At 53.8% G+C, this 142,570-nt stretch overlaps 2 protein-coding genes and 2 pseudogenes across 4 annotated transcripts; 1 reads left to right on the forward strand and 3 right to left on the reverse strand.

Annotated features, from left to right (window-relative positions):
• Positions 1-35,740: 35,740 nt before the first annotated feature.
• LOC103346098 (adenomatous polyposis coli protein 2-like) lies at positions 35,741-62,855 on the reverse strand (annotated as a pseudogene). Its single transcript, XR_016236987.1, has 4 exons — positions 62,569-62,855; positions 47,967-48,077; positions 38,384-39,558; positions 35,741-38,351 (listed from the first exon to the last, which is right to left on the reverse strand). The product of XR_016236987.1 is annotated as an adenomatous polyposis coli protein 2-like (transcript).
• Positions 62,856-66,052: 3,197 nt separating this feature from the next.
• On the reverse strand, positions 66,053-100,847 carry LOC149125317 (CLPTM1-like membrane protein cnrB). 2 transcript variants are annotated; one of them, XM_089336883.1, is made up of 4 exons: positions 100,495-100,847; positions 98,961-99,150; positions 66,638-66,809; positions 66,053-66,564 (listed from the first exon to the last, which is right to left on the reverse strand). In XM_089336883.1, exons 1-4 carry the CDS (start codon positions 100,810-100,812, stop codon positions 66,474-66,476), a joined length of 771 nt encoding a protein of 256 aa, XP_089193009.1. In that variant the 5' UTR covers positions 100,813-100,847; the 3' UTR covers positions 66,053-66,473. The 2 variants fall into 2 exon arrangements, with proteins under 2 accessions (XP_089193009.1, XP_089193010.1); XM_089336884.1 differs by having other exon boundaries at positions 98,961-99,146; positions 100,495-100,613.
• Positions 100,848-123,610: 22,763 nt separating this feature from the next.
• LOC149125318 (transcription factor RelB-like) lies at positions 123,611-125,831 on the reverse strand. The gene is made up of 2 exons (XM_089299366.1): positions 125,159-125,831; positions 123,611-123,746 (listed from the first exon to the last, which is right to left on the reverse strand). The coding sequence occupies exons 1-2, from the start codon at positions 125,527-125,529 to the stop codon at positions 123,611-123,613; spliced, it is 507 nt and encodes a 168-aa protein (XP_089155492.1). The 5' UTR covers positions 125,530-125,831.
• Positions 125,832-137,672: 11,841 nt separating this feature from the next.
• The window catches only part of LOC138850339 (zinc finger RNA-binding protein pseudogene), a 14,743-nt pseudogene continuing 9,845 nt past the window's right edge, over positions 137,673-142,570 (forward strand).

The following is a 142,570-nucleotide window of genomic DNA, read 5'->3' on the forward strand; positions in this document are numbered from 1 at the left end:
GCAGCAGCTGGGACATGAACCGGCTCCCACACGGGATCCTGGCCTGACTGACAGAGGCTTCCCCTACAAAGCCACAGCCGGGCCCCATCTCCTTCTACTTTAAATCAGATGTGGAAAAATCCTGCCTGAACCCCATGCTCACATTAATGAGATTGCAGGGATGTGTGGGAAGGATCCCTCCTCCAATAGGGTGAAAACAACACCTGTGTCTTTTGTGCTTTTTCCACATAAATTCTTAGGTGCTTCTTCTGGTCATATGAATAATGTGCTTCATATTTTGGTGTGGGTTGCCTTGAATTTGTAAATTGCATTGGATAGAGTAGACATTTTCATCATGTTAATTCTTGTAATCCGTGGACATGGATGTCTTTCTAGTGTTTGTGTCTGCTTCAGGTTCTTTCACTGGTGTTTCATAATAGTCATGGTAGAGAAGACACTAAGAAATGGACAAGTAGGAGTACTTTCTACATGGCTTGGCAAACATTTTAATGAGATGTGGGGGCAAAGCATTGAGGCCTGTCTGTGTCTAGCACACAGTAACTGCTCAGTCACATTAGTTCTTACGAGTTCATCACCCTCTGCTCTTTCAGACTCTTCTTCCTTGTCTTAGACACAGGGATAACTGTTCATGGTGTGATGGACCATTCTACTCACATAAGTTAATGTTCCTCAAATGATTTAAATGTTTAGTATTATTAATAATGTCTCAAGGAGCATCATCTACATATATTTGGTATGTCCCTTATTAATTGTGAAGATGCTTCTCCAGGTTGTATCCTGTAAAGGGAATTGTAAGATCAAAGTTCTGGTACATTCCTGATGGTGCTGTTCTGGCCCCATTGCCTGGCAAGAAGATTTTCCCATTCACATTCGCAGCCACTGATGAGAATGTTCTTTTCTATACCCCCTTGCAGAAACTAGACAGCCCCTGTTACCTTCTGTTAACTTTTACCAGCACTTAACTCTTTATTGTGAGATTTTATCAACTCAGATTACACTCAATAGGCCTGGAAAGGCTGCGATCAATGGGATGGTCTGTGTTCTCTTGTATTGGATGACTGCTCTGTTCTGAGATAATCAGACAACAGCAGTGTGAGCACACGAGTCTTGCACGGTGGACGACACTGCGTGTTGGGTTCCTGCAGTGTTCTGGATTTTGTGTGTGAGGCCCTCATTTCTTTGTCGCTCTTTCCTTTCTTTCTGCCTGCTTCCTTATTCTTTCTTTCCACTGACTTGGGATTGGTCTGCTCCTGTTTTACTAGGATTTTTGAGATACTTTGTTAGGTTATTGGAAGTCTTTCTAATTATTTGATGTAGGAACTTAATCCCATAACCTTTCCTCTGCATACTACTTTTAGAATTTCCTGTAGATTCAGTGTGTTGTGCTTCCATTTTAATTAGTTTCATGGAATTTTAAAATTTCCCTCTTGGTTTCTTATCCAGCCTTTATGTATTTGCATACCTTTGGGGGTTCTTGTGTTGTTGATTTCTAGTATTATAGCATCCATGTTCCATGTGCAGATGAAAAGAATGTGTATTCTGCAGCTGTGGAGTGAAATATCTGTAGTCATCTGTTATGGCCATTTGGTCTGTAGTAGTTTCTCTCTGATGCTTGTTAATTTTTTTCCAGGTGATCTCTTCCTGTCGAAGAAAGGTGAGTGTTGAAGTCCCCCACTATTACTACATTAGAATTCATGTGTCCTTTAGATGTAATAATTTTGTTTTATAAATTAGTGTGCTGCAGCAATGGATTCGTATGCACTTACCATTGTCACATCTTCTTGTTGGATCAAACCCTTGATAATCATATAGCAACCGTCATCTCTGTTTCAGTTTTTATCATCAAACCTATTTTATCTGATCCAACCATAGGTACTCTTGTTCACATCTGATATCCATTAGCATGAAGCATCTTTTCCCATCCTTTCCCTTTCAGTCTCTGTCTTTACTAGTGTGTTTCTTGTAGGCAACTTGTGGTTGGGTCTTGGTTTTCATCCAGTCATCCTGTCTGTATCTCGTAACTGGGTAATGTTGTCTGTGGACATTCACAGTTATTATGGATAAGGGATGGGTAAGAACTTGATTTTTAGAAATTTCATCATTTTGTTGTGAGTACCCTATGTTCTTTTTCCAGTGGGTTTTCTGTCATGTGTCTTGATAGTGGCAGTGACTCCTTATTCCAAGTCACTTGCAGAGGCTCTGGGGATAGGAACTGCACAAGGCAGACAGTGCTCCTGTCTCAGGAAGACCCTTTTCTGGCATAGGTGCCTGATGGTCTAGAGGTGGTCACAGAAACTCATTCTGTGTCTGACTGCAATCACTACTTGATCCTTTCAGTGTTCTTTGGTCCTGCTGTGTCACCCAGGAATCAAACTGAATATCAATGACAGATCTTAGCACCAGAGTGACTCACAGGGGAAGCACATTCTCCAAATGGCCAAATGATGTCCCTGTATAACAAAGGAGGAAAATTCCTCAGTTCTTTGGATGTCACAACATCAGGTGCACTTACCCAACTGGTAAAATATTTCTACCTGTGCAGAAATTTGTTGGATTGATAACATCAGATTTTTCCAATTGGTTTTTATTGTCCATGTTCTTGTGGTCTTAGCCCAAAAACTGTGTTGACTCTGCCCATTTCTTAGAGCATTTGCTCCTTGTTTTCTTCTGTTAGTTTCATAGTTTCAGATCTTACATTTAGATCATGATCCATTTTGAGTTGATTTTTGTAAATTAAAATCTATTTTCCCAGTCCCATTAAAATAGATGTGCATATCTCCAGGGAATGTTTTCCACATCTTTGTCAAAAGTAAGTGTAGGGATGTAGGTGTGTGAATTTCTAGGGGTTCTCTTTTTTTCCATTGTCCTATGTGTCTATTGCTATGTTGCTACCATACTGTTTTGGTCTCAATAGCCTTGTGGCATATCTTTAATTTTGAACTGTGGTGCCTCCATCTTTGGCTTCATTGTGTTAAGAATATTTTGAGTATTCAGAGCCTTTTGTGTTTTCATAAGAATTTTAAGATTTTTTTCTTATTCTGTGAGGATGTCATCAGTATTTTGATGGAGACTACATTGAATCTCTAAATTGTTTTGGGTAGTTTTGATATTTTAATAATATTAATTCTTCCAAATCAAGAATATATGAGGGAATTCCATTATTTTGTGTCTGCTTCATTTTCTTTCATTAGATTCAATGTGTTTGAATTTCATTGAAGAGGACTTTCACATGCTGGTTGAACTTATCACAAGGTATTTAATTTTTTGTATCTGTATAGAATTAGATAGCACTTACCAATTCTCATCATGATGGTTGAGTATATAATAAGGCCATTGATTTTGGAATTCCACACTGTGTAGCTAATAAAGAATTACTAATCCAGAACACATAAGGAATGGAAACACTTCCCCCGTCAGGTGGAGGCCTCACAGCAGGAATGTGGGATTTCCCTGGGTCATGAAGGGGGATGTGAATGAGTTGGAGGTGTTTGTTATGTGTGGATGCTGTGTGTGATCCATTCCATCTGTGCTATTCTGACATTAAACACACTGCTTATCTGCCCCATGTGCAGGGGACATAGGGTGACAATGACAGTGACTCTAATTCAGCAAGGGCAAAAATGGAGCCTACAAGGAAGTCATGAATCCAAAAGTTTTCAAGTTGAGATGGGCAAATCCAACAGGACTTCCTGGGATAGGTTTCAAGGCTGAGGACTAATCCTCTGTGATGTGGGGCCTTGCCTCTGGGTCTCAGCCTGTGATACTTCCTTCTTCATTTGAACCAGTACTTGTCTTTTCTTCTCACACTCCTCTGATGTGTGTCTTCTTCCTGGTGTTAGCAGCCTTCTCTTGGTTGTTTTGCACATACACCTTACCTGAGTCAGTCTGCCAATGCCCCGTGCTTGGCTCTGACCACATTCTACCAGGGGCTGTTCTCACGATCTCAGGCACATCAGGAAAATCTTTATTGACCTGATTTCTGTTGGTCATTGTTGTTTTTAATTTTTTATCTTTGAAACTAGCAGCATTGCCTCGCAGAAAAGCTGGGTCCACAGAGGTCCAGAATGAATCTCTACTCTCCCTGACTCCAGGAGACAAAAAGAAGAACATGGATCTCCATACAGAAATGACCTCCATGAGGTCTGACAGTCTCCACCATTGCAGCAGAGGAGAAAACCTGAGGGAGAATTCCAGAGGTAAGGGACCACACAGGACAGGCAGGGCTGTGTTAAATACTCATTCACCTTATGTATTCTCTGCTCCCATTCTATCACCCATTGATTGAAAACAGACAGAGAATACATAATGGGACAATAGAAATGTGGGAAAAGCTGTGTCCAAGGAATGACCCTCATACTTTGTTTGTTTGTTTTTAGGAGCAGTAATAGCAGTGCTTTATCTGAAGTCTACAAAACCCAACAATGCATTCTTGGAAGACAAGAGCCATGCTCGGCACAGGGAAGCTGGAGGTCAAAGCTCATGGGGTGGCCCTCCTTCCATCAGCTGTGGTGCTGAGAAAACCTCTTAGTCTCTATGGACCCCAGGTTCCTCATCAGTGAGGTAAAGTGTGTATTGTTCCTCTCTGAGGTCCTGCTGCTTAGGTTCCTCTGAGTCCCTGGGGAACCACACGTGCCCTGGGAACTGAGGCTGAGAGCTGACCTAGTCCCTCCTGTGTCTCCTCCCAGATCCAGAACTGAGTCCACATCCTGAGAACCCAGAACTGAAGGTGCAGATGAAGGAAGATGAGCAGCTCTCTGGGACATGAGAATGACCCAGAGAATGACAAGGTAATGTTAGGGTGAAACCAAGTGTGGGTGAGATGAAGGACACATTGTGTCAGAAACCTCAGGGGATACTCAGAAAGGCCTACTCCACTGTCCAGCCCCTGAAGGAGCCACCTTCCATGAGTACTGAGGTCAGGAGAGAAACTGACTCCACAGTGAACCTGTGCACCTGGCCAGGGAGATCCCTGGATGGAATCAGAGCAGGTTTATGCTGAACACAAGCTTTCCATGCAAGCTAGAGATCCTGGTAACTTCAGTGTCACCACCAAAAAAAAAAAAAAAAAAAAAAAAAAAAAGAGGGAGAGAGAGAGAAAGCACAGCCTTCCTGCCCTCTTCAGCTAGGTACATTTTTCCACCCATGCTCAGTTCCGCCATGCAACACACTGCACAATCCAATAAAATGGCAGTGGTGCAGTTCCACAGCCCCAAAGTAAGGATCCCCATGATCCCCACATGGGGCCAAGACCTATGTACATTGTTCACAAGGCTTTTGCTTTCTCTGTGCTATAGTGTGAAAGCACTCACAGAACTCAGTAGCCAAAATAATTAATCATTCATCTGAGAAATTGGCAAAGGACCTGAGTAGACATTACTCCATGAAAGGAATATGCATTGCTACCAGGTTTATGACAAGTTGCCCATTATCAGTACTCATCAGGGAAACACCATTCCAAACCACAGAGGGATATCCCCTCAGAACCATAGGGTCAGCTGCTTTCACAAAGACAAGAGAGAATAAATGTGGGCAAGGGTGTACCAAAAAGGAAACACTTTTACATTTGTGTGAGAATGTTGAGTGGTATGGCCATTATAGAAAACATTATTGAAGTATTTTTGAAATGTTAAACTAGAACTGTCAAATGACCCATTCATCCTCCTTATTGGTATATGTGCAAAAAAAGAAGAAACAAAAAACCATATCAGATATATACCTGCAATCCCTAGTCGATGCCTTATTCACAGAGGCCAAGATGCAAACTGCCTAAATGTCCATCAACAGAAGGTTGGTTAAGCAATCTTGCTGTCCATATATATGGCTTGAAAAGTATATTTTAATAAAAGGATACTACAGAATTTCCATGACACTTTGGAATCACTTGAAGATTTTGAATCATTCTTAACATGTCTGTGTATAGATATTTATATACATATAATGTGTAACAATACATTATACATGATAGATGTATGATGATGCTTAAATATATATTTATATGATGGAATGCTGTTCAACTCAAAGATAAAGGAACTCCTGTCATTTGTGAGAAACTGGATGAAATTGGAGGACATTATGGTGAGTGAAATAAATGAGATATAGAAATAATAACACTGCATGAAGTCTGTTATGTGTGGAGTCTGAAAGAAAAAATGGAAAATTGTTGAATATGTCAAAACAGAGAATATAAGAGAAGTCTTCAAGGTGGTGCAGTCTGGTGGGAAGAATAGAGAAATGTTGACCCAAGAGTACAAAGTGGTAGTTATAGAGAAGAACTAAATCTAGGGTTCTGAAGTTAAGCATGAGAATCTGAGTTATTAGTGGAGCATGCTATTCTCCATTAGAATGAGAAAGTCTGAGAATTTTCTAACAGTAGATTTTGTGGGTTCTTACCATGTGCAGGCACATAAAGGTTAACTGTGAGATGATGAATATTTTATTTACTAGTCTAGAGGAATCATTACACTATGGATATGTACATTACAATATCATTTTTGAATATTTTAATAATTATTTTAAAAGATGTATTATTCTATTTGAAAAGCAGAGTTACAGACAGAGAGGAACACACACACACTGAGAGGGAGAGACCTTGCATCTTCTGTTTCACTCCCCAAGTGCCTACAACAACCAGGGCTGAGCCAGGCCAAAGCCAGGAGCCCAAAATGCCATCTGGGTATCTCACAAGAGCTCAAGGGCCAAGGACATAAGCCATGTTCCACTGCTTTCCCTGGCACCTCAACAGGGAGCTGGATCAGCTGAAAGTGGAGCCGCTGGGACTCCACCAGCACTCATAGAGGAGACCAGTGTCTCAAGTGGTGGCTTACCCCACTATGCCACAGTGGAGACTCCTACATCTATTTAGACATCAGAATTTAAAATTTCAAAAAAAAAAAAAAAACAGTTTTGATCATCCACTCAAATGGAAACCTTAAAATGTGCAGCTTTTGGGACTGGCATTTCATTCAGCAGTTAAGTGGCTTTTGCAATGCTCACATATAGGCCCTACATATAGGATGCCTGTGGGTGAAACTGAAAGTGGAAAGAAGTGGTTACTAAAGGAGGATGCACATTCCCTGAAGGGAGGAGAGAACTTCCTCTTTGCTTATGGCCTTGTCGAGCTAGGTGGATCCAGAAGGCTTCTGTAGCTGAGGCAGCTCATGTCAAGCGCCCTGGGTGAGCACTGAGGTCAGACATAAGAGTGTGATTTGTTAAAGACACAGTGAGAGCCACTGTGCACTGCCCTCTGTCCTCAAAGCTATATCAAGGGACTTCATAGTAGAACTGTTCTCCAGAATCACTTCCTTTTAGTGCATTAAATGGAGGATATTCTTATGTCTCATAGGTTATAGTTCTGTCTAAGAGCTCACAGCAGATGTATCATCCGTGGGTTCTTCTTTGAAGACAATTAAGTTTCTAAAAGGAAAGAAGGGAGAAGAGGAAGGGAATAGCAGAAGGGGGCAAAAAGTGAAATCCCCTTTGAGAAGCAGTAACCTTGGACAGCCCTTTGCTAGGCTGCTGAGTAACAGTTCTCTTAGTTTTCTTGTTCCATTCTGTCTTTTTTTCTTTCTCAGACTAAACAGGAGAGTTGGAGGAGGAAGAGGGGGAGAATAGGTGGGAGGGCAGGTAGGTGGGAAGAAGGACTATGTTCTTAACATTGCATTTATGCCATAGATACAACATTAAATAAGAAGTTAATTTAAAAAACCACTTCAAATATGTAACACCCATATTCCTCAAAATAAGTTTGCCATCATTATAAAATTAGTTGCAGTAATTATATATAAATATATTATTAAAAGCATTAGGTTCTTCCCATACATTTGCAGAACAAATTGGAGTTCTGCACACCAAGTGTCACCCTGGCCAAGCCTGACTGTTGCATGCTTTTGGGGAGTGAAATAGTAATGTAACACATAGTTTTGGTTGTGTTTCTCTGTGTGTATGTCTCTACATCTTCATCTTTACATCTCAAATAAGTATAATTAAACAAAGAACATTTTCATTTCCATATGTTCAAATATGTTCAAATTAATATGTTCAAATTTTCTGTTCAAAGTCATTGATAAGAAGATGAATATACAGGCCAACATAGGGAGAAACTTTTTGAAATTGCATACCTAATATAACAGTTCTATCCAGAAAACTAAAAGAACTCTCAAAATTCCTTTCTAAGATAATAAAATGACCCATTTATCAGGGAAGCTTAAAATTCAGCATTTCAAACAGGTAGAAAAGCCTTGAGATCTCTTTAAACAGCAGGTGGGGTGACTTCCTAACAGCCCTGAGAAAGGAAGGCTTGTTGGGACACATTTTCTGCCTTGGTATTTTCATACACATACATGACTATATGAGCGATACATGCTTAGGTGATTTGGGGACACGGTCTGTAGTATCAGTGCAGGATCTATAACTATGAGACTGGCAGATGGGTAGGTTGTCCCCACCAGTGGGGGTCTTGTGCCTCAACCTAGCTTAGGCCCCTGGAAGGCAGAGTTCCAAAGATTCCATGACACGCTCCACCTTCTAATTCTGTGATGGCAACGGCAGACCGTTAGCTGCCACACAACAGCCAGTCCTAGCAGAGACTGAGCTACAGGCAGTGCCTTGAATCTAGGCTTTGGCAGTTTTATCCTTGTTTGTCCAGTGAAGAACTTCCCAGTGTTGTCGGGCAGTGGATCAGGTGTTTCACATCAGTAAGTGAAGCTTGACTGTTATTGTCACCCCTCAAGCCTACCTGAAACTCTTGGATGTCATTTGTTTGACCCTCACCTGTGTTTGGGTTTCCTCTCCCCAGTCCCTGTTGTCCTGCTGTGACACACCATCAGCATGGCAGGATCCCACAGCCCTGCCTCAGATCCCGAGGCAGAACTGAATGACCTCGAATGCCAGCAATTGAGATCCCAGCTGGCAAAGAGCCAACAGGACTGCTGGGAGCTCCAGGAGAAGTTTCTCATAGCTGAGGCTACAAACTTTGCCCTGGCCATGGAGCTGAAAAAATACAGTAAGTTCTCTCGGGTCATTTCACCACAGTGAAGATTGTCCTGTATCTTCTCCTGAGGAACTAAATGGCCTCACTACTTCATTGTTGTCTTCTTTTTGCTGAACTTAATTTCCTCCTGACCACACTCCCAAGCTGACACACAGGGTTTCGCAAGTTTTCCAAGGTAGCAGTGAGGTGTAGGGTGACAGGAGTGCTGAATCTTTCATGGATTCCTGTTGAGGCATCGAGCTGCCTGTTGTCCTCAGGGTCAGGCTCCACCATATTGAGTGCATGTTTATGATCATCCTGTCTGTGTCAGCTCCTGCAGCCTTATACCATCACTGTGGGCCTCATTTCTGGGGCTAACGCATTTCACTCAATTCAAGCTTCCGTTGAGTTCCCATTGGCAAAGCACTATCCTAGGTCAGGAGTGGACATGTGTTCAGAGTGAGCAGGATGTGCTTCCAGAGAGACAGAGAGTCTCCTGTGCACTGGAACTCTGGTATCCATGGGAACACCCTCACAACACAGCCTCCCCACTGGGAGAAAGTCCTGCTCCTGGAGCACAAGTTCTTCTTCCAGAAGAGGAAGACGCTGCCTGAGACCTGGGAGTGGGAGCACAGGGTGTAGGGGGGGAATCAGGCCCACTCACCTGGGTGCCCCCCACTGCCCACCTTCTCTGTAGCTTCGATTTCTCTCCCATTCATAGGTGCTATCATAATTCCTGCCTCTGTAGATTGTCACAACAATATGTGCTCCTTCTTTCCTATACAACTCCAAGGATGGTTCCTTGCTCAAGATCAACAGAATCCATGAGGCCCTTATTGCACTGTTTCTAATTTAGCAGGAACTATACTTTTTCTTGGGCCATATTGCCTCAGGGCCTTACTTTGTTATACATTGTATTCTACACAGTTCCATGAAAGATGGTCCCTTAAGTCTGAAATAACAAACACTTGAAATCTTTCCCAATGCAAGGAAACAGTCCTACACCCTTATCAAGCTCCCAAATATACAGAAGGTGACGACTTCATGCCCCAAGTTCCTGTTTGACCTGAGAGGCTGCAAGGCTTGCTGAGTCCAGTGGCTCATGATTCAGTCTGAGCTCAGGGGCTGGGAACTCTGATTCTGTAAACACCAGTGGAATCACCTTGTCAAGTCACCTTCTGTATCTTTGAAGTCCTTTTTTCTCATTTTACTGGGAAATAGCAGGGTCAGTGCTGTGGTTCAGCAGGTAAAGCCGCTGCCTGCAGTGCTGGCATCCCATATGGGTACTAGTTCAATTCTGGCTGGTCCACTACCAATCCAGCTCTCTGCTATGGCCTAAAAAGCAGTAGAAGATAACCAACGTGCTTAGGCCCCTGCATCCACATGGGAGACCTAGAAACAGCTCTTGGCGTCTGGCTTCAGATTGGCACAGCTCCAACCTTACAGCCATTTGGGGAGTGAATCAGCTGATGGAGTCTCTCTCTCTCTCTCTCTCTCTCTCTCTCTCTCTCTCTCTCTGCCTATGTCTCTCTGTAACTCTGCCTTTCAAATAAATAAATCTTTTAAAAATAGGAAATTTCAGATGCTATGTAGTGAGGTGATGAAATACAGATGTGAAACTCCCAATCTGGAGCCTGGCCCTGGAGTTCTTTTGGTCTTCAGCAGGCACTGACTACAAAAGCACCTCCCTGAGTTCTGCGTGTCTGTCTTTCCCCAGATTGTGAGAAGTTTAAAAACATCATTGAGTCCATACTGACCAAGAAGCTCCACTTGGAGGAGCCGCTGGCAGAGAAGCCCACGGTCCCAGAGCTGCTCAGGTAAGGGTCTCTGTGTGGGACAGGCAGGTGGGGAGGTGTGTGGGTGTCTCCGGTGGGGCAGCTCAGAAGGGAGAACTGAGGCATCTCAGGCATGGAAAGCCAAGGCACTGTGGCAAACAATGTTCTCCATGTAGGATCACTGTGGGACCCCAGACAAAGAAGTGGCCATCAAAGGAGGATGCACTTTTCTCTAAGGGAGGAGAGAACTTCCACTTTGCTGATGGCCTTGTCTAAATACAGACAGAGTTTTCAAAATGCTTCCATAGCCTAGTCAGCTCATGTCATGAGCCTTGTGTGGTCCCTGACAACATACAGAGGAGTGCTAATTGTTCAATTAACAGCAGGAGTCACTGTGCACTGACTCCCCATGCAGGACCTCTGTCCTCAATGAGTTGTATTAAGAGAGAGTTACAGTGAAACATTTCTCAAACAGTTTTTATTCTTGGGTGGGTGTGTGTGCACATTGTTGAAATCGTTACTTAATATAGAGTTGGTCTTCTGTGTACAAAGTTCATTGAAAATGCATCTTAAAGGAGAATGAGATTGAGAAGTAGAGAGGGAAGAGGAGCTGGGCTGGGAGTGTGGGTGGTACCCTGGGTATGGGGAGAAGAATAACTATATTCCTAAAGTTGTCTTATGAAATGTATATTACTTACAATAAATGAATGAATAAATTTTTAGAAAGAAATGGTAAAAATTAATTTTACAATGAAAGTAAAAGTGAATAGGTACTTTGAAAAAATTCTCCCTACAGGAGAATTTAAAATGAAAATACTATTCCCTCCGCAATTACTGTTTATTTCTGTAATAAAATGGTATGAATAGATAATAAAAAAAAAGACATCATGGAGTCCATGTTGACCAAGAAGCTACATGGGGAGGCCCCTGCCAAAGCAGTCCAGGTCTGCTGAGCTGCTCAGGTAAGGCTCTCTGTGTAGGGCAGGCAGGTGGGGATGTGTGACACTAGTGGGCAGCCCAAATCAAAAACTGAGCCAGCCTGTGCCAGACAAGGGCAGAGAGTTTCAGCAAAGCCCCATGTCTCAGACGTTATGAAACAAGGAGGGAGCAGAGGAATCTGAATTCAGAGCTGCAAGTGCGGAGAGTCTGTAAGTAAGGTGTCCAGGTGGATGGGCTCCCATGGGGCCCTCCTGTTTACTCTCTCTTCTGCAACAGGAAATCCCCATGGCTGTGTTTCTGGGAATCCAGTCACCAGTTAGCTTTGGTCCTCTGTAGGTGGTGCTATGCCTGTTCTCTCTTCCTCCCATGTTCTCATGGTTCCCTTAGTGTGGAGGTGCTTTTCTGTGGTCACTCACCTCAAGATGGAGCTGCATTGGGTCTTCTCAGGGGAGGTAGAGGGGATGCTGGGCTCCTCTGATTGGTCATCTTGCAATCAATCCTCATTTCCCCTTAGTCACCATCACCTCCTGATATAGAAGACTGATGCTCAGCTTGGCCCTGCCAGACCTTCATTCTTGTTTCTTGCCATGTAACCCCTGTGTGCACCATGAATCCCAGTCACTACACTGTACACTGTGTGTCTTCCTACGTGGAAATGCCTGTGGCTGGAAGGAGGAACTGAATTAGCACCTTTATGAAGGCGAGAAAGGAAGAATCCTTGCACTGTTGATAGAACATGACCTGAATGGAATCTCAGGAATTGTGACAAGATCTTTCTCTAAAAGTGGGAGCAAGGCCTTGTGTTGCCCTTTGCTGTTCTTGGCACAGGTATTTCTCCAAACCTGAGTGGTGATGCTGGTGGAGGGCTCTATAAGGCATTGTTATGAAAATCTGTGGAAATACAGAGAGCCTAACACTCATCCCTTCCCATCTAGAACTTTCTCCATGCTTGCACCTTAGGCATTGCCGTGGCATCCTTAAAGATCAGGACCAAGAACTTTCCCAGTTACGCCCAAAGGTCCAAAGGGGGAGAAATCTAGCCCACATCCTGCAGCAGTACCTGAAGGACGTGCTCACCGTGCATGACCCTGAGACCTGTACGGGGCAGGGCTTCCGACGACTGCTCACTGAGGCTGTCCGGCTGTCAGCGTGCCTTGAGGACCTGCTAGGAGCAGGTAAGCTGGGCACAGGCTGTCATGTGAGAAGCCTCAGGGGTTCAGATGCATTCATCTCTGCCATGGGCATTTGCCTCAGCTCTTCTTGGTACTGAACATGTGTACCAGGACAAGGTCAGCACTGCTTGGGAAAAACAGATAGGGGCAGAGAAGTCTTTCAAGTTTGCAGTATCCCAAAGGTCTCCTCCCTTCCTGATTGTGGTTGGCCATTGGGGGAAGAGGCAGGGTCCATCCTCATATCAAGACCAGAAAGACCTTGTGAAGTGAGGCCACTGTTAGGCTGAACAAAGTCACTGAGCTAACTTGAATGGAAGCCTCCAGCTCTGTGCTCAGTGTGGTTTTCAAATGGTAGACAGCTGATTGCTTTCTCCATCCAGGATTTCTCTTGCCTCATTCACTAGATGGACCAAAAACTCTGGGGCAGAGCAGATGTAACCATCAAAGGTGGAAGCTGTTGCTTGTAGGTTTCCCAATAGGACAAAGGCCCTCCTCTCCCTGGGAGTGTCAGACCAGGCACTAGAGTTAGTAGAACTTCAGTGAGGAAAGCTGTTGAGAAGGGACTCATAACACAGAGAGAATTTCCTCTAATGATACAGCAGAGAAAACGTGGAGGGCCTGTGAAGGAGGGATGGAAGTCGGGTTCTTTGCTTCTTCATGACAGCTGGAGTTTCTCTGTGAGACCCATGGGAACATAGAACCCATGCCTTGGACTCCCACTAGTGGCAGGATGAGGGATAACAGGCAGAAGTCCCAGGGAAGCTTGAGAAGCTTCCAGTGATATGGGAGCAAAGGATGTTGGCCTAGTTTCAGGCAGATTCTGCCATGATTCTGATCTCCAAGTGCAGAGACACAAAGCCTAATGGACCACAAGAGAATGGTAAGGCATTTCTTTAAACACAGAACATTTGAAGTTTTTGTCCACTATTGGCCCATATGTAGATATTCATATGCACACAGAGGCCACCTTGATTGTAATGGGGGCAGTGATATTATCTGATTGGACATTTCTGAATCTGTTTACAGAAAATATTGAAGAGGAGGAAACACCAGCACAAGGACCTGTTGCTGACAGGTAATAGTGAATGATTAGGAGCTGGCAACAAATGGGTGAAGGATGCACAGGGTCTCGTAAAGAACAGAAAAGGGGCCGAGGCAGTCATGGAGTTGAGGCACACACAGAAACACAACTGCAGATTGTGTTGAGTCCTTCCTTGCCAACTAGGAAATCCCCCTGTTAAAGTAGGTGTCTGTTGTCCTGGTCCGAGTTGCTGATAGGATCCATCATGAACTCACAGCCTTAGGTGTTGCCTGCACACAAAGGGAACCTCTGTTCTCTGCTTTCTGGAAAAGGGAGGAAGATGTGCATCTGCTTTCTACAGAGTTAGCTGAAGTTCTCACCAGAGAAAACTAACAAAGAGGCAATGGGCAAAGGGGGCAGTTAGGAAGAATCCAGCCAGGTTCAACTGCAGAAAAGCACCTCTACAAAACCATGTTTGCTGTCCTGTGACTTGGTTAAGAGAAGGCCCAGAAGGTAGCACATCTCTAGAATCTGCCAAGCCCCTAGAACCTTGATCACATGGCTGCAGGACACTGAAACAACCCAACCTGAGCACAGGGTGTCAGCCCGCGTGGCTGTCAATGTGTGCTTGTGCTGTGACTGTGCCATGCAGCGACAGTGGAGGCTGCTTCCTCATTAGCTGCTGTGTATTGAGTGTGATGAGCAGAGGCTGATCTCTTCCCAGGCCCTCTCCCCCTAGGCAGCCACACGGTGTCCAGAGTGGAGGGAACAACCTCTATGCTGTCTATGACTGATCCCTTATGCACCCCATCCAAACCAGCCACCTCCTTGGTGTCTCTTCCTTCTTGGTTTAATCTCTGTCATCCTTATCCCACCTGGCTTCTCAGGGAGCTCTTGGAAGTGGATGAAATGGAAACCCCACAAAATTCACAGCAGGAAACATCTATCACTGGTGCTGTTGACCACCTGCTGAGTGACTCCTGCCTGCCTGAGGGCACTGTGCAAATGTCTCCTGATGCTGAGGACACCCACAGTGTGCTAGGTGTAGATGGGGAACATGCTTGTTCACAAAAGAAAGAAGAACCTGTCACCGTTCTCCCAGGTAGCCTCTCCATTCTTTGTACACAATGGCTCTCAGGTTGAGGGTCACTTTTGAGCACAGGCCCTGCAGACACAAGTTGGTTTCAGTCAGGGTCCAGGTTGTGGCACTGAACATAGACATCAGGAGAGTCAAGGAGCTTCCCTCCCCTCAGATGCAGTTTGTCTCACTGCACCCTAGCCTAAGGGAACATACAGAGGCCCTGTGTAGGAAGTGCCTTTCAGACACTCTAACTTAGAAATAATGCCTGCTGTCACCCACAGTGATATCATTCTGTTCTACTACTGCATCCCTGGAGTTCTAGCCCCATGCAGGCTTTTAGTAACACTTCCCATGTGTGGGCCAAGTTGTGATCCTAGTTTCCCTACTTCCATCCCTAGTCTCTATCTCCTTTAAGACAGCTTATCTTAGCTATGCAATCATCCCAAAACCAGGATATAAAGTCTTTTATACTGTACTTCCTGTACAGTTCAAAAAACATAGCTGAATCCAGGAACGTCCCTACAAAATCAATGTTCAATGTTTCTCTATAACTGCATAGATTTATTTGTGCGAGGTATTATGGAGTTCATTCAGCCTTCTTTAGAAACTCCTCTACCCTTATTCACCATGATCAGTCTGATAGGATGAGTCAGTAACATAGCAACACTCCTAGATTTTAGATACATAAATCCTAAAGGGCCTGGGGAGAGAGCTCTTGAATTGCTTGTATTGTTCCCATAGACAAGAGGGAGATTACTCATGAGGAACGCTTAGAAGAGCCAAGATTCTGTGTGGCATCAAACAGGTTTCAATTCCAGGGCATGCAGACTCCATGCATAGCTCTCTCCCAGTGTTCTACCTCCTCTCCACAGTCAGCAACCTGGGTCCTTTAATGAGAGCAGCCTGACAACTGCAGTTTGCCTCCTAGGAAGTTCTTGGGCTGTGAGCTTAGAATCCCTGAGGACCATTGCAGGCTGTTTCTAAGGGTTCTGGACAGAGGTTATTGAGATGCTGATCCAACTGTGAACAGGGAGATTTGACCCCTTGCCCAGGATGGCTCACCAAGCCCATCTCCTGATGTCAACTTAGTCCTCCTGGAGGATTTCTGTCACAGTCTCCTGTTGTCACACAAGAACAATCTGTCCCCTTGGTAGTAGTGGCCATCGGACACGCATATCTGACCAAAACCTGCTTAACCTGTTCAATCTCTCTGAATTTGTTTGCAGAAAATCAATATCACGAAGTGGAGGTACAAGAGCAAGTTGTCACATACACTTCCAGGTAACTCGGAGGCAGAGCAGACACTGTAGCATGGACTACTAGGGAATCAAAATGCTGGAGAAACTGGTCACTAGAGCCAGTTGGAACATTCAGCCAATGATGAAATGGCTCTTTTCATAACGTTCCCTTTTGCATTGTTTCCCTCTATATTCCCCCTTTGAACATCCCTCACATATTTTAACCTGTAGTCTGATGACAAAGTCACTTCTGTACCTGTGATGCATGTCTTCAGTGTCTCTGCCCTCCCATCCCAGCAGGGAGCTCCCAGAGGAGCAAGAGCGGGAAGACCCAGAGGACTCACTGGACGAGTGCTACCTCACTCCCTCGATTTTTCCGGTCGTTTCTGAGCTTGACCATTCCACGTGGAGCAGCTGGTGCTCCCTGGAGCAGCAGGACATGCTCTCTGCTCCAGATGCAAATGGTGAGTCCTCCACTGTGAGGTGATACAACCCCCTCTGCTTGCCAAGGAGCCCGCACTATCCTTGCACTCATCACTCCCACCTGACTGAGAGGGCTCCTGGACATGGGATGGTCTGAGACGTTCTCAGCATCTGTTCTTTTTCAACCAGTCTGTTGCACAGGTGTGGTTGGCCCATCCAGCCTTGCTGTCCTCCCATTCCTTGTGTGGCTTTGTCACTCAGATTCCAGTGCTCAGTCATTGCCAGAAGAATGTCACAGATGCACACCCACCTAAGCAGCACATCTCATGCTTGTCTCTGCCATCCATTCCTAATGAAGCAGACCCCTCTGCCCCCTGCAGTGTTGATCACACGAGTCATTCCCCATCCCTGTCATGTGACATTGCTTCCTGTCAGAGCCAGCAGCATGCTCGTCTCCATTGCAGTCAAGATACTCCCCCTGTTTCATTGAACCCAACCACGTTGTCTGTCCCTTCAACGTTGGCATCATTTCACCTACCACACATACAAAATGTTCTGTCATTCCTTTAGTAGTGTGTCCCCAGGCTGCAGGTCTGAGACCTGTGCTTAGAGATTCCATGAGTAGCCAAGTTTTCTCTTGTGCTGCACACATTCACTCTGATACCCAGAACTGAAAATTCACCTGTTCCACCTTTTATCTTATCCTCAATGTACAAAATATGGTAAACCACAAACTACCAAGAGAGCTTGTTTGAGAACCATGGGCACTGCACTTCCTCTCATGGAAAGGAATCACACTAGGAACCAAGCATCTCCAGAGAATATTATTTTAGATTTGATTTTACCTTATGAAAGGCAGAATTAGAGAAACTGGGAGAGAGAGAGAGAAACAGGGAGAGAGAGAGAGAGGCAACTCTTGCATACTCTGGTCTGCTCCCCACATGGCCACAATGGCATCGACTGGACCAGGCCCAGGGAGGAACTAGGAGTTTCCTCCAGGTCTCCTATGTGGGTGCAGGGCCCAAGTACTGGACCATCTTCTACTGCATTCCCAGGTGCATTAGAGGGATTTGGATCAGAAGTAGAACAGCCAGGACTTGATCCGGCATTGACATGGGATCCTGGGGTTAAAGGCAGCAGCTTTACCTGCTTGCCACAGCAACCACACTTGGGAAAATTTGTTTCATTTCTGTAGGTAATCAGGTCAGTGATTATTGGTGTGATGACTGGAGGAATAGGGAGGTTTACCTCATGTGTCAAGAAAAATGAACAAGCTAGTTCCCTCAGAAATGACCTCCACCCTCTAGACAATTCCTATCTGAGGAGTCGGCAGTGACACTGAGGATACTGGTGTGCTGTGCTAGTGCTGGACAGCGCATTGCACAGGCTTTGAGGGGATCATCCTGGATGACTGTGCCTGTTTGAATTCATTTGCAGAAAAGGAACATGACAATGATGAAATGCAAGAGGAAGCACAAGCCCTGTCACACACAAGGTGAGTCTTAGGAACCCTGGGCAGCGAGCTTAGTGCTGACCCGGGCAGACTCCAGGTCCAGAGAAGAAGAGCAGTGCCACTGTGCATCTCCCATCCATTGAGCCAACCCTGCGGCACCCCGTCAGCACTGCTGTCTGCCATCATTAGGGTACTAGTCTGGGTTTCCACTTCTCCCTACCTTTTCCACGTAGTGACCTGCAGCAGGCTGACTCCATGAAGGAGCCTCTCCAGGGATTCCTTGCCATCATTGCCTCTCTCGTGTGCAGTGAAGGGCAGGGTGCTGCTCACAGGTCTCCTCTTCTCATGAGCTTCTCTGCCCCCCATTAATCATGTAAAACAACCTGACAGAAACTAGTGCCTCAGCACTGAGAATAAGACTGACGGCTAAATCCGTGGTAGTCTCCAGTATCCCACAAGGGGAATTCATTGACTCTGCATGTAGTTTACATAAATCTGTTGAAGCCAGTTTTCATTTCCCAAATACTCATGGGTACTAGTGGACCAACTGAGAGTCATTTCTCCAGGCTGAGTCCCTAATGACCTCAAAACAGAGGAAATCCTCTGTTTCTCTCTGCTTCTGTCTCCATGCCCTGTCAATATCTCCGCTACTCACTTATCACCTCAAACCTAATACTCTTTCTCCAAGAAGATGAGAGTTCTGTTTGCCTGTTTACTTTAAAATGACTTCAAGCAGTACAAATAAGCATAAAGAAGTCTACAAGCACACATAGATTTAATATTTGGCTGTAGTTGATTCATGTGTAAATATTATATATCTACACATACTTACCATTCTAAGTGAAGGCAGTTGTGTTTCTGTTTTACCTGGCTTTCTGTTTGCCACGTGCTTCCTATGAGCACTTCATTTTTCCTCACATGAAAGCTGCCCTGTGATAACGTTCAGTTCATCTACTCCAGGTGGTCAGCAAGGAGCCTCCTCAAATGGAAGACATTGCATCCTGTCTGCACCGTTAGTAGCCAGTCTTCCCCAGATAGGGACAAAGTTGTGGGTGGCCCCTTGCTCAGCCCAGCCACTTCTGGAAGCCTCCTCTTGGAACAGCTTGGAAAGGGGCTTTCTGTTCCTTCTATGTTTCTCACCCACCTTTCCCTCCCTCCAATCTCATCAGGGAGATTCCAGAGATTGAAGATCAAGATGTCTCACAAGACTCTCACGGTACGTGTTTAACTCCTACACTTCTTCTGGAAGCTTCTGACTGGCCCCATTCTAGGAGCACCTGGTCCTCACTGGAGAAACAGCCTGTCTGCTCTGCTCTTGTTGTAGACAGTGAGTGCTCCATTGTGAACGGGAACACTCCACTGGTCTCCCAGGTGGCCTCTGTAGTCTTGGGTTGCTGCACCTGTGTTGGGTGAGACAGACCACTGTGCACTCAGGCCCTGGGCACTTATCTCAGTCTGGATGTGGTTCTTGGGTGGAGTTTGCTCATAGTCATCCAACAGGGGAATCCCTTGGCTGTCACCAGGCCCACTTTCAAGGCGCAGCTTTTGACGTCAAGACAGGGAAGGAGGGGATGGGAATGCAGGATGGCAAACACTGAGCCACCACCATTTCTCTTGGAGAGGTTTCTTGAAGAAGTCACTGTGATGTTCTTAATTTTAACAACAGTTGCAATTGTAAACAGCATCCTCCAAACTTCTCAGGCTTAAAGTTTTGGCAGTCTGTACAATGTTTCCTTAGTTATCTGACACTAGGTATCCTTGGTTGGCAGACTCTGTTTTCTCTGAAGCAGCTTGGTGCTAACCACAGCAGTCCAGTCCCGCACCTGTGTCCATGGTGTGGTTTTCATCTTCTGCTTTACAGCACTGATTTGTGCTCATATGAGGTCTGTAGTTTTAATCCAGTGTCTAAACTCGGCATTTTTTTCTCCTGTAAAGCCTCCATAATCTTGCACCAGGACAGGAATCTATTCAGTATCTGAGTGAGGCTGAGGGGTCCCTCACGTCATCACAGGCAGAGTGCCTCTTGTTGAGTAGGAGCCTTGAAGTATTGCTTCATGGGGGGGGAGGCAGAGAAAAAGTCCAATTTCCTTGAATCTGATCTTCAATGAGGTTTTACACTTTCTCTCAGCAAGAATCACTCATCAAATCATTCAGTAGGAAAATCACGAAATCCTGATGCCCTTCCGTGTTTCTCAATGTTCTGCAGTAGAATTGGCAATGACAGTTGTCCCCCCAGTGCTATAGATCAGCAGGCACCTTTTCTTGGTGAGACCATGCGCTTTTCCTCTGTACAGATGTACAGAGATGTGCAGAGTCATCCCAGGACACAGCGATTCACACCCAGCTATGAAGGCCACTCTCATGGGCATCTGTGCTGTGCTAGACCCTGTGCCATCCTGATCCATGCAACCCTTACTGGACCTCTCCTGGTGGAGATTCTGTCCCCACCTTGGGGAGAGGATCCTGAGGCTCAACAAGGTCACTCTCCCAGGTCACCCCACCTTGTGTGCATTGCAATCAGAGACCACTCCTTGGCCTACCCCTTGTCTGTAGGCTCAGTCCACTTGTTTTCAGCAGACATGCCAGCGAGGTGGCTGCTATGGGTACTCACACTTAAAACTTTTCTTCTGTAACAAATTGTGTTGAGAGAATTTCAAATATCAGTAGAAAAGTTCTGGTCTGCAAACAAGAACTTCTAAAGGCCCTGCACAACATCTCCCACTAGGAAGGCATCGGTGTGCTTCGTCCCTGAGCAGGGTCAGCACCTCATTGAGGTTCTCAGATAGAACTCCAGCTCAGGAGTGCCCCATGGCCTGAGAGTTCCTGGTCTCTCCCCTCGGACTTTTTGCACTCAGTGTCCCAGTGAGGCATGCCCATCTCCATTTCTGTCCAAAATGGTTGCTGTTTCACAGAACAGAGTTCCCTGGATGAACGTTTCTAGGCTCCAGTTGTGCCTGGGATGTCTGACTGCAAGCATACAGGAGCTGCTTATGCTCAGAAAGCCAGAGCAGATTGGTGGGCAGTTTATGTACAGAATGATCCCTTTTGAGAGTTGGTAAACCTTTATCTCTGTCCCTGGTGACTGCTCTGTCCTTGTACTCCTATCCCCACTAGGATGAGTGAAGTCATTGCTACGTGCCAGACCTACAGACTTGTGGCTATAGACTCAAAATCCTGAATTGAGCTGTAAGCAGGAGTTAGAATTCATGATTGTTTATTTGTTATGGAACAGAGCTGTGACCATTTCACAGCAAGCTCAGCAGCATGTGCCCCGGTGGTGTTTGCTCCCTCCTGGTGGGAACCTTGGAGGATCACTGTCGCCACTTGCTTACTTTTTCTTCAATGCCAATCCTCAGCTCTGCCCTTTGACATCCATGCTTATCCAGGCCACAGCATCCATATAGGCATCTCTGTCGTTCATGTTCTCAATGGCGTTTCCATTGGAAGATGAATTGACTAGGGAAGAGTTCATCCAGAAATACATGCTCTTGAATTGCTTGTATTGTTCCCATAGACAAGAGGGAGATTATTCATGAGCAACTCTTAGAAGAGCCAAGATTCTGTGTGGCATCAAACAGGTTTCAATTCCAGGGCATCAGACTCCATGCATAGCTCTCTCCCAGTGTTCTACCTCCTCTCCACAGTCAGCAACCTGGGTCCTTTAATGAGAGCAGCCAGATGACTGCAGTTTGCCTCCTAGGAAGTTCTTGGGCTGTGAGCTTAGAATCCCTGAGGACCATTGCAGGCTGTTTCTAAGGGTTCTGGACAGAGGTTATTGAGATGCTGATCCAACTGTGAGCAGGGAGATTTGACCCCTTGCCCAGGATGGCTCACCAAGCCCATCTCCTGAGTCGACTTAGTCCTCCTGGAGGACTTCTGTCACAGTCTCCTGTTCTCACATGAGAACAATCTGTCCCCTTGATAGTAGTGGCCATCGGTAACCCATATCTGACCTAAAACCTGCTTAACCTGTTCAATCTCTCTGAATTTGTTTGCAGAAAATCAATATCACGAAGTGGAGGTACCAGAGAAAACTGTCACATACACTTCCAGGTAACTTGGAGGCAGAGCAAACAGTGTAGCATGGACTACTACGGAATTGGTAGCCAGTCTTCCCCAGATAGGGACAAAGTTGTGGGTGGCCCCTTGCTCAGCCCAGCCACTTCTGGAAGCCTCCTCTTTGGAACAGCTTGTAAAGGGGCTTTCTGTTCCCTTTCTGTTTCTCACCCACCTTTCCCTCCCTCCAGTCTCATCAGGGAGATTCCAGAGATTGAAGATCAAGATGTCTCACAAGACTCTCACGGTATGCGTTTGACTCCTACACTTCTTCCGGAAGCTTCTGACTGGTCCCATTCTAGGAGCACCTGGTCCTCACTGGAGAAACAGCCTGTCTGCTCTGCTCTTGTTGTAGACAGTGAGTGCTCCATTGTGAACGGGAACACTCCACTGGTCTCCCAGGTGGCCTCTGTAGTCTTGGGTTGCTACACCTGTGTTGAGTGAGACAGACCACTGTGCACTCAGGCCCTGGGGACTTATCTCAGTCTGGATGTGGCTTTTGGGTGGAGTTTGCTCATAGTCATCCAACAGGGGAATCCCTTGGCTGTCACCAGGCCCACTTTCAAGGTGCAGCTTTTGACGTCAAGATAGGGAAGGAGGGAATGGGAAGGCATGATGGCAAACACTGAGCCACCACCATCTCTCTTGGAGAGGCTTCTTTAACAAGTCACTGTGATGTTCTTAATTTTAACAACAGTTGCAATTGTAAACAGCATCCTCCAAACTTCTCAGGCTTAAAGCTTTGGCAGTCTGTATGATGTTTCCTTAGTTATCTGATACTAGGTATCCTTGGTTGGCAGATTCTCTGTTTTCTCTGAAGCAGCTTGGTGCTAACCACAGCAGTCCAGTCCCGCACCTGTGTCCATGGTGTGGTTTTCATCTTCTGCTTTACAGCACTGATTTGTGCTCATATGAGGTCTGTAGTTTTAATCCAGTGTCTAAACTCAGCATTTTATTCTCATGCAAAGCTTCCATAACCTTGCACCACGACAGGAATCTATTCAGTATCTGAGTGAGGCTGAGGGGTCCCTCACGTCATCACAGGCAGAGTGCCTCTTGTTGAGTAGGAGCCTTGGAGTATGCCTTCATGGGGGGAGGCAGAGAAAAAGTCCAATTTCCTTGAATCTGAGCTTCAATGAACTTTTACACTTTCTCTCAGGAGGAATCTTTAGGGTTTGAGGCACCTTCACTCATCAAATCATTCTGTAGGAAAATCACGAAATCCTGATGCCCTTCCCTGTTTCTCAGTGTTCTGGAGTAGAATTGGCAATGACAGTTGTCCCCCCAGTGCTATAGATCAGCAGGCACCTTTTCTTGGTGAGACCATGCGCTTTTCCTCTGTACAGATGTACAGAGATGTGCAGAGTCATCCCAGGACACAGCGATTCACACCCAGCTATGAAGGCCACTCTCATGGGCATCTGTGCTGTGCTAGACCCTGTGCCATCCTGATCCATGCAACCCTCACTGGACCTCTCCTGGTGGAGATTCTGTCCCCACCTTGGGGAGAGGATCCTGAGGCTCAACAAGGTCACTCTCCCAGGTCACCCCACCTTGTGTGCATTGCAATCAGAGACCACTCCTTGGCCTACCCCTTGTCTGTAGGCTCAGTCCACTTGTTTTCAGCAGACATGCCAGCGATGTGGCTGCTATGGGTACTCACACTTAAAACTTTTCTTCTGTAACAAATTGTGTTGAGAGAATTTCAAATATCAGTAGAAAAGTTCTGGTCTGCAAACAAGAACTTCTAAAGGCCCTGCACAACATCTCCCACTAGGAAGGCATCGGTGTGCTTCGTCCCTGAGCAGGGTCCACACCTCATTGAGGTGCTCCAGATAGAACTCCAGCTCAGCATTGCCCCATGGCCTGAGAGTTCCTGGTCTCTCCCCTCGGGCTTTTTTCACTCAGTGTCCCAGTGAGGCCTTGAACTTGTCTTTGCCACAGACTAGTGCTTGTGTGGCTTTGTCTCAGAAACACCCAGTGCCAGGGCTGGGAAGTCATGAGGAAGCAGGCAAGTGCACAACACTGCCTCAGGAGGGAGATGTGTGTGCTAGGCCAAAGCAATGCCTTACCTCCCACCTGGGATTTCTTCCTGACTTTTGTGTTTCACCTTAGCTTGTCTCTCCATTCTTCAGGTGCCTGTAACTAGGTTCCCACTTCAACTGACCAGAAAATGATGGCCACATCATGTATATTATTATCTATATGACAGACACTGAAGGCATATATCCTATGAATCGATGTGCTTGGTGTTTGTTCAGCAAAGCATGTGCATGTATGAAATGCATGTGTTCTTGTGCTAGATGTGTCCATTCCAGCTGTTAGTGGTCCCCTGTCCTTGTCTCTCATTACAATGCCCTCCAGGTTAGATGATCCTGCTCCATCCCCCCAAACCTTCAACAGATATCCAGTGTGGTTTCTGTGCCTTAAAAGCTTAAGAGCTGTGTGTTTTATTAGTTCAACTTTGTTGAATATTGTGATCATCTGAGCCATGTTTATTACTTTTGCCTAGTGATAAATTATCAGTGAGTATGTATAAAATCAACCCAAATGAAAACATTTTAGTGTCTGTGCAGATTTCATCTCCCACTTCAGACAAGACTGTCCAGGGCCCCTTTCCTTACTTGTTGTCCCTCTGCTGCAGGCCTGACTGCCAGAGAGAGAGCATGAATACCAATCCTGATGGCTGTGGTTCTATTTCAGAACTGAGTTTTGTTGATGCCCCTGAGAGGAAGACCCGTTCCCAGCTGGAGGGAGGTCCTCACAAAGATCCCATCACCAGCAAGAGTGAGAGTCATAGCATCAGCCCCAGTGATGTCCCAAGTACCCCAAAAGAAAATGTTATCAAAGGAAAACAGAAGCCCAGGAAATGCAAACTGGCCTGCAGGTTCCCTGGCCTGGAGATGAAGGGAAAACCACAGCCCACAGAGAGGAAGATTGCGTGCCGATTCCCTGGCCAGGAGATGAAGGGAAAACCACAGCCCATGGAGTGCCACCTCGCATGGAGATTCCCTGACCAGGAGATGAAGGAAAAACCACAGACCAACATGTGGGCACTGACCTTCAGATTCCTGGGCCTTCACGCCTAGACAGAGGTAATCCTGTGTGTGTGTCTTAGATGTACTTGTTCCTTCTTACACTGGGAACAGATTATAGCTCATTTCTGTTTGTTCAGATAGGGTAGAACTGTAACCTCTCTGTTTGGATCAATAATTGGAAATAGAAGATACAGTAAGAAATCCTTGTCATGTAGAAACCTGACCCACAAAATAGAATACCTCCCCTCATAATCAAGTTAAAATGTTTACAGTTGAACTTCTCTCCCTAAAACATGCTGTTCACCATCCATTCACTTGATTGCAAGCCCTCTATTGGGTTGAGAAATATACATTGAACAATCACATTTTATCTAATCTTGTTCCTAGGCCAATTTCCAATGCGGATTCTTAGGTCTCATTCTCCAATGTTTGTCCTTCCCTCTGACCGGTATACAAACAGGATATTCTCAAAAAGAAAATTTCTTAGGGGAACTGAAAAAAATGGGGAAACTCTAGGATGACTAAAGAGTGCCTGTTTTAAAGTTAATGTTCCCTTCAGAGTCGAGTGAGTGAGCTATTAGGCACACAGCAGAATGGTCCTAGGTGTAACTAGATGTGGAATCATCTTCAGAGAAACTTGGTGTCTGTTCTATTGACATGAGTTGTGCTGTGGTTACACTCCCGGCTCTCTTTGCTTACTGCAGAAAACTAATCCATTTCTAATGCACCAGAGAGCAGGAGGAATTGGGGTGACATCACCCACTCCTGGTTAGGAGAGGCCAAGGGCCCTGGTTCCCCAGCACTGCAGAGCTTGGCTGGAGTTCAGGGCAGGACTCTGCTCATTTGGCTGCCACTTCCCTCTCAGCAGCCCAGGGCTCCCCTTCAGCCAGTCTCCCCACTGGAGCTGAGTTTGCCTGGCCTCTGCCCCACTGCGGCCCAGATACAGGCTCAGCTCTCACCTGGACCTGACCCAGCTCTCCTTTGATTTTTCTTCTCTCCCTCTTTCAGATCCCAAGTACAGTTGGAAGTACAGAACAGTATTGCTGATTGTAACATCCCCACCTCTTCCAAACATCTACCACAGGAGCTCCACTTCAACAGCAACCAGAACACCAAGAACGCAATTTCAACACCATGAACTGTCCTCGGCTATTTTTATCCACTAGCCTGCTTCCCTGAGAGCTGGCACAGTCTTCAACTCCAATCCGAGTAAACACCTAAGGAGACCCAGGCCTGACTGCACAGCTGCTCTGGAGAGAACACAACCTGGCTCCTCTCCAACTGCCTCCTGTAGAGATCTGAGGTCAGGAGGAGCTGGAAGCAAACAGCATAGGACTCTGGGCACACACTGCCTTTGGATGGGGCGAGCTCAGTGTGGGCAGTGTCAGAGACACAGCACCCTGCACACAAGGCTGCATGTGAGCAGAGGAGAGGATAGGACTCTGCAGGACATGGACCCTGACCCAGACAGCTGGCCCTCTCCTTCACACAGCCAGCATCCGCATAGAGGACAGCAGGAGGAGGAGACTTTGGGGCTCAAAAGGACAGGAAGGGTCTCTTTCCTCCTTTTGAACCCCAACCATCTCCCCCTTCTGCTGTCTTCCATGATGGGAACGCTGACTGTGTGAAGGCGCAGGCCAGGTGTCTGGCTCGGGGTCTGCATCCTGAGGATCTCTGATGCTTTCCTCAATTTTACACTCAGCCTCACTCTTTGGCCAAGCACCTGATGCAGGGAGTGCCGTGTGCTCCCTCCCACACCCCCGCAGGAGGCAGAGAACATCTTGTGTGCCCATCAGGTCCCCTGACCCTGGCATCGGTCAGTTGGTGAAAGCTGTCTGTTGATCTGTACATCCTAAAGATGCGCTCCTTCCTCTGTATCCTAACAACTGTGGAGAAGGTGACCCCTCAGAGCCTGAGCAAAAAGGGAGTGAGCAGCAGCCCTGGCGGAGGTCCAGTCATCAACCCAGGAGGTGGCTGTCGATGGGCGTGATAACAGCAAGTTCATGGTGATGAATGCAGCAGTGTGGCCAGAAGGGGCCAGGTGGGTGAGGTGGACTGAGCCTGCATCAAGGAACCAGACACCTCTCTGAACACTCCTCTCTCCACGTCCAGAGTCAGGCAGCACAGATGCGGGCAGGACCTTGTCATGGGGACGCTCATCTCCTACAGCTGCTGGTCCTGCCAACTCCACTCAGTGTTGCAGGAGAACTGGGGGCTCCTGATGCAGGATGTGGGCCAAGGCATCCAGAGCCCCAGCAAACAGCAAGGCCGTGTTCCTGCCGGCCTGAGGCAGCTGCAGGACAAGGAGCGGCCATATGCCTGTCCCCACCCCGACATGGAAAACCAAGTCCTCGCAGATTCTGGATGCCCACTGCTTAGTAGTTGTTCCTGGTCAATGAACAAACCGAGCCAATGGCACCGCTGCCCTGTGGTGGACCTGTTTCTCACAGCTACCATTCTTACTTCCACTGTCTGTCATACCTGTGATGACACAATTGTTTTCCTTTCATGAAAATTGGGATCCTAGGGAGGGAATTATGTTTCCACCTGAGTGTGCCTCCTCTCAGTGTAACAGCTGCCTTAGACATCCTGTCAGCACATCTTGGGCTCCTAAAATCTACAACTTCTCATTAAGATATCGCTGTCCAGGCCCAGAAGTGTCTCCAGTGTCCAGGAGTGTAACTGGAATCTCAAAAATTTTGATTCAGAACCCAATATGTATTCCCTGTTTTAGTTAAGTGTTTTTAAAAAGAAAAATTCCAAAAAAAATAAAAAAATTAAAAAGTAAAAAAAAAAATTAAATGAAAATAGAAAAGAAAAATGGTACTGCATTGTTTTTTAAAAAGGAAAAAGATTTAAAAAAATAAAAATTTAAAAACTGTTAAAAATTTAAAAAGAAAAAATTAGAAAAATGTCATTTAAGTGTTTTTGAAAGTAAAATACTGAAAAATTAAAATTAAAAATGTTAAAAACTTTAAAAACAGTAAAAAACAAAAAATAGGAAAATACTAATAGGAAAATTAAAATGCCACTTCATTTTAGTAACTTTTTAAATAGGAAAAAGTAAGATATATATAAAAATTAATTTTTTTTTAAAATTTAAACTCAGCAAAAAAAGTAAAATTCCATTTCAGTTCAGTGTTTTTGTAAATACAAAAATGCTAAAAAATTTTAAATTTAAAACTGATTATACTTTACAAATGACAAAAGAGAAAAACAATTATTCAGAATAAGTGTAAAATGTCATTCCTATTCACTGTTTCATTTAACGGAGAAAATGCCAAATAATTACAATTTAACAACTTTGCAAAAGTTTAAAACTTCAAACAAAAAAAGCAATACTAAGGAAACAACGTACAATGCCATTTCAGTTAGTTATTTTTCTAAATAAGAAAATGCTAAAAAGAAATGAAAAAATTTCAAAACAAGAAGAAATTACTAAGAAGAAAAAAAATAAATGCCGCTTCAGTAAAATGCCACAATGCAACAACAACAAAAAAATAAACATTGTTTTTTTGCTTTGTTTGACAACTCAAATTGGTTTAAAACAACTGACCACTGATGATGACAAGTTATTCAGTACCTCCAGAACAAACTGCCAGGTAATTTATGCCAAGAGACAAATCAGCAGTCATCTAGGTTTTACCTTGGATACCACTTCCACCATCCCTAACTTCGGTGAAAATCTCTGCAGAAATTCTACAAACTCTTTGCTGATTTTGAGACCTGCTTTTACTTTTGTTCTGTATAAAAATCATACACTTTGGATAATAAAATTTCAGAGTTGAAATAAAAAACTTTGGAGAGTGCTGCTTGGAAGATGTATAAATATCCTGTTTGAAAATGGCCTTCCTTTAACAGTTTTACCATGCGTTAACCATTCATGCCTGTGTCAGTTATTATACTCAAGTTTAATACTAGATTTCTAATAGAATTCTTCCTGAAGACTGGATCTTGGCATTCTGTAGTTCAAAAGCATTTTCACCCCAACATGGAATGTTATTGCAAATATCCTGTTAGCCCATACCATTGAATTTTTTTCTCTATCACTTGGATTTTTTAATTGCAGTGTTATAATATATTACATCTCATATTGGGTGTGCTGATGTTTTACCCTTGTATCTCTCTCTCTCTCTCTCTCTCTCTCTCTCTCTCTCTCTCTTTATTTATATATGAAGTAGACTGCTTTTCACAAGCTATAGTAGAGAGCCGGATCAGAAGAGGAACAGCCAGGTCTTGAACCAGAGTCCACATGGGAAGCAGGCACTGTAGGTGGAGGCGTTGCCCACTGTACCACAGTGCCAGAACCAAGTTTACCAATTTTTAAAGCGATTGGTTTATTTATCTGCAAGGCAAACATAAGAGAGAGGGAGAGCTACATAGAATGAAACACAAACACACAGAGATGTTCCGTCTGATTCATGTCTCAAATGCCTGTGGTAGCCATGGCTAAACCAGGCTGAAGTAAGGAATCCAACAGCTTAAGCCATCTGTGCCTCCCATTACTACAGGAAATATGGCTTAGAAGCAGCTGGGTCTTGAACCAGGCACTCTGACATGGATGCCGCTGTCATACTGATGGCTTTACCCAGGGTCCCACGATGTCAGCACCTGCCTTCTTTAGAAAAAAAAAAAAAACAAGTTTATTGAAAAGCAGCATTACAGTGAAGAGGCAGAGGATGAACAGTGGGAGCAAAGGGAGAGGGAGGTGGTGGTGCTGGGGTGGAGAGAGAGAGAGAAATACCTTCCACCTACTGGTTCACTCCCCTAATGCCTGCAAATTCAGGAAAAACCTCCTGGCTGCCTTGAATGTTTCCATTCCTGCACTTGGGACTCCAGGCCAGAATCAAAGTGTCTCTCCTGGAAGGCCAGCCATCTGCCAGCAGGTCTTGGGACTTCCTACCTACATGACCACATGACAGAGTGCCTTATCCCATGATGCCCTTGGGATCCAGGGGACCACAAGTGCAGATTCCATTCGCAGTGATTTTGAAAATTGAAAAAGAATGCATCTGTACTGTCCATATACCATCTTTTTCCCCTTGAATTCTTCTACACACAGTATACCATTTATGTCGTAGTGTCTTTAGGTATTATAAGATATCTAGGGACAACTGAAAACATATGGGAGAATATTTGGTCCAATGCAAATGCTACCCATTTATGTACAGGACTTTAGCAATGGTGACTTTAGTGCCTGCAAGTGATCCCAGACCCCATCTGACACAGAGCTTCATGGACAACTGTCCATATTCCATAAGTCCTCGCAGGGTCTCACCAGACACAGAGTATTGTCCTGAGACTTGAGGTCCAGGTCTAATGAATCCTGCAAGGACGGAAGCAGCTTTGCCCCTGGGGAACAGGTCCCCACTGGAGGCGTTTTCAGATGCACACTGAGCTATGGATGGGAATGGGGATTCTGGTGAGGTCAGCAGTGGAAATGAGGAATAGATGTGATTGAAGACCAGGAACAAGGTGAACCTTTTTTGTAAGAGGCAGGGAACTTGGTTTCTGTCATTTTTCTAGAAGGTATAACTTGCCAGGAATGAAACTGGACAATAAATGGAGGTGAATTCTCAGCAAAGTGCTGATTCAGGGGCTTGCCTTCTGGCAGTGTTTCAAAAGAATTTATTTGAAAGGGAGAGATACAGACATACTGGGAGAGAGATTGTCAGCTGCTGGGTCAATCCCCAATAGCTAGGGCAGGGTCAGGCCAAAGACAGGAGCCAGGAGCCAGGAGCTCCTTCCAGATGTGTGTGGGGTCCAAGCAAGTGGTCCAACTTCCGCTTAATTTCCAGGCACCTTAGCATGGAGTTGAATAAGAAGTGGAGCAGCTTGGACTTGAACTGGTGCCCATACGTGATGCTGACACTGCAGGTGGGGACTTAGGCTTCTATGTCACAGCACTGGCCAATGGCCATCTGACTCTTTATAGTAACGTCCAAAAAGAGAATTTAATTTCTGGGAATTCTGAACAAAAAGAAACTAGAATTTGAAGATTTGGAAAGTTGAGTCTGTCCATATTACAACAAATGAAATGTGTTCTGGAAGAGAACACCAGGGTGTGGCTAGACTGTGCCTTGAAAAAGATGCATGTATGACATGGACAGAATCTGCAGGTTTCACCAAGGGTGAGCGGATGGTGTTGAAATGAAAGTGGGCTGACGGCCTTCCTGGATGGAATGGACGGAGTAATGCAGGGTGTCAGTTGACAACATGCAGTTTTTGTCAAGAAGAATGAAGGTGACCCTGATGGGGATTCCAAGATAATCAGGGCTCCTGCACCTGTTACCCAGGCTGACAGGCAAGACAGAAGCCATGGGACACTGCACTGACCAGCAGTAGAGGCTCTGGAAATGTTTGGGATAATGCTGCCACCCTCCTGGGCCCAGATGGCAGAGTTTGAACCAAAGAGAATTATCATGGAGAGGCAGAGACAGAGAGAAAGCCTTCCAATCACTGGTTCACTTCCCAATTGGAAACCATGGCCAGAGCTGGGCCAATCTGAAGCCATAAACCAGTAGTTTTTTCTGTGTCTCCCACATGAGTGCAGGAGCCCAAGGACTTGGACCATCTTCTACTGCCTTCCCAGGCCACAGCAGAGAGCTGGATCAGAGGAGGAGCAACCAGGACTCAAACAGGTGTCCGTATAGGATGCTGCCATTCCAGGTGAATGCTTAGGCTAGTAAACCACTGCTCCATCACAGAAGGGATGAGACACAGAGAGTACTGCCACCCTCTGTTTCAGTCCTAGAATGTGTGCAACTGCCTGGCTGGACTGGGGCTAAAGTCAGGAGCAGGGAATTCAATCCAGGTTTCCCTGTGTGGGTGGCAGGAACCCAAGTACTTGATATTCTGGGGACGGGTTGTTCACAGACATGTGTGGGCACCTTTGGGGTTGTACTTCTACTTGTCTGCAGAAGGCCTCCTGCAGAGTTGGCTACCTCAGGCTGTTTTGTCCAACCAAGGACATGCTGTTGCCAAACCCCTTCCCATGTGTGATGAATGTCCTGCGTTCTGAACACTGAGGGCCCCACACCTGCTTTCTCAGTTTCCCTGGTGCCACCGCATAGGAAGACCTCCATGGACTGGCCATTCTGAAACAGTGACACCAGCTTTTGATGTGAAAGGAGAGACCCAAGGAGCAGGCACTGGGAAAATTCATGCTGGCTCCTGTAACATAATTCTAGCCCATCTCAAGATCCTCACAGTGTCCAGGGACAGCAACCCTGTCCACGGGCAGTGTCTAGTTCCTAGGGCCAGTGGTGCACCTGTGCAGCCCAGGGTCTGTCACTCAGGGTGGGCTCAAGTGTCCTCCAATTGGGGGCTGCAGTGCCTGCTGGTCTGTGTGAGTGCACTCATGCCTTCCTCCTGTCTCCAGTGCCGGGTGCACTGGGTCCCTGAAGATCCTCTGGACAATGGCTGTCGCCTTCACACAGTGGATTTCAGACAAGCTCAGCCAGACTCCAGTTCTGTTCCTGCCTAGCAAGAAAGAGAGGGAAGAGGCCAGCGGTTCTCTCTGAGGCAGCTGTGTGCTGAGGGCTCTTCCCGGGCCTCCAGGATTCTCCTGATGAGCATGCCCCTCCCTCCCCCTCTGCACTCCAGGACAGCCACAGAGACACAGGGACTCCATGCCTGCTGTCAGCTGGGTTTCCCCTCCCCCATCCCTCTCCAGGCCCCAGGTCTAACCCAGTCCTGGAGGCCACAGGAAAACAACAGGAAAAGCACACTATGTTGCATTTTCAAAGCACCCAGCCCTAGCAACCTCCATGAAACTCTGGGAAGCTGAGCTTCCCTGTGGGGCACTTGGGGTCACTCCTCCAACTTCTGAGAGGGCTCTCCGGACAGCAGCAGCTGAGATGAGTAGGTAGAGGTGGCTCCCAAAGGGCGGGTTTGCACCCTGGACCTCACAGGGACGTCTGCACCCTGTACATCAGGTCCCCTTGTAATGCCCTGAGAACATGTAGCAGGCTCTTTTTTTAGAGAACTTTGATTCTTTTTTTATTTATTTATTATAATTTTTTTGACAGGCAGAGTGGACAGTGAGGGAGTGAAAGAGACAGAGAAAGGTCTTCCTTATCCGTTGGTTCGCCCCGCAATGGCCACTGCGGCCGGTGCACCGCGCTGATCTGATACCAGGTGCCAGGTGCTTCCTCCTGGTCTCCCATGTGGGTGCAGGGCCCAAGCACTTGGGCCATCCTCCACTGCCTTCCCGGGCCACAGCAGAGAGCTGGACTGGAAGAGGAGCGACTGGGACAGAATCCCCACCCCGACCTGGCCTAGAACGCGGGGTGCTGGCACCGAAAGTGGAGGATTAGCCTAGTGAGCTGCGGCGCCGGCCATAGCAGGCTTTTAAATACAGCCTCCAGCAGGTTCCTCATTCATGGCTCCACCCTGCCTCTGCACTGTGCTCTGTGCCTGCGTCTTTAACAACACTGATGACGGAGCCCGCACAGGGCGGTGCAGTGGGTTAAGTCCCCACGTGTGATCCCAACTCCCCAGTCAACGCATGTAACAGGGAAATAAAGGGACCCATGCTGTGGTTTATGACACTGGTGACTGGGGTCAGGGACTAATCACTTCTTAATACATTTCCGTGAGGAAAGTGCGTGGACGCACATGCGCACACACGCGCTGGAGTTCAGGGCACCACAGCCTGACAGCAACAGCAGCTCAGCGAGGGGCCAGGGCAGAGGGGACACAAAGAGCTCCCCCAGGGCAGCGCTGGTTTCTCCTCCGGACTCTGCTGCTCCCTCAGGATCCGGGCCAGAGAGACCCCGGGAAGAGTGGTCCACGGGCAAGGGAGGAAGGGTCGGGACCCCCAGAGAGAAGAACGGAAGCCGGAGCTCGAGGTGGCAGAGCGATCATTACATCCACAGAGGGGAGACCCCACAGGCCACAGCGCCACGCACCCGCTCCTCCGACAGCTCCCACACAGCTGGGAAGGGCGGGGACACGGACACGCGGGACAAGCCCGCACCAGACCTTGGGCTCCCACAGGCCACGCCCACCGCCGCGCGGCCCGGCGCTTTCCCGCCCTCCGCAAGCCCCGCCCACCCGCCGTTGCCCTCAGCCCCTCACACAGCCCAGGCCCCTGCGCCCCGAGGGCGCCATCGAACACCCACCCCGGCCTGCAGGCCGCCGAGGGCCCTGGGGGCTGCCGCCCCCCTGGGGAACCCGGATGCGAACCCGCTTCAGAAAACAGAGCTGTGGACATGGAGGACCCCGCGCCAGGGCTCCGGAACAGGACAGCGGTGCGGGGTCACTTGAGGGCCGCCTTCCGGAACCGGAGTCAGAGGAGAAGAGAGGGAACCGCGGACGCGGGGCGGACCCGCGCCGAGGGACAGGGTTCCAGGAGGACGGGCGCCGGCCCCAGGCTCAGGACGCCGCTCCTCAGGAGGAGGATGCGGGAGCCGCGCCCACAGCTCCCAGGAGGGCGGGGAGGGCCGGGCCCCCTGGAGGAGGCCGCGGGGCTGCGGAGCCCGGGCGGCAGGGGGCGCTCTCCGGGACCACAGCCTCCTGCTGTTTGTAACTAAATGTGCTTCATTCTTACTGTGGTGTTTATTCACTGGAGAGAGAGACTTACAGAGAGGGGAGAGGCAGAGAGAAAGGTCTTCCATGCTCTGGTTCGCTCTCCAGATGGCCACTACAAGGGGTCTCCCAGGCAGGAGCAGGCCCCAAGCCCTCGGGCCATCTTGCATGGCTTCCCCAGCCCATTAGGAGAGAGCCAGAATGGAAGAGGGGCATCCGGGACAAGAACCAGCGCCCATGGGGGAAGCCGGCCCTGCAGGCGGAGGCTTAGCCCACCAGGACACAGCACAGGGCGGGCCCACGGCGTTTCCGGTGCTGTGCAGAGAAACTGACTTGAAACTTACCAAACCCCAAGAGCTAGAATCCTGCTGTCTTTTCTCTTAGAGAGGGGAGGCCTTGCCTCCTGCGTGCGGGCTTGTGGTTTATAACTTTGTTGCAGGCAGAAGTCTCTGAGGGTTAAAGTGCAGTTAAGGAAGTGAGGTTAAGGTGGCTGCAGGTCATCTCGCACTGTCTTGGGCTGAGACTCTGGAGCTGGCACAGTCACACTAAGGAGAGGAGCCCAGGAGCTGCAGCGTGGGGGGACAGGCCGTGCACAGAAGGGCAGGGTTGGGGTGAAGGTGGCATAGCGGGTTAGAGGGGGACCCGTTCACACTTTGCGATTAAGGAGTGAGAACCAGATTTGGGCCGTGCATGCACAGTCAAAAGTTTAAAATTTTTTCCTTTTACAATAGATATACTATACCTATACATGACAGAATATTTGTATATATGGAATCTATATTTGTTTAATTTGAGCCATTCAATTGACAAAAGTGTACAGTTAGGTGTACAACCAGGAATTTGAATGCATAGCTCTTTTTTCCCGACACATTGTGAGTCCCCTTCTCCAAGTGGGAGGCACAGACTGTCCATGTTGCAGCTTTCTCACTTCCTGGCAAGGGTAGCCCAATCCCCAGTTTGTAAGAGAGCCAAGGTGGTGTGGGTGGGGGGGGGGGTGAGAGTTATCTTTACATTCATGGACAAAAACCGCTGTCAAACATTACGTTATTAAAATACATTTATTATCCCTGAAAAAAAAAGTATGATAGCCTTACTGTTGATTATTTGAAAAACAGCAAAATATCAAATCATCAAAATCATATCATTACAATTGATACCACAAATACTGAAACAAATACTCTATCACACAGCAATCCTTAAAAACATACAAATTAAATGAAAAATCTGGAGCCAGGGCCATGGCACAGTAAATTAATCCTCCACCTGTGATGCCGGTATACCATATGTGTGCTGGTTTGAGTCCCGGCTGCTTTTCTTCCAATCCAGCTCTCTGCTGTGGCCTGGGAAAGCAGAAGATGGTCCAAGTCCTTGGGCCCCTGCACCCACTTGGGAGACTGGGAAGAAGTTCCTCGCTCCTGGCTTCAGATCAGTGCAGCTCCCGCACTGTGGCCATTTGGGGAGTGAACCAACAGAAGGAAGATCTTTCTTTCTCTCTCTCCCTCTCACTGTTACTCTACCTCTCAAACAAATAAATAAATAAAATCTTAATCTTTAAAAAAAAGGAAATATACAATTTTTTAAAAATTAGTGAAAAATCTCTCTTTGTGTACCTCATTGTCACCCCCAATGGAATCAGCATTACTTTTCTGATTTTATTAATACATACCTAAATATACATTTCATGGGATTCATTTATAGAAATAAAGCCACAATATTTGGCTTAGTTATTTGACAATAAGGCAAAAAAGCTATTGCTATTGTCTGTGTGTATGCGTTGCTTCCAAACTCACGTTGAAAATTAGTCCTCCAGAGCAGACCCCAGGGACAGGAGGGAGTCAGACTGGGAGGAGGCCTCGCGGGGTCTGCCACGGCTGCCTGGTGCAGCCATGTGACCATGGAGTTGGTGCCCTCCTGGATGGCGGGCCACTCCATGCTGTCCAGGTCAGTGGCCTGGTCTGAGCTGGCAGCCTCCTGGCTGCAGTCCCGGGGTGCCTCTGCAGGGCCACTCGTCCTGCCCGGTAGCCCGTGCCTTGTGGCGTCGAGGACCAGAGGCCGGAGACCGGCGCCTGGGCATGGCTGAGCCTATGCAGTGGTGCAGGAGCGCCTCCTAAGAGCGCAGGCTGGGGGAGCTGCCGTGTCCACCTCCCCGGCGCGGGGCCTGGGGGACCACGGGCTCCCGGCCTCCCAGGTGGCTGGCCGGCCGCTCATAGGTTTCGGGCACGCTGAGAGAGCTGGCCGAGAAGCTCAGGGAGTAGCAAGGTGGGGTCTCGTTGGAGATCACCCGGGGCTGGACCCTGGGGTGCAGCTGGACCTGAGCGGCCGCCTTGGCTGGGGCAGGGGCCTCCTTCCCGCCCCACTTCAGAGCCCGCGGGATGGCAGATGGTCGCCGCAGGGGCAGCCCGGCTGAGGAGGGCGCCTCATCAGAGTCCTAGAAGCAGTACCCGGCGTCCTCGGTGGGCGTCCTGAGGCACAGGGACTGCTCCCCCCTTCACCCTAAGCCCAGTCCAAATGGGCACTTGGGAGCCGGACCAGGGGCAGCTCCAGACCGGCCCGGCTCCTGCCCGTGCCAGCTGGTGCCCCCGGCCTTGAGCCGGTTTTTCTGAGACCTGGCTAGATGGGGCCGCGAGGCCGGGGGCCTCCTGCCCGTCCAGCTGGCCTCGGGGCTGCTCCCTGGGTGGCCATTGCAGGGTCTCCTCGCTGAGGGACGCGGCGCTGGAGAAGCTGACCAGCGTGCCCTCTGCCGAGTCGGTTCAGGAGTCGTCCTCCAGGGCACCAGCTTGTAGACTGGGACAGGCAGTGCCCGGTGGCCGGGCACCAGTGCCGAGGCCACTTTGCGGAGTCACGCGGGCACTGCGGCCCCTAGGCACTCGCCCAGCAGCTCCAGCTCCTGGTCCGCGGCCATGTGGTTGCTGGAGCCTGCGGGCACCGGCCCCTCCTGGCATCCTGCAACTTCTCCCCAGCAGCGCCCGCCGCCACCGCCACCCCTGCCAGTGCCACGGTTGGGGCAGGCAGGCGGCAGCAGCCGCAGCTCCATGTACTGCTGCTAGGAGTGCTCGCGCGGGGCGAGTGTGCTGAGGCTGGAGGCGCAGAATTTCTCTTCCGGCTTCTCCATGATGAAGCCCTCTGGGCCACATGGTCTGCCCGGGGCTGTAGGCCAGCTCACTGGGGCTACCGTGCTGCTGCCCAGCCCACTGCAGGGGTCACTGGGGATGGAGCTGGCGATGGACAGGCTCTCCAAGTTGCCCAGGGAGCTCACAGAGCTGCAGTGGCTCAGCACCAGCGGTATCTCCTGCACACAATTCTCGGAAGAGCTGGATGGCGTGGCATGCTTCATGCCCAGGCCCCGGCCACGGCCCCACAGTGGTGCCGGGATGGCCATGGACAGAGAGGAGGGCCCTCGCCACACCCCGCCCAGCTCTGCCTCTTTGGGGCCGGCCTCCTCTAGGCCCTCGAGGGAGGAGTCGCTGTCCACGTCTCCGGCCTCTCAGGGGCCCGGGCATCCGGCCAAGGACAGCGAGGACAGCAAGCTGCAGCAGGACAGTGAGAGGGGCCTCTCCTGCACCTCTGGGACCGCCAGCCAGCCCCCAGCTTCTTGGGCACCTGGCTCAGGCCCTCCGCTGGCAGCCAGGCCTGCTTCCAGGCCGCAGGGTGTGTGTGTGTGTGTGTGTGTGTGTGTGTGAGTGTGTCTTGGGGCCGCTGGGGGCCCCCGCGCCTGCCCTACCCTTGGCTTCCAGCAGCGGCACGTGCTGATAGGTTGGCGACAGCTTGATGGTGTGCACAGGGGCATCGGCGCTGGCGGCATCCCGGGTGGGCCTCTCGGCCTGGCTGCCCCGCAGGTCGAGGTCGAGCCAAGCTGGCTGCGGCTGCCCGCCCAGGAGCTCCTCGCGGTGCTCGGCCAGCGGGCAGGGTCGCATGTGCTCCCGCGGGCAGTAGCTGGTGCTGCCGCTGTTAAAGTTGTTGTTGGACAGGCTGGCGTGGGCCGCCTTGAGCCAGAGCAGGGCATGCGCCTGGCCCCCTACCTCCGGCCGGCCGCCCTCAGGGGCACGGCAGAAAGAGCAGGACTGTGCCCGGCCCTCCCTCGGTGCCTCCTGCCCGGGTCCCCGGAGCTGAGGCTGAAGCTGTCGTCAGAAGAGGTGTGCAAGGCCGAGATGTCCTCCACCAGATGGTCGATCCACGCCAGCGCCAGCTTGGCCTTGGCCTTGGCCGCCACGGCTGCCTCGCCGCCGGCCTCCTTCTCAGGCTCCAGGCCGCGGCGGGCTGGCTGGGCGCGGGCCAGCGCCTGGCCCTGCAGGAAGGGGCTGCCCAGGAAGAAGGACAGCATGGCCAGGCTGGCGGGCTCCGGGGTGGCGGCGGCCATGGACGGCACGTCGTCGTCGTCGTCGAAGCAGCCCAAGTCGGAGGCTTAGTCCCACGCCAGCCCGTCCAGGTGCCGCAGGGGCAGCAGCGGCTTCTTGGCGGCGGCCTCAGCGGCCTCGGGCAGGGCCTGCATCTCCAGGAGGCCGAGCGCCTGCGCCAGGTGCCAGGCGTCGAGCTCCGCCTCCAGCGCCCCTGCTTGCGCACGTAGAGGCTGGGCACGCAGGTGCCGGGGAACATGGCCATGGCGGCGCCTGGTGCTTGGCAGGCCGGTGGGCCAGCAGGTTGCACAGGGTGGCAGCGTTGCCCATGGTGATCATGTTGTGCCTGGAGTGCACCAGGTTGCGCAGCGTGCCCATGGCGCCCAGGTCCCACAGCAGCTCCTGGTCCCATGCGCTGCGGGCCCACAGGTTCCAGAGCATGCCGCACGCGTTGCTCACAATGGTCAGGCTGTGTGAGGTCAGGTGCTGCAGCAGCGTCTGCAGGCAGTTGTGGTCCTGGAGCACCTGCCTGGATGGGTGGAGGGTGGGAGCTGGGTCAGGTGTGGCTGAAACAGATGGCTCCACCCCGCCCTCTGGGATAGGGAGGCCAGAGCAGACGGCCCAGCCCCACGCTCCTGGGATTGGGTGGCAAGAGCAGTCGGCCACGCCATGCCCTCTGGGGATTGGGCAGCAGTTGTGGGCATTTGGGGGCGTGGACCAGCAGGTGGGAGGGGTGGTGTTGTGTCTGTGTTTCTCAAATAAATTTTAAATTAAAAAAAAAAAAAGGCCAGCGCCACAGCTCACTAGGCTAATCCTTTGCCTGCGGCGCCGGCACCCCGAGTTCTAGTCCTGGTTGGGGCGCCAGTTCTGTCCCAGTGGCTCCTCTTCCAGTCCAGCTCTCTGCTGTTGCCCAGGAGGGCAGTGGAGGATGGCCCCAGTGCTTGGGCCCTGTACCCGCATGGGAGACCAGGAGGAAGCACCTGGCTCCTGGCTTTGGATTGGCACAGTGTGCTGGCGATAGAGGCCATTTGGGGGGTGAACCAACGGAAGGAAGACCTTTCTGTCTCTCTCTCTCTCACTGTCTAAGTCTGTCAAATAAAGAAAAAGAAAAAAAAAAGAAAATTAGGCCTCAATGCTACATGGTATTTGAGGTGAGGGTCTTTGGGAGGTCATTAGGATTAGATGAGGTATGGGAGTGGGGTTCCTGGGTTTGCATTAGTGCCTTTATAAGAAAAGCAGGAGAGACCAAAGCTCATACACTTTCTCTGTCTCAACATGAGCTGCCCTGCACAACTTCAGGACTCTGCAGAGAGTTCCTTTCCAACCAGAAAGCTCCCATCAGATGCAGCCCCCAACTTTGGGCTTCCTAGTCTCCAAGAAATGGATTTCTTTTCTTAATAAATTATCCCATCTGTGGTATTGGGTTACAGAAACAGAAAACAGATGAAGACAGCCACCAGTTTCCTTAAAGCCTCAAAAGAACACCAGGGAGGGCAGTTTTCCCCATTGTCCAAAGATGACTTAGAACAATAATTCTGACTGAATTCTTCTCCCCTCTGCAGACTCACCTTCCTCGTGATGCTGGACACACTGGTGACCTGGGATGCTAGAGATGGTCACCCGGAGAGGCTGCTCATACTGGGCATGGTGACAAGGGTCATACTGGGACACTGGTCTCACTGCTCATGCCGGGGACGGTGACACTGGGGATCCAGAATCATTCCGGGGACACTGGTCATGAGGGGCTACTGCTCACACTGATGATGATACTGATAACACTTGGGGTTTGCATGAGTCAGAAATTTTTTGTAGTTTAGTCATCTGTGGGGAGCAATCCGGACTGGACTAAGTTACTCGAATTAAGACTTATTCTATGCATCTGCTCTCCCACAATATGGCGCTGGGAGAGAAGTAAACAGCTTCCGCACAGCTGCCTCCAGTTCAACCAATTAACTGTAGGACTTGCTCCTGATTGGAGAGCAGCGTACTCGGCGTGTGGGCAGCCGAGTTGGGATTGGCGGAGGAGGACTATAAAGGAGGAGAGAGACGGCATGCACCAGGAACATCTATGGGGAACATCTAAGGGAACCCATGCAGCCCCCGAGAGACCCGGCCGGCGGAGTGCCGCTCCCCTGCGGAAGTGGGGAAAGCGGCCAGGGGGAACCGCCCTTCCACGGAGGTGGAAGGGATAGTAGCCAACCCGGGAAGAACCAGCAGCAAACCCGGGGAGGGCCGAGCAGACAAAAGAACAGCGCAGGGTCCTGTGTTGCTCCTCCACGAAGAGGGGGAGCGACATAATGGTGCCGTGACTCGGATAGGAAACTTAGGACGGATATGAAACTTAGGAGGGAAGAAACGGGAAGAACTAGGGAAAATATCGGAGAGAGAAACTAGCAAACAGCCTAGGGAAAAGCCGGACGAAAAAGGAGCCGGAAGAAGCTATTGAAAGCCTAGGCATAGACTCGAAACAGCCTAGGGAAAAGCCGGACGAAAAAGGAGCCGGAAGAAGCTATTGAAAGCCTAGGCATAGACTCAGATACGGACTACGGGGGGAAGCTGGGAGAAATCTCTAAGGTCGAAAGCGAAAGTGAAAGCTAGAACAAACAGCCTAGGCATAGACTCAGATACGGACTACGGGGGGAAGCTGGGAGAAATCTCTAAGGTCGAAAGCGAAAGTGAAAGCTAGAACAAACAGCCTAGGCATAGACTCGGATACGGACTACGGGGGGAAGCTGGGAGGAATCTCTAAGGTCGAAAGCGAAAGTGAAAGCTAGAACAAACAGACTCGGACGCGGACTGTGGGGAGAGGCCAGGAGAAATGAGGGAGGAATATCGTTGGAGGAAAGCTTGGGGAAACATACCGGGTAGAGAAAAATGTTAGGGAAATTGAAGCCGCGGGGGGCAGGCCAAGGCGGAAACGAAAGCCACTTTGGGGTTCTCAAGTTAGCCCGGGAATAGGGGGCGAAAAGTTGAAACTAGAAGCTGAAACGTGAGCCTGGTTGGGATCCGTCTGATTAGCCCGGGGAGCAAAGGACGGGAAGCCAAACCGTGGGGCGGAGACGTACGCTGGGTTGAATTCGCCAGGCTAGCCCGGGGAACTTGGATTGAATGCTAGTGGTGGAGACGCAAGCTACGCTGTGTTACTCGCGGAAGCCGCCGCGTGCAGAGAGAGCACGGGGCGTGAATAGATAGGGAACGCTGGCGTAGGCCGTGGTTCAGACGTGAAAGGGTTAAGCGTGGAGACCGCGGAGCAAGCGAAGCCGAGCCGCGCAAAGCCGGGAAGCTGCGCAGATGAGAGAGGCGCGCGGGCTGAAGCGGCGAGGTGCCGGGAAGCTGCGGGGATAAGAGAAACAGAAGTTTGGAAGTGAAGTAAAAGAGAAATGGGAATGCTGGAAGATAGAAGTGAAATGGGAGAGGTAGGAATGCCCGGAGATAGAGAAATAGAGAAAAATAAGGCCTCCCCTCAACATGCCAATTAGAAGGCTTGGATTCGGTCTGCCCGATTAGTGAGGCGATGAGCACCTGGGCGGCTAGCCGCAGGTCACCGAAGACAGGCACGAATTAACATCAGTAAAGCTTCCCCACAATGCAACAATTAGGAGGCTTGGATTCGGTCTGCCTGATTTAAGGCGGTAAGCACCAGCAAAGCTCGACCAGAGCATGCGCTGCAGGGCACCGAACACAGGCACGCATCAGCGCCTAGAAACCTCCTCACAACATGGCGAAGAGAGGACCCGGATTCGGTTTGCCTGATAGGACTTGTAAGAACCAGCAGCAAACCCGGGGAGGGCCGAGCAGACAAAAGAACAGCGCAGGGTCCTGTGTTGCTCCTCCACGAAGAGGGGGAGCGACAGTCATCCAATTCTGTGTTTTTCAGAAATGCATGTATTTTACCCTAATGTGAATACAGACCATTTTACTGGGCCGTCTTTTGATGCCGCATTCAACATCAAGTTCCTTGGCAGAAGACAGAATGTGGTTAATTTACAGGGCTACCTCTGGATGATAGAGACTCCAACTGTCAAGAGCATTTTGATTGTTAGTTTTGAGTCTCTAATGTCTTCAGATGTTGATGTATTTGCTCATTCTGTGCCTCTCTGACTTATGGACCACTTAGCTCTTTGCTCTCTACTAATTGATGATTGCAATGAAGCACTTGATCATGTTCATTACTACAAGTACTCAACAAGCTCATTGGTAGACTCACAAAAAAAGGAGAGTGTTTTTTTTCAAAAAAGTGAATATTCAAATCAAACTAGACTTTTCCTAATAATTTCTGAAGTGCATTTAAAACACATACCTCACAATTTCAGATTCATATATAAACATTTTCTAAAATATTTGTTTATTTTCATTTTATTTGAGAGAGAGATATGAATATATAGAGAGAAGCAGAGTGCTGCTGGTTCACTCCCCAAATGCTCATGACAGCCAGGGCTGGGTCAGGCCGAAGCCAGGAGTTTAGAACTCAATCCAAGTTCCCCACATGGGTGGCAGGGGCCCGAGTACTATCACCATCACCTGATGCCTCCCAGCATACACCTTATCAGGAAGCTGGATTGGAAGCAAAGGATCCAGGACCCGAATCAGGCATTCCTATATTGGATGCCTGTGTCCCAAGTGGCATCCCAGATGTTGTGCCATTTAACCTCACCTTTCCCCAGTAAATGAGTTCTTTGGGGACAGGTAGTTGCATTAGAGCTCATTCTTTCAAAACGTCTACATACTGAATAATTATTTACTGATTAATCACAAGCCTAGTGTGTTCTTACATTTTCTCTAACCATTCTGCTTCACTCTCCTATTACTATCTCAGATAACCAATAGCTACTTGAATGAAGAGACAAAGACTCACATCTGCAGGGCTGGCACTGTGGCACAGCAGGTTAATCCTCAATGCTGGCATCCCATATTGGAGCCCTGGTTCAAGTTCTCACTGCTACACTTCTGCTCTACTTCCCTGCCACTGGGCCCAGGTAAGCAGCAGCACTGACCCAAGTATTTGGGCCCCTGCTACCCATGTGGGAGACCTGGATGAGTTCCTGACTCTTAGCTTTGGCTTCAGCCTGGCCCAGCCCTGGCCACTGCAGCCATCTGGGGAGTGAACCATTGGGTGGAAGAGCTCTGTATCTCTCTCTCCCTCTCTCTTTCTAATTCTGCCTTACAAGCAAATAAAATAAGTCTTAAAAAAACAGCTTTACTTGGGAAGTGTGGTTTCAGGAGATTTTTCAGGCTAAAGCAATGTGATGTTAAAATGCATGATGGGTCACAAGAATCTGATGGAGTAATCAGGATATTCAAGCTAGAAATAGTCTGACACATTGGTTCCACTATGCAAGGGTGAGAATAAAAATGTTCCGGCAAACTTAGGAAAGTCTGGTTGTTCTGTAGCTGTGGCAATAAAGATCCGTGTTCATTGTTTAAACCTCTCTAAATGATCGAGGACAATGCAGTTCTATGAATACACATTTGCCAAACTAAATTGTTGGTGTCAGCACTCACTTGTGAAAGTCAGCCCATCAGGGCAGACTCACCACCGAACTGTACCTCTGAGCAGCAATAGCCAGCAGCACTCTCACCCGTGGAGCCACACTTAATGGTGATGCAAGCTCACTCCCCCTCTGAACATCCTTTAGTCCCTGAGCGCCACGCTGCCCCAAGCAGTCATGGACGATCAGCATTCTGCTATGCTCTGAGGGACTGTATCTGCAAGCAGAGTTTCCTCTTGTAATGCTAAGGCTTAACCACAGCTGTGTCTTTTTATCTCAGATCCTCAACAGTGGTCATTCTGGAGATTCTACTGAGACCATTCGCTGACTCACCATAGACTGCTTGGAACACAGGTGCATTGACTGGGCCCTAAACTCCAGTTGCCCAATGGATCTGCAGTCAGTAATTTGACTGGTAATTTGACTTCTGACTAGTTCCACTGGGCTCTTGATGCTCAGTGTATTTTACTATCTCAGAGTTTGTGACTGTCTTGGTCCTTATTATGTCACCAAGACAGAACACTTGAGACTAGATAATCATAAAGGGAAGAAGTTGGGGCCAGTGCTGTGGCAGAGCAGGTAAGGCAGCCGCTTGTAGTGCCGGCTTCTCATATGGGCATCAGTTCTAGTCTCAGCTGCTCCACTTCTGATTCAGCTCTCTACTATGGCCTAGGAAAGCAGCAGAAGATGGCCCAAGTCCTTGGGCCCCTGCACCCAGGTGGAAGACATGGAAGAAGCTCCTGGCTCCTGGCTTCGGTTCAGCACAGCTCTGACCATTGTGGCCATCTAGGGAGTGAGCCAGCGATTGAAGACCTTTCTCTCTCTCTCTCTCTATCTGCCTCTGCCTCTTTGTAACTCTTTCAAGTAAAGAAATAAAGTCTTAAAAAATAAAGGGAAGAAATTTATTAAGCTCATGGTTCTAGGGACTAGAAGTCTAAGATGCAGTTCTTTATGTATACAAAGTCTTAACGTGATAGGTTTTTGTCTCATGATTGTAAAGGGAGTAATTCTAGAAGGCATAGGTTAGATTGGCATCCAAGCCAATCCAAGCCAAGTCTGAGGGCTAATGAATTGAGGATCACTAGACCAGTGACAAATGTGTGTCAAAGCAATTGGTGGAATTCTGTATTAGAACCACACAGAACTCTTGTATGGGAAATCCTGACTGGTCACTTTGTGAAAGCAGGCCACTTAGTTCAGCCTGTTTTCCAGCTCAACTGATTGTTGCATTGGTTGGGGACCCTAAGGCACTGTGCACAAACGCAAACTGTTGACTAACCAGAGTGACCTGTCGGTTTATCTGTGTGAAAGTCTCTTCTCCTTTAAGAAATAGCTAACTCTTTGCACTTTTCATGACGACTACCAGCAGTTTGTTTTACTTACTGAGAAATTTCTGACAAATGAAAATCAAAGTTAACTTATTTTAGAGAATCTCTCAAAAAATAGGAAGCAAACCCCAAGAGAGCTGGTTAAGCCACCACCTTTGATGCCAGAATCCACATGAGCCCGTTTGAGTCTTGTGCCTGAAAAAGTAGCAGAGAGTGGCCAAACTCCTTGGCCCTGCCACCTACATGAGAGACCCAGATGGCATTCCAGGCTCCAGGCTTCAGCTTGGCTGAGCCCTGACCATTGCAGCCATTTGGGGAGTGAACCAGCAGATGGAAGATCTCTCCCTCTCTAACTCTGCCTTTCAAATAAATAAATAAATCTTGATATCTCAAAGACTTTGCAAGCTTCTGAACCCTACCCTCCTTGCATTTCTCTATCTTGTGTTATTTCTACTCAGCTTTATCTGACTATGTGAACTAATCTTCCTTTGGGGTTTCTCAGGAAGAATGCAATCGTCTCGCAAAATTGCCAAGCAAAAAATCAGGGGGATGGGGCAGACGTGTCTGCCAGCTCCTCAGTGCTCATGGTGTGTGGGCAGAGACAGCCACTGTAAGGCGAGGCTGTGTAACTGCAGAGACAATGGTCAGACACAGGACCTACCTCCCGGTGATGTGGATAAAGTGTCTGAGGAAGATCTGTGCAGGAGGCGACACTTGAGTAGCGACCAGATGGAAGATGAGCGGGAAGAGCATTCAGGTGGAGACTGGCTTGTGCAAAGGCCCTGAGGCAGCCCACACGTAGCTGACCTGCCCCCACAACTCAGGCCCATCTTGGCTGCCCCTGAATGGGGGCACAGCTAGTGTAAGGCTGGGATGGGCATTATTTGAGCAGAGCTTTGAGTAAGGAAAGAGAGCTCCCAGCATTCCCTGTGCAGAAGAGGACTTTTTGTGGAGAGTGGGCAGATCCTGGTCCCTGTGTTAACCCAGAGCTCAGACCTCATTTGTTTTTGAAGCTGTCTTGGGTCATTTGTTTGAAAGACAGAGTGACAGAGAGAGAGAGAGAGAGAGAGAGAGAGAGAAAGAGAGAGAGAAGTCTTCCATCCCTGGTTCACTCCCCAAGCGGCCCCATCGTACAGGGCTGAGCCAGGCCGAAGCCAGGAGCTTCTTCTGGGTCTCCCATGTGGGTGCAGGGCCCCAGCACTCAGGCCATCTTCCGCTGCTTTCCCAGCCATCTGCATGGGAAGTGGAGCAGCCGGGACTCGAACTGGTGTCCATGGTGCAAGTGGCAACCCATGCCAGCTCCAGGACAGGGAAGGCATGTTTTAGTCTTTTCTCCTTCTCCTTCTCCTTCTCCCCCTCTCCGTCCTCCTCCCCCTCCCCTTCCCTCTCCCCCTGATTCAAGATTTTATTTATTTGAGAGGTACACTTACAATGAGAGGGAGAGAGATCTTCCATCTGCTGTACGGCCTCTGCATTACAAAATAAAGCCCTAGATATCCTCAAAAAGAAAAAAAAAAAGAATTCATGTATGGTCTCAGGAGATGACCTGTATTACCTGTATTATCATTTCTAAATTGTAGCCTCAATTATTTTGTGATAAAAAATACAAACAGCAGAGAGGTGGTCAGCAGGGAGGTTAGTAGTACAAGGGGCTGTTGTGAAGTCTTGTTCTACATATCTCCAGCTCTCTCCAGAAAAGACAACCTGGGCAAAGCACCCAAATATCCATTGCCTTCACCAAGTCCAGCCTACATATTGCATGGGGCAATTGTACCCAGCATTAAGAGCTTCCAGATGACTCACTTTTTAAAAAGTTTTTTATTTATTTTGAAAGTCGGAGTTACAGAGAAAGAGGAGGAACAGAGATCTTCCATCCATGTGTTCACTCCTCAGATGGCTGCAACCACGAAGGCTGGGCCAGGGGAAAGCTGGGGGCTCATCCAGGTCTCCCACCTGAGGGACAGGGGCCAAACACTTGGGCATCTTCTGCTGCTCTTCCCATTATCAGGGAGCTGGACTGAAAGAGAGGCAGCCATAAACAAACTGGCACTTAACATGGAATGCCAGCATTGCAGGTGGCAGGCTTACCCACTATGCCACCGTGGGGCCCCAGTACTCACTGTTTACATCTCATGACTAACAAGCACCTGATTCCACTGTGTTTGCAGGAAGGCAAGGGTGGGAATGAAGTAGTCACCAGGCTTTCACTGTGGATAGGATTGTTGGAAATGCTGGAAACAAGAGAAAACCACAAGTCACACACTCAAGGTCAAGCAGAGGAGGGAGGGTAATAATCCAAAGAATGGATTCTAAAATAGACTAAAAAATAATAAAAGGACTAGAAACGGAGAGTATACTCATAGAGCCATGACAAGGATTCCGGTATAAGTAAATCTGGGAGAGAAATGAGCAAGTATAATCATGGACTTGGAAAAATGTTCTATTTGTGGCAGATGGTGTCTGAAGCTGGCTTTCAAGTATGCTTTGTATCTGAATGTGTGAAAATTATGCAGGAATCTGGTCATGAAGCACCAAGAGGGCCTAACTTAAGGTGTTTCTGTTGTATTCTGAAAGATGTGAGGGACACCTGTAGGGTTTTACTTTCTTAAGTGGCATTGTTACATTATAGAATGTGCTTAAACAGAAACTAAATGAACAAAACTAAGTTTTTTTGGTTTTTTGTTTGTTTGCTTGTTTTTGCGTTTCTTCCTTTATTTAAAAAAACCATCCGGGGGCGCACGAGCGGCCTCCCATGGCAGGGGTCATGGGGCGAGGCAGGGGTAGGGGCTCGGCTATGTACAGGTGGACGTAGCCCTGGGTCTGGCCACAGCCTCGGCCCCGCCCCAGGCCCCTGGTCAAAGGCACCGCCCTGGGCATGGGCTGGGCGGCCATGACCACGGCCACAGTGGCCACAGCCAGCCTCCACCTGGGGGCTCTGGGTGACCAAAGGCACCCCACCTGGAGGGGCCCCACACTAGGTGTAGAAGACCTTGTGGCTCGGGGGGCCGAGGCCCACCTGCCTACCTCAGGCGGGGTCCCTGTGGCCGGCACCGCTAGGTGTAGAAGATGACCTCTGGGCCCAGGGGGCTTGGGGGCCCCGTGCTAGGTGTAGATGACCTCGGGGCCCAGGGGGCTCTGGGGACCAAGGCTGCCTCCCCACCCCATGGGGCCCTGCTAGGTGTAGATGACCTCGGGGATCTGGCCATCCTCCACCGAGGTGCCACAAAACTAAGTTTTATATCTGCAAATGCACAGGAGTTTTTTCAGTCTGGAGGCTGGGGTTCAAGGCCAAGGCTCCAGTGGACTCTGAGGAGGGGGCAGCCATGTCCTCTCCCCCATGAGTCCCACCACTTATCACCTCCCAGTCCCACCCCCTGGGGGGTGAGGGCTTCAACCTGACACTGGGTGTCAGCCCAGTGCCTCCCCTGCCAGATGAGCCAAGGGTACTGTTGCCCCCTGGGGTGGGAGGGGCCGGGCAGGTCGGGTGTCTGCACCCCAGCAGCCAAGCTCTGATGGCCTCCCAGGGGTGGACAGGGCAGGGCACCAGGGTGGGGAGAACAAGGGCAGAGGCACGGCTGCCCAGCCCCTCGGCACCTGCCCTCACCTCACTGCCTGGGCACTGACCAGAACCTGGCCCCATCCCTGGCTCCTCACACAGTTAGGCTATCTTTGTGGAGCCCACGAGCACACAGTGGACACAGAAGGATGACAGTGGACACTGGAGGAAAAACTTGGTGAAAACGGTGCCCCAGGAAACTTCGCCAAGTGGGAGCTTCTGAGTGGGGAGGCAGAGAGGAGAGAGGCACTGGAGCTCCCCCCTCCACTGTGGACTCCCAGTCCCCTCATCCTCATGGTCGGAGGCACTGTCCCTGTAGCCCCTGTCCTTGTGGTCAGAGCCCAGCAGGTGCCAAGAGGGCCCAAAGGGGATGAGGGTGGGGCTGCTGACCCCTAGGGCCACTTCTGCTGCTTGGGGTGGGACAGGTGCCTACCAGGAGCTGAGGGGTGGGGGCGCTGTGGCTCATGCCCAAGGGAGGAGCAGGCAGAGACTGGGGCAGGTGGCCCGGGAGGGGGTTTGGGGTCTGGTCTGCCAGCACCTCTCATGCATGCTGCAGCAGACAGGGCAGAGACAGGGCACGGCTGGGCTCCCCCGCATGCCTGGGAGGGAGCAAGAGCCTGCCTGGAAGGTTAGTCCCCAGCTGTCTCCAGCTCCAGGAAAGTACCAAGCGGGGTCCCCTCAGGATTTTCAGGCTCACTGGGCCCCCCACGGCCCAAGACGGGGAGCAGCCCTGTGAGTGACTTCCAGGAAAGCACTCAGCAGCAGCCCTGAGACTCAGGCCAGGGCCAAGGTGGGAGGCAGCTTCGGGCCCAAAGAGGGGCTTCCAGGCACAGTGTGAGGGTGTGGCCTGGTCCTGTGCAGCCAGGGGGAGACCTGGGCTGCTGCTTCAGCCTCCCAGCTCTAGGTGTGCGCCAGGGTCCCCAGCCTTGGGAGGACCCTCCCAGGAAGCTATCCCTTTACTCCCCGGGTCAAAAAGACGGAAGCTGGTCATCCCACTGGGACCCACCCTGGCCCCAGGCTCCTCCTGATCTGGGGTGCCGCAGGACATACCCTGAGGCTGAAGATGACGGGCTGCTGCCGTGGCTGGGTCAGTGCAGCCGGCAGCCCGAGTCCACCCCTCTCTGGGCTCTGGCCTTTAGCCGCTTCAGGCTGCGGTGGCCGCAGTTCACCAGGAGGCCGCTCTGGGCTGCTGTCCAGGCCTCCGCGTGGCACTACTGTTTCAGGCAGCGCTGCCTGTGGTGCAGGAAACGGCGGACGGTGGGGGTCCGGCCCGGCTGCCCCCACAGGCTGCTCTGGGCAGGGGCAGGTGCCAGCGTGAGGGCCTGGATGAAGGCAACTGCAGCCCCCACCTCGTCCCCCAGGCTCAGCAGCAGGCGGCCCTGGGAGCAGAGGTCCTCCGCCCACCGCAGGAAGCCCCCATCGCCTGCACCCTCCTGGAGCAGTTGGTCCAGGTTCCTGAGGGCTCGGTCGCATTCCCACAGCTGGGCCAGGCAGGTGGCACGCAGGCGCAGGTGGCAGGTGCCCCCACCACTGGCCAGCACGGCCAGAGAGCAGAAGCCCAGCGCCTGCCGCGGCCGCCCCATGTCCAGGAGGGCATTGGCTTCCAGGGCAGCGGCCTGCTCAGAGGAGGGAGGGAGGGAGAGAGCCTGGGTCAGCCCAGTTCGCGCCCAGCGCCGCCCACCTCTGGGACCCCCTCCCCGTGCTCCCTGCGTCCCAGCTGGCTCTGCAGCCCCTCCCGCTGGCCTCCGCAGGCTGTCCCCGCCCCCAGGACAGCGGCCCACCGGCCTCCGCGACCCAAAGCCGGGAAGGCAGCGAACCAACCGAGGGACAAGCAGGCTGCTGACCAGGCCTAGGCGCTTCCGCCAGTCCCAGCCCCACCGCACCCTCCGGACGGCAGGGCCGGCGGGGAGTGCGCAGCTCTGGCCATGCCGCCGGCGCCTTCCTTTCAGGGCCGAGCTGAAGCCCCCTCGGTCACCCTCCTGGGCTCATGAACCCCCGGGAGAGGCTGTACAGAGACCCCGCCCCAGACTGCGGCCCGGCCCGGAGGGCGCGCTCAGGCCCCACACAGCTGGGCTGGGTGGGCAGCGGGAGGAGCGCGCCGATCGAGTCGGGGGACCGGCCGCCAGCCACCGGAAGTGGGGAACGGCTACTTCCGGTTCTGCTAGGGTCGCTCAGCATCCTCTTGGACTCCAGGCAAGCCCGCAGCTTCTCAGAGATGCTGCCTCAGCCCCGCCTCCGAGCCCAGAGGCCCCGCCCAGTTCTCCCTAGAGCCAAGGGATCCCCGCCCAGGTGCTTATGAGAATTCTGAGACCCCGCCTCCATGCCCAGAGGCCCCCCCCAACATGTCCCGTAAGTCGAGAGGCCCCGCCCAGCGCCCACCTCCGTGAGCTCAGTACCCCGCACAGCCCCGTCACCAGCCCCAGAGGCCCCGCCTGGCCCCACATCAGAGCCGAGACCCCCGCGCGTGTCCCCGGATCCGGGCTCCGGTACCCAGCCCACCATCCGGCGCTGTTGGTTGAGGCCGCGGGAGCCCCCGCCACGCGCAGGCCCGGTAGAAGCTGTTGCGCCGCCCTGCACGAGGCGGGCTTGGTGCAGGGCGGGCTCCGAGGGGTCTCCCTCCACCCCCGGGAGGCTTATGCCCCCTGCGAGCGAGCCCAGAGGCCCGTGGCCGTGGCGGCCGGCGGCCAGAGACCCGGGTCCGGCCGGTGATGCTGCTCGCGCCCATCGCACACGCGACGCGCACCCCGCGGGTGCACCTGGGCAGGCTTTACTCCTCGGAGGCCTCAGCAGCCGCAGCAGGAAGCCCAGGTCCACAGCCTCCGCCTCAGCCAGGCCCTGCAGGTCCCGGGCCGCAGCCTGCACTCTCCCTGCTTCAGCCTGAGCAGGCCCCGCCCGGGGCCGCCGCGGACTCCTGAGCAGAGTGCAGGGCCCCTGCAGATGCGCACCGCCTGCCTCTTAGTTGCCTGTAGGGGTGGGAGGGGTGTGTGTGGGCGTGGGCGAAGGTCTGCGGGCAGAGGCACGCGGATTCACCTGCTGCACAGCCCCTGCCTCTCCCCCATGGTCACCGCAGCCCAGGGCAGCGCCACCAGCCCCAGCAGAACCGGAAGTGGGAACCCCGCTCTCAGGAAGCTGCTGGCACAGCACAAGGGCAATGTGGGGCAAGGCCACCCGGGCAGAGCCGGGTCTCTGCGGGGCACAGAGGGAGGTCAGTGGTCATGGCTGAGGCCTCAGAAGTCACTGCCATCCAGGGGCGCTTTCCCTGCGGATCAGGTCAAAGGGTGACGCAGGCCGGGCATACCCAGCGCCATAAGGGCGTTGGCCAGCAGCAGGTGCCCACTGGGCTGTGTGCCGTCCATCTGGACCAGTGCCTCCCCAGCGGCCAGAAGGCCCTGGGCGTCGTCCTCCTGGGGGGGCCGGCTCTGCAGGGCCCGGCAGTGAGCGTGCAGGCCCTGCGCGAGGAGGCCCTGGGCATCGCGCCTCAGAGAGTGGAGCTCTGGGACCACAGTGGCCAGGTCCAGGTTCAGGGCAGAGACGATGTCGGCCACGGCTTCCTGGAAGGGAGGCGGGCGGGGGTGGGGCTCCGTCTGGAGGGGCTGCCCTGTCTGCCCCACCCTGCCACGACAATGAACCCCATTACTCCCCACCCCGTTTCTACTGGGCACCAGAGGGGATCTCTAGCTGGCCTCTGTCCTGAAGTCAGCTGCCCAGAGCCCCTGAACAAGGCTGGACACGGCCCCCAGAGCACACCCTTCCATCACCTGGTCAAAGGCGCTGCCCTGGGCACAGGTTGGGCGGCCATGGCCATGGCCAAGGGCACAGCTGGCCTCCTCCTGGGGGCTCTGGGTGACCGAGGGCGCCCCCCCCTCAGCGGGGCCCCGCGCTAGGTATAGAAGACCTCGGGGCTTGGGGGGCCGAGGCCCACCTGCCCACCCCGGGCAGGGTCCCCGCGGTCGTCACTGCTAGGTGTAGAAGATGACCTTGGGGCCTGGGGGGCTCCATGCTAGGTGTAGGGGTCTTGCATGAGGGCTTCAGCAGTCCGTGAAAATGCGTGTTATGCGGAGTCTACATGAGCTTGGCTTTTTTTGGTCTTTGCGCCATTTCCCACTGGCTTTCTGAAGGGTGCGCCTATCTGGCTCTAGGGTCAGGGTCTCTCCCTCTGTGGGTCTCTCTAAATGTCAGTGCTTCATGGGGAAATCCACCAGGCACAGGTCCTTTCCTGCTCAGGGGGCTCTGACATCCCAGATGGGGCCCTGGCCCATCGCTGGTCCATCTCTCGGTGGCTTCCTCCTGGCAGGTCTCACGTTCCGAGGAGGGGGCTCACTGCATCCAGTCTCCCAGGCTGCTGGGGTGGGATTCCCTCCTCATGGAGGTCAGTCCCGGCGCCCACCCCTCATCTCTCAGCACTGGCCTTCTTTCCGGCTGTCACTGTGACCGTGTCCTCTGAGTTCCGTTCTGGCTCCCAAAGCTCAGGGTCCACAGCCGTGGTTCCCTGGGTGCTGCCCCTGGCTGCCGTGTCTTCCCCGTGTCCCCGGGGTCTCCTCTCTGCTCCTTGGCCGCCCAGTACCCATCTCCTTTCACAGAGGGGAAACCGGCGTGGAGAGGACAAGTGACTCGGCTGAGTCCGCTCGTTGGACTGGGCCCCCTCCCACTTGTGCACTGGGGTGGGTATCCAGGGAGTGGGCCTGGGTGAGAACATGGATCCCCACAAGTCAGGGCGTGTGTGGCACAGTGGCAGACACAGAAACCTCATAAAGAAACCAACGAACCCGAAAGCCCTCTGTGCACACAGGCCTAGCTGGTGTGAGGGGGTCTCTCACCTGACGGCCTGAACCACAGCCCCTTATGTTGAATGGCAGCTGTTTCTGCAGAGGTACAGAAACTACCGCAAAAGCAGGCAAATCAAGTCCTGACCTGGCTGTGCCCCAGCAGACATGACTAATCGATGCCAGCACTTACTCCCATGGCTCACATCCCTGAGCCACTCTCAACACACTGTCCTGGCAGCCTCCACCAAGACAGCGGAAAGGAGCCCCCTGGCCCACACCCCGTGGTGGGACGGGATGGGGGCGGCTCCCTGGGGGATTCCTTTTGGCTGGAGAGGACCCCGGTGCCACTGGTTCAAGTCCCAGCTGCTCCACTTCTGATCCTGCTCCCTGTTGATGGCCTGGGTAAAGCAGTGCATGATAGCCCAAGCGCTTGGGCCCCTGCACCCATGTGGGAGAATCGGATGGAGCTCCTGGCTCCTGGCTCCAGCCTGGCCCAGCCTGCATCCCCATTTGGGGAATGAACCAGTGGATGCCACGAGGCCGTGAGAGGACAGGGACCCCGGAGGTGGGCATGCGGCGCAGCAGTGAGTACACAGCAGGGGTGCCTGTATCCATGTGCTCGTATGTAACACGTAACAGTCCCAGCTCTGCTCCGGGTCCCAGCTCCCTGGGAGGCAGCAGGCGATGGCTCAAGTACTCAAGTGCCCGGCCCATGGGGGAGCCCTGGGGGAAGTCCTGGGGTCCTGGCATTGTGCTTGGCCCATGGGGGAGACCTGGGGGAGTCCTGGGGTCCTGGCATTGTGCTTGGCCCATAGGGGAGCCCTGGGGGAATCCTGGGGTCCTGGAGTTGCTGTCGTAGGCGTTTTCTGAGTGACCCTGCAGATGGAAGATCTCTCTCTGTGTCCATCTTTGGTTTTCTCTCTGCCCTTCCCACAAAATGATAACACATAAATGCATAAATTTCCCCCTCTGTCCCCACCAGGGTGTCACGCTGTGGGTGTGCTGATAGCCAGGGCTCAGGGTAGCAGGGCGGGGGTCACGGCTACCTCTCCGGAGGACTGGTGCTGGGCTCCCGAGTCGCTGAGTTTCCAGGGTGGGGTGATTCTACAGGGGGGTGAGCCTGGCCCCTCCCAGGTCTCTGCTGCATCTCCCCCTGGGCTCACACACCCCCTTCACGAAGGGACACTGTCAGGCCAGCTGTGACAGCTAGGCTGGCGGGAGACTGGCATTGTGGCTTAGCTGCGTATGCACTGTGCTCCTCGGGCACAGGCTTGGTTGGCTGCCGGCTCCCTCTTGCCCAGGGCTACAGGGGGCCAAGGGTTCCTCCTTCGGCTTTGCACATCTTTAAAATTGAAGCTGACCGCAAGCAACACGCAACTGGTGTTTAAAGTGCTGCATCCGGCGATCTTTATCTTTCTGCTGGAATCGCGTTACTTTTACATTGAATGTAGTCGCTCTTACTTTTGGATTTGAATTTGCTATCACCCATTATTCTTTCTTTTGGACCATTGCTCTCCTGTCTCCTTCCTGATTTCCCTCCTGTAATTCCCTCCGTCTCTGCTACCTTGTTGTGTATATGTATGGATTAGAATCACACAATATCACATAATGTATCTATTGATCTTTCCTTAAAAAGTGAAGACACACATCTGTGATTTATTCTCAGAGTCCTTTCTCTCTGACCTGTGTGCACCTGTGAGATGTCGTTCAGGCTGTGTGGTCAGGTCCCAGTGAGTGTGTGTGCACACATGTGTGTGCATGTCTGTGTGTGCGCATGTGCGGTCAGGTTCCTGGGCTCTCACTCAGCGGCTGCCCCTTCTGTGCACCATCTCCTGAGTTTCTCTGTGTGCATTCACATGTGTGAGTCATGTGTGTGCACACGTATGTGTGTATATGCACTCGTGTGTGCACACTGCCTCCTCTTGGGTTTTATCTGCCTGCACCTGCTTTCCAGGCCTTCATAGACAGGCTTTATTGAGATACAGTCAGGGCTCTGCATGTGCAGTCAGGGAGTCTTGGGGCAGCTGCAGGGTTGCACCGCAGTCAGGCCCTGGGATTTCAGGACGTTCCCGCCTCCAGGGTCTGGGCTCTGCAGTGATGGAGCATAGGACCTGCCCTTTTGTGCCAGGCTTCCTTCCTGAGGTCCCCCATGCCTGGGGCCACCCATCCCCCACGCCTGGCTCTCGGGGCTTCTCAGCGCAGCCCCCATCTTTCTTGCCTGGGGCTGCATCTGGGGCCCAGCTGGGTGACCCACACAAGCTCCTCCTCTTCCGTCCTTCATTCATCAGCCTCATGGACACCTGTCACACAAGACCACACTGCAGGTTCCCGGGATGTTAAAAAAATCTTAAAAAATAACTTATTTATTTGAAAGGAAGAGTTACAAACAGAGAGAAAAATCATCTATCAACTGATTCACTCCCAAATGACCAAAATGGCCCAGGCTGAGCCCAGAATTCTGTCTAAGTCTCCCACAGGGATGCAGGGGCCCAAGCACTTGGGCCGTCCTCCACTGCTTTCCCAGGTGCATTAGCAGGGAGCTGGATCAGAAGTGGAGCAGCTGGGACTCAAACTGGTGCCTGTATGGGCAGCTGGCATCACAGGTGGGGGCTTTAACCCCCCTGTCAGCCCCAGTTTTAAGTTTTCTGAGGAGCTCCCCATGGCTTCCTACAGTGGCCACCTAGCTAATAACTGGCTCATGCCTGGTTCATGTATGGCCCATGCCTGGTTCACACCTGACTCACAGATAGATCAAGTGTGGCTCATGTGTGGCTCATGCCTGGTTCATGCTTGGTTCACACCTGGCTCACGTGTGTCTCATGCGCACAGCAGTCTGCAGGGGTTCCCTTCCCTCGACATCCTCCCCAGCTCTGGCTTTTGTCTTTTTGATCACAGCCAATCTAACAGGAGTGAGGGGCAGTTCATGTGGTTTTGATTTGTTTCCTTGATGAGTGACAGTGAGCATTTTCCAGCATCTATTGGGGCATGCACTGTGACATAGCAGGTAAAGGCTCTGCCTACCATACTAGCATCCCATATGGATGTTGGTTCTAATCTCCCCTGTTCCACTTCTGATCCAGCTCCCTGCTGTGGCCTGGGAGAGCAGTAGAAGATGGCCCACTGCTTGGGCCACTGCACCCACATGAGAGACCTGGAAGAAGCTCTTGGTTCCTGGCTTCGGATTGGCACAGCTCCAGCTGTTGCAGCCATCTGGGGAGTGAACCAGCAGATGGAAGATTCTGTCTGTATAACTCTGCCTCTCAAATAGATAAATAAATCTTAAAATAGTGAAGTATCTAGTGGGCACTGGTGTGGCTTTTAAGACATGTCTCCGTGGGTTTCTGGCCTGCTTTTAGACAATTTGTTTTCTTGGTCCCGCTTTGAGCCCTGTTTGTAGTGCGTCCCTGACTGCACGGGCGTCTGTCCAGCCCCTCACACTCTTCCTCCCGGTCCATGTCCAGCCCCTCACACTCTTCCTCCTGGTCCATGTCTGCCCCCCCCGCTCTTCCTCCCAGTCCGTGTCCAGCCCCTCACACTTTTCCTCCTGGTCTGTGTCCGGCCCCTCATGCTCTTCCTCCTGACCCCATTGTCCAGTTTTTCCATTCGTTGCCTGTGTTTTGGGGTCCTATGTCCTGGAGCTCCCATTTACCTGGAGGTGGTTCCTGTGTGCTGGGAGGCTGGGGTTGAGCGTCCCTGCAAGTGGACGTCTGGTCTGCTCCCCACCCAGTCTCTTGTGCTCACTGCTCCGGGGCTGCTCCCCTGCGGGCCCCAGCCACTCTGGCTCCCTGCAGTCAGGCAGCACCTGCAGCTTCTCTCTCCTCAGGGCTGCACCGGCTCCTTGGAATGTTCTGCAGCTCCATGTGAAGCTTGGGATTTTTCCCATTTTGTTGGGATTTGATGAGGAAGTCACTGGCTCTGTGCATAGCTTTGGGTTGTAGAGACATTTTCACGGTTTTTAAAATAATAGGTTTTTTTTTTTTTTTTTTGACAGGCAGAGTGGACAGTGAGAGAGAGAGACAGAGAGGAAGGTCTTCCTTTGCCATTGGTTCACCCTCCAATGGCCGCCACGGCCAACACACCGTGCAGATCTGATGGCAGGAGCCAGGTGCTTATCCTGGTCTCCCATGGGTTGCAGGGCCCAAGGACTTGGGCCATCCTCCACTGCACTCCCTGGCTACAGCAGAGAGCTGGCCTGGAAGAGGGGCAACCGGGACAGAATCCGGCGCCCCTACCGGGACTAGAACCTGGTGTGCCGGCGCCGCACAGTGGAGGATTAGCCTAGTGAGCTACGGCGCCGGCCAAAATAATAGGTTTTGTGCTAGATGATTTTGCCCAACTGTAGGCTGACATAAGTGTTCTGAACATGTTATTTATTTATTTGAAAGAGTTAGAGGGGGAGAGACAGACACACACAGAGGTCTTCCATCCACTGGTTCACCTCCCAGATGACTGCAATGGCCAGAGCTGGGCCAAGATGAAGCCAGGAGCCAGGAGGTTCCTTCAGGTCTCCCACGTGGGTGCAGGGGCCCAAGGACTTGGGCCATCTCCCACTGCTTTCCCAGGTGCATTAACAGGGAGCTGGATTGGAAGTGGAGCAGCCAGGACTTGATCTGGCACCCATTTGGGGTGCCGGAGCCACAGGTGGGGGCCTCACCCACTGCACCAGAGCGCTGGCCCATCACTGGGGTTTTAAAATATTTTCCCGGAAATCCATGCAGTTTCCGCAGACTTTTTCAATCTGTTTGCACCAGGACAGGTTTATGTTTCGATTGCATCTCCCGCCAACTTGAGGAAGCAGAGGTGCAGGAGGTGGGTGAGGCGGCTCTGGCTGGTGACGTGGCACCAATGCACCCAGAGGACGCCACTGAGTGGGCAGGGCCAGTGGCACCCAGCAGAAGTCAGAGGCAGAGAGAGAGAATGGAGAATGCGGTCCATCAGCTGGTTCATTTCCCAAATGGCCACAGTGGCCAGAGCTGTGCTGAACCAGAACCAGAGCCAGGAGCCTCTTCCAGGTCTCCCACGTGGGTGCAGGGGCCCAAGGACTTGGGCCATCTTCCACTGCTTTCCCAGGCTGTAGCAGAGAGCTGGATAGGAAGTGAAGCAGCTGGGACTTGAACCGGTGCCCATCTGGGATGCCAGCACTGCAGATGGAGGCTTTCCCCGCCATGCTACAGCGCCAGCCCTGGGGATGGGTTTTGACTTCTTGAGAGCTGCACGGGGCACTCAGGCTTCTTCCCACTCTGGCGTCCTTCTCGTGGTGCAGTTACCCTGCATGTGTCCGTGCTGCTGCCTGCATCAGAAATCCACCCTCTGTACCGTGGATCTGCCCACGGCTGGGGCCCACCCACAGCACCCACCCCTCAGCACCAACTGCGCACTGCAGATGTCCAAGGCACCCACAGAGTTGCCAACCAGTGTCCGTCCACTGCCCCATGGTCAGCAGCTCCCCATTGGCACCCTCACACACACTGACATTCCAGGGGTTGCCGCGTGGCTCTCCCATGGCCTTCTGGGTATATAGGGTTGGGGGGGGTTGGTGAGGCAGTGATGTCGAGGGCCCAGGCTGCCAAGGATGCCACAGGGAACAGAGATGAGGGTGGCCAGTGTGGGTCCTGGCGCTGGCCCACGTTGGCCAGGGATGCTGGCCAGTCCCTCCTGGGATCCCACCTACTCTGAGTGAGCCAGGCTCGGATCCAGCTCCCTGCAAGCCCCCTGGACTTCCCCGCTGAGCAAACTGAGCAATAAATGCAAACATAAAAATGCAACGATAAAAAATAAAATGCAAACTCCAACTTTTCCCCTGAATTACTGAAGCTGTTTTCATATTTTCAGCATTTTTTGCTCCTAGGGTTCATTTTCTTCACACATGACCATCATTCATTAAAATCATTTTCTTTTTCTTTGAATTGGATTGCTTAAGCTATTTTAACAAAAATAAAATGAACATGTAAGTTTGGGACTACTTATGGGGTTTTCATTCTTTCCCATTGATTTATTAGTCAATCTCTATGCTTATGTCATATTGTCTTGTTTATTGTTATGGTTTTTCATGAAGTTAGATAGTACAGAACCTCAACCTTGCTTTTCCTTTGTAAGAATGCTTTGCATAGGTTGTTTATTTTCTCATATGAATTTAAAAAATCAGTTATCAAATTCTAATGAAAGAGTTCTGGGATTTCTATTTGGATTGCTTTGAATCCACATTAGTTAGGAGATAATTGATAATTTAGTCTATGGTGTTATTTCTCCATCTATCCTAACTTTATTTTCTATGACCAATGTGTTTTCACTTTCTATGTGATGTCTTGCATATATTTTATTAATATTAAATGTATTTCTTGCCATTTTGTTATTTGATGCATTTAAATAATTCTTATTAAACTATAATTTAATTATTTATTGATATTACATAAAATGCAATGGTTTTTATAAATAAATCTAATATCTTGTGACTGCCAAATTTATGTATTCACTTTGATATTTCTATACCAAGAAGCATGCCATCTATTACATTTCAGGATGGAGGTGGACATTCGTCCCAGTGGTTAAGATGCTAAGACTCTCGATTCCACATCAAAGTGCCTGGGTTCAGGTCCCAGTTCTGTTTCTGACTTCAGCTTTCTGATAAGATGCATCCTGGAAAGGAGCAAGTGATGGCTCAGCAAGTTGGGTCCCTGCCATCTACATGGGAGACCTGAATTAAGTTCTCTGTCCCTGGCTTCTTCTGGCCCAGCCCCAGCCATTGCAAGCATTTGGGAAGTGAACAAGTGGATGAGAACTCCATTTGTCTGTCTCTGTCTCTCTGCCTCTCAAATCAATCAGTAAACAAAAATTTAAAGCCATAAATCCCTGTATAGACAGAGAACATTTTCTTTATTATTTTGATCTTTTTAAACTTATTCAGACTTATTTCAGATTATAATATTTGATTGCAAAAATAGAAGTCCTGGATTCATCTATTTACTTTTATCTCATCAGGATTTTGTTTTTGCAATGCATCATTAAAGATAGAATATCAGTGGTCTTGATTATTTTGACAGTCTCTGACGATGATTATAGATGTGGTTGGAATTTGCTCTACTATTTTATGATTTGCTTGTTCTTCATCTTCTTTTTTTGAGTCCTTTTCCTTCCTTCCTATTTTTGATTTATTTTAGTAGAATTTTGGCATTACCTTTTGTCTACTGCCTTTTTAGCTACACTGCTTATATTAATTTTATTGAGCACTCTAATGATTTCAATATGCACTCCGAACTTTTAATTATTTCTGTGATTTAATGCTGTACTATTTCATTTTAAATGTGGAAACATTGCAATACTGTAACTGCATTTTCTGCACCCCTATCATTTATGGTAGAGTGTCTATAGTTATTATACATAAATACTCTATAAACTCCACAAGAAAATATAGTTGTTTTTGTATTAAACAACGCTATGTATTTTAAAGAAAATTAAGACAAAAGGATCTTTTGTAGATATCCAGATATTTATTATATGAGTTTCTTCTTCCCCTCTTCAAGGTGCACATTTCTATCTGGCATTATTTTTCTTTAGCCTGAAAGATTTCCTTTTAGCATTTCTTACATTATAGGTCCACTGGAAATGAACAATTTCAATTTTCTTTTCTTTTAAAATGTCTTCCCTTCACTTGTATTCAATATTTTCCCTGGCCATAGACTTTTTGACTCAATTATTTTCTTTCTTTTTTTTTTTTTTTTTCTGACAGGCAGAGTGGACAGTGAGAGAGAGACACAGAGAGAAAGGTCTTCCTTTGCCATTGGTTCACCCTCCAATGGCCGCTGCAGCCGGTGCACCGCACTGATCCAAAGGTAGGAGCCAGGTGCGTCTCCCATGGGTTGCAGGGCCCAAGGACTTGGGCCATCCTCCACTGCACTCCCTGGCCACAGCTGCCGGCCCCCAGCCCCTTTCTACTCCCAGGGTCACACCCAGCCCTGCTACAGGGTCAGGGAGGCGGGCCTCATTGCGGGGCGTTTCCGGCGGGAGGCCCCCCCGCCTCGGCCCTCCGACTGCTCCGCGCTTACTCCTTTGCGCTGGGCCCCGCCCCGGTCCCGTCCTCGCGCGTAGGCCCCGCCCCCTCGGCCCTCCCACTGCGCCGCGCTTCCGTCTTTACGCTGGGCCCAGACCCTGTCCCATCCTCGCGCGCAGGCCCCGCCCCCGCGGGCAAGGCCCCTCCCCCTCGCCTACCAGAGCCCCGCCCCCTGGTCAGTCTCAGGGTCAGGCCCCGCCCACTTCTGGCTCCTCGCTGGGAAGCCTCGCCCGCACCTAGGGCCGTACCCTTCTCCTACTCTGCGGCTTTCTCCCCCGAGCGCAGCGTCTCCGCACCGCCCCCAGCGTTCCGCGGGAGCCCCCCAGCCGTCTCCCAACCCGGGCTCCGCTTACCCAGGGCCGCCAGCTCCGGCGCAGCGGGCTGTCTGGCGACGCGGCGACTCGGCATGGCCTGGCCAGCAGGGACGCGCGGCTCGGAGGCCGGCCCAGACTCAAGCGCGCACGCGAGCTGTCCCGCGGACGATCGCGGCCCGGACGAGCGGCGCAGGGGCTGGGGCCGCAGGCGGGGCAGGACGCGCGGCGCCCGAGACTGCTTGGGGCGCCGGGCCTGGTCGTCAGGCGGGCCCGGGGGCGGGGCGGCGGAATTCCCAGGCGCCGTCGGTCTCGCGCCCATTGGCCCGCTCGCCGCGGTGACATCAAGGCAGGGGAACGGGAAAACCTCCGTGCGTCACGTGACCCGGGGGCGGGGCCGGTCGGGAAGAGGAGGCGGGGCGCTGCAGAGGGGCCGAGGGGGCTTCGCCCACCGCCCATTGCCGGCAGAGACCACTGAGGCCACGGGCCGGGTTTCTGCGTGAGACGGGAGCCTGGCGCTTCTCCTGCCCGGGGCTTCGCAGCCGCTGTCCGTGGTGGTAAAAGCATAGGCTGGGCACGGGCTCTGGGACTTGCGCCCCGCCCCTGGTGGTCTCCAGTGCCTGGACCACAGCTGTGCATGGCCTTGGGCGGGCCCCCGGGAGCACAGGGACATCAGTGACATCTGGGAACCGTGCGCCCAGCCTCTGAGCACAGGGGCTCCCGGGGACCCGCACGTAGGGCAAGCGCCCGCATCCCGCGTGGCCCGTGGGTGGCGTTTGGGTGTTCCAGCTCGTCACTGCGTTGTCCAGAGTGGGCCAGCCTAGGCTGAGCCCCGTGTGAGCCGTCGCCTGCCCTGGACCCTGGGCACAGCACTCCCCAGGCCGGCCCTGGCAGTGGACTGAACGTGGCTCCCAGCCCTTCAGGCCCTGGAGAGAGAGGTACAGAGCGGCCACTGTCTGCAAAGGGCCGGCCGGTGACCACGCCATGCTCAGGCCCTGGCCGGCCGGGTGCTCTCACTCCGCTGCCCAGGAACAGCCAAAGCCGGGGCACAATGACCAGCGTGGCTGTGCTCCAATAGGACCTTTTCTTTTTTTGTTTTTATGGGGACACTGGGACACTCCCATTGCACATTGGAGGGCCTGGGGTCCAGCCCTGGCTCTGCTTTAGATTCCAGGCTCCTGTTAAGGTGTGCCCTGGGAGGAGCAGCAATGGCTCAAGTACAGGGGAGACCGGCCCTGGGTTTTAGGCTCCTGGCTGGGGCCCCACCCTGGCAGTTGCAGGCATCTGGGGAGTGAACCAACAGGTAGCTCGCTGGTTCTGTTATCTGCCTTTTAAATGGATATACATTGTGAAATGTCCTTTCTACACATGAGACAGTATATGCTTTTTTATTTTTTAAATATTTATTTATTTGAAAGGTAGAGTTACAGAGACGCAGAGGCAGAGAGAGAGAGAGAGGTCTTCCATCCGCTGGTTCACTCCCCAGATGGCTGCAATGGCCAGAGCTGTGCCGATCCGAAGCCAGGAGCCAGGAGCTTCTTCTGGTCTCCCACGTGGGTGCAAGGGCCCAAGGACATGGACCATCTTCTACTGCTTTCCCAGGCCATAGCAGAAAGCCAGATGGGAAGTAGAGCAGCTGGGACTCCAACTGGCACCCACATGGGATGCCGGAGCTGCAGATGGAGGCTTAGCCCGCTACACCACAGCGCCAGGACCAGACAGTGTTGGCTTTGGGTTGTTTTCAACCCCACACAGAGTAACATCAAGTGCGCTGGAGAAAGCAAACCATTACTGTGCTTAGTCTACAGCCTGGCTCGTGGTAAGGAGCCACCAAGGAGGCTCCCATGATGACAAACCCAGGCGCGCCCATGGGTCCCCTCTGACCCACGTGCACGTCTGGTCCCCTGAGAGGACAGGTCAATATCCTTGGCACTCAGGGTTTCTGCTGGGCTGTGCACATGGACCCACAGCCCAGGAGCACTGAGCGCACCTGGTGTCTGCACTGCAGGGACTGTGCTTCCGCAGGTCTGGGGAGGCGCCGTCCACTCGCCTGCTGGAGCCCCTGCTCTGTGCTCGGCCGTGCACCTGGCCCCGAGGCAGCTCGGCCACATCCTCATGGGTCTGTCCTGTGCAGGCTGACCCGCACGCAGTGATGACCCTCAGTGGGGGAGCTCACAGGAGCACCTGACTCAGCTTGAAGGTCAGGGGAGGCTTCCCGGAAGAGGCGGCACTGGAACTGCGACCTGGAGGGTGCGCAGGTGTGGAGTGGTGAGCCTAGGGCGAGTTCAAGGTGCAGGGGAGCACTTGGAGGTGAAAAATTATGCCAAGGCTGGGTGGGTGTGGTTAAGAAGCCCCACCCCCCTCCCCTAAGGTTGCTCAAGGGTTAGAAGCCAGAGCTCTCATGACGACCCCGGGGCCATGGTGGGGTCAGGGCAGGGGCTGGCCGGGCCATGCCCGAGCTTTACAAAGTCACCTCCAGCAATTGGACACACGGCCAGCACTGGCAGGAGACAGTGAGAGGCCTGGCAGAGGTGTGGGGCAGCCCAGGGGCCTTGCCAAACTCCTGGGTGCTGAAGGAAGGGGCCGCCTGCGAGGCCCACACCCCGCACCAGAGCGCGCTGGAGTCCCAGATGCACCACTTCCAGCGCGATTTCCTGCGGATGCACACCCGGGGAAGGCACAGATGGCTCGAGCGCTTGGGCCCCTGCTGCCCCCATGGAGACCTGGATGGAGCTCCTGGCTCCTGGCTTTGGCCTGGCCCAGCCCTGGCCGTTGCAGGCATCTGGGGCGTGAGCCATAGGTGGAAGGAGATCCTCTGTCACTCTGCCTTTCAAGCAGATGAAATTAAAACTAAACAAACAAAAAGGTTGGAAAGTTTGGGCCCAGGGCTGTGGGGGAGGAGCCGGGGCAATGTGGCCGGTGAGGTGGGGTGGCCCAATAGCCCATGGCATCCAAGCTCCGAGGGAACTCAGCGGCCAGGGGCCATGTAACACAGGCGAGGAAGCCAGCAGGAGGGAGGCGGCCACACTGGCCCCCTCCACTGGTCTGTGGGCTCCCTGCCTGGCTCCACGGGGAGCCTGCAGGAGCCTGGGGGGCCTCAGCACAAAAGCCTCCTTCCTTGGCTGCAGGGCCCCGCCCTCGGAGTGCAGGCCAGGGCGCTCACCCTTGAAGGGGGGGTGTGGCCAGGCACTTGTGCCCCAGGGGGCCAGGTCCCAGTCCAGGGGTGCCCACAGCTCACACGTGTGGCAGACCTGGCTGCCCACCACGCTCCCAGCCCTGCTGGAGTGCGGGAATGGACCTTGTGGTGGGCGTGTGCTGCTCTGAACTGGGCGCCGGCTGTGCCCGAGCAAGAAGCTCAAGGCAAGCAGTTCGGGGGCTTCTGGGAACTGGGGACTGGGACGAAAGGGCCCTCGAGGGCTGGAGGCTGCAGAAGTAGTGAAGGGCAAGGCTGGGCACAGGGGCCCGCCCCCTGCAGGGTTCCTGCCCAGCGAGCAGCCCAGGAGGGGAGGGGCTGAAATTAAGTTAAACACCATATGAATTTATTAAATCCACACTGTTAAAGGGCGGCGGTGTACAGGCAGGGGCGCTCGGAGACGAGGGACAAGATGATGGACAGCCGAGGGCACCTGGAGGGGCCCCAGCACCGCCCCCGCCCAGCCCACTCTGGCACCACCCTGTTGGCTTCCCCATGATTGTGGCAGGGCAAGATGGCTGGGAACACAGAGGACAGACGGCCCCCACCACCGGCGCGCCCTGGGCCCTGACCCCATCTGTCCAGGGAGGTGGCGGGGGAGGGGGAGCGGAGGCCAGGGAGGCAGGTGCTTTCACCAGGAGCCTGGGAAGGCGGGGACCATGGCACCTAATCCTTCTTGTCCTCAGCTGCCTTCGCAGGGGCTTCCTGGGGCTCCGCGCCGGTGGAGGCAGGGGCGGCTGTGTCATCCTGCCCATCATCCTGCCCACTTATGCCCAGCTCCTTCACCCTGGTGGGATCGACGCACTAGATCCACTGCTGGTAGAGGTAGATGAAGAAGACCAGGTCTGCGGGGAGATGGGGGAGGTGGCGTGAGCGCAGGCAGAAAGCCAGGAGCCCCCGCCAGCCACTGGTCCTCACCGTCCCTCAGGCAGCCGATCCAGCACATGACGGGCGGGCATCTTGATGATGAAGGCAAACAGGTCCTCAATGAAGGTGTTGAGGGCCTTGTGGGTGAGCATGCGCCAGGGCAGGTGGGTCATGGACCTGAGCTTGTAGTTGAAGAAGAGCTGGGGCGTCACGGTGATGAAGCCTGTGGAGAAGACACCTGTGAGCAGGGGGCGGGGCCTTCTCACCCAGCCCCTCCCACGCCCTCCACCACACTCACACCCGCCTCTGCCACTGCCAACACCAGGGCCCGCTGACCTACCTCAGGGCCTGTGCACTCGCTCTGCCCATCAACAGACCTGGGCCTGGCTCCCTCCCTGGCATCTTGGGCTCAGCCTCTCCTCTGAGAGGCTCCAGGCTGCCCCTGCTGTGCAGCCCTCACTCTGCCCCACCCCACCCCACCCCCACCCCTGCCATGGCACTCCCCTGTCTGCTTGCTGCTGCTCTGGTTTCCCACAAGACAAAATGTTGCCAAGGACGAGGACAGAAACAGACCGTCTCGTCCTCCTGCTCGGGGCCGGCCCTGCCTCCCACACTGGATGTGAGTAGACTTTGAGCCCACTCAGGGCTGGCCCTGTTTCCACACTGGACTGTGAGTGGATCATGAGCCCCCTCAGGGCCGGCCCTGTCTCCCACACTGGACGAGCCCACCTGCCCCACCCGGCCCTCACCAAAGGTCACAGCCAGGTCTGTGCTGTGCTGCGCCGATACCGCCTCCTCCGGCTCCTCAACCACACATGGGGCTGGCGGGCACCCTCAGGCACCAACGAGGCATGGGTTCTGCTCCCCGACCTGGGGTCCCTCCAGCGCCCCACCTGAATGCCCCCCAGGGGAGCCCCCAGCCACACCCTGGAAGCCCTGGTCTCCCTCGGGCACTGCTCCAGCAGTCAGTAGGGCCAGCTCTGCACTCAGTGTGCGAGGGCTCACCAGGCCACAGCGGTGCCTGTCCACCCACTCCCTGGGCCCCGTGGAGGCAGCGGCTTGGAGACAGGCTCTGGTGAGGGTGGGTGGACCCGAGGGGCAGCGCGACCTTTCAGTGGCTACGCCTCCTCGTGCCCCACTTCTCATCTGGACAGAGCCCCCCCCCCCCAGCTCCAGGGGCAGAGTTTAGTGAGCTGGTGCCCATTGGGACAGAGCCACAAGCACCCTGAAGACACCTGGGAGAGCCCCAAGCCCACAGAAGGCCACATGGGACAGAGCCTCCTGGCCCACAAAGCCCACCTGGGACAGAGCCCCCTGCCCCACCAAGTCACCTGGGACAGAGCCTCCTGCCACCATAAGCCCAGCTGGGACACAGCTCCCTGCCCAGCCAAGCCAACCTGGGACAGATCCCTTGCCCCTCTAAGCCCAGCTGGGACAGAGCCCTCTGCACTGACACGCCAACCTGAGAAAGACATACCTGCCCCCCATAGCCCACTTGGGAAAGAGACCCCTGCCCCATTAAGACCACCTGGGACAGAGCCCCCTGCCCCGCCAAGCCCACTTGGGACAGAGTCTCCTGCCCCACTAAGCCCACTGGGACAGAGCCCCCAGCACCCTGAGGCCCACCTGGGACAGAGCCCCAAGCCCATAGAAGGCCACCTGTGACAGAGCCTCCAGGCCCATAAAGCCCACCTGGGACTGAGCCCCCGGCCCCGCCAAGTCACCTGGGACAGAGCCCCCTGCCCCTCAAGACCAACCTGGGACAAAGCCCCCTGCCCGCCTATACCCACATGGGACAGAGCCTCCTGGCCCACTAAGCCCTCCTGGGACAGAGCCCCCTGCCCCGTCAATACAACCTGGGACACAGGCCCCTGCCTGGCAAGTCACCTGGGACAGAGCCCCCTTTCCCCTGAAGCCCACCAGGGACAGGACAGAGCCCCTGCCCCCAAAAGTCCACCTAGTACAGAGCCCCCTGCCCCCGATACCCACCTGGGACAGAGCCTCCTGTCCCATAGAGCCCACCAGGGACAGAGCTCACTGCCCTGCTAAGCCCACCTGGGTCAGATCCCCCAACTTCCAGAAGCCCACCTGGGACAGAGACCCCTGCCCCACGAAACCTACCTGGGAGAGAGCCCCCTGCCCGCCTATACCCACCTGGGATAGAGCCTCCTGGCCCACTAAGCCCTCCTGGGAAAGAGCCCCCTGCCCCGTCAAGACCACCTGGGACACAGATCCCTGCCCGGCAAGTCACCTGGTACAGAGCCCCCTGTCCCCCGAAGCCCACCTGGGACAGCCCTTTGCCAACAGAAGCCCACCTGGGACAGAGCCCCATGCCCCGCTAAGCCCACCTGGGACAAATCCCCCAACCCCCTGAAACCCTTCTGGGACTGAGCCCCCTGCCTCACGAAGCCCACCTGGGACAGAACCCCCTGCCCCACTAAGGAGACCTGGGACAGAGCCCCGTGCCCCCAGAAGCCCACCTGAGACAGAACCCCCTACACCCCGAAGCCCACCTGGGACAGCATTCCCTGCCCCCCCTAATTGCAAATGGGACAGAGCATCCTGCCCCATTAAGCCCACCGGGTACAGATCCCCCTACTCCCCGAAGCCCACCTGGGACAGAGCCTCCTGCCCCCCTATGCCCACCTGGGACAGAGGCCAAAGCCCACAGAAGGCCACCTGTGACTGAGCCTCCTGGCCCATAAAGCCAAACTGGGACACAGCCTCCTGCCCCCCTAAGCCCACCAGTTAGAGAGCCCCATGTTCTCCGAAACCCACTTGGGACAAAGACCCCTACCTGCCTATACCCACCTGGAACAGAGCACTCATCTCCAATGAGCCCGCAAGGGACAGAGCCCCCTGCCCCCCGAAGCGGAACTAAGACAGAGTCCCCTGCCTCACTAAGCCCACCTGGGCCAGAGCCCCCTGACACGTGAAGCCCACCTGGGACAGAATCTCCTGCCCCGCCAAGCCCACTTGGGACAGAGTCTCCTGCCCCACTAAGCCCACATGGGACAGCCCCCAGCATCCTCAAGCCTACCTGGGACACAGCCCCAAGCCGACAGAAGGCCACCTATGACAGAGCTTCCTGGCCCATAAAGCCCACCTGGGACAGAGCCCCTGCTCCCCTAAGCCCACTGAATACAGAGCCCCCTGGTCCCCGAACCCTCCTGGGACAGAGCTCCATACCCACCTATAACCACCTGGGACAGAACCCTCATCTCCAATGAGCCCGCCTGGGACAGAGCCCCCTGCCCCACTAAGCCCACCTAGGACACAGCCCCTTGCCCCTGAAGCCCACCTGGGACAGAGCCCGCTGCCCCGCCAAGCCCACTTGGGACAGAGTCTCCTGCCCCACTAAGCCCACTGGGACAGAGCCCCCTACACTCCGAAGCGAACCTGGGACAGAGCCCCAAGCCCACAGAAGGCCACCTGTGACAGAGCCTCCTGGCCCATAAAGCCCACCTGGGACAGAGCCCCCTGTCCCGCCAAGTCACCTGGGACAGAGCCTCCTGCCACCATAAGCCCACCTGGGACAGACTGCCTTGCCACCAGAAGCCCACCTGGGACATAGCTCCCTGCCCCGTCAAGCCCACCTGGGACAGAGCCCCCTGCCCCCCAAGACCAACCTAGGACAGAGGCCCCTGGCCGCCTATACCCACCTGGGATAGAGCCTCCTGGCCCACTAAGCCCTCCTGGGACAGAGCCCCATGCCCTGTCAAGATCACCTGGGATACAGGCCCCTGCCCGGCAAGTCACATGGGACAGAGCCCCCTGCCCCCCGAAGCCCACCTAGGACAGAACCCTTTCCCCCAGAAGCCCACCTGGGACAGAGATCCCTGCCCTGCCAAGCCCTCTTGGGACAGAGTTTCCTGCCCCACTAAGCCCACATGGGACAGAGCCCCCTGCACCCAGAAGCCCACCTGGGACAGAACCCCAAGCCCACAGAAGGCCACCTGTGACAGAGCCTCCTGGCCCATAAAGCCCACCTGGGACACAGCCCCCTGCCCTGCCAAGCCCACCTGGGACAGAGACAACTACCCCCCGAATCACACTTGGGACAGAGCCTCCTGCCCTAATCACACCAGGGACAGAACCCCCTGCCCTGCCAAGCTCACCTGGGACAGAGCTCCCTGCCCCACTAAGCCCACTTGGGACAGAGCCCTCTGCTCCCCTATGTCCACCTGGGAGAAAGCCACTGGCCGCGCCAAGGCCACCTGGGCCATAGTCCCTACCCCGCCAAGCACCCCCAGGACAGAGTCCCCTGACCCGTGAAGCCCGTCTGGGACAGAGCCCCTGCCACGCCAACCACCCCTGGGACAGAGCCCCTGCCCTCTGAAGCCCACCTAGGACAGAGCTCCCTGCCCCATTAAGCCCACTTGGGACAGAGCCCTCTGCTCCCCTATGTCCACCTGGGAGAGAGCCACCTGCCCAGCTAAGGCCACCTGGGCCAGAGTCCCTGCCCCGCCAAGCACCCCCAGGACAGAGCCCCCTGTTCCACAAAGCCCATCTAGGACAGAGTCCCTGCACCGCCAAGTACCCCTGGGACAGAGCCCTGCCCTCCAAAGCCCACCTAGGACAGAGCCCCCTGGCCCCCAAAGCCAACATGGGATACAGCACCCTGCCCCCCCTATGCCCACTTGGGACAGAGCACGCTGCCCCACTAAGCACACCTGGGAGAGAACACGCTGGCCCCCTATGTCCACTTGGAACAGAGCCTCCTGTCCCACTAAGTCCACCTGGGACAGAACCCCCAGCCTGCCTATACCCACCTGGGACAGAGCCTCCTGGCCCACTAAGCCCTCCTGGGTCAGAGCCCCTGCCCCATCAAGACCATCTGGGACACAGGCCCTTGCCTGACAAGTCACCTGGGACAGAGCCCCCTGCCCCGTTAAGCCCACAGTGTACAGAGCCCCCTACTCTCTGAAGCCCACCTGGGACAGAGCCCGTTGGTAAACTAAGCCCACCTGGGACAGAGCCCTTGCCCCAAGCCGATCTGGGACAGAGTCACCTGCCCCTCTAAGCCCACCTGGGACAGAGACCCCTGACCCGAAGCTCACCTGGGACAGAGAAGCTTGCCCCCAAAAACCCACCTGGGAAAAAGCATCTTGCGCCCTGAAGCCCACCAGGAACACAGCCCCCTGCCCCACTAAGCCCATTTGGGTCAGAGCCTCCTCCCAACTAAGCACACCTGGGCAGAGCCCCCTGCCCCTGAAGCCCACCTGGGAAAGAGCCCAGGGCACTGCCAAGCCAAACTGGGATAGAGCTCCTTGCCCCGCTAAGCCCACCAGAAACTGAGCCACCTGCCACCTGAGGCCCACCTAGGACAGAACCCCCTGTTCCACTAAGACCACGTAAGACAGAGCCCCCTGCACCTCTAAGCCCACCTGGGACAGAGCCCCCTGATCCCCGAAGCCCACCTGGGACTGAGCCCCCTGCACCTCTAAGCCCACCTGGTACAGAGTCCCCTGATCCCCAAAGCCCACCTGGGACTGAGCCCCCTGCCCTGCTAAGTCCACCTGGGAAAGAACCCCTGACCCTCTATGCCCACCGGTGACAGAGACCCCTGCCCCCCGAAGCACATTTGGGAATGAGCCCTCTGCCCTGCGAAGCCCAGCTGGGACAGAGCCCCCTGTCCCCGAAGCCCACCAGGAACACAGCCCCCTGCCCCACAAGCCCACCTGGGACAGAGCAGCAAGGCCCCAAAAACCCACCTGGGAAAGAGCATGCTGCTCCCTGAAGCCCACCTGGGACTGAGCCCCCTGCCCTGACACGCCAACCTGAGAAAGAGATGCCTGCCCCCCATACCCACCTGGGACAGAGCCCCCTGCCCTCCTAACCCCACTTGGGACAGAGCCTCCTGCCCTACTAAGCACACCTGGATGGAGCACCCTCTCCCCGAAGCCACCTGGGAAACAGCCCGGGGCACTGTCAAGCCCCCTTCCCCCCATCCCCATTTGGGAGAGAGACACCTGCCCCGCAAAGTCCACCTGGGACTGAGTGCCCTGGCCACCAAGCCCACCTGAGACAGAGCACCCTGTCCCCTGAAACCAACCTGGGACTGAGCCTCTGCCCACTAAGCTCACCTAGGACAGAGCCCCTGCCCCCTGAAGCCAATCTGAGACAGAGCCCCCTGCTCCGCCAAGCCCATTTGGAACAGAGCCCAAAGCCCACAGAAGGCGGCCAGGGATAGAGCCTTCTGGCTCATAAATCCCACCTGGGACAGAGCCTCCTGCCCCATCGAGCACACCTGGGACACAGCACCCTGCACCACCAAGTGACCTGGGAAAGAGCCATGTGCCACCATAAGCCCACATGGGACAGAGCCCCTGCCACCAGAAGCCCAACTGGGACAGATCCCCCTGCCCAGCCAAGCCCACCTGGGACAGACCCCTTGCTCCTCTAAGCCCACCAGGGACAGAGCCCCCTGCCTCCCAAAACCCACCTGGGACAGAGACTCTGTCCCCTGAAGCCCACTTGGGACAGAACTCCTGCCCCTGAAGTCCACTAAGGACTGAGCCCCCTGCCCCGCTATGCCCATTTGGGAGAGAGACACCTGCCCTCCAAAGCCCACCTGGGACTGAGCCCCCTGTCCCACCAAGCCCACCTGGGACAGAACTCCCTGCCCCACCAAGCCAACCTGGGACAGAGACAATGCCCCCCAAAGCCCACCTTGGACAGATCCCCCTGCCCCCCTAAGGGGGGCAGAAGGGACAGAGTAGTGCAGAAGGGACAGAGCCTTCTGTACTACTAAGCACACCAGGGACAGAGCCCCCTGACCTGCCAAGCCATCCTGGGACAGAGTCCCCTGCCCCTCCAAGCCCACCTGGGACTGAGCCACTTGCCTCCCAAAAACCCACTGGGAATAGAGCTCCCTGCCCCACTAAGCCCACTTGGGACAGAGCCCTCTGCTCCCCTATGTCCACCTAGGAGAGAGCCCCCTGCCCTGCTAAGGCCACCTGGGATAGAGCCCCTGTCCCGCCAAGCACCTCCAGGACAGAGCCCCCTGCCCTGCGAAGCCCATCTGGGACAGAGCCCCTGCCACGCCAACCACCCGTGGGACAGAGCCCGTGCCCTCCAAAGACCACCTAGGACAGAGCTCCCTGCCCCATTAAGCCCACTTGGGACAGAGCCCTCTGCTCCCCTATGTCCACCTGGGAGAGAGCCCCTGCCCTGCTAAGGCCACCTGGGACAGAGCCCCTGTCCCGCCAAGCAGCTCCAGGACAGAGCCCCCTGCCCCGCGAAGCCCATCTGGGATAGAGCCCCCTGTCTGCCTATGCCCACTTGGGACAGAGCACCGTGCCCCACTAAGCCCACCTGGGAGAGAGCCTCCTGCCCTGCTAAGGCCACCTGGGACAGAGCCCCTGCCCCGCCAAGCACCTCCAGGACAGAGCCCCCTGCCCTGCGAAGCCCATCTGGGACAGAGCCCCTGCCACGCCAAGCACCCTTGGGACAGAGTCCGTGCCCTCTAAAGACCACATAGGACAGAGCCCCCTGCCCCCCTAAGCACACCTGGAATAGAGCCCCTGGCCTGCCTATACCCACCTGGGACAGAGCCTCCTGGCCCACTAAGCCCTCCTGGGACAGAGCCCCCTGCCCCCCTAAGCACATCTGGAATAGAGCCCCCTGCCTCCCTATACCCACCTGGGACAGAGCCTCCTGGCCTACTAAGCCCTCCTGGGACAGAGCCCCCTGTCCCGTCAATACCACCTGGGACAGAGGCCTCTGCCTGGCGAGTCACCTGGGACAGAGCCCCCTGTCCCCAGAAGCCCACCAGGGAAAGAGCCCCCTGCCCCGTCAAGACCATCTGGGACACAGGCCACTGCCCGGCAAGTCACCTGGGACAGAGCTTCCTGCCCCATTAAGCCTACTGGGTACAGAGCCCCCTACTCCCCGAAGCTCACCTCGGACAGAGCCCCCTGCCCCCCATGCCCACCTGGGACAGAGCCTCCTGCTAAACTAACCATTCTGGGACAGGACCCCCTGCTCCTGTAGTCGACTTTGGACAAGTCACCTGCCCCTCTAAGTCCCCCAGGAACAGAGCCCCCAGCTCCACTAAGCCCACTTAAGGCAGAGCCCCCTGCACCTCTAAGCCAACCTGGGACAGAGACCCCTGCCCTGCTAAGCCCACCTGGGAATAAGCCCTCTGCCCCCCCAAGCCAACCTGGGACAGAGCCCCCTGCCCTGCTAAGCCCACCTGGGACAGAGCCCCCTGACCCCACAAGCCCACCTGGGACAGAGCCCCCTGTCCCCTGAAGCCCACCTGGGACAGAGCAGCCTGCCCCCAAAAACCCACCAGGGACACAGCCCCCTGCCCCGCTAAGTCCATTTGGGACAGAGACACCTATGGCCTGAAGCCCACCTGGAACTGTGCCCCCTCCCCTCCCAAGCCAACCTGAGAAAGAGACGCCCCCCCAAAGCCCACCTGGGAAAGAGCCCAGGGCACTACCAAGCCCACCTGGGATAGAGTCCCTTGCCCCGCTAAGCGTACCTGAGACTGAGCCACCTGCCTCCCGAAGCCCACCTAGGACAGAGCCCTCTGTCCCCTGAAGCCCACCTTGGACAGAATCCCCTGCTCCACTAAGCCCATGTAAGACAGAGCCCCCTGCACCTCTAAGCTCACCTGGGACAGAGACCTCTGACCCTGGAAGCCCACTTGAGACTGAGCCAACTGCCACCTGAAGCCCGCCTAGGACAGAGCAATGTCCCCCGAAACCCACCTGGTACAGAATCCCCTGCTCTCTGAAGCCCACCTACAGAGCCCCATGACCCCCGAAGCCAAGCTGGGATAGAGCCCCCTGCCCCACTATGCCCACTTGGGACAGAGCCTCCTGCCCCCCTAAGCCCACCTGGGACACAGCCCCCTGCCCAGCCAAGCCCACCAGGGACAGAGTCCCCTGCCACCATAAGCCCACCTGGGACTGAGCCCCTTGCCTCACGAAGCCCACCTGGGACAAAACACCCTGCCACCTGAATCAACCTGGGACATAGTCCCCTGCCGCCTGAAGCCAACTTGGGACAGAAACACTTACCCCACTAAGCCCACATGGGACAGAGCCTACTGCCCCCCTTAGTACAATTGGGACAGAGCCCCTTGCCCCCTGAATCCCATGGAGGAAAGATCCCCTGCACCCTGAAAACCACCTGGGAAAGAGCACTCGGTCCCCGTAAGCCCACCTAGGACAGAGCCTCCTGCCCCCCGAAGCCCACCTAGGACAGAGACTCCTGCCCCCCGAAGCCCACCTAGGACAGAGACTCTTGCCCCCCGAAGCCCACCTAGAACAGAGCCCTCTGCCCCAAGAATTTCACCTAGGACAGAGCCCCTGTCTCCTTAGCCCACTTGTGACTGCCTCCCTAAGTCAACCTTGGACAGATCCCCCTACCCCGAATACCACCGGGTAAAGTCCCTGCTACACGAAACACACCTGGGACAGAGCCCCCCTACCCGCCTATAGCCACCTGGGACAGAGCCATCTGCTCCAGTGAGCCTGCCTGGAACAGAGCACCCTGCCCATGAAGTCCACCTGGGACAGAGACCCTTGCCCCACTAAGACCACTTAGGATGGAGCCCCTGCCCCCTGAAGCCCACCTGGGACAGAGACCCCTGCCCCGCCAAGCCCACTTGGGACAGAGCCTCCTGCCCCCCTAAGCCCACCTGGGACACAGCCCCTTGCCCCACTAAGACCACCTAGGATGGGGTCCCGTGCCCCTTGAAGCCCACCTGGGACACAGCCCCTTGCCACCCGAAACCCACCTGGGACAGAACACCCTGCTGCCTGAATCAACCTGAGACAGTCCCTTGCCCCCTGAAGCCAACTTGGGACAGAAACACTTACCCCACTAAGACCACCAGGGACAGAGCCCACAGCCCCCTTTAGCCCAACAGGGACAGAGGCCCTGCACCCTCAAGCCCACCCTAGAAAGATCCCCTGCACCCCAAAAACCACCTGGGAAAGAGCCCTCGGTCCCCCTAAGCCCATCTAGGACAGCGTTCCCTGCCATGGTAAGCCCACCTGGGAAAGACCCCCCTGCCCCGGAAGCACACCAGGTACAGAGCCCACTGCCCCCTGAAGCCAACATGGGACAGAGCCCCCTGCCCTGGAAGCCCACCAGGTACAGAGCCCCCTGCCCCCTGAAGCCCACCTGGGACAGTGAGCCTGCCCAAGAAGCCCACCTAGGACAGAGCACCCTGTCCCCTTAGCCCACTTGAGACAGAGCCCCCTGCCCCCAAAGCCAACCTGGGACAGAGGCCTCTGCATCCCAAAGTCCATTTGGGACAGAGACCCTTGTCCCGCCAAGCCCACCTGGGACAGAGCCTCATGCCCCACTAAGCCCACCTGGGACAGAGACCCTGCCCTCCTAAGCCCACCAAGTACAGAGCCCCCAACTCCCCAAAGCCCACTTGGCACAGAGTCCACTACCCCCCTAAGCACATCTGGGAAAGAGTACCCTGCCTCCCAAATCCAACCTGTGATCGAGCCCCCTGCCACACTAAGAGCACCTGGACAGAGCCACCTGCACCCCGAGGCCCACATGCAAAATAGCCACCTGCCTCCCTAAGCCCACCAGGGACACAGCCCCATGCCCTTGAATCCCACCGGGTACAGTCCCTGCTCCCCAAAACCCACCTGGGACAGAGACCCCTACCCGCCTATACCCACCTGGGACAGAGCCCTCTGCTTCAATGAGTACGCCTGAGACAGAGTCCCATGCCCCCCGAAGCCGACCTGGGAAACAGCCCCCTGCCCCACGAAGCCCACCTGGGACAGAGCCCCCTGCCCCCTGAAGCCCATCTGGGACAGAGCCCCCCTGCCCTGCCAAGCTCACTTGGGACAGTCTCCTGCCCCACTAAGTCCACCTGGGACAGAGAACCCTGCACCCCGAAGCCCACTTAGGACAGAGCCTCCTTGCCCATAAAGCCCACCTGGGTCAGAGCCCCCTTCCCTGTCAAGCCCACCTGGGAATGAGCCCCCTGCCCCGCCAGGTCACCTGGGACTGAGCCTCCTACCACCATAAGCCCATCTGTGACAGAGCCCATGGCTCAGCCAAGCCCACCTGGGACAGACACTTTGCTCCTCTAAGCCCAGCAGGGACAGAGTCCCTGGCCCCCAAAACCCACCTGGGACAGAGCCCCCTGCCCACCTTAACCACATGGGACAGAGACTCCTGGTCCACTAAGCCCTCCTTGGACAGAGCCCCCTGCCCCCCGAAGCCCACCTGGAACAGAACCCCTGATCCCCCGAACCCACCTCAGACAGAGCCTACTGGACCACAAAGCCCTCCTTGGACAGAGCCCCCAGCCCCCCGACGCCCACCTGGGACAGAGCCCCTGTCCCCCGAAGCCAACTTGGGACAGACCTCCTGCCCCCTTAAGCCCACAAAGGATGGAGCCCCCTGCCCCGCTATGCCCATTTGGGAGAGAGACACCTGTCCCCTGAAGCCCACCTGGGACAGAGCCCCATGCCCTGTCAAGACCACCTGGGACACAGGCCCCTGCCCAGCAAGTCACCTGGGACAGAGCCCCTGCCCCCCGAAGACCACCTGGGACAGAGACCCTGTTCCCTGAAGCCCACTTTGGACAGACCTCCTGCCCCCTGAAGCCCACAAAGGACTGAGCCCCCTGCCCCGCTATGCCATTTGGGAAAGAGACACCTGTCCCCTGAAGCCCATCTTGGACTGAGCCCTTGTCCCGCCAAGCTCACCTGGGACAGAGCTCCCTGCCCCGCCAAGCCAAACTAGAACAGAGACACCTGACCCCCAAAGCCCACCTTGAACAGATCCCCCTGCCCCCCTAACCCAACTTGGGACAGAGCCCCGGCCCTACTAAGGACACCAGGGACAGAACCCCCCTGCCCTGCCAAGCCCACCTGGGACTGAGCCACTTGGCCCCGAAGACCACTGGGAACAGAGCTCCCTGCCTCACTAAGCCCACTTGGACAGAGCCCTCTGCTCTCCTTGTCACCTTGGGACAGAGACCCTGCCCCACCAAGCACCCCCATGACAGAGACCCCTGCCCCGCGAACCCATCTGGACAGAGCCCCTGCCCCGCCAAGCACCCCTGGGACAGAGCCCCCGCCCACCAAAGCCCACCTAGGACAGAGCCCCCTACCCCAATAAGCCCACTTGGGACAGAGCACCCTGCTCAAGTGAGACCACCTGGGACAGATACCCTGGCCCCCTAGGCCCACCGGGCACAGAGACCTCTGCTCCCCGAAGCCCTCCTGGTACTGAGCCCTCTGTTCCCCAAAGCACACCTGGGACAGAGCCCCTGTCCGCTGAAGCCCACTTGGGACAGAGCAGCCCGCCCCCCAAAACCCACATGGGACAGAGCAGCCTGCCCCCCAAAGCCCAACTGGTACAGACCTCCTGCCCCCTGAAGCCAACAAAGGACAGAGCCCCTGCTCCGCTATGCCCATTTGGGAGAGAGACACCTGCCCCCCGAAGCCCAAGTGGGACTGAGCCCCCTGCCCCACCAAGCCGACCTGGGACAGAGTCCCTTGCTCCACTAAGCCCACCTAGGACAGAACCCCATGCCCCTGAAGCCCACTTGGGACCGAGCCCCCTGCCCTGCCAAGCCCACTTGGGCCAGAGTTCCTGACCCGCTGAGCCCATTGGGACAGAGCCCCTGCACCCCAAAGCCCACCTGGGATGGAGTGCCAAGACCACAGAAGGCCACGTGTGATAGAGCCTCCTGGCCCATAAACCCCACCTGCGACAGAGCCCCTGCCCCACCAAGTCACCTGGGACAGAGCCCCTTGCCCCTCGAAGCCCACCTGGGACAGAGACCCCTGCCTCGTCAAGACCACCTGGGACACAGGCCCCTGCCTGTCAAGTCACCTGGGACAGAGCCCCCTGCCCCCCGAAGACCACCTGGGACAGAGACCCTGTCCCACCAAGCTCAGCTGGGACAGAGCTCCCTGCCCCGTCAAGGCCACCTGGGACACAGGCCCCTGCCCGGCAAGTCACCTGGGACAGAGCCCCTGCCCCGCCAAATCACCTGGGACAGAGCCCCTTGCCACCAGAAGCCCACCTGGGAAAGAGCCCCATGCCCCGTCAAGACCAGCTGGGACATAGGCCACTGCCTGGCAAGTCACCTGGGACAGAGCCCCTGCCCCTTAAGCCCAAATGGGACAGCGGCCCTGTCCCCCGAAGCCCACCTGGGACACAGCCCCCTGCCCAGCCAAGCCCACCTGGTGACAGACCCCTTGCCCCTCTATGCCCACCTGGGCAGAGCCACCTGTCCCCCAAAACCAACCTGGGACAGAGCTCCCTGCTCCCTGAAACCCACCTGGGACAGAGCCACCTGCCCCACTAAGCCCTCCTGGGAGAGATCCCACTACCCTTTCAAGACCACCTGGAACATAGGCCCCTGTCTGGTAAGTCACCTGGGATAGAGCCCCCTGCCCCCTGAAGACCACCTGGGACAGAGACCCTATACCCTGAAACCCACTTCGGACAGATCTCCTGGCCCCTGAAGCCCACAAAGGACTGAGCCCCCTGCCCCGCTATGCCCAATTGGGAGAAAGACACTGCCCCCTGAAGACCACCTGGGACTGAGCCCCCTGTCCTGCCAAGCTCAGCCGGGACAGAGCTCCCTGCCCTACCAAGCCAAACAGGGACAGAGACACCTGTCCCCAAAGCCCACCTTAAACAGATCCCCCTGCCTCTCTAATCCCACTTGGGACAGAGCCTCCTTCCCTACTAAGCACACCAGGAACAGAGCCCCCCTGCCCTGCCAAGCCCACCTGGGACTGAGCCACTTGGCCCCGAAGCCCACTGGGAACAGAGCTCCTTGCCCCACTAAGCCCACTTGGGACAGAGCCCTCTGCTCTCCTATGTCCACCTGGGAGAGAGCCCCCTGCCATGCTAAGGCAACCTGGGACAGAGCCCCTGCCCTGCCAAGCACTCCGAGGACAGAGCCCCCTGCCCTCCGAAGCCCACCTAGGACAGAGGCCCCTGGCCACTGAAGCCCACTTGGGATAGAGCCCCTGCTTCCCTATGCCCACTTAGGACAGAGCACCCTGCACCCCGAAGCCCACCGGGACAGAGACCCCTGCCCCCTGAAGCCCTCCTGGTTCTGAGCCCCCTGCCCCCCCAAAGCCCAACTGGGAATGAGCCCCTACCCCCCAAAGCACACCTGGGAATGAGCCCCTGTCCCATAAAGCTCACTTGGGACAGAGCAGCCCACCCCCAAAACCCACATGGGACAGAGCAGCATGCCCCCCGAAGCCCACTGGGAACAGAGCTCCCTCCATCACTAAACCCACTTGGGACAGAGCCCTCTGCTCTCCTATGTCCACCTGGGAGAGAGCCCCCTGCCCTGCTAAGGCAACCTGGGACAGAGCCCCTGCCACACCAAACACCCCAGGACAGAGCCCCCTGCCCCATGAAGCCCATCTGGGACAGAGCCCCTGCCCCGCCAAGCACCCTTAGGACAGAGCCCCTTCCCCTCCAAAGCCTACCTAGGACTGAGCCCCCTTGGGACAGAGCACACTTGGGACAGAGCACCCTGCCCAACTAAGACCACCTGGGACAGAGACCCTGCCCCCCCTATGCTACAGGGGACAGAGACCCCTGCACCCTGAAGCCCTCCTGGTACTGAGCCCCCTGCCCCTATCCCCTAAAGCACACATGGGACAGAGCAGCATGCCCCCCAAAGCCCAACTGGTACAGACCTCCTGCTCCCTGAAGTCCACAAAGGTCTGAGCCCCATGTCCTGATTTGCCCATTTGGGAGAGAGACACCTACCCCTGAAGCCCACCTGGGACTGCACAATCTGTCCCGCCAAGCCGACCTGGGCCAGAGCCCCTTTCCCGCCAAGCCCACTTGGGACAGAGTCTCCTGCCCCACTAAACGCATTGGGACAGAGCCCCCTTTGCCCCGAAGCCCACCTGGGATGGAGCCCCAAGCCCACAGAAGGCCACGTGTGACAGAGCCTCCTGGCCCATAAAGCCCACCTGGGACTGAGCTCCCTGCCCCACCAAGTCACCTGGGACAGAGCCTCCTGCCACCATTAGCCCACCTGGGCCATAGCCCCCTGCCCAGCCAAGCCCACCTGGGCCAGACCTCTTGCCCCCCTATGCCCACCTGGGACAGAGCCCCCTGCCCAGCAAAGCCCACCTGGGACACAGGCCCCTGCCTGGCAAGTCACCTGGTACAGAGCCCCATGCTCCCCGAAGCCCACCTGGGGCAGATCTAATGCCCCCTAAAGCCCACAAAGGACTAAGCCCCTTGCCCCACTATGTCCTTCTGGGAGAGAGACACCTGCCCCCTGAAGCCCACCTGGGACTGAGCCCCCTGTCCCACCAAGCTCAGCTGGGTCAGAGCTCCCTGCCCCACTGGGACAGAGACACCTGACCCCCAAAGCCCACCTTGAACAGGTCCCCTTTCCTCCCTACCCCACTAGGGACAGAGCCTCCTGCCCTACTAAGAACACCAGGGACAGAGCCCCCTACTGCCCTAGGCTTCTTGGTACAGAACCCCTGCCCCTCGAAGCCCACCTGGGAGAGAACCCCCTGCCCCACTAAGCCCACCTGGGACAGAACCCCATGTCTCCAGAAGCCCACCTGGGACAGAGCAACCTGCCCGCCAAAGCACACCTGGCTTAGAGCCCCCTGCACCTCAAAGCCCACCTAGGAAAGAGCCCCCGGCCCTGCCAAGCCCTCCTGGGACAGAGCCACCTGCTCCACTAAGCCCACTTAAGACAGGGCCCCCTGCACCTCTAACCCAACCTGGGACTGAGACCCCTGCCCCCTGAAGCCCACCTGGGAATGAGCCCACTGCCCCACCAAGCCCACCTGGGAAAAAGACCCCTGCACCAGAAGCACACCTGGGACTGAGCCCCTGCCACACTGATCCCACCTGTAACTTAGCCCCCTGTTCCCCGAATCCCAACAGGGACAAAGGCCCCTGCCCAACTAAGCCCATTTGGGACAGAGAAACCTGTGCCCTGAAGCCAACCTGGGATTGAGCCCCCTGCGCCCCGAAGCCCACATGGGACTGAGCCCCCTGCCCGCCAAGCCAGCCTGAGAAAGAGACGCCTGCCCCCAAAAGCCCACCTGTTGACAGAGCCCCCTGCCCCTCTAACCCCACTTGGGACAGAGCCTCCTGCCCTACTATGCACACCTGGGCAGAGCCCCCTGCCCCTGAAGCCTAGCTGGGAAATAGCCCCAGGCACTGCCAAGCCCACCTGGCATAGAGCAACATGCCCCGCTAAGCCCACCAGAGACTGAGCCACCTGCCACCTGAAGCCCAACTAGGACAGAGCCCTCTGTCCCCCGAAGCCCACCTGGGACAGAACCCCCTGCTCCACTAAGCCCACATAAGACAGAGCCCCCTGCCCTGCTAAGCCCACCTGGGACAGAGAGCCCTGCCCCCTGAAGCCCACCTGTGACTGAGCCCCCTGCCCTGCTAAGCCCACCTGGGAAAGAGCTCCTTGCCCCCCAAAGTCCACCTGGGACAAAGCCCCTGTCCCCGAAGCCCACTTGGGACAGAGCAGCCTTCCCACCAAAACCCACCTGGGACAGAGCAGCCTGCCCCCCAAAGCCCAACTGGTACAGACCTCCTGCCCCCTGAAGCCAACAAAGGACAGAACCCTGCCCCGATATGCCCATTTGGGAGAGAGACACAGCCCCCCGTCAAGCCTACCTGGGACAGAGCTCCCTGCCCCGCCAAACCAAAATGGGACAGACACCTGCCCCCCGAAGCCCACCTTGGACAGATCCTTCTGCCCCCCTAACCCACTTGGGACAGAGCCTCCTGCCCTACTAAGCACACCAGGGACAGAGCCCCCTGCCCTGCCAAGCCTACCTGGGACTGAGCCACTTGCCCCCCGAAGCCCACAGGGAACAGAACTCCCTGCCCCCTGAAGGACACTGGGAACAGAGCTCCCTGTCCCGCCAAGTCACCTGGGACAGAGTCCACTGCCTCGCTAAGTCCGCTTTGGACAGTCTCCTGCTTCATTAAGTCCACCTGGGACAGAGCCCCCTGCACCCCAAAGCCCACATTGGACAGAGCTGCTTGCCACACCAAGCCCACTAGGACACAGCACCCTCCCCCCGAAGCCCACCTAGGACAGAGCCCCCTTCCCTGTCAAGCCCACCTGGGACACAGCCCTCTGCCCTGCCACGTCATCTCAGACAGAGCCTCCTGCCCCCATTAGCCCACCTGGGACAGAGCCCCTTGCCGCCAGAGGCCCACCTGGGACACAGCCCCCTGCCCAGCCAAGCCCACCTGGGACAGATGCCCTGTCCCCCTAATCCCACCAGTGCCAGAGCCCCCTGCTCCCCGAAACCCACCAGGGACAGTGCCCCTGCCCGCCTATTCCAACCTGGGAAAGAGCCCCCTGCTCCAATTAGCCCGCCTGGGACACAGCCCCATGACCCCGAAGCAAAACTTGGACAGAGCCACCTACCCCGCCAATCACAGTGGACAGAGCCCCTGCCCCCCGAAGCCCACCTGGGACAGAGCCCGCTGCCCTGCTAAGCCCACCGGGGACAGAGCCCCTGCCTCTGAAGCCCAGATGGGACAGAAGCCCTTGCCCCCTGAAGCCCAACTAGTACAGAGCCCCCTGCAACTGGAACCCACCTGAGACAGAACCCCTTGCCCCACTAAGCCGACCTGGGACAGAGCCCCCTACACCCTGAAGCACACCTGGGACTGAGTCCCCAGCCCCCTAATTGCCCTGGGACAGAGCCTCGTGCCCCATTAAGCCCACTGGGCACAGAGCCATCTGCTCCCCGAAGCACACCTGGGACAGAGCCCCCTGCTAAACTAAGCCCACCTGGGAAAAAGCCCCCTGCCCCCGAAGCCCACCTGGGACAGAGTCACCTGCTCCTCCAAGCCCACCTGGGACAGAGCCCCTGCCTCCCTAAGCCCATTTCGGACAGAGCCCCTGCCTCCCTAAGCCCATCTGGGACAGAGCCCCCTGCCCCCGAAGCCTACCTGGGACAGAGACCCCTGCCACACTAAGCCCACTTCAGACAGAGCCTCTAGTCCCAATATGCCCAATGGGACAGAGGCCCCTGGCACACTAAGCCCACCTGGGACAGAGCCCCCTGCCCCCTGAAGCTGAACTGGGACAGAGCCACTGTCTGCCAAGTCACCTGGGACAGAGAGAGCAACCTGCCCCCCAAAGCCCAGCTGCGACAGAGCCCCATGCCCCCTGAAGCCCAACTAGTACAGAGCCCCCTGCCCACTAAATCCCACCTGGGATAGAGCTCCCTGCCACACTAAGCCCAACTGGGACAGAGGCCACTGCCCCCCTAAGCCAACCTGGGAAAGAGCCCCCCGCCCCCCTAAGACCACCTGGGTCAGAACACCCTGCCCCCCAAATCCCACGGGGTACAGAGCACCCTGCTCCCTGAAGCCCACCTGGGACAGAGGCCACTGCCCCCTAAACACAAAGGACAGAGCCCCCTGTCCCCCTAGCCTACTTGGTATAGAACCCCTGCACCTGAAGCCCACCTGGGACAGAACCCCCTGCCCTACTAAGCCCACCTGGGACAGAACCCCCTGTCCCCAGAAGCCCACCTGGGACAGAGCAACCTGCCCACCAAAGCGCACCTGGCACAGAGCCCCCTGACCCCCGAAGCCCACCTAGGAAAAAGTCCCCAGCCCTGCCAAACCCTCCTGGGACAGAGCCACCTGCTCCACTAAGCCCACTTAAGACAGAGTCCCCTGCATCTCTAAGCCAACCTGGGACAGAGCCCCTGCCATACTGAGCCCACCTGTATCTTAGCCCCCTGTCATCCGAAGCCAATCAGGGACAAAGGCCACTGACCTGCTAAGCCCATTTGGGACAGAGACATCTGTGCCCTGAAGCCCACCTGGGACTGAGCACCCTGTGCCCCGAAGCCCACATGGGACAGAGCCCCCTGCCCTGCCAAGCCAACCTGAGAAGAGATGCAAGCCCCCCAAAACCCACCTGGGACAGAGCCCCTGCCCCCCTAACCCCAATTGGGACAGAGCCTCCTGCCCTACTATGCACACCTGGGCAGAGCCCCCTGCCCCTGAAGCCTACCTGGGAAAAGCCCGGGACACTGCCAAGCCCACCTGGCATAGAGCCCCTTGCCCCGCTAAGCCTACCTGAGACTGAGCCACCTGCCACCTGAAGCCCAACTAGGACAGAGCCCTCTGTCCCCCGAAGCCCACCTGGGACAGAACCCCCTGCTCCACTAAGCCCACGTAAGACAGAGCCTCCTGCCCTGCTAAGCCCACCTGGGACAGAGAGCCCTGCCCCCCGAAGCCCACCTGCGACTGAGCCCCCTGCCCTAAGCCCACCTGGGAAAGTGCCCTTTGCCCTCCAAAGCCCACCTAGGACAGAGCCCTCTGTCCCCTGAAGCCCCTGCTCCATGAAGCCCACATAAGACAGAGCCCCCTGCACCTCTAATCCCACCTGGGACAAAGCCCCTGTCCCCGAAGCCCACTTGGGACAGAGCAGCCTTCCCACCAAAACCCACCTGGGACAGAGCAGCCTGCCCCACAAATCCCAACTGGTACAGACCTCGTGCCCCCTGAAGCCAACAAAGGACAGAGCCCCTGCCCTGCTATGCCCATTTGGGAGAGAGAGACAGCCCCCTATCAAGGCCACCTGGGACAGAGCTCCCTGCCCCGTCAAGCCAAAATGGGATAGACACCTGTCCCCTGAAGCCCACCTTGGACAGATCCCCCTGCCCCCCTAACCCCACTTGGGACAGAGCCTCCTGCCCTACTAAGCATACCAGGGATACAGCCCCCTGCCCCGCCAAAGCCACCTGGGACTGAGCCACTTGACCCCCGAAGCCCGCTGGGAACACAGCTCCATGCCCCACTAAGCCCACCTAAGACAGAGGCCCTTGGCCCCCGAAGCCCACCTGGGATAGAGCCCCCTGCCCCCCTATGCCCACATGGGACAGAGCCTCCTGCCCCCCTAAGCCCACCTAGGACACAGCCCCCTGCCCAGCCAAGCCCACCAGGGACAGAGTCCCCTGCCACCATAAGCCCACCTGGGACTGAGCCCCTTGCCTCACGAAGCCCACCTGGGACAAAACACCCTGCCACCTGAATCAACCTGGGACATAGTCCCCTGCCGCCTGAAGCCAACTTGGGACAGAAACACTTACCCCACTAAGCCCACATGGGACAGAGCCTACTGCCCCCCTTAGTACAATTGGGACAGAGCCCCTTGCCCCCTGAATCCCATGGAGGAAAGATCCCCTGCACCCCAAAAAGCACCTGGGAAAGAGCCCTCGGTCCCCATAAGCCCACCTAGGACAGAGCTCCCTGCCTTGCTAAGCCCACCTGGAAAAGATCCCCTGCTCCCCAAAGCCCACCTGGGACAGAGCTTCCTGCCCCGCCAAGCCAACCTGGGCCAGAGACACATGCCCCTCGAAGCCCACCTTGGACAGAACCCCCTGCCCCAACAAGCCCACCTGGGACAGAGCCCTCTACCCCCCTAAGCCAACCTAGGCCATGCTCCCTGCCCCGCTAAGCCCACATGGGAAAGAGCCACCTGCCACCCGAACCCTCTGGGTACAGAGTCCCCTACGCCCCGAAGCCCACCTGGGACAGAGTCCCCTGCCCCACTAAGCTCACCTGGGGAAAAGCCCCAAGCCCGACTAGTCACACGGGGTACAGAGCCACTGCTCCCCAAAACCCACCTGGGACAGAGCCCCGTGCCTGACTATACCCACCTGGGAAAGAGCCCCCTGTGCCCCTGAGGCAACCTGGGAAGAGCACCCTGCCCCACTAGGCCCACCTGGGTCAGAGCCCCCTGATACCCGAAACACACCTGGGACATTGCCCCATTGAGACCACCTGGGACAGAGCCCCCTGATTCCCAAAACACATCTGGGACAGAGCCCTCTGCCCTCCAAAGCCCACCTGGGACAGAGCCCCCTGCCCCATCAAGCCCATCTGGGACAGAGCCCCATGCCCCACTAAGCCCATTGGGACAGAGCATGCTGCCCCCAAAGCCCACCTGGGACATAGCCCTCTGCCCCCGAAGCCAACCTGGGACAAAGTTCCCTGCCCCGCCAAGCCCACCTGGGACACAGCCCACTGCCTCGCTAAGTCTGCTTTGGACAGAGTCTCCTGCCACCCTAAGCCCACCTGGGACAGAGCCCCCAGACCCCTGAAGCCCACCTTAGACATAGGCCCCTGCCCCTCGAAGCCTACGTGGGACAGAACCCAATGCCCCACTATGCTCACCTGGGACAGAGCCCCCTGCACTCCAAAGCCCACATGGGAAAGAGCCCCCTTCCCCGCTAAGCCCACCTGGGATAAAGCCCCAAGCCCGACTAATCACACGGGGTAGAGAACCACTACTCCCTGAAACCCACATGGGACAGAGCCCCGTGCTTGCCTATACCCACCTGGGAAAGAGCCCCGTGCACTCCTGAGGCCACCTGGGACAGAGCACCCTGCCCCACTAAGCCCACCTGGGTCAGAAACCCCTGCCCCGTTGAGCCCACCTGGGACAGAGCCCCCTGACACCCTAAGCACACCTGGGACATAGCCCCCTGGCCCCCAAAGCCCACCTAGTAGAGCCCTCTGGCCCGCTGAGACCACCTGGGACAGAGCCCCTTACTCCCCAAAGCACACCTGGGGCAGAGCCCACAGCCCTCCGAAGCCCACCTGGGACAGAGCCCCTTGCTCCCCAAAGCCCACCTGGGACAGAGCCCCCTGCCCCATCAAGCCCATCTGGGACAAAGCCCCATGCCCCACTAAGCCCAATGGGACAGAAAACCCTGCACCCCGAAGCCCACCTGGGACACAGCCCTCTGTCCCCCAAAGCCCACATGGGACAAAGTCCCCTACCCCACTAAGCCCACCTAGAACAGACCTCCCTGCCACGCTAAGGCCACTTGAGACAGAGCCCCCTGCCCACTGAAGCTCACCGGGTACAGAGCCCCCTGTCCCCCAAAGCCCAATGGGCAGAGCCCCCTGCCCCCAGAAGCCCAGCTGGGACAGAGCCCCTTCCCCCATGAAACACACCTAGAACAGAGCCCCCTGCCCCCGATGCCTATCTGGGACAGAGCCCCCTGCCCGCCTATACCCACCTGGGACAGAACCCCTGCTCCACTTCCCCTGAAGCCGACCTGGGACAAGGCCCCCTGACCCCCGAAGTCCAGCTGGGACAGAGCCCCTTGCCCCCTGAAGTACACCTAGTACAGAGCCCCCTGCCACTGATGCCCACCTGGGACAGAGCCCTCTGTCCCATTAAGCCCACCTGGGGCAGAGCTCACTGCCCCGATAAGCCCCCCTGGGACAGAGACCCCTGACCCTTGAAGCCCACCTTAGACAGAGGCCCCGGCCCCTCGAAGCCTACGTGGGACAGAGCCCCCTTCCCCTGATGCCAACCTGGGACAGAGCCCCCTGACCCCCTAAGCCCAGCTGGGACAGAGCCCCTTGCTCCCTGAAGCACACCTAGTACAGAGCCCCCTGCCCCTGATGCCCACCTGGTACAGAGGCCCCTACCCCCCTAAGCCCACCTGGGAAAGAGCCCCCTGCAACCCGAAGTCCACCTGGGACAGAGTCCCTTGCCCCCCGAGCCCACCTGGGACAGAGCCCCTTGCCCCCCGAAGCACACTTGGGACAGAGCCCACTGCCCCTGAAGCCCACCTGGGGCGAGCCCTCTGCACCTCGAAGCCCACCTGGGACAGAGTCCCTTGCCCTTCTAATCACCCCTGGGACAGAGCCTCCCCCCAAAGCCTACCAAGTACAGAACCCCTTGCTCCCCGAAGCCCACCTGGGACAGAGCCCCTGACCCCCTACCTACCTGGGACAGAGCTCCCTGGTCCACTAAGCCCACCTGGGACAGAGCCCCCTGCACCCCGAAGCCCACATAGGAAAAATCCCCCTACCCCCCGAAGCCCACCTGGGGCAGAACTCCCTGCACCCCTAAGACCACGAGGGACAGAGACCCCTGCTCCACTAAGCCCACCTGGGACAGAGCCCCCTGCCCCGCCAAGACCACCTGGGACAGAACCCCCTGCCCCGCTAAGCCAACTTGGGACAGAGACTCATGCCCCACTAAGGCCACCTGGGACAGAGCCCCCTGCACCCCAAAGCCTACATGGGACAGAGCTTCCTGCCCCACCAAGCCCCGAGAACAGAGCTCCCTCCCCCCTGAAGCCCACCTATGAAAGAGCCCTCAGCCCCGAAGCCCACATGAGACAGAGCCTCCTGGCCCACTAAGCACACCTGGGACAGAGCCCTCTGCCCCTTCAAGCCCACCTGGGACAGAGCCCCCTGAACCCCGAAGCCTACCTGGGACAGAGCCTCTTGCCCCCTGAAGGGCACCTAGTACAGAGCACCCTGCCCCTAATGGCCACCTGGGATAGAGCCCTCTGTCCCACTAAGACCACCTGGGACAAAGCTTCATGCCCCGCCAGCCCACCTGGGACAGATACCCCAGTCCACTGAAGCCCACCAGGGACAGAGATCCCTGTCCCACTAAGCCTACCTGGGACAGAGCCCCTTGACACCTAAGTCCACCTGGGGCATGGCCCACTGTCCTCCGAATCGCACCAGGTACAGAGCCCCTGATCCCTGAAACCCACCTCGGACAGAGCCCCCTGCCTGCCTATACCCACTTGGGACAAAGCCTCCTGCTCCACTGAGCACACCTGGGACAGAGACCCCTGCCTCCTGAAGCCCACCTAGGACAGAACACCCTGCCCCACCAAACCCACCTGGGACAGAACCCCCTGCTCTGCTAAGCCCACTTGGGTCAGAGTCTCCTGCCCCACTAAGCCTACCTGGGACAGAGCCCCCTGCACCCCGAAGCCTATATGGGACAGAGCCCCCAACCCAACCAAGCCCACTAGGACAGAGCCCCCTGCCCCCACGAAGCCCACCTGGGACAGAGCCTGCAGGCCCACTAAGCCCACCTAGGACAGAGCCCCCTGCCCTGTCAAGACCACCTGGGATACAGCTCCCTGCCCGGCCAAGTCACCTGGAACAGAGCCTCATGCTCCCTTAAGCCCACCTGGGACAGAATCCCCTGCCCCGCGAAGCCCACTTGGGACAGAGTCTCCTGCCCAACTAAGCCTACCTGGGACAGAGTCCACTGCCCACCGAAGCCCACCTGGGACAGAGCCCCATGCCCCCGAAGCGCACCTAGTACAGAGCCCCCTACCCCTGATGCCCATGTGAGACAGAGCCCTCTGTCCTAAGCCCACCTGGGTCAGAGGCCCCTGCCCAGCCAAGCCCACCTGGGACAAATCCACCAGCCCCCTGAAACCCACTTGGGACAGAGCCCCCTGACCCTTGAATCCCACCTGGGACTGAGCCGCCTGCCTCACTAAGCCTAACTGTGACAGAGCCCCCTGCCCCCAGAAGCACAGCTGGGACGAGCCCCTTGCCTCCTGAAGCCCACCTAGTACAGAGCTCCCTGCCCCTCAAAGCCCACATGAGACAGAGACCCCTCCCCACTAAGCCGACCTGGGACAGAGCCCCATGCCCTGATAAGCCCACCTGGGGCAGAGCCCCCAGGCCTACTAAGCTGACCTGAGATAGAGCACCCTGCCTCCCTAAAGCGCACCTCAGATAGAGCCCCCAGCCACCCGAAGTTCATCGGGTACAATGCCCGCTGCTCCCCGAAACCCACCTGGGACAGAGCCCCCTGCCCCACCAAGCTCACTTGGGACAGAGGAACCTGCCCCGCTAAGCCCACCTGGGACAAAGCCCCCTACCACACTAAGCCCACCTGGGACAGAGGAACCTGCCCCACTAAGCCCACCTGGGACAGAGCCCCCTGCCCCAATAAGCACACCTGGGATAGAGACCCTGCCCCACTATGTCCACCTGGGACAGAGCCACCGCCACGCTTAGCCCGCTTCTGACATAGTCTCCAACCCCCAGAAGCCCTCCTGGTACAGAGACCCATGCCCCGCCAAGCCCACCTGGGACAGAGCCACTTGCCCCATGAAGCCTACCTGGGACAAAGCCTGCTGCCACCCGAGCACACCTGGGACAAGCCCCCTGCCTCACCAAGCCCACCTGGGACAGAGCTCTCTGCCCCACTAAGCCCACCTGGGACAGAACCCCCTGCCCCACTAAGCCCACCTGGGACAGAGACCCTGACCCCCAAAGCCCACCTGGGACAGAGCCCCCTGCCTCTCCAAGCCCACCTGAGATAGAGCCCCCTGCCCTAATCCCAACTGGGACAGATCCCCTGCCCATCTAAGTCCACCTGGGAGAGAGCCCCCTGCCCCGCTAAGCCCACCTATGACACAGCCCCCTGCCCCGCCAAGCTCACCTGGGACAGAACAACCTGCTCCATTAAGCACACGTGGGACAGAGCCCCCTCCCTCTCTATGCCCAGCTGGGACAGAGCCTCCTGCCCCGCCAAGCCCACCTTGGATAGAGCCCTCTGCCCCCCAAAGTCCACCTGGGACAATGCCCCTGCCCCACTAAGCTGAACTGGGACAGATCCCCATGCCCCAAGAAGCCAACCTAGGACAGCGCCCCCTAGCCTACTAAGCCCACCTAGGACAAAGCACACTGCCCCCCTAAAGCGCACCTCACATAGAGCCCCCTGCCCCCCGAAGCCCATCGGGTACAGAGCCCGCTGTTCCCCGAAGCCAACCTGGGACAGATACCCCTGCTCCACTAAGCCCACCTGGGGCAGAGCCCCCTTCCCACCTTAGCCCACCCGGGACAGAGCCCACTGCCACCCGAAGCCTACCTGGGACAAACCCCCACCTCGCCAAGCCCACCTGAGATAGAGACCCCTGCCCCGCTAAGCCCAACTGGGACAGAACCCCTGCCCATCTAAGTCCACCTGAGACAGAGCCTCCTGCCCCGCTAAGCCCACCTATGACACAGCCCCCTGCCCCCCAAAGCCCACCTGGGATGGAGCCTCCTGCCCTGCCAAGCTCACCTGGGACAGAGCCCTCTGCTCCGTTAAGCACACCTGGGACAGAGCCCCCTGCCTCCCTATACCCAGCTGGGAAAGATCCTCTTGTCCTGCCAAGCCCACCTTGGACAGAGCTCCCTGCCCCGTTAAGCAAAGCTGGGACAGAGCCCTCTGCCCCCAGAAGCTCACCTGGGACAGACCCCCCTTGTTCCCTGAAGCCCACATAGGACAGAGCCCCCTGTTCCACTGAGCCCACAAAGGAATGAGCACCTTGCACCTCTAAGCCCACCTGAACAGAGCACCCTGCCCCGCTAAGCTCACTTAGGACAGAGCCCCCTTACCCCCAGTGCTTACCAGGGAAAGAACTCCTTCCACAATAAGCCCACATCATACAGAGCCCCTGCCCCTGAAACCCACCTGGGACAGAGCCCATACAACCTGAAGCCAACTTTAGACAGAGCCAAATGCCCTAGTAAGTCCACCTGGGACAGATCCCCCTGCCCCGCTAAGCCCACCTGAACAGAGTCCGCTGATGCCCGAAGCCCACCTGGGACAGAGCCCCTGCTTCGCCAAGCCCACCTGAGATAGAGACCCCTGCCACACTAAGCCCACCTGGGACAGAGACCCTTGTCGCATGAAGCGCACCTGGGACAGAGCCCTCTGTCCCCCTAAGAACACCTGGAATAAAGCTCCCTTCCTCGCTACGCCCACTGGGACAGAGACTCCTGGCACCGCTAAGCCTACCTGGGAAAGAGCTCTCTGTCCCCCTAAGCCCACCAGGGAGAGAGGTCCCTTTCCTGCTAAGCCGACTAGGAAAGAGCACCTGCCCCGCTAAGCCCACCTGGGACAGAGCCCTCTGCCACACTAAGCCCACCTGGGACAGAGCCCCCTGCCACACTAAACCCACCTGGGACAGAGTCCCCTGCCCTCCTACGCCCATTTGGGACAGAGTTCCTGCCCCACTAGACCACCTGGGAGAGAAATCCCTGCCCCAGCAAGCCAACCTGGAACACAGCCCCCTGACCCGCCAAGCCCACCTGCAACAAAGCCCTCTGTCCCCTTTGGCCCACCTGGGACAGAGGCCCCTGCCCCCTAAAGCCCACCTGGGACAGAGCCCCCTGCCCTGCTAAGCCTACCTAGGACAGAGCCCCCTGCCCCCTAAAGCCCACCTGGGAAAGAGGCCCCTGCCACACTAAGCCCACCTGGGACAGAGTCCCCTGCCCCCCAAAGCCCACCAGGGACAGAGCCCCCTGCCCTCCTATAACCACTTGGAACAGAGCTCATGCCCCTCTAGACCACCTGGGAGAGATCTCCCTGCCCCAGCAAGCCAACCTGGGACACAGTCCCCTGACCCGCCAAGCCCATCTGGAACAGAGCCCTCTGCTCCCTTAAGCCCACCTGGGACAGAGGCCCCTGCCCCGCTAAGCCTACCTGGAACAGAGCCCTCTGCCCCGTCAAGCCCACCTGGGACAGAGTCTCATGCCTCGCCCTGCCTAACTGGGACAAATCTCCCTATCACCTGAATCCCACCTGGGACAGAGCCCCTTGCCCCCTATGTCCAACTAGGACAGAGCCACCTGCCCCCCTAAGCCCACCTGGGACAAACCCCCTACCCCCCGAATCCTAACTGGGATTCTTGCCCCACTATGTCCAACTGGGACAGAGCCCCCTACCCCACTAAGCCCCCGGGACAGAGCCCTCTGCCTCCCTATGCACACCTGGGACAGAGCCTACTGCCCTGCCAAGCCCACCTTGGACAGAGTCCCCTGCCCCAGAATCCCACCTGAGACAGAGCCCCCTGCCACCATAACCCCACTTAGGACAGAGCCTCCTGCCCCACTAAGCCCACTTGGGACAGAGCCCCCTGCCCCGACAAGTCCACCTGGGACAGAGCCCCCTGCCCCGACAAGTCCACCTGGGACAGAGCCCCCTGCCCCGACAAGTCCACCTGGGACAGAGCCCCCTGCCCCACTTAGCCCACCTTGGACAAAGTACCCTGCCCCGTTAAGCCCACCTGGGACAAGGCCCCAGTCCCCCAAGCCTACCTGGGACAGACCCCCTTGTACCTCGAAGCCCACCTAGTACAGAGCCTCCAGCCCCCCTATGCCCACTTGGAACAGAGTTCCTTCCCCACTAAGCCCACCTAGTACAGAGCCCCCAGTCCCCCTATGACTACGTGGGACAGAACTCCTGCAACTCTAAGCCCTCCTGGGACAGAGCCCCCTGCCACCAGAAGCCCACCTAGTACAGAGCCCCCTGCCCCTCTATGCCCACTTGAGACAGAGTTCCTATACCACTAAATCTACCTGGGACACAGCCCCCTGCTCCCCTATGCCCACTTGGGACAGAGCCCCTGCCCCACTAAGTCCACCTAAGACAGAGCCCCCTGCCCCCAGAAGCCCCATGGAACAGAGCCCCCTGACCCCTTAACCCCACTTAGGACAGAGCCTCCTGCCCTCCAAAGCCCACCTGGGACAGACCCCCTGCCTCCAAAGCCCACCTGGGACAGAGGCCCCTGCCCCACCAAGCTCACCTGGGACAGAGCCTCCTGTCCTGCCCAGCCCAACTGGTACAAACCCTCCTATCCCCCGAATCCCATTGGGACAGAGCCCCCTGCCTCTCTATGTCCACCTCAGACAGAGCCCCCTGCCCCAATAAGCCCACATAGGGCAGAGACACCTGCCCCGCTAAGCCCACTTGGGTCAGAGCCCCCTGCCTGACTAAGCCCACCTGAGACAGAGCCCGCTGCCCCCCTAAGCACATCTAGGACAGAGCCTCCTGCCCCCTTTGTTCCAAAGCCCACCTGGGACTGAGTCACTTGACCACCGAAGTCCACCTGGGGCCGAGACCCCTGCTCCACTAGCCCACCTGGGACAGAGCTCCCTGTCCCCCGATGCCCTCCAGCAACAGAGACCCATGCCCCACTAAGCCCACCTGGGACAGAGGCCCCTTCCCCCTGAAGCCCAAAGGGGAAGAGCCCCCTGCCCCCCAAACACAACTTGGGACAGAGACTCCTGTACCACTAAGCCTACCTAGGACAGAGGAACCTGCCCCACTAAGCCCACATGGGACAGAGCCCTCTGACCCACCAAGCCCACCTGATATAGACTCCTGCGCTACTAAAACCACCTGGGAGAGCCCCCTGCCCCACTAAGCCCACCTGGTACACAGACCGCTGCCCCACTAAGCCCACATGGAACAGAGCCCCTGCCCCACTAAGCACACCTGGGACAGAGTCCCCTGCCCCCCTAAGTCCACCTGGGACACAGCCCCCTGCTACACTAAGCCCACCTGAGATAGAGACCCCTGCCATGATAAGTCCACTTGGGACAGAGCCCCCTACCCTGCTAAGCCCACCTGGGACAGAGCCCCCTGCCCCCTGACGCCCACCTGGGACAGAGCCCTCTGCCGCTGGAAGCCAACATGGGACAGAGCATCCCTGCCCCACTAAGCCCACCTGGGCCAGAGCCCCCTGACTCACCAAGCCCAATTGGGATAGAGTCCACTGCCCCCCTAAGCCAACCTGGGACAGAGCCCCCTGTGCTGCCAAGCCCAGCTGAGATAGAGACCCCTGCCCTGCTAAGCCCACCTGGGACAGAGGGCCCTGCCCCGCTAAGCCCACTTGGGACAGAGCCCGTTGCCCCCTGAAGCCCACCTGGGAATGAGCCCCCTGCCACCCAAAACCAACCTGGGACACAGCCCCTTACGCCACCAACCCACCTGGGACAGAGCCCCCTGCCCCATTAGGCCACTTGGGACTGAGCCCCTTGTCCCCGAAGCCCATCTAGGACATAGCTCCCTGTGGGGAGCAACTGGGAGCAACTCGGACTAGACTAAGTTACTGGAATTAAGACTTATTCTATGTATCTGCTCTCCCACAATATGGCGCTGGGAGAGGAGGAGACAGCTTCTACACAGCTGCCTCCAGTTCAACCAACAAGCAGCAGGACCTGCTCCTGATTGGAGGAGAGCAGCGTACTCGGCGTGTGGGTAGCAGAGTTGGGATTGGTGGAAGAGGACTATAAAGGAGGAGAGAGACAATATGCACCAGGAACATCTAAGAGGAACATCTATCTGAAGGAACACCTGTGCAGCCCCCAAGAGAGCCAGCCGGCGGTGTGCCACTCCCCCGCGCAAGTGGGGAAAGTGGCTAGGGGAAACCGCCCTTCCACGGAGGTGGAAGGGACGGTAGCCAACCCGGGAAGAACCAGCAGCAAACCCGGGGAGGGCCGAGCAGACAAAAGAACAGCACAGGGTCCTGTGTCGTTCCTCCACGAAGACGGGGAGCGACAGCTCCCTGTCCCCCGAAACCCACATGGGACAGAGCCCCCTGACCCACTAAGCCCACTGAGACAGAGCACCCTGCCTCTGAAGACCACCTCGGACAGGGCTCCCTGCCCCAATAAGGCCAACAGGGACAGAGACCCCTGACCCACTAAGCCCACTGAGACAGAGCACCCTGCCTCTGAAGACCACCTCGGACAGGGCTCCCTGCCCCAATAAGGCCAACAGGGACAGAGACCCCTGCCCCCCGAAGCCCACTGGGACAGAGCCCCCTTCCGCCTGAAGCCAACCTGGTACAGAACCCGTTGCCCCACTAAGCGCACCTGGGACACAGCCCCCTGCATCGCTAAGCCCACCTGGGACAGAGCCCCCTGCCCCCTATGCCCACTTGGGACAGAACTCCTGCCCCACTAAGCCCACCTGGGAGAGAGCCCCCTGACCCATCAAGACCACCTGGAACACAGCCCCCTGCCCCATAAAGCCCACAGAAGCAGAACCCTCTGCCCCCAGAAGCCCTCCTAGGACAGAGACCCATGCCCCCTGATGCCTACCTGGGACAGAGCGCCCTGCACCCCTATGCCCACTTGGACAAAACTCCTGCCACTCTAAGCCCACCTGTGATAGAGGTCCCTGCCCCACTAAGCCCACCCGGGACAGAACCTCCTGCCCCACCAAGCCCACCTGGGACAGAGCCCCCTGCCCCCTGAAGCCCACCTGGGACAGAGCCCCCTTACACCCGAAGCCCACCTAGGAAAGAGCCCCTTGCCACATCAAGCCTACTTGGGACACAGCCGCCTGCCCCGTCAAGCCCACCTGGGACAGAGCCCACTGCCCGCTGAAGCCCACCTGGGACAGAGCCCTCTTCCCCCCGAAATCCACCTGGGACAGAGCCCCCTGGACCCCGAAGCCCACTTGGGACAGAGCCTCCTGCCCCACTAAGCCCACCTGGGACAGAGCCTCGTTACCCCCTAACCCCACTTGGGACAGAGCCTCCTGCCCCACTAAGCCCACCTGGACAGACTCCTGTCCCACCAAGCCAGCTTAATACAGAGCCCCCTGCCCCACTAAGCCCACCTGGGATTGAGCCCCCTGCCACACTAAGCCCACCTGGTACAGAGCCTCTTGCACCCCGAAGCCCACTTGGGACAGAGCCCCCTGCCCCACCAAGCCTACCTTGGACAGAGACCCTGCCCCACTAGGCCACCTGGGACAGAGCCCCTGCCCCCTGAATCACACCTGTGATGGAGTCCCCTGCCCCCCAAACACAACTTGGGACACAGCCTCCTGCCCCACTAAGCCCACCTGGGACAGATCCCCTGCCCCACCAAGCCCACCTGAGACACAGTCCCCTGCACCACTAAGCCCACGTGGGACAGAGCTCCTGCCCCCCTAAGCCCACCTGGGACAGAGCCCCCTGCCCCCTAAGCTCACCTTGAAGAGAGCCCCCCTGCCCCCTATGCCCACCTGTGCTGCTGCTCTATCAGCTGCACTTTGAAATCCCTGAATGCACCCCTGCTCTTGTTTGCCTGTGGTGCTCCCTGGGGAGCCGGTGCCCTTGTCCACACCCAGGCCCCTCCCTGGACTCACTTTCCCAGACTCCCTGTAGCTAGGAGTCACCATGAGACAAGTTCCCGCCAGTGGGACAAGGCCGAGCCTGCCAGGGGTTCTGAGGAACACGTTACTGTCTCCACAGAAGAAGCTAGGGTAGGGTTTTGTCGCAGAGGGAGGAGCCTCTGCTCCGGAAGTCCTCACAGGTTCAAGTCCCTGCTGCTCCACTTCTGATCCTGCTCCTTGCCAAGGGCCTGGGAAGGAGTCGATGATGCCCCAGTGCCCGGGCCCCTGCATTCACAAGGGAGACCCAGATGGGGCCCCTGCCACCCACATGGGAGACCCGGACGGGGCCCCAGCACCCACACGGGAGACCCAGATACAGGCCCTACACCCAGACGGGAGACTGGGATGGAGCCCCTTCTACCCACATGGGAGACCTGGGTGGAGACCTTGATGGGTTCCCCGCACCCACATAGGAGACCTGTATGGGGCCCCTGTCACCCACACTGGAGACCCGCCTGGCCCAGCCCTGGCTCTTGCAGCCATTTGCACAGTGAACCCGCAGACAGATCTCTCTTTCTCCCTCCCTCTCCCTCATTCTGCTTCTTAAAGAACTAAGTACGTATTTCTAGGAACCGGCCACTGCCTGTGTGTCCGTCCCTGCACATGGGCCCCAGGGCAGTGGCCGCCACTCACTCTCGTGGTAGACAGGCTCGGAGAGCACGGGGTCCATGTGGTGCATCTGCCCCTGCTGGTCCTGGTACGAGGCCTGGAAGCAGATCCTCACCACGTTCATGTCCACCTCCTGGTGATTCTTCAGGGACCCAGTTGTGCAGACACAGGGAAGGGGTGGGAGTGGAAAATTCTCCTCTCTTTGTCTCTCTGCCTTTCAAATAAACAAAATAACACATGAAAATTTAGCCATCAATTACAATCTACCAAGAGAACTGGGACATACATCTTCCAAAGGATTCCTTCTTGACCTGCAGAAACAGACAGGAGGCACGCAGGCTTGGAAGGGCCAGGTGATCGGCCCTCAGCGCACCAAAGCCGCCGGTCCCTCTGTCCACAGCCACAAACGCACGTGGGAGGAAGCCCGTTCCCCAGATCGTCTTCGGGTCGCCTGCCTTAGGCCGCAGTGCCTGGAGCAATGGAGCAGTGAGGACGCCAACCGGGCAGGCACAGGAGTGGGAACCGGACGCAGTGGGCGCTGCAGTGTGCACCTGCTACACAGACGGGCCCATCGGAGTGACGGGCGACAGAGCCAGGGCTCCGATCCCTGCCCTCACCCCAAAGCCACACTGCTACCCACCATGTCGGCGCTCCCGGGCTGGGAGCACAGCGTGGACCCACTGAGCCCCCAAATAAACGTGAGCGCAGAGCTGCGGGCCAGCGGCCATGGCAGAGCCCTGGGCGCTAAGTCCGGCGCGGGCTCCGGGCCGGCTTCCAGGCTACTGCGGGCTCGGGGTCGGGGCCTGGACTGAGTTCCCAGCTCCCAGCACTGGGGCAGGGAGCTTGCAGAAACAAAAGGGGAGGGGGCTGCTCAGTGGGCAAGTGGTCAGGGGGCTGGGGCCCGGCGAGGGGCCCAGCGAGGGGCAGGGTCTCCAGGCAGGGGCGACAGCGCTGGAGGTGGCCAGGGAGGAGGGGCTGTGAGGGAACGGGTGGGGAGGCAGGAGAGGGGACACGCGTGGGCTCTAAGTGGACGCGTGGTGACCACAGGAGGCAGCAGGGCCCAGGCCCCGACCACGGACGGCACACAGCGCAGGCGCAGCAACACCCGGAAGTGCCTGCCACGTGGGAGACCCGGATGCAGGAAGAGCTGGGGGCCACCGCGGGGTGTTCCCAGGGGCGAGTTCCGTTTCCCCAGAGATTCCCCTTCTACAAGTTGCTCAGGGAAGGCGCGGCCGCTCAACCACGTGCTGCACACCGCTAATCGCGAGAGCGGGACACGGAACCACGCGGCGGCGCCAGAGCAGCGGCTGGGCCCGGGGCATCCTGCGTGGACGGAACCGGCGGCCGGGAGGGGCGCACCGTCTCTAACTGCCTTTCAAAGGAGATGGCGCTATAATGTGACAAGGATAACGGGTCTCGTTGGGTACCGTGACCCGCGGGCTCGGTTCCCAAGGCCTCCCTTCGGCCGCCCTTCTCCCACCACCCCGAGGCCTTTGTCTTCAGTCCCGGCGCTGCCTGGGGCAGGGGCAGGGGCGCCGACCGCCCGGCGCGCGCTCACCTCGATGGCGGGCAGCGTCTTGCTGGCCTCGTGCTGCTCTCGCCCAGGATGCTGCCGGCAGAGCGGCCCTCGCACTCGTGGCGGAAGCGCATGCCGCGCTGCTTGGGCTGCTCGGCGATGACCAGGTGCGGCCGCGGGCCGGGGCCCGGGGTGGGCGCCATCCGCCGGCCCAGCGGGCAGCCCCAGGGCGGCGTCGGCGCCCAGGGTGACGGTGCCCAGCGAGGCCGCCCCGCGGGACACCAGGCGCTGCAGCACCTCGCCCGCGACCGGCGCCGCCCCCTCCAGGCCGAAGCTGTTCTCCTTGGTGTGCTCCTCCATGATCTCTGCGGGAAGAGCAGATGGCGTGGTGACGCCCGGGGCGCCGGCGCAGGCCCCCAGACCCTCCGCAGCCCACCCCGCCGCGAGGCGCGGGGCAGTCAGCATCCACTGAGCTGTGTCTCTCCCACGTCTCTCCCCAGCCCCACTGTGGCCCCCCGGGCTGCAGTCTGTTCCCACCCCCATCTGGCCCTCTTCAGCTCAGAAGCCTCCATGGCTCCCATCTTCCGTGGAGTCCAAGTCGACACCCTCCCCACAGAAATCCTCCCCAGACTCCGCTGGTTTCAGAAAGAGAAAGGGAGGGGCCGGCGCTGTGCTGCAGCAGGTGAAGGCGCTGCCTGTGATGCTGCATCCCATGTGGGCGCTGGTTCAAGCCCCTGCCACTCCGCTTCCGATCCAGCTCCCTGCTAATGCGCCTGGGAAAGCCTCAGAAGATGGCCCAAGTGCCTGGGACCCTGCACCCATGTGGGAGACTGGATGGAGTTCCAGGTTCCTGGCCCAGCCCTGGCCGTTGCAGCCATTCGAGGAGTGAACCAGCAGATGGAAGATCTCTCTCTCTTCTCTGCTCTCTCTCCTCCCTCTCTCTCCTCTGCTCTCTTTCCTCTCTCTCTCCTCTGCTCTCTCCTCCCTCGCTCTCCTCCCTCTCCTCTCTCTCTCTCTCCCTCTCTTCCTCTCTCTTTGCCTCTCCTTCTCTTTCTATGTAACTCTGACTTTAAAATAAATAAAACAATATTTTAAAAAATGTATTGGGGAGTGGGCAATCTACTTCTCACATTGGAAATTCTGGATTCAATTCCTGGCTCCAGCTTCTGACTATAGATTGCTGCTCATTGCAAACCCTGAAAGACTGCAGTTGGTGGTTCAGGTAATTGATTTTAGCCATCCATGTGAAATACTGGATTGCACTGCTGGCTCCTCCTCTAATCCCTGGACAAGTCTACCTCAGGTATTTTGGAAGTGACCTAGCAGATGGGATTCCCTCTCTTTCAAATAAATAAATAGAATTTTAAAAATATAGTATACAAGAGGATTGCACAGATTATATGCAAATGCTATTCCATTTTTTAAGGAATTTGAACACTTGTAAATTTGGAATACATGTATATTTTATTTGAAATGTAGATTGACAGAGAGGGAGGGGTGGGGAGAGACACAGAGAGAGCTCTTCCTTTCCCTGGTTCATTCCAAACATGGCCACAAAAGGAAGCTCTGCAGGAGTCAGGAACTCCAGCTGGGTCTCCCATGTTGGTAGCAGGGACCCAAGCACTTTAGTCATCTTCTGATGCCCTACCAAATGCGTTAGAAGGGAACTGGATCTGAAATGGCACCGCGAGTGACTTGAACTGAAGCACTGATATGGGATATGGGTGTTGCAAGCTGTGGTTTAATGTGTTGTGCCAAAATGCCAGTTCCAGAAACTTTTATTACATCCGTTTTAAGGATGAGGAAACTGACACACAATTTGAACCCAGATGACTTTACTGAATAATTATGTTTTCTAATTGTCAGACTGTTTTTCAATACAGGACCTTGCACTCTCTCCTTTCCCAAGGAACTCTTTCCTGCAAACACATGAACGTTTGGGGCCTCATTTCACATGCCCTCTTCCATTTGAGGCCTCACATTACTCTTCTCAAAGGTAATATCGATTTTTGCCCTCCATCTGGATTCCTTCATTCCTTCCATTAGATTCTATAATACTCAATCACATTTATTTTCTTTAGTTTTCTTCTTAAAGAAGTAAAAACTGATATTGAAGTCAACTGTGTTTATTGATGAAACCTTTAAAAAGAGGCTGGTACTTAGTTAAAAGTCAATAAATAATTACTTCCAAATTAATATTTTGTTCACTTTTGAGAAAACATTTTAAGATTTTTTTTAGCTTTTAACAGATTCAATATAGTTCACAGAAAAAACTAAGAATATAACAATTTTGCAATTATAAATGTTTTATGATTTTTGCATCCTACTTTCTTCTATCCCATTATTTACCATAGTCCCCCAAATATGAGAGTACTTCCAAAAGTTCATGGAAAATGGAATTAAAAGATGTTTATTTTGATGCAAAAAACTTTTGAAATTCCTACACTGAGAGTTCATAAGTTAGTGTGAAATGCATTTTTAAGAAAACTGTGTACTCTGAAACCATGGAATAATGAATTTCAAATTTTTTGCTCCAAAATGGACTTGTTTTTTAATTCCATTTTTCATGAACACTTGAATTTCCCTTGTATAGTAAATATTTAGTAAACACTGGACTAATTGAAATATTGCATTTCTCCAATACACGACAGTTTTATCAATCTCATCTCAGACTCCATATTATTGTTAGAAAATAAATGAATAAAATTAAGATTAGCTTTTACTGAAGCCTATCACAAAAATTTAGCCCCAACTTGTAGATCTGGGGACATTTGCGAATCAATTGTACCTTCATATACTGTTGCCTATTCTTGAACCCAAGTAGTTAGAGAATTCTTGTTATGAATTTGACATTTTAGCTAATATTATATACTGCCTAATTTCATTAGGGAGAGATTTGGTCTGAAGAGATCACTTTTTTACGATCAATATAAGAAAGAGAAAATATAAACCAAATGTTAGGACTTCTAACCAATCATATATATTGGCTAGGGATATAATATCTCTGAGAAGAAAGCTGATTACTTAAGACATTTCAAGTAACAAGGAGCAAAGCATTAAGCCCACAGGGCTGGAAGAATGTCCAAATCTGTTTCATATTGATATTTTGTCTTTATAGAATTCTACAATATATAAGTCCAAACATAAAATATATGCCACAAATATATTAAAGATAATTATTTGCAATAGGAGAAATAGCCGTCTGAATTAATTTTCAACAAGACTCAACATGGTATCTTAGGATTTCATCAATGCATTTGAATATTTGTTAAAGGCTTTCATATTAGATAAATGTATAACAGTAAGATCATATATTCAAGACGTATTTCTAATGAAAACTTAGGAAACCTGAGATCTATACCACAATACTAATAGTGTAAATTAAATGTTATGCTCAAAAAAATCACTCTCATTTCCCAAGGATATGTAGAAAGTAAAGCTTTAAAATGAAGTAGAATACAAAATGGGAATTAAAAGATTAAAAGTTAAGAAGTAAAACAAGAGGAGTGCCTTGTGCAGGCTAGTGATAACGTGTACTGTTTGAGGAGCATGGTTACCTCAATTCTCTATAACTGAGGTCTTTGTAAAAGTAAAGTTAAAAAAAAGAGAGAACTCAATGCCAACTGATGACCTAGTTATGAATTTTTTTAAAGTATGTGGTATAGAAAAATATATTGGGTGAAATTTAATTTACATACTATTTTGGAACAAGTTTCATGTTGTAACACAAGGCACATTGCTGCCTTGCCTTTCATATTGAAGTAATTTCTTCTCTTTAGTAAAACAGACAATATGCATTCATAGACACACTCTAGTGTTAATCTCAATAATGCATACAATTTCTCATTTAGCTGCTGATTGAACCCTCAGCAGCTCTAAGAAAATTCACTAGGCTGGGACACACAGATGGAAAGGAGTGAGAGAGATTCTTACCCTAGCTTATCATATAATAAAAGTTAGATAACCTGGTGCAGATACATATAAGCTCTATGTGTGGGTATTTAAAGGTTCTCTTCCAATGACCTTAGGACAGCAACACATTAGCTGATGATAGTGACAGTGGTAACCATGTTTATAGTATAGCAGTAAAACAATCATAATCCCAACGATAGGTTTGGGAGTGGACTAACCTCAGGCCCCCAAGGTCTGACAACTGTACAGTAAATCCTCAGGTAGATCTATCAGCACAATGATGACAGGAGCTTATGTAAGACCGAGCCAAGGTTTCCTCTGGGCTTGCATCCAACAGCCAGAATTATGGAGAAACTATGCTGTTGGCAATTAAATTCTAATTCAATAATTATTTTAGTAAAGGGTTAAAGTCAATGTTGGTCTTTCCATACTTCAGTTCTCTATTTTCAGAATCTATCAATTTGAAAAAAAAAAAAAAGGCAACAACATACAACTCTAATGCCCTTAGCAGATGGATCTGTGTTATTGCAGAACAGGGACCTGGAAAGTCTCCATACACCAAGCTATAAATATTCCTCTGACATTTATTATCCTCACATGAGTTCAGGTGCTTAAATACTTGGACTGAAGTCATGTTTGTAGCAGGGAAAGAAAGTAGATCTTTAAGCATACCTTGTCGCTGGCTAAATTATTAACAGACAAAGATGGAGGGTAAGTGCTGGAGCAAGGGAGTCTCCCACTTAAGAGAGGTCATGGAACCTTTAAGTCAAATTAGTTGAAGTTTAGATTCACTTGTAGTACAAATTCCCAAACATCTTACTTCAGACAATTTGATGGATCACATCCCAGAAACTCCCCACCAACCCCCAACTTTCCAAGTATGTACCTACTAATGTAGTGCTCCGTAGTCTGCAGTCTTGATTTTGAGTCTTAGCACTACCAGCTGCATAAGATTGTAAATTCAAACACCTATGAACCTCAATTCACATTGCATAAGGGAAGTGTGGGATTATGTAAACCAGGAGATAATAGCCCTTGTAAAATCCTTCCAATAAAATAAAATCAAGCTAAAGGTGCCAGCGTGGATTAATCACCCCTCTTTATTTAGTACTGTGGATTCCACGAGTGCAGTTATTTTCTGGAGAGAGAGTATTGAGTAGAGTTGTTCTTAACTGTGGAATTCTAAATTCCCATGGGGATGATTACTTGGATCCTGGAATAGATTCTGGAAGAAAAAAATCTATACATGAAAAATGGATATTGCATAATGAAGTCTTGGAGTTGGATACACACACACACACAATCTATACATGAAAAATGGATACTGCATAACAAAGTCTTGTAGTTGGATACACACACACACACACACACACACATACATCCATCCATGAAACTATTCCTAACTTTTGCTCAGAGGACCCAGGATTGTATGAAGTTGAAGGCCCACAGGCCTCTTCATTCATCCTGTCCTGCCCCAGCATGAATGACCCCATTGTGGCTGTCAAAACAGCTGATCCAGTAAAATGCTAAACAGGACATCCATAGTACCTGGAACTGGGCAACACATTTTAAAGCACCATTGTTTAAATTACACTGTCCAAAGAAGAATGAGGGCTTTGAGAGCAGTGTGATATAATTATTTTCAAAGAATTTTATATTTCTCTTTTTTTTGAAGTGGAGTGTCAATAAGGCATTATAATGCTAAGTTCATAGGCTCAGGAGGCAGATTATTTTTCTTTAAATTCTGATTCTTTCACTTAGTAGATGTGTGAGCTTGGACAAGTTATTTAACCCTTCTATGTTTCAGGTTCATCACTGGGAAAAGGGAAAAATAATAATATGCACCTTACAGTATTGCTATGAAGGTTAAATGAGTTAATAATTAAGTACTTAGCACAATATTTATACATACAAGAAGTAAAGATGCTATCAGTGCTTGACCAATAAAGAATGAAATAATTTTAGTAGTTGAATATCTGTAGCATTAAGTATAAATAGGCTTTCAATAGAGATTTAAAGGTACCCAATGTTTCTTCACTTAAGGATCCATGGGAAAATTCCAACAAATCCTTCAAATATATGGCATTACATGTGAGTTTGTGTATATGCTAAATTTGGGGGGAGAGGGTTAATAGCTATTCTTTATGTTTACAAAGAATAGCATGTGCTTCAGGAAGAGTAGCCACTGAGAATAAAGCTAACACCAACAGATAAAAGTTTGAGGGAGGTTTATTCTGGTTTGTAGGTAACGAGATCCCTCTTAGATTGTAAGATCAAAGCCTGATGGGTCATCTTGGAAACATCAGGCCTTCAGTCTGTATGCTCGCGTTGGCTCACCCCACCCGCTATGGCCACGCCGACTGTCCACTGTATACAGAGCCAGGTGCTTTGCCATCTGGGCTGAGACGAGGGCAGGGCGAGGGCCCCCAAGACGCCCATGCCCCGATCCCTTGCTGATGGCTCAGGGTGGGCATCTGGGACCGGGAGCTTCCTCGAGTGTGCATGTGGGCCTGGTGGACACATGGTCATTGCCACAGCGGGGCAGGAGGGGCAGAGGTGAGAGGGGAGCGAGGAGGCAGCGGAGGCAAGAGAGGAGGAAGCAGCCCCGCCCATCCAGGGATCCTGCTCCACTAAGCCCACCTGGGACAGAGCCCCCTGCCTTGACAAGTCCATCAGGGACAGAGCCCCCTGCCCTATGAAGCCCACCTAAGACAGAGCTCCCTGCCCTGCTAAGCCCACCTGGGACAGAGCCCCCTGAAATGCTAAGGCTACCTGGGACAGAGCCGCCTACCCTTCCTAAGCCCACATGAGACAGAGCATCCAGCCCCAAAGCCCACCTGGGACAGAACCTCATGTCCCCAGAAGCCCACCTGGGACAGAGCCCCCTGCCCCCCTATGCCTACCTGGGACAGAACCCCCTGCCCCACTAAGCTCACCTTGGAAAAGCCCCCTGCCCCAAAAAGCCCACCTAAGACAGAAACCTCTGCCCCACTAAGACCATCTAGGACAAGGTCCAATCTGCCCCTACGCCCACCTGGGAAGGAGCCACCAGTCTCCACAAACACCCACCTGGGAAAGAGCCCTTGCCCCCAGAAGCCCACCTGGGACAGAGTCCACTACCTCACTAAGCTCACGTGGGACAGAGCCCCATGCCCCACTAGGGCCACCTGGGACAGAGCCCCTTGCCCTCTGAAATCCACCTGGAATAGAGAACCCTGCCCCCAGAAGCCCACCTGGGACAGAGGCCACTGCAACCCGAAGCCCACCTGGGATAGAGGCCCATGTAGAGCTAAACCCACCTGGGACAGAAGCCCCTGTCCCGCTAAGGCCATCTGGTACAGAGCCCACTGCCCCATTAAGCCCACCTGAGACAGAGCCCCCTGCTCTGCAAAAACCATCTGGGACAGAGTCCCCTGCCCTCCAAAGCACATCTGGGACAGAGCTCCCTCTCCCGCTAAGCTCAACTGGGACAGAGCCTCCTTTGCAGTAAGACAGCTGGGATATAGTACCCTGCCCCACCAAGCCCACCAGGGACAGAACTCCTTGCCCCACGAAGCCCAATTAGAACAGAGCCCCCTGCCCCCCTAAGCCCATTTGGGACAGAGCCTCCTGCCCCCCGAAGCCCACCTGGGAGAGAGGCCCCTTCACAGCTAAGCGCACATCAGACAGAAGCCTCTGTCCTGCTAAGGCCACCTGGGACAGAGCCATGTGCCCCCCAAAGCCCACCTGAGACACAGCCTCCTGCCCCTCTAAGCCTACCTGGGACAGAGCCCCTTACCCCCCGAAGCCCACCTGGGAGAGAGCTCCCTGCCCTGCTAAGCCCAACTGGGACAGAGCCTCCTTCGCATTAAGCCCACCTGGGACAGAGCCCCCTGCCCCGCCAAGCACATCTGGAACAGAGCCTTTTGCCACCTAAGCCCACATGGGACAGAGCCCCCTTTACAACTAAGCCAACCTGGGACTGACCTCCTGTCCCAACAAGCCCAATTGGGTCAGAGCTCCCAGCCACACCAAGCCCACAGGGACAGAGCTACTTGCCCCAAAAAGCCCAATTGGAACAGAGCCCCCTGCCCCCTAAGCCCACTTGGGACAGAGCCTCCTGCCCCCGCTAAGTCCAACTGGAACACAGCCCCCTGACCCCCGAAGACCACCTGAGACAGAGCCTCCTGCCCCACTAAGCTCACCTGGGACAGAGCCACCAGTCTCCACAAACGCCCACCTGGGACAGACACCACTACCTCGCTAAGCCCACCAGGGAGAGAGGCCCCTGCCCCGCTAAGCCCTCCTGGGACAGAGCCCTTGCTCCCTGAATCCCACCTGGAAAAGAGCCCCATACTGCCTGAAGCCCACCTGGGACAGAACTCTCTGCCCCACTAAGCCCACGTGGGACACAGCCCCTGCCCCGCTAAGGCCAACTGGGACAGAGCCACCTGCCGTGCCATGACCATCTGGGACAGAGCCCCCTGCCCTCCAAAGCACACCTGGGACAGAGTTCCCTACCCCGCTAAGCTCAACTGGGACAGAGCCTCCTTCACACTAAGACAGCTGGGACAGAGCCCCCTGCCCCGACAAGCCCATCTAGGACAGAGCCCTTTGCCCCCGAAGCACAACTGGGACAGAGCCTCCTGCTCCCTGAAGCCCACCTGGGACAGAGCCACCTGCCCTGTCAAGCCCACGTTGGATAGAGGTCACTGCCCCCCAAAGCCCACTTGTGAAAAGCCCCCTGTCCCAATAAGCCCACCTGGGACAGAGACCCCTGCCGCACTAAGACCACCTAGGACAAGGTCCACTGAGCCCCTACGTCCACCTGGGACAGAGCACTCAGTCTCCTGCAAAGCCCATTGGGACAGAGACCCTGCCCCCAGAAGCCCATCTAGGACAGAGCCCACTGCCCCACTAAGCCCACCTGGGAGACAGGCCCCTGCCCTGCTAAGCCCTCCTGGTATAGAGCCCCTTCCCCCCTGAAGCCCACCTGGGAAAGAGCCCCCTGCCCCATTAAGCCCACATGGGACAGAGACCACTGCTGCGCTAAGGCCACCTGGGACAGAGCCCCTTGCCCCCTGAAGCCTACCTGGGATACAGCACCCTGCTGGACGAAGCCCACCTAGGACAGAGCCCCTGCACCCAAAGCTCACCGAGGACAGAGTCCCCTGCGCCCCGAAGACCACCGGGGGCAGAGCACCCTGCTCCCCGAAGTCCACCTGGGACCGAGCACCCGGCCCCCCGATGCACACCTGGGACAGAACCCTGCATCCCGAAACCCACCTTGGACAGAGCCCCTTGACCTCCAAAGCCTACCTGCGACCGAGCCTCTTGCCCCACTAAGCCCACCAAAGACAGTGTACGCAGCTTCCCGAAGCCCACTTGGGAAAGAGCTCCCTGGCCCCTGTAGCCCACCTGGGACAGAGCCCCCTGCCCCACTAAGCCCACCTGGGACAGAGCCCCTTAACCCCTAAAGCCCACCTGGGACAGAGCCCCCTGTCCCCCGAATCCTACCTGGGACAGATCCCCCTGTCCCCCTAAGCCCAACTGGGACAGAGTCCCTTGCCTCACCAAGCCCACCTGGGACAGAGCTCCCTGCCCTGCCAAGCCCTCCTGGGACAGAGAAACCTGCCCCCGCTAAGCCCACCTGGGACAGAGGCCCATGCCCCGCTAAGCCCACCTGGGACAGAGCCTCCTGCCCTACTAAGCCCACCTGGGAAAGAACCACCTGATCCGCCAAGACCATCTGGGACAGAGCCCCCTGCCCTCCGAGGCTCACGTGGGACAGAGCTCCCTAACCTGCTAAGCCCAACTGGGACAGAGCCTCCTTTGCATGAAGACAGCTGGGACAGAGCCCCCTGCCCCGCCAACCCCATCTGGGACAGAGCACTTTGCCCCCTAAGCCAACCTGGGACAGAGCCCCCTGCCCCCTTTAGCCCACCTGTGACAGAACCCCTAGCTCTGCCAAAACCACCTGGGACAGAGCCCACTGCCCCCCGATGTCCACCTGGGACAGGGCCCCTGCCCCCTAAGCCCACTTGGGAAAGAGCCTCCTGCCCCACGAGGCCCACCTCAGAGAGAACCTCGTGCCCCACTAAGCCCACCTGGGACAGAGCCCCCTGCCCTGCCAAGCACACGAGGTACAGAGCCCACTGCCCCTCGAAGCCCACCAAGGACAGAGCCCCTGACCCCGAAGCCCACCTGGGTCTAGATTCCTGGATCCCTAAGCAAACCTGGGACAGAGCCTCCTGCCCCCGACACCCACAAGAAACCAGAGCCCCCTGCCCCGTTAAGCCCACCTGGGACAGAGGCCCCTGCCAAGCCAAGCATACCTGGGACAGAGACCCTGCCCCTCGAAGCCCACCTGGGACAGAGCCCCTGACGCTGATGTCCACCTGGGTCAGACTCCTGGCTCCTGAAGCAAACTTGGGACAGAGGCCCCTGCCTCCCAAAGCCCACCAGCAATGGAGCCCACTGCCCCGTTAAGCCCACCTGGGACAGAGGCTCCTGCTCCCATAAGACCACCTGGGACAGAGCCCCCTGCCCCCAGAAGCCCACCTGGGACAGATCTCACGGCCTCACTAAGCCCACTTGGGACAGAGGCCCCTGCCCCTCTAAGCCCACCTGGGACAGAGGCCCCTGCCCCTCTAAGCCCAGCTGGGACAGAGCCCCCTGCCCCTCTAAGCCCAGCTGGGACAGAGCCCCCTTGCCCCTCTAAGCCCAGCTGGGACAGAGCCCCCTGCCCCTCTAAGCCCAGCTGGGACAGAGCCTCCTGGCCCTGAAGCCCAACTGGGACAGAGCCACCTGCCCCACCAAGCCCACCTGGGACACAGCCAGCTGTCCCCATAAGTCGACCTGGAACAGAGTCTCCTGCTATGCTCACCCCATCTGGGACAGAGCCCCCTGCCCCCTGGAACCCACTTGGGACAGAGCCTCCTGCCCCACTAAGCCCACCTGGGACACAGCCCCCTGCCCACCAAACCCACCTGGAACAGAGCCCCCCGCACCGCTAATCCCACCTGGGACAGAGCTCCCTGCCCTGCCAAACCCACCAGGGATAGAGCCACCTGCCCTCCTAAGGCCACCTTGGACAGATTCCCCTGCCGCCCGAATTCCACCGAGAACAAAGCCCCCTGCTCCCCAAAGCACAAATGGGACAGAGCTCCCTGTCCCCGAAGCCAACCTGGCATATAGCCCCCTCCCACACTAAGCCCACCTGGGACAGAGCAACTAGCCCCCCGAAGCCCACATGGGTCAGAGCACCCTGACCCCTAAGCACACCTGGGACAGAGCCCCCTGACCCCTGAAGCCCACTGGGTACAGAGTCCACAGGTCTCCGAAGCTCACCTGGGACACAGCCTTCTGCTCCACTATGTCAACTGGGACAAAACCTCAGCTCCATTAAGCCCACCTCGGACACAGCCCCCTGCTCCCTGAAGCTGACCTGGGACAAAGCTCATGGACTCACTAAGCCCACTTGGGACAGAGGCCACTGCCATGCTAAGCCCACCTGGAACACAGCCCCCTGCCCACCAAGCCCAACTGGGACAGAGCCCCCTGCCCCACTAAGCTCACCGAGGTCAGAGCCCCTGCACCCAGAAGCCTACCTGGGACAGAGACCCCTCCCCTGAAACACACCTCAGACAGAGTCCCTTGCCCCCTGAAGCCCACCTGGGACAGAGCCCCTATCACCCCGAATCCCACCTGGGACAGAGCCCCCTGCCCTGCCAAGCCAACTTTGGACAGAGCCTCCTGTCCCATTAAGCCCACCTGGGACAGAGCCCCCTGGCCCCTTAAGCCCACCGGGGACAAAGCCCCAAGGCCCACCAAAACCATCTGGGACAGAGCCCACTGCCCCCTGAAGTCCACCTGGGACAGGGCCCCTGCCCCCTAAATCCACTTGGGAAAGAGCCTCCTGCCCATGAAGCCCACCTCGGAGAGAACCTCGTGCCCCACTAAGCCCACCTGGGACACAGCCCCTGACCCCGAAGCCCACCTGGGTCTAGACTCCTGGCTCCTGAAGCAAACGTGGGTCAGAGCCCCCTGCCCCCCGAAGTCCACAAGTAACCAGAGCCCCCTGCCCCGTTAAGCCCACCTGGGACAGAGTCCCCTGCCCTGCTAAGGCCACCAAAAACAGAGCCACCTACCTCACTGAGCCCATCTGGGACAGAGCCCGCGGCCCCACCAAGCCCACCTGGGACAGAGCCTCCTGCCTCCGAAGCCCACCTAGGAGAGAGCCCCCTGCCACCTGAAGCCCACCTGGGACAGAGCCCCCTGCCCCGCTAAGCAAACTTCGGACAAAGCCTCCTGCCCTACTAAGCACACCTAGGACGCAGCCCCCTGCCAAGCCAAGCCCACATGGGACAGAATCCCCTGCCATACTAAGCCCACCTGGGACAGAGCCCACTGCACCCCAAAGAGCACATGGGACAGAGCCCCTGCCCCACCAAGCCCACTGAGACAGAGCACCCTGCCCCTCGAAGCCCATCTGGAAGAGAGCCCTCTGCCCCACTAAGCACAACTGGGACAGAGCCCTCTGTCCCACTAAGCGCACCTGGGACAGAGCCCCCTACCCCACTAAGCCCACCTGGGACAGAGCTCCCTGCCCCGCCAAGCCCACCTGGGACAGAGCCCCAAGCCCTGCCAAGCCAACCTGGGACAGAGCACCCTTCCCTGCTAAGGCCACCTAGGACAGAGCACTTTGCCCCTGAATCAAACCTGGGACAGAGCCCCCTGATGCACGAAGCCCACCTAGGACAGAGCCCCCTGCGCCCCGAAGCCAACCTGGGACAGAGCCCACGGACTCACTAAGCCCACTTGGGACAGAGGCCACTGCCGTGCTAACCCCACCTGGGACAAAGGCCCCTTCCCCGCTAAGGCCACCTGAGACAGAGTCCCCTGCCCCACCTAAGCCCAGCTGGGACAGAACTTCCTGCCCCATTGAGCCCACCTAGGACACAGCCTCCTGGCCTGCCAAGCCCATCTGGGAAAGAGACCCCTGCCCCGCCAAGCCCACCTGGGACAGAGGCACATGCCTGGCTAAGCCCACCTTGGACAGAAGCCCCTGTCCTGCTAAGGCCACCTGGGTCAGAGCCCCGTGACCCCTGAAGCACACCTGGGACGGAGCCCTCTGTTCCTATAAGCCCACTTGGGACAGAACCCCGTGCCCCCTGAAGCCCACCTGGGACAGAGCCCACTGCTCCCCTAAGCCCACCTGGGAGAGAGGCCCCTGCCCCATTAGGCCCACCTGGGACACAGCCCCCTGCCCCACCAAGCCCATCTGGGAAAGAGTCCCCTGCCCCACCAAGCCCACCTGGGACAGAGGCCCATGCCCCACCAAGCCCACATTGGACAACAGCCCCTGTCCCGCTAAGGCCACCTGGGACAGAGCCTCCTGACACCCGAAGCTCACCTGGGAAAGAGCCCCCTGCCTCACCAAGACCATCTGGGACAGAGCCCCCTGCCATCCGAAGTCTACCTGGGACAGAGTTCCCTGCCCTGCCGTGCCCAACTGGGACAGAGCCTCCTTAGCACTAAGACAGCTGGGACAGAGCCCCCCGCCCCACCAAGCCCATCTTGGACAGAGCACCCTACCCCCCGAACCCACTTGGGAAAGAGCCCAGTGCCCCGCCAAGGCCACTTGGGACAGAGCCCTCTGTACCCACTAATGCCATCTGGGACAGAGCTCCCAGCCCCGCTAAGCCCACCTGGGACAGAACCCCTGCACAACTAAGCCCACCTGGGTCACAGTCCTCTGTCACACTAAGCCCACCTGTGACAGAGCCCCCTGCCCCCGAGTCCAATTGGGACAGAGCCCCCTGCCCCAACGAAGCCCACCTGGGACAGAACTACTTGCCCCATGAAACCCAATTAGAACAGAGCCCCCTGCCCCCCCTAAGCCTACCTGGAACAGAGCCCCATGACCCCTGAAGCCCACCTGGGACAGAGCCTCCTGCCCCACTAAGCCCAACTAGGACAGGACCCACTGCCACTATAAGCCCACCTGGGACAGAGCCCCATAGCTCCCGAAAGCCCACCTGGGACAGAGCCCCCTGCCCCCTGAAGCACACCTGGGACAGAGCCCACAGCCTGCTAAGCCCACTTGGCACAGAGCCCCCTGCCACCCGAATCCCACCTGGGACAGAGCCCACTGTCCTGCCAAGCCCACCTGGGACAGAAACCCCTGCCCTGCCAAGCCCACCTGGGACAGAGCACCCTGCCCCCCGAAGCCCACCTGGGAGAGAGGCCCATGCCCCACTAAGCATACCTGGGACAGGGCCCACTACCACTATAAGCCCACCTAGGACAGAGACCCCTCCCCCACCAAGCCCACCTGGGACAGAAGCACCTGTCCCATTAAGGACACCTGGTACAGAGCCAACTCCCCCCCCCGAAGCCCACCTGGGACAGAGCCTCCTACCCCACTAAGCCCACCTGGGACAGAGCCCCCTGCCTTGACAAGTCCATTGGGGACAGAGCCCCCTGCCCTCCGAACCCCACTTGGGACAGAGCTCCCTGCCCCGCTAAGCCCACCTGGGACAGAGCCCCCTGAAATGCTAAGGCTACCTGGGACAGAGCCACCTACCCCACTAAGCCCAAATGAGACAGAGCCCCCTGCCCCACTATGCCCACCTGGGACAGAGCCCCCTGCCCCAGTAAGCCCAACTGGGACAGATTCCCTTGCCCCATAAGCCCACCTGGGATAGAGCCCCCTGTCCCCGAAGGGCACCTGGGACAGAGCACCCTACCCTGCTAAGGCCACCTAGGACAGAGCACTTTGCATGCCCCACTAAGCCCAAGTAGGATAGAGATCCCTGCCCCCCAAAGCCCACCTGGGAAAACCCCCTGCTCCAACAGGCCTCCCTGGGACAGAGACACCTGCCCCACTAAGACCACCTAGGACAAGGTCCACTGTGACCCTATTCCCACCTGGGACAAAGACACCATTCTCCCCCAATGCCCACCTGGGACAGAGCCTACTACCCCGCTAAGCCCGCCTGGGAGAGAGGCCCCTGCCACACTAAGCCCTCCTGGGACAGAGCCCCTTGCCCCCTGAAGCCCACCTGGGACACAGCCCCCTGCCACCCAAAACCCACCTGGGACAGAACCTCCTGCCCCACTAAGCCCATGTGGGAAGAGCCCCATGCCCTGTTAAGGCCACCTGGGACACAGCTCCCTGCCCCTCAAAGCACTCCTGGGAAAAGCACCCTGCCGCCCAATGCCCACCTCTTATAGAGCCCTCAGCCCCACTAAGCCCACCTGGGACAGAGCCTCTTGCCCACTGAAGCCCACCTGGGACAGAGCCCCCTGCCCCACTAAGCCCATGTAGGATAAAGGTCCCTGCCCCCGAAGCTCACTTGGGAAAAACTCCCTGCCCCAATAAGCTCAACAAGACAGAGGCCCCTGATGCACTAAGACCACCAAGGAAAAGGTCCACTGTGCCCCTATGCCCACCTGGGACAGAGCCCCCAGTCTCCCCCAAAGCGCATCTGGGACAGAGACACTGCCCCAGAAGCCCACCTGGGATAGAGCCCCCTGCCCCCCTAAGCCCACCTGGGATAGAGCCCCCTATCCTCCTAACCCCACTTGGGAAAGAGCCTCCTGTACCACTAAGCCCACCTGAGATACAGTCCCCTGCTGCACGAAGCCCACCTGGGACAGAGCCCCCTGCCCCTCTAAGCCCACCTGGGACAGAGCCCATGCCCCTTGAAGCCCACCGGGGACAGAGTCCCCGATTCCGAATCTGACCTGGGTTAGAGACTCCTGGCTCCCGAAGCAAACCCCGAAACCCAGCAAGAATACAGCCCCCTGTCCCGTTAAGACCACCTGGGACAGAACCCCCTTTCCCACTAAGCTGATGTACGACAGAGGCCCCGCCCCACTAAACTCATTGGGACAGAGACCCCTGCCCCTTAAACCCACCTGAGACAGAGCCCCCTGCCCCCAAAGCCCACCTGGGACAGAGCCCCTAGTCCCCCGAAGCCAACCAGTGACACAGCACCCAGCCACACTAAGCCCACCTGATACAGATCCCGCTGCCCTCCCGAAGCACACCTGGGACAGACCCCCCTGCTCCCTAACCCCACTTGGCACAGAGCCTACTGCCTCCCGAAGCCCACCTGGGACAAAGCCCCTGCCCCGCTAAACCCACCTGGGACAAAGCCCCCTGTCACCCGAATCCCACCTGGGATAGATCCCCATGCCCCCCTATGCCCAACTGGAACAGAGCCTCCTGCCACACTAAGCCCACCTGGGACAGAGCCTCCTGCTGCCCAAAGCCCACCTGGGACAGAACCACCTGTCCCAATAAGCTCACGTACGACAGAGGCCCAAGCCCAGCTAAGCCCTCCTGGGACACAGCCCCTTGTCTCCTGTAGCCCACCTGGGATACAGCCCCCTGCTTCACGAAGCCCACATAGACAGAGCCCCCTGCCAAACTAATCCCAGCGTGGAAAGAACCCCTGCGCCTTAAACACACATGAGACAGAGCCCCTGCCCCCAAAGCCCACCTGGGACAGAGCCCCTAGTCCCCCAAAGCCCACTTGGGAAAGAGCCCCCTAACCTGCCAAGCCCACCTGGGACAGAGCCCCTGCCCCGATAAGCCCAACAGGGACAGAGCCCCTTATCCCCCAAATCCCATCTGGGATAGATCCCCAGCCCCCCTATGTCCAACTGGGACAGAAACCCCTGCCCCACTAAGCCCACCTGGGACAGAGACCCCTGCTGCCTGAAGCCCACCTGGCATAGAGCCCCTGCTGCACGATGCCCACGGGGGACAGAGCCCCCTGTTCCCCGAAGCCCACCTGGGACCAAGCACCCAGCCCCCTGAAGCACACCTTGGACAGAGCCCCCTACCCCAAGGCCACCTGGGACAGAGCCCCCTGCCCTTTAAACACACCAGAGACAGAGCCCCCTATGCCCAAAGCCCACCTGGGAAAGAGCCCCTAGTCCCCCAAAGCCCACCTGGGCCAGAGCCCCCTTCCCCGCTAAGCACACCTGGGAAAGAGCCTCCTAACCCCCGAAGCCCACCTGGTACAGACCCTCCTGCTCCCTAACCCCCCTTGGGACAGAGCCTTCTGCCTCCTGAAGCCCACCTCGGATAGAAACTCATGCCCCAGTAAGCCCATCTGGCACAGAGCCCCCGGCCACACTAAGCCCACCTGGGACAGAACCTACTGCACCCCAAAGAACACATGGGACAGAGCCCCTGCCCCACCAAGCCCACTGGGACAGAGCCCCCTGAACTCCGAAGCCAACCTGGGACAGAGCCCACTGCCCGCCGAAGCCCACCTGTGACAGAGGACCCTGCCCCCTGAAACCCACCTAGAACAGAGCCAACTGCCCCACTAAGCCCACTTAGGACAGAGCAACCTGACCCCCTAAGCCCACCAGGACAGAGCCATCTGTCCCCCGAAGCCCACTTGAACAGAGCCCCCTGCCCCACCAAGCCCACCTGGGACAGAGGCCCTTGCCCCAATAAGCCCACCTGGGACAGAATCCCTTGCCCCAATAAGCCCACCTAGGACAGAGTCCACTGTCCCCTTATGCCCACCTGGTACAGAGTCCTCTCTCTCCCCCAAAGCCCAGCTGGGACAGAGTTCCTTGCCCCCATAAGCTCACCTGTGACAGAGCCCCCTACCCCCCGAAGCACACCTGGGAAAGTACCATAAGAACACCTAAGCCCACTTGGGACAAGGCCTCCTGTCCCTCTAAGCCCACCTGGGACAGAGCACCATGCCCCGGCAAGCCCACCTGCAACAGTCCCCCTGCCCCTCAAAGCCAACATGGGACAGAGTCCACTGCCCTTCAAAGCCTACCTAGAAAGGATCCCCCTGCCCTCCTAAGCCCACTTGGGACAGAGCCTCCCAACCCACTAAGCCCACCTGGAAGAGAGCCCCCTGCCCCGCCAAGCCCACCTGGGACAGAGCCCCTGCACCACTAAGCCCAACTGGGACAGAGCCCTGTGCCCCACTAAGGCCACCTATGACAGAGCCCCCACCCCACAAACCCCACGTGTTACAGAACCTCCTGCCTCACTAAGCCCACCTGGGACAGAACAACCTGCCCAGCCAAGTCCACCTGGGACACAGCCCCCTGACTGGCAAGCACACCTGGGACAGAGCCCCCTGCCCCCTTAAGCCCACCTGGGATAGAGCCCCCTGCCACCGGAAGCACACCTGGGACAGAGCCCCATGCCCCTTGAGGCCCACCTGGGACAGAGCCCCCTGCCGCCCGAAGCGCACTTGGGACATAGACCCCTACCCCTCTAACCCCAGTTGGGAAAGAGCCTCCTGCCCCACTAAGCCCACTTGGGACAGAGCCACCTGCTGTACGAAGCCCACCTGGGACAGAGCCCCTGCCCCTTCGAAGCACACCTGGGACAGAGACCACTGCCCACCAAAGCCCACCAGGAACACAGCCCCCTGCCCAGTTAAGCCCACCTGGGACAGAACCACTTACCCGACCAAGCCCACCTTCGACACAGCCCATTGCCCTGCCAAGCCCACCTGGGACAGAGCCTCCTAACCCGACAAGCTCACCTGGGACAGAGCCAACTGACACCCCCGAAGCCCAACTGGGACAGCACCCCTTGCAATGCCAAGCCCACCTGGGATAGAGCCCCCTGCTGCCAGAAGCCCACCTGGGACAGAGACCCTTGCTGCCAGAAGCCCACCTGGGACACAGCGCCCTGCAGCACCAAGCCTCCAGGAACAGAGCCCCCTGCTCTCCTAAGCCCACCTGGGACAGATCCCCCTGCTGCCCGAAACCCATCGGGTACAAAACCCCTGCTCCCCGAAGCACACCCGTGACAGAGACCCCTGAACCCCAAAGCCCACCTGGGACAGAGCCCCCAGCCCCTGAAACACACCTGAGACAGAGCTCCTTGTCCCACAATGCCCACCTGGGACAGAGCCCCTAGTCCCCCGAAGCCCACCTGGGACAGAGCCCCTGCCCCGATAAGCCCACCTGGGACAGAGCCCCCTAACCTGCCAAGCCCACCTGGGACAGAGCCCCTGCCCTGATAAGCTCACCTGGGACAGAGCCCCCTGTCCCCTGAATCTCATCTGGGACAGATCCCCGGCCCCCCTATACCCAACTGGGACAGAGCCCCCTGCCCCACTAAGCCCACCTGGGACAGAGACCCCTGCTGCCTGAAGCCCACCTGGGACAGAAATCCCTGCTCCACTAAGTCCACGTGGGACAGAGCCCCTTGCCCTCTGAAGCCCACCTGGGATAGAGCCCCCTGCTGCATGAAGCCCATGGAGGACAGAGCCCCCTGCGCCTTAAACACACATGAGACAGAGCCCCTGCCCCCGAAGCCCACCTGGGACAGAGCCCCCCGCCCCGCTAAGCACACCTGGGAAAGAGCCCCCTGACCCCCAAAATCCACCTGGACAGACACCACATGCTCCCTAACACCTCTTGGGACAGAGCCTTCTGCCTCCTGAAGCCCACCTGGGACAGAGCCCCCTGCCACCCTAAGCCCACCTGGGACAGAGCCCTGTGCCCTACTTAGGCCACCTATGACAGAGCCCCCTGCCTCCCAAACCCCACTTGTTACAAAACCTCCTGCCCCGCCAAGCCCACCTGGACAGAGCCCCCTGCACCGCTAAGCCCAACTGGGACAGAGCCCTGTGCCCTACTTAGGCCACCTATGACAGAGCCCCCTGCCTCCCAAACCCCACTTGTTACAAAACCTCCTGCCCCGCCAAGCCCACCTGGACAGAGCCCCCTGCACCGCTAAGCCCAACTGGGACAGAGCCCTGTGCCCTACTTAGGCCACCTATGACAGAGCCCCCTGCCTCCCAAACCCAACTTGTTACAAAACCTCCTGCCCCACTAAGCCCACCTGGGACAGAACAAATGCCCAGCCAAGACCACATGAGACACAGCCCACTGCCTGGCAAGCGCACCTGGTACAGAGCCCCCTACTGCCCGAAGCCCACCTGGGATAGAGCACACTGCCACCTGAAGCCAACCTGGGACAGAGCCCCATGCCCCCTGAGGCCCACCTGGGACAGAGCCCCCTGCCCCCCTAAGCCCACCTGGAACAGAGCCCCCTGCTGCCCGAAGCCCACCAGGGACATAGCCCCCTACCCCCCTAACCCCACTTGGCAAGGAGCCTCCTGCCCCACTAAGCCCACTTGGGACAGAGCCCCCGGCTGTACGAGGCCCACCTGGGACAGAGCCCCTGCCCCTCGAAGCCCAACTGGGTTAGAAACTCCTGGCTCCGGGGCACACCTCGGTCAGAGAACCCTGACCCCGAAGCCCACCAGGAACACAACCTCCTGCCCCGTTAAGCCCACCTGGGACAGAACCACATACTCTGCGAAGCCCACCTTGGACACAGCCCCTTGCCCTGCCAAGCCCACCTGGGACAGAGCCTCCTACCTCAACAAGCTCACCTAGGACAGAGGCCCCTGCTGCCCGAAGCCCACCTGGGCAGAGCCACCTATCCCCAGAAGCCCAACTGGGACAGCAACCCTGCAACGTAGAGCCCACCTGCGATAGAGCCCCCTTCTCCCCTATAAGCCCACCTGGGATAGAGCACCCTGCCACCTGAAGCCCACCTGGGACAGAGCCCCCTGCCCCCCAAGGCCCACCTGGGATAGAGCCCCTGCCCCCCTAAGCCCACCTGGGACAGAGACCCTTGTCCCCGAAGCCCACCTGGAACAGAGCCCCCTGCTGCCCGAAGCCCACCTGGGAAATAGACCCCTACCCCCCTAGCCCCACTTGGACAAGAGCCTCCTGCCCCACTAAGCCCACTTGGCAAAGAGCCTCCTGTCCCACTAAGCCCACCTGGGATAGAGCCCCCTGCTGTACGAAGCACACCTGGGACAGAGCCCCTGCCCCTCGAAGCCAACCTGGGACAGAGCCCCTGATCCCGAACGCGGCCCACCTGGGTTAGACTCCCAGCTCCCGAAGCACACCTGGGAAAGAGACCCCTGCCCCCCAAAGCCAACTTGGGACAAAGTTTCACGACCCACTAAGCCCACCTGGAACAGAGCCCCCTGCCCTGCCAATCCACCTGGGACAGAGCCCCCTGTACCGCTAAGCCCAACTGGAACAGAGCCCTGTGCCCCACTTAGGCCACCTATGACAGAGCCCCCTGCCTCATAAACCCCACTTGTTACAGAGCCTCCTGTCCCACTAAGCCCACCTGGGATAGAGCCCCCTGCTGTATGAAGCCCACCTGGGACAGAACCCATGCCCCTCGAAGCCAACCTGGGACAGAGCCCCTGATCCCGAAGCCCACCTGGGTTAGAGACTCCCAGCTCCTGAAGCACAACTCGGACAGAGACCCCTGACCCCCGAAGCCCACCAGGAACACAGCCCCCTGCCCCGTTAAGCCCACCTGGGACAGAACCACCTACCCCACCAAGTCCACCTTGGACACAGCCCCTTGCCCTGCCAAGCCCACCTGGGACAGAGACTCCTACCCCGACAAGCTCACCTGGGACAGAGCCCCCTGTCCCCCGAATCAAATCTGGGACAGATCCACTGCCCCCCATGCCCAACAGGGACAGAGCCCCCTGCCCCACTAAACCCACCTGGGACAGAGACCCATGCGGCCTTAAGCCACCCTGGGACAGAAACCCCTGCCCCACTAAGCCCACGTGGGACAGAGCCCCCTGTCCTCTGAAGCCCACCTGGGATAGAGCCCCCTGTGCCGCCAAGCCCAGCTGAGATAGACTCCTGACCTGCTAAGCCCACCTGGGACAGAGGCCCCTGCCCCGCTAAGCCCACATGGGACAGAGCCCGTTGCCCCCTGAAGCCCACCTGGTAATGAGCCCCCTGCCACCCGAAACCAACCTGGGACACAGCCCCTTACCCCACCAACCCACCTGGGACACAGCCCCCTGCCCCACTTGGACACTTGGGACTGAGCCCCTTGCCCCTGAAGCCCACCTAGGACATAGCTCCCTGTCCCCGGAAACCCACATGGGACAGAGCCCCCTGCACCACTAAGCCCACCTGGGACAGAGTCCCCTGCCCCGCTAAGCTCACCTGGTGTAGAGCCACTTACCCTACAAAGCACACCTAGGACAGAGCCCGCTGGCTCCCAAAGTCCACTTGGGAAAAGCTTCCTGTCCCACTAAGCCCACCTGGACAGAGACTCCTGTCCCACCAAGCCAGCTTAATACAGAGCCCCCTGCCCCACTAAGCCCACCTGGGATTGAGCCCCCTGCCACACTAAGCCCACCTGGTACAGAGCCTCTTGCACTCCAAAGCCCACTTGGGACAGAGCCCCCTGCCCCACCAAGCCTATCTTGGACAGAGATCCTGCCCTGCTAGGCCACCTGGGACAGAGCCCCTGCCCCCCGAATCACACCTGCGACAGAGTCCCCTGCCCCCCAAACACAACTTGGGAAACAGCCTCCTGCCCCACTAAGCCCACCTGGGACAGATGCCCTGCCCCACCAAGCCCACCTGAGACACAGTCCCCTGCCCCCCTAAGCCCACGTGGGACACAGCCCCTGCCCCCCTAAGCCCACCTAGGACAGATCCCCCCTGCCCCCTATGCCCACCTGTGCTGCTGCTCTATCAGCTGCACTTTGAAATCCCTGAATGCAGCCCCTGCACTTGTTTGCCTGTGGCGCTCCCTAGGGAGCCGGTGTCCTTGTCCACGCCCGGGCCCCTCCCTGGACTCACTTTCCCAGACTCCCTGTAGCTAGGAGTCACCATGAGACAAGTTCCCACCAGTGGGACAAAGCCGAGCCTGCCGGGGATTCTGAGGAACACGTTACTGTCTCCACAGAAGAAGCTAGGGCAGGGTTTGTCGCAGAGGGAGGAGCCTCTACTCGGGAAGTCCTCACAGGTTCAAGTCCCTGCTGCTCCACTTCTGATCCTGCTCCTTGCCAAAGGCCTGGGAAGGAGTGGATGACGGCCCCAGTGCCCGGACCCCTGTACTCACACTGGAGACCCGGATGGAACCCCTGCACCCACACGGGAGACCCGGATGGAACCCCTGCACCCACACGGGAGACCCGGATGGAACCCCTGCACCCACACGGGAGACCGGGATGGAGCCCCTGCACCCACATGGGAGACCTGTATGGGGCTCCTGTCACCCACACTGGAGACCCGCCTGGCCCAGCCCTGGCTCTTGCAGCCATTTGCACAGTGAACCCGCAGACAGATCTCTCTCTCTTTCTCCCTCCCTCTCCCTCATTCTGCTTCTTAAAGAACTAAGTATTTCTAGGAACCGGCCAGTGCCTGTGTGTCCGTCCCTGCACATGGGCCCCGGGACAGCGGCTGCCACTCACTCTTGTCGTAGACGGGCTCGGAGTGCACGGGGTCCATGTGGTGTATCTTCCCCTGCTAGTCCCGGTAGGAGGCCTGGAAGCAGATCCTCACCACGTTCATGTCCACCTCCTGGTGATTCTTCAGGGACCCAGCTGTGCACAGACACAGGGAAGGGGTGGGGGTGGAAAATTCTCCTCTCTCTTTGTCTCTCTGCCTTTCAAATCAACAAAATAACACATGAAAATTTAGCCATCAATTACAATCTACCAAGAGAACTGGGACATACATCTTCCAAAGGATTCCCTCTCGACCTGCAGAAACAGACGCGAAGGGCGCAGGCTTGGAAGGGCCAGGTGATCGGCCCTCGGCACACCAGAGCCACCGGTCCCTCTGTCCACGGCCGCAAACGCACATGGGAGGAAGCCCGTTCCCCAGCTCGTCTGTGGGCCGCCTGCCTTAGGCCGCAGTGCCTGGAGCAATCGAGCAGCAGTGAGGACGCCAACCGGGCAGGCGCAGGAGCGGGAACCGGACGCGGTCGGCGCAGTGGTGTGCACCTGCTCCACAGACGGGCCCATCGGAGTGATAGGTGACAGAGCCAGGGCTCCGATCCCTGCCCTCACCCCAAAGCCACACTGCTACCCACCGTGTCGGCGCTCCCGGGCTGGGAGCACAGCGTGGACCCACTGAGCCCCCAAATAAACGTGAGCGCAGAGCTGCGGGCCAGCGGCCACGGCGGAGCCCTGGGCGCTAAGTCCCGCGCGGGCTCCGGGCCGGCTTCCAAGCTACTGCGGGCTCGGGGTCGGGGCCTGGACTGAGTTCCCAGCTCCCAGCACTGGGGCAGGGAGCTTGCAGAAACAAAAGGGTAAGGGGCTGCTCAGCGGGCGAGCAGGCAGGGGGCTGGGGCCCGGCGAGGGGCCCTGGTGAGGGGCAGGGTCTCCAGGCAGGGGTGACAGCGCTGGAGGTGGCCAGGGAGGAGGGGCTGCGAGGGAAGGGGTCTCCCCGAGGGCAGTGGGGAGGCAGGAGAGGGGACACGCGTGGGCTCTAAGCGGACACGTGGCGGCCCCAGGAGCCGGCGGGGCCCAGGCCTCGAGCGCGGACGGCACACGGCGCAGGCACAGCAGCACCCGGAAGCGCCCGCCACGTGGGAGACCCGGATGCAGGAAGAGCCGGGGGCCACCGCGGGGTGATCTCAGGGGCGAGTTCCGTTTCCCCAGAGATTCCCCTTCTAGAAGTTGCTCAGGGAAGGCGCGGCCGCTCAACCACGTGCTGCACAGCACTGCTCGCGAGAGCACGGGGACGCGGAACTACGCGGCCGGGCCCGGGGCATCCTGCGTGGACGGAACCGGCGGCCAGGAGGGGCGCTCCGTATCTAACTCTGCCTTTCAAAGGAGATGGCGCTATAACGTGACAAGGATAACGGGTCTCGTTGGGTGCCGTGACCCGCGGACTCGGTTCTGAAGGCCTCGCTTCGGCCGCCCTTCTCCCACCACCCCGAGGCCTTTGTCTTCAGTCCCGGCGCTGCCAGGGCAGGGGCAGGGACGCCGACCGCCCGGCGCGCGCTCACCTCGATGGCGGGCAGCGTCTTGCTGGCCTCGTGCTGCTCTCGCCCAGGATGCTGCCGGCAAAGCGGCCCTCGCACTCGTAGCGGAAGCGCATGCCGCGCTGCTTGGGCTGCTCGGCGATGACCAGGTGCGGCCGCGGGCCGGGGCCCGGGGCGGGCGCCATCCGCCGGCCCGGCGGGCAGCCCCAGGGCGGCAGCGGCGCCCAGGGTGACGCGCCCGGCGCCCCCTCCAGACCGAAGCTGTTCTCCTTGGTGTGCTCCTCCATGATCTCTGCGGGAAGAGCAGACGGGGCGTGGTGATGCCCGGGGCGCCGGCGCAGGCCCCCAGACCCTCCGCAGCCCACCCCGCCGGCGAGGCGCGGGGCAGTCAGCATCGCCCGGTGGCCGCGGCGGGCTGGATTCCCTTCTCCTCCGCCCTCCGCGGCCTCTGTCCACCGGGATCCAGGGCAGGGCCAAGTGGCAGGGGCCCGCCTCCCCCTTGCCCCGTGTCATCGCCACGCCGCTCTGACCACCGTCCCCAGCTCAGACAGCAGCGCCCGCAGCCCTGGTGCTGAACCTGCAGGGGTTTTGTGAGGGACATGTCCAGCGCCACCTCCACTGAACTGTTTCTCCCGCACCTCTCCCCAGCCCCACCGTGGCCCCCCGGGCTGCAGTCTGTTCCCACCCCCATCTGGCCCTCTTCAGCTCAGAAGCCTCCATGGCTCCCATCTTCCGTGGAGTCCAAGTCGACACCCTCCCCACAGAAATCCTCCCCAGACTCCGCTGGTTTCAGAAAGACAAAGGGAGGGGCCGGCGCTGTGCTGCAGCGGGTGAAGCCGCTGCCTGTGATGCTGCGTCCCACGTGGGCGCTGGTTCAAGCCCCTGCCACTCCGCTTCCGATCCAGCTCCCTGCTAATGCGCCTGGGAAAGCCTCGGAGAATGGCCCAAGTGCCTGGGACCGTGCACCCATGTGGGAGACTGGATGGAGTTCCAGGCTCCTGGCCCAGCCATGGCCATTGCGGCCATTTGAGGAGTGAACCAGAAGATGGAAGATCTCTCTTTCTCGCTCTCGCTCTCGCTCTCTCTCTCTCTGCCTCTCCTTCTCTTTCTATGTAACTCCGACTTTCAAATAAATAAATATTTTAAAAAAGTGTATTGGGGAGTGGGCAATCTATTTCTCACATTGCAAGTTCTAGGTTCTAGTCCCGGTCGGGGCGCCAGATTCTGTCCTGGTTGCCCCTCTTCCAGGCCAGCCCTCTGCTGTGGCCAGGAAGTGCAGTGGAGGATGGCCCAGGTGCTTGGGCCCTGCACCCCATGGGAGACCAGGATAAGTACCTGGCTCCTGCCTTCGGATCAGTGCGGTGTGGTGGCTGCAGTGCGCCAGCCGCGGCGGCCATTGGAGGGTGAACGAACGGCAAAAGGAAGACCTTTCTCTCTGTCTCTCTCTCTGTCACACTGTCCACTCTGCCTGTCAAAAAATAAAAATTAAAAAATTAAAAAGCAAAGCAATTGGTACTCACGCTCTGTATATAGTATGAAAAGACTAATTTCATATCTATTGTAAATATATATTTTCATATTAATATTATATCATATAAATTTTATATATTTAATTGGTAAAAAGGAGAGTAAATATTATATAGGATAAGAAATCAGAATGTGGGTTTGGTATAAAATAGATTAGGGAAAATAATCAAAGGAAAACTAAAAAGGAATCAGGGTAGAAATTAAACATGCTAGGGGCCAGCGCTGTGGCGAGGCTGTTAAAGCTGCCACCTGCAGTGTCAGCATCCCATATGGGTGCCGGTTCAAATCCCAGCTGCTCCACTTCCAATCCAGCTCTCTGCTATGGCCTGGGAAAGCAGTAGAAGATGGCCCAAGTCCTTGGGTCCCTGCACCCTTGTGGGAAGACCCTGAGGAAGCTCCTGGCTCCTGGCTTCGCATTGGCACAGCTCCAGCTGTTGCTGTCAGCTGGGGATTGAATCAGCAGATGGAAGACCTCTCTCTATCCCTGCCTCTCCTTTTCTCTTTTTGTAACACTGACTTTCAAATAAATAAAATAAATCTTTTTTTTAAAAAAAGAAATTAACCATGCTGAATTCCCAGAGTTGGCCCCAAAAATTCAAAGCAAAAATTCTTATGAGAATAGAGAGACACTGTTTAGAGAAATGGTTCTCTTTTGAATATTTCAAATTCTTCCACTTCTTTCACTATCATCTGAGGGTTGTTTTTTTTTTTTTAAATGTGATAACATAGTTTAGAGAGGAGGGAAGGAGTAGAGTACAAATTCTGCCACAGAGGCATCTTTGCTGATATAAACCCATCAGAAGAGATAGCAACATAAATAAAAGCTGTACCTCATGAATTAAAAACTCAATCAGTATGACAACTAATGCTGACTTCTCCCTCCTTCCCTCTTTAGCTGTGCAAATCTTCACAATAAAGCTAGTCAGTTCCAATGTACCACCACTGCCAGAGACTATTAAAAGATCTGATGTCCATAATGGGTACATAAAGGCTTTCAGCTTTCTTATACACAAGGTTTTTTTTTGAGAACTTCCAAAAACCTTGGTAAAGGTCCTTGTAAGTCTATGTATGAAAACAGCCACAGGCCTTTGAATAAAATGTGATTTTTGAGACAAAGAGACACCAAGTCCTGGAATATAAACTGCAAGGATTTGTCCCTGAATGGAAAGAGAGGATTTAAATTGACTAAATCTTGGAAATATTCATAAGTTTAGTTAAGAGACTAAAGGCAGGGGTTGGCATTGTGGCGCAGCAGGTTAAAACTCTGGTTTGCAGTGCTGGCCTCCCATATGGGAGCTGGTTTGAGTCCTGGCTGCTCTACTTATGACCCAGCTCTCTGTTAAGACCTGGGAAAACAGAAGATGGCCCAAGTCCTTACACCCCTATACCCATGTGGGAGACCCAGAAGAAGCTCCAGTTTCCTGGCTTCAGATAGGCACAGCTTCGGCTATTGCAGCCATCTGGAAAGTGAATCAGCAGATGGAAGACCTCTCTCTCTCTCTTTCTTTTTACCTCTGCCTCTCTGTAAATTTGCCTTTCAAATAAATAAATAAATATTTTTTTTAAAAAAGACTAAAGGCATAGGAGAGATCCAATTTAGGGCTTAAAGTTTATTGTTTGCAAATTTTTTAAATTGTACCTAATTTTTTTTTTGACAGGCAGAGTGGACAGTGAGAGAGAGAGAGACAGAGAGAAAGGTCTTCCTTTGCCGTTGGTTCACCCTCCAACGGCCGCCGCAGCCGGCGCGCTGCGGCCGGCGCACCGCGCTGATCCGATGGCAGGAGCCAGGAGCCAGGTGCTTTTCCTGGTCTCCCATGGGGTGCAGGGCCCAAGCACTTGGGCCATCCTCCACTGCCTTCCCAGGCCACAGCAGAGAGCTGGCCTGGAAGAGGGGCAACCGGGACAGAATCCGGCGCCCCAACCGGGACAAGAACCCGGTGTGCCGGCGCCGCAAGGCAGAGGATTAGCCTAGTGAGCCGCGGCGCCGGCCTTAATTGTACCTAATTTTATCTATGAATTAATCATGCAATCTAAGTGAGTAAGATGTGCACTTATGTGTCATAGAAGTTATTATACAATTTTGGTTAACATTAAATATCCACAACATACATAAATATGTAGTCTGCTCAGATAAATGGAAGCTGATTAGTAAATGTATTCCTATTTCTCATACTGTGTTAGAAAAGTTCTTGAACTTGAAGTGAAAAACAAAGTAAAACACTGAACCTCCACTGTGTTAGAAAATTGCTTTCAAAATTCTATTACTAACAGTTGACCAGAAATGATCTTTTGGCAGAACCAAAACACATTGTGCACTAACAAATAATAGTTACTAATTGCTTACATTGCTATAATTTTTCTAGGTGGCCTGTTCTGCTTAATTTAGCAATGTGAAATCAAATTATATTTTAAGGGATACATACAAAAATGAACAGTGAGTGTACTTGTTCTCAAGATTCTAATTATAACTGATTTTCTGTGTCAAATGTTACAGGAAAAATGCACCCCCTTTCATCAATGAACAGAGCAATTAGACAAAAATTCAACAAGCAGAAGAACTAATCTATACTATGAACCAAATGAACCTTATTGATATCTACAGAACTTTTCACTACACAGTTGCAGAATATACACTCTTCTCATCAGTGCATGGGACTTTTTCTAGGATAAACAGTATACTAGTCCATAAAACACTCTGAATAAATAAAAAAATGAAATCATACCATGTATCTTTTATGATCAGAATTGCCTGAAGCTGAAAATTAATAACTTAAGAAAATGCAGAAAATATTCAAACATATGGAAACTGAACAATACACTCCAGAGTGAATGCTGGGTAATAAAATAAATCAAAAGGGAAGTCAACAATTCCTGGAAAGAAATTATGTGGGGACTGACGCTATGGCATATTAGGAAAAACCACTGCCTACAGTGCTGGCATCCCGTATGGGTGCTGGTTTGAGTCATGGCTGCTCCTCTTCCAACCCAGCTCTCTTCTATGACCTGAGAAAGCAGTCGAAGATGACCCAAGTGCTTGGGACCCTGCATCCATGTGAGAGACCCAGAAGTTCCTGGCTCCTGGCTTCGGATTGGCTCAGCTCCAGCTGTTGTGGCCATCTGGGGAGTGAACCAGCAGATGGAACATTCATTCTCTCTCTCTCACTCTCTCTCTCTCTCTGCCTTTTCCTCTGTGTAACCCTGCCTTTCAAATAAATAAATAAAACATTTAAAAATTATGGAATACAGCCAGAGAAGTCCAAAGAGAAATTTCTATCAATCAGTGCCTATATCAAGAAATTGGAAAGACATCAAATAAATGGTCTAAAATACTTCACAAGGACCTTGAAAAACAAAAATAATCCAAGACATAACTTAATAGTAGAGAGAAATAATTAAAATTAGAGAAGGAATATACAAAATTGAAACCTCAAAAAATGATACAGATCACTGAAATGAAGAGCTGATTTTTTGAAAAAAATTGAGTCATTATTTTCCCAATCAACTAAAAAAGAGGGAAGAGACCCAAATCAATAAATCAGAGATAACAAGGAGAAGTTACAATAGATACTATAGAAATAAAAAGAAACATCAGGAATTACTACTAACAATGATAGGCCAACAAATTGCAAAATCTGGAAGAAATGTGTAGATTTCTTCACAGATGCAATCTATCAAAATTGAGGCATGAAGACATAGAAAACCTAAATAGACAAATAACCAAGATGGAAACTGAATCAGTAATAAAGACCCTCCCAACAAAAAAAATCCCTGGACCAGATGACTTGACTGAAGAATTTTACCAGACATTTAAAGAACTAACTCCAATTCTTCTCAAGCTACTCAAAACAACTGAAAGGGAGATAATCCTCCCAAACTCTTTCTATGAAGCCAGCATCACTCTAATTCCTAAACCAGAAGAAGATATCACAAAGAAAGAGAACTACAGACCAATATCACTGAGGAACATGGATGCCAAAATCCTCAACAAAATACTTGCCAATTGAATCCAACAACACATCAGAATGATCATTCACCCAGACCAAGTGGGATTTACCCCTGGTATGCAGGGATGGTTCAACATATTCAAATCAATAAATGTGATACTTCATATAAATTGAAGAACAAAAACCATATGATTATCTCAATGAACATAGGGAAAGCATTTGATAAATACAGCTTTCATGATGAAAACCTTAAGCTAATTGGTTATAGCAGGAACATTCCTTACCAGAACTAGGTAATATATGACAAACACACAGTGAGCATCATCCTGAATGGGGAAATGTTGGAAGCATTTGCATTAAGATCTGGAACCAGACAAGGACGTCCACTTTCAATATTGCTATTCAATCTAGTTCTGGAAGCTTTAGCCAGTCATTAGGCAAGAAAAAGTAATCAATGGGACACAAATTGGAAAGGAGGAAGTCAGATTATCCCTGCTTGCAGATGACATGATCCTATATATAAGGGAATCCGAAAGACTCCACAGAGACTATTGGAACTCATAAAAGAGTTTAGTAAAGCTGCAGGATATCAAATAAACACACAAAAATCAATAGACCTTGTAGACACAGACAAAGCCATGGTTGATAAAGAACTTATAAGATCAGTCTCATTCATAGTAGCTACAAAAAATCTAAATACCTTAGAATAAATTTAATCAAGGAAGTGAAAGATCTCTGCAATGAAAATTTCAAAACATTAAACAAATCAAACACTAAACAAATCAGATACTAAAAATGGAAGAATACTCCATGTTCATGAATTGGAATAATTAATAGCATCAAAATGTGGATAGTACTCAAAGCAATTTACAGATTCAATGCAGTCCCAATCAAAATATCAAGAACATTCTTCTCAGAGCCAGAAAAAATGATTCTAAAATCCATATGAAATCATAAAAAACAGGATATCTAAAGCAATATTCACAAAAATAAAGCTGGAGGCATCATAATACCAGATTTTAGGACATACTGCAGGGCAGTTGCTATCAAAACAGCCTGGTAGGGGGCACAAAAATATGCCAACAAATTCTAAAATCTGGAAGAAATGGATAGATTTCTGGACAGATACAATCTATCAAAATTGAGGCATGAAGACATTGAAAATCTAAATAAACTAATATCCATGATGGGAATTAAATCAGTAATAAAGACCCTCCCAGTAAAGAAAAGCCATGTAGATGAATGGAACAGAATGGAATCCTCAGAAATCAATCCATATATCTATAACAAACTAATTTTTGATAAAAAAAAAACTAAAATCAATCTCAAAGAAAGGACAGTCTCTTCAACAAGAGGAAATTGGATCTATGCCTGCAGAAATATGAAAAAACTCCCCTACGTTACATTTTAAAGAGAAATCAACTCAAAATAGATTGAGTTACTAGAGGAGAACATTGAGGATATTCTTCAAGACATTGTCATAAGCAAAGATTTATTGAAAAAAAACCCAGAAGCACAGGCAATCAAAGCAAAAATAGACAAATGAGATTACATAAACCTAAGAATCTTTTGTACGGCAAAGGAAACACTCAAGAAGGTGAAAAGACAACTGGAAGAATAGGAGAAAATATTTGCAAAGTACTATACAGGTTTGTAATTAATATCCAGAATTATAAAGAGCTCAAGAAACTTGACAACAGCATCACAAACAACCCAGTTAAGAAATGGGCAAATGACTTGAACAGGCGTTTTTCTAAGAATGAAATTCAAGTGGCTTACATACACATAAAAAAGGGCTCAGGATCACTAGCCATCTGGGAAATGCAAATCAAAACCACAATGAGATATCGCCTTGCTGCGGTTAGAACGGCTTTCTTACAGAAATCAAGAAACAGTAAGTGCTGGTGAGGATGTTTGGGAAAAGGTACTCTAATCCACTGTTGGTGGGTTTGAAAGCTAGTACATCCATTGTGGATGACAGCATAGAGATTCCTCAGAAAGCTGAAAATAGATCTGAAAATATGACCAAGCCTTCCCACTCCTGGGAATTTACCCAAATGAAATGAAATCAGCATATGAAAAAATTACCTGTATCCTCATGTTTATTGCAGTTCAAGTCACAATAGCCAAGCTAATGAACCCAGATGTCCATCAAGTGATTACTTGATAAAGAAAATATGGTCTACATACACTGCGGATTACTACTAAGCCATAAAAATGAATAAAATCCTGGTTTAATAAAATGGATGCAACTGGAAACCATTTTCCTTAGTGAAATAAGTCAGTTCTCTGAAGGCAAATATCATGTTTTCCCCATATGGTTACTAAGAGTAAAAAATACACTGTATATGAGAAAAATTGATATTTTGAGATTTTATTATTGTCTGTCACCCTTGTCTGTACTATTGAGGGACAGTGATTTTTGTTTTTTTGTTTTCTTTCTTCTTACTATTTGTAAAAATTCACATATTTGAACTCTTTACTTAGTAGAGAGTTAATTTTATGATTATAAAATAAACTGAAAGTATATAATTGTAAAAATTTCAAGAATAAGAAAGGAAGAAGGAGGGAAAGTGGGAGTGTGGATGGGAGGGAGGGTATGGTGGGAAGTGCCACTATGCTCCTACATTTGTATACATGAAATACATGAAATTTCTTCACCTTGTATGAATAAAAATTTTAAAAAGAGGCAATTATCTGAAGATTGTTAACTAGATTCCATCATTTTATAACCTATTTATGATGGTATTTCTAATGTTTGTTAACCAAGTTTCATAATAATGATAAGGGGTACATCTTGGTTTTCTATTTTGTTCCATTGATCTCTTTGTGCAATAATACTGAAATTGTCCTGTTACTGGTTTCTGGTATCTTGAAATTTGCTAATCAAATTTTCCAATCTTCTTTTTCAGAAGATTTTTGTCTTGACCATATATTTTTTTGTTCAATAAATAATTGTTTAGTATGCATGTGTGAGACACAGGTGATATAGAAATGGACAAAGTAAAATTCTTACTTCTATGTGTTTTACATTGCAGTTGAGATTAAAGACCAAAAACAAAATTCTAGAAGGACAATTTGGCAAGGGATGATAAGAACTATGAAGGCAAATGTGCAGTGTAAAGAGATATAACATGAAAAATTAAGAATTAATAGACATTCAATCCTCCATATAGCCTTTTATTTTTTCCCGTTGCATAAAAATTCTGTTGTAATTTTAAAAAAGGATACATAAAAATTGTATATATTTATGGAGTTCCATATGATGCTTTGCTGCATGTATTCAATGTATAGTGCTAAAATCAGGATAAACCTATCTCTTCAAACATTTGCCATTTGTTGGGACTGGAATTGTGGCACAGTGGTTCAATCTGCCACCTGCAAGGCCTACACCCCATTTGTATGTCAGTTCCTGTTCAGTTGCTTTGCTTCTAATCCAACTCTCTGTTGATGGCCTGGGAAAAGCAGCAGAAGATAGCCCTGGTGTTTGGGTCACCCATACCACTCACATGGAGTCCTGTATGGAGTTCCTGACTCCTGGGGTGGTCAGCCTGGCACAGCTCTGGCTGTTGCAGCCAACCGGAAAGTGAACCAATGGGTTGAAGATCTCCATCTCTCAGTCTCTCCTTCTCTCTCCATAACTCTTTCAAATACAGGAATCAATCTTTTAAAAACCTAAACCTAAAACAAAAGCATTTATCATTTCTTTAGGCTGAACTCACTAGAATTTGTTTCTTTTTTTTCAAAAGTTATACAGTACATTATAATTATTTATAGTCACACTTTGTTATGCAATAAAACACCAGAAATTCTTGCTCCTACCTAATCATAACTTAGTATCTGTTATTAAACTCTTCTCATCCCTTCTTAACACCGATTATCCTCAGCCTATGGTGACTACTATTCTATTCTCAAATTCTTTTTTTGAATTTGTATTAGAGACAAAGTTACAGTCAGAGAGAGGGAGAGACAGAGAGAGAGGTCTTCCATCTGCTGGTTCACCCCTCAAATGGCCACAACAGCCAGAGCTGGGCCAATCCAAAGCCAGGATCCAGGAGCTTCTTCTGGGTTTCCCAGAATGATGCAAGGGCCCAAGAACTTGGGCCAACCTCCACTGCTTTCCCAGGCTATAGCAGGGAATTGGATTGGAAGAGGAGCAGCCAGGACATGTACCAGCACCCATACAGGATGCTTGCATGGTAGGTGGAGGCTTGGCCCACTATGCTCAACACTAGCTCCACTGCACTCAACTTTTATGAGTTTAACATTTCTGATACTTATTTCACTTAACAAAGTGATCTCCAGTTCCATTCATATCAGCACAAATGACTAAATTTCATTTTTATGGCTGAGTCATATTTTATTGTATGAATGTATCACATGTGCTGGTAGATACTTAGGCTGTTTTGATTCCTTAGCTGTGGGGAGCAACTCGGACTGGACTAAGTTACTGGAATTAAGACTTATTCTGTGCATCTGCTCTCCCACAATATGGCGCTGGGAGAGAAGAAAACAGCTTCTACGCAGCTGCCTCTTGCCAACTTGAGTGATGACCTCCAGGAGCTGATCCTGCTCCTGATTGGAGGAGAGCAGCATACTCGGCGTGTGGGCAGCCGAGTTGGGATTGGCGGAAGAGGACTATAAAGGAGGAGAGAGACGGCATGCACCAGGAACATCTAAGGGGAACACCTGTGCAGCCCCCGAGAGAGCTGGCCGGCGGTGTGCCGCTCCCCTGCGGAAGTGGGGAATGTGGCCAGGGGGAACTGCCCTTCCACGGAGGTGGAAAGGACAGTAGCCAACCCGGGAAGAACCAGCAGCAAACCCGGGGAGGGCCGAGCAGACGAAAGAACAGCGCAGGGTCCTGTGTCGTTCCTCCACGAAGAGGGGGAGCGACATTAGCAATTATGAAGAAAGCTGCAATAAACATGGGGTGCAGATGTCTCTTCACCATGCTAATTTTCATTCCTTTCAGATATATACCAGGTACTGTGATTGCTAGCTCAGATGGTAGTTCTATTTTTAATTTGTTCTGTCACCTCCATACTATTTTTCACAGAGACCACACTAATTTATAGCCTTACAAGTGTTCTTTTTTCTTTACATCATCCCCAGCATTTGTTATCTCTTGTCATTTGGAGACAGCCATCAGAACTGGAGTGAAGTGATATCTCATTGTGGTCTTTACTAGCATTTCTCTAAAGATTAGTGATGCTGAGAATTTTCTTATGTACATTGGCTGTTTGTATGTTTTGCTTGAAAATGGCTATTTAGATCTATTCCTTATTTTAAATTTTGATTTTTTTTTGCTATTGAATTGTGTTCTTTATTGAAATCTGATTGACTTATGAATTGATTTTGGGAGATTTGTTATGTGATTATTAATGTCTTATCTGTTGCAAACATTGTAGGATCAATTTTACTTCTGAAAAAGATGGAGCAATAGAGACTTCATATAAATTTACACCTAAGAAAATTTTAAAGATGGAAAAAATGTGAAAGAATGTTTTCAAGACATGGAACATCAAGCAGCAAAGGAATATCGTCCCCGAGAGACAATAAATAAAGTAGCTTAATAATACACCCACAATTGTGTCTTTGTGACAATTCTCAGGCTTCCAGACGCCAGAGCTAAACTGAGGTGACAGAGGGAGACTTTTCTGGAAGACAATGGCAACTCATGTCTACAGGGCAGAACATTGGAGAATTGAGAACCACACAGAGAAAAAACTCCAGAGATTGGCAGAAGCACTTGGGTACTAACAGTACTGATCAGTACCCATGACCATGAAAAATCTTTGAATATAGAATTAGATTGAAGAGTACCTCACTTACAATGGGCCACTACTAGTGCCAGCTTCCACTAGCAAAAAGGAAAGAGCTTTAAGTCCACAGATCACAGGGCCAGGCCCAGAAAGGTCTTGCCTCAGTGATATTGTGTAGTTACACCCAGACAAAAATTACATCATCTTCCTGAAAGGCTTGACATACAAGCTCTAAAAGTGTTAAACTTTTTTTTTTTTTTTTACATAACTTAACTGTGCCTAGGAACAAAGTTCCTGTTTTAGGTTTCATAGGAATTAAAAAAATAATCAGCATCCAACAAGGTAAAATTCACCACCTATGGAATTCAATAAAAAAAATTTCCAAGCATGCAAAGAAGAAAACTGTGAGATTTAATGAGGAGAAAATCAGTCAACACTGCCACAGATGTTATAGCTAGCCGAGAGGATATTACAGCAGTTATTATAACTTTATTCCATATGTTCTCTACTTGGAAGAAACGTTGACTAAGTTAAATAGAGATGTGGAAGGTATCAGAGACAGCATTCGTCTGTCTCCCACATTGAATTCTTAGAGGTAAAACTGCACTGCCTGTAATGAAAAATACACTGGGATGAATTATAAGAATAATAACAGAATAGATATCACAGAAGGTAAGATTAAAAACTTGAAGATTTAGCAGCAGAAAGAGTCCTAAATGAAACATAAAATGGCAATAAACACAATATCAGTGACTTATAAAGTGATCTCATGCATCCTAATGTATCTAATTGAGTTTCTGATGAAAGGTGGGGAACAGATCGAATTCACTGCTTAAATATTTAAATTCGGTTAAAATTACAAACACACAGATCCGAGAATCACTGTGGTTCTTTTCTTCTTACGATTTTTCTTGTTTTTTTTTTTTATTTTTATTTTTATATATTTTATTTGGTAAACAGACTTTATGCATTTCATATACACAAATTTAGAAACAGTGATTCTTCCCCCTTACCCTCCCTTCCCCCCATAGTCCAACCCTTCTTCCTCCTCCATCTCCTATTCCCACTCACAATTTTTACAAAGGTCTATTTTCAGCTTGCTTTATACTCATAAGAGTAACCCTACAGTAAATAAAAATTAGGCAAATAGTGTGAGCGAAAAAAAAAAAAAAAACACTGTGACTCAACAGCAGAGACAAGGGCTATGCTTAGTTAATTTTATGATTATAAAATAAATGGAAAGTGTGTCATTGTAAAAATTAAAAAAGAAAGAATGAGAAAGGAAGGAGGAGAGAGAGCGGGAGCATGAGTGGGAGGGAATGTAAGGTGGGTAGTATCACTATGCTCCTAATTCTATATATGTGAAATACATTAAACTTGTTCACCTTAAAAAACTTAAAAGTTTTTTTTTTTTTAAAGATTCAAGACTTTCCCCCTAAGATAAAAAAAAAAGGCAAAAATGTCTACCATAGCATTAATTTTTAACCTTGTTCAAGAGGTTCTGTTCTTTGCAATTAGGGAAAATAAGTGAAAGCTTATCTATATTTGAAATGGAGAAATAAAATAGTCTTCACTATCAGACCCTATAATTGTCTTGAAAATAGGATGTAGTCTTTACAAAGCAACTGGAACAAATAAGCAAATTTAGAAAGTTTGCAGGACACAAGATCACTATACAAAAACAATTTAAAAAATCAGAAATTGAACTAAAAATAAGCACACCATTTGCCCATTTGCAGTAACATTAGAAAAAAGCATTTAGGTATAAATCTTATTAAAGAAGTACCAAAACTGTACTCTGATAACTATAAACATTTCGGAGAAAAAAATAATAAAAACTTAAATCAGTGGAGAGATATACTAAATTCATGGGTGGGAATTTTCAATGTTATTGAAATGTCAATTCCCCCTACATTGATCTATAGATTCAAAGCATTCCTAAAAATTCCAGAAAGCTTTATAAAAATGAAAGTTAATGGGATGGATTCTAAAATTTATATGCAAATGCAGAGGACCTGAAACAAATAAAACTTTGAAAGAACAAAGTTAAAAGACTAACAGTATCTGAATTCAAAAGTTTTATAAAACCACAGCAAAATGACAGACAACTAGATCAGTGAAACAAATAGGGAATCTAGAAACAGACCTCATACACACAGACAAATGATTTTCAACAAAGATGTAAAAGTAACTCAATGGAAAATGCTTGAACAATTTAATATTCATGATCAATAATAACAAGATTTTTAAAATCAATATCCCACATCTATAAAACTCAACTAGTGACTTGGAGTTAGGGAAAGATTTCTTTTTTTTTTTTTTTCATTTTCGATTCTCTTTATATACAGAAGATCAGTTTAGCATACATTAAGTAAACATTTCAACAGTTTGCTCCCACACAGAAACATAAAGTGAAAAATAATAGATGATTTTTTAAATGATGATGAAATCAGATCAGACCTATTGTCATGTTTAATCCCAGTGAGAGTCAAGTTGGGAACTGCTAATTTCTTCTTCTTTTTTTTTTTTACAGAAGATCAGTTTAGTATACATTAAGTAAACATTTCAACAGTTTGCACCCCCATAGAAACACAAAGTGAAATATACTGTTTGAGTACTCGTTATAGCATTCAGTCTCAATGTACAGCACATTAAGGACAGAGATCCTACATGAGGAGTAAGTGCACAGTGACTCCTGTTGTTGACTTTACAAATTGACACTCCTGTTTATGGCATCAGTAATCTCCCTATGCTCCAGTCATGAGTTTCCAAGGCTATGGAAGCCCCTTGAGTTCTCCGACTCTTATCTTGTTTAGACAAGGTCATAGTCAAAGTGGAGGTTCTCTCCTCCCTTCAGAGAAAGGTACCTCCTTCTTTGAAGACCTGTTCTTTCCACTGGGATCTCACTCACAGAGATCTTTCATTTAGGTTTGTTGTTGGTGTTGTTGTTGTTTTGTTTTTTTGTTTGTTTGTTTGTTTTTGTTTTTGCCAGAGTGTCTTGGCTTTCCATGCCTGAAATACTCTCATGGGCTTTTCAGCCAGATCAGAATGCCTTTAGGGCTGATTCTGAGGCCAAAGTGCTGTTTAGGACATCGCTTCCCATGTTGGATCACTCTCCCCTTTATTTATTCTATCGGTTAGTATTAGCAGGTACTAGACTTGTTTATGTGCTCCCTTTGACTCTTAGTCAGGGAAAGATTTCTTAGCCACAACCAAAAGCATGATGCATAAATTAAAAAATTTGATAAACTGTATTTACTAAAATTAAAATAATTATTATAAATGACAAGCTGGATGTTGTTATTAAAATTAGTTATTATTTAAAATGTTTTATTAAAATAATTATTATTTAAAAGGTACTGTCAAGAAAATTAGAAATAAGTAAACAAAAACAAGCCATAGACAGGGAAAAATATTTGAAAAACACATAACTGATGAAGCCCTTATATCGAGAATATAAAAAGAACTGACTTCACAGTAAAACAAGTCAGTTAAAAAGGTGAGCAAATTATTTGAACAAACAATTCACCAAAAAACATGCAGATGACAAATAAGCCTGTGAAGATCTCAATCATTTGTCATTAGGTAAATGGAAATGAAAACACTGTAAGATACTATTATTCATCTGAAATTAAAAGCCTGACCACTCCAGTAACAGTGAGTATGTACAGCAACTCAACTAACATTCTCATACATAGTTAGTGGGAAAATAAAATGGTAAAACTACTACAGAAACCTGCTTGGCAGCTTCAAAAAAGTTAAATATTTAACTATTATATAATCCAGCTATGACCTCCTAGAACTCGAGAAATGAAAAGATGTCCATACAAAAGTTTTACATGCAATTCCATAAGGATTATATCATGTACAAAACTGAAAACGAAACGCAAAATATCCATCAAAAGAAGAATGGATAAGCAAATTATCATATTCGTGCAGTGGATACTACTTGGAAATTAAGTGGCATTGAATATATTGTTCTGTGACCTGGCTAAGCTTGCTTAGGAGTTCTGATAGCTTTTTATAAACTGCATCCGATTTTCTCACAATTATGGAGCCTGAAAGTAAGGAGAGTTTTAATTCTGCACTTGTAATCTTGATGGTTTTATTACTTTTTTTGCCTGATATTCAAAATAATTATGCTAATTTCACTATACAAATATAACCATATGCTGTAGACTTTGTTTTTTATAAAATTCTAGAAAGTGCAAATGCATCCAAAGTAAAAGAACACAAATCAGTCATTTTCTGGAGAATAAGGGATGGCAGAAGCAGGAGGCATTGGGAAGTAAGGATTAAAAATGAATATGAGACTGCTGACTACAGAGATTCAATTTATATGAGGACATACATAGGCTGAAAGTGAAGGGATTAGAAAAAAGATATCTCATGCAAATGGGAACCAAAAGGGAACAGAGGTGACCATATTTATATTTGAAAAAATACAAGTTAATTTAAAAATGGTCACAAGAGACAAAGAAATAAACAATGTAAGCAGAAAAGGGCCATTTCATTAGGGATTATAAATACATATTCAGAGATAAGAGCAAAGGACACAAATAAAAGAAATAAAAGGAAAACATTTTCAGAACTGAAGGGAGAAATAAAGTAACAAAGTAATATTATAATTTAGTCCTTTATTTTCAAAAATGAACAGATCAACTGGAGAGAAGGTCAATAAAAATAGGATGAAAGATATCAAGTATTGATGAGGATTGAGACAAAAGCCCTTGTACACTGTTGGTGAAAATGTAAATTAGCACAGCTATTATGAAAAACTGGATGAAGCTTTCTCAAAATACTAAAATTAGAGTTGCACTGTGATCCACAATCTAACTTCCAGATATTAACCCAAAAGATACGAAACCATTATGTCAAAGAGCATCTGTGTTCCCATGTTCATCACAGTATTATTTGCTACAGCCAAGTTATGGAATCAACCTAAGTGGTTGTGTAACATATGAGTAGCTAAAGGAAATGTGGCTTCTAAAAATAATAGAATACTATCCAATCTCTCTCTCTCTCTCTCTCTCTCTCTCTCTCTCTCTCTCACACACACACACACACACACACACACACACAAAGGCCATGACAAAATGCCATTATTTGCAGAAAATGACTGAAATTGGAGATTATAATATTAAGTGAAGTAGGCACAGGGAGACAAATACTGCATGTCTTAGTAACATGCCGAATCTAAAAAATCAAACTCATATAAGCAAAGAGCAGAATAGAGAATTACGAGATTCTGGGTAGGGATTAGGGGAATAGGAAGATGATGGTCAGGGGTTACAAAGCTTCAATTAGCAGAACTGCTGTCAAACAGATATAGAATTGTAATTTTGCAAGATGAGAAAGTCCTAGAGATCTACTGCACAAGGTGTATGTAGCTACTTCTGTATTAGACATTTAAATCATTAATTTGGTAAATTTTATATCATGTCTTTTACCACAATATAAAAAAAGGGACATGAGGAAAATTTTAGGGTTATGTCCATGATTTTTTTCGTAGATGGCATCATATATCAAATCCTATGTTTTTTTTTTGTTTGTTTGTTTTGTTTTGTTTTGACAGGCAGAGTGGACAGTGAGAGAGTGACAGAGAGAAAGGTCTTCCTTTACGATTGGTTCACCCTCCAATGGCCGCCGCGGCCGGTGCACTGCAGCCAGCGCACCGTGCTGATCCGAAGGCAGGAGCCAGGTGCTTCTCCTGGTCTCCCATGGGGTGCAGGGCCCAAGCACTCGGGCCATCCTCCACTGCACTCCCGGGCCATAGCAGAGAGCTGTCCTGGAAGAGGGGCAACCGGGACAGACTCCGGTGCCCCAACCGGGACTAGAACCCGGTGTGCCAGCGCCGCAAGGCGGAGGATTAGCCTGTTGAGCCGTGGCGCCAGCCAAATCCTATGTTTTTTAAATATGTGTATTTATTTGTGTCTAACTAAAGGTATTTAAAAATAAGCTGTAACAAAATAAAAATAAACAGTATACCCTCATTTTTGTTCAGGTTTGATCTGCTATTTCCCATAGAACTACCTGATTTATGTTTTTGGTCATCTTAAAGGGTTGTTAGCATTTCAGGTTGTTAGTATTTCTAACATCGAATTGAATATATCTATAATGTGCCTATTAAATTCTACAAATTTTTGCAGTTTTAGCAAAAGCATGTTTTCTAAAAAAATCAGAATAAGGTGAATGGGTTCAGT

This window comes from Oryctolagus cuniculus, chromosome 7, assembly GCF_051225735.1.
Source record: "Oryctolagus cuniculus isolate XC-2025 breed Fujian yellow rabbit chromosome 7, ASM5122573v1, whole genome shotgun sequence".
Lineage (NCBI taxonomy): Eukaryota > Metazoa > Chordata > Mammalia > Lagomorpha > Leporidae > Oryctolagus > Oryctolagus cuniculus.

What these genes read in the sequence shown, in the direction of transcription:
- LOC149125317 (XM_089336883.1), bottom strand. Translation starts at nt 100,812, where the DNA reads ATGGAGGAGCACACCAAGGAGAACAGCTTCGGCCTGGAGGGGGCGGCG. An exon ending in AGACGCTGCCCGCCATCGAG is followed by an intron (nt 99,151 to 100,494) that starts GTGAGCGCGCGC and finishes TTTATTTGAAAG; the next exon opens with GCAGAGAGACAAAGAGAGGA. An exon ending in GATCGGCTGCCTGAGGGACG is followed by an intron (nt 66,565 to 66,637) that starts GTGAGGACCAGT and finishes ATCTCCCCGCAG; the next exon opens with ACCTGGTCTTCTTCATCTAC.
- LOC149125318 (XM_089299366.1), bottom strand. Translation starts at nt 125,529, where the DNA reads ATGCTGACTGCCCCGCGCCTCGCCGGCGGGGTGGGCTGCGGAGGGTCT. An exon ending in AGACGCTGCCCGCCATCGAG is followed by an intron (nt 123,747 to 125,158) that starts GTGAGCGCGCGC and finishes GTCTGTGCACAG; the next exon opens with CTGGGTCCCTGAAGAATCAC.